This window comes from Spermophilus citellus, assembly GCF_964194105.1.
Source record: "Spermophilus citellus genome assembly, chromosome: 12".
NCBI classification, from domain to species: Eukaryota; Metazoa; Chordata; class Mammalia; order Rodentia; family Sciuridae; genus Spermophilus; species Spermophilus citellus.
Genome location: NC_138198.1, coordinates 14,227,476 through 14,336,988, shown reverse-complemented (window position 1 = coordinate 14,336,988; position 109,513 = coordinate 14,227,476). Strand labels below are relative to the sequence as shown.

The following is a 109,513-nucleotide window of genomic DNA, read 5'->3' as shown; positions in this document are numbered from 1 at the left end:
TGCCTTCTGCTTTTCAGGGGCCAGGGACAGTCTCTGAAGTGAAGCCACCAGAAGAAGCCATGCCAAGCATAGAAAAGGAGCTGTGATTGACACATGGTCTTTTAAACCTGGTGTTGGTGCTCTGGATGGCCCTGGTGCGACAGCTCGGCTTCCCACCACCAGTGTATACATAGGAAGGGAGAGTCCCAGGACAACTTGCTCTAAGACCGTGACTTGCTCCAAAGCTCTGTAGGTAACACTTGGAAAGTACCCTGTGGGATAGGCTGCTTCAAACACCGTCTTTGCTTTACCACATCTGAAAGAGCATTGTGCAGGTAACAGGGCACCTCAGCTGTAACCCGCTCGAGGCACTTTTCACAGATGAGGGAATTTGCAGTAACTCTAACAGAGTTCTCAGAAAGTTGGGAGTGGCAGACCTGGAGGAAAAACAGGCCTGGCGGGTCAGTCAGGTCATGGACGTTTAGATGTGGGGTGGAGGTCTCTTTCCTTCCCTCTGTCTCCTTTCTACCTATCTTTACTCTATCACACCTCAATAAAAGGGAGAGCAGAACAGCCAGGGCTGAGCAGAGGTGATGGGGCCGAGGATGAGAGAGGAACAGTGTGCTGTGAAGACAGGAGGGACCAAGCCCTGGCTGTCCGCGAGCGGCAAGCTGGGAAAAGTGGGGTCGATTCCCTCCTCGGAACTCCAGAAGGAGCCGAGCTCTCTGATCTGACCCAGATGGAACTGACCTCCAGGCTGCAAGAGATCAAGCTCGTGCTATTTTTGACCACCAGGTCAGTGGAGGTGATTTGTTATAGCAGCAACAGGAAGCCCATACACCAGTTGAAGCCCAGCATATTTCAGCAGCTGGCCCAATGCCAGACACACTTATTCATAAACTATTTCAAAAAATGCATTGCTAAAAAAATCAGAGACACTACAACAGTTTTTGGCTGAGCATATGAATATCAAAGGCCATTTGCCGTTCGGAGAGACATATCTGAAGCCTGCTCTTACTGGTGGTCTACCGCTTTGCTTTTTTTTTTCCTAAAGGAAAAGCCAGTGAGACAAGAAAAGTGCCCTTCAAGGAAAGTGCTTGTTCAGCGGTGCACCCAGGAAGCTCTGCTTTGTGTCTGTCCTGGCTCCAACTCGCCAAGGAAGAACAGAAGATGGTGTCCCCAAGCGACATCTGCTGCTGTCCTTGGTGGCCGCTGGAACTGCACTCCAGATTCCTCTCTGGTTTCTTTCCCTAATTCTTGGAAAAATGTAACCGATTCGTCATAGGGAATTTGGTTTTGTTTTCATTACACCAACACAGTTTTCAGGGGAAAGGTGGAATAAAGCAAAAATTTGCAGTCTGTGAGTAATTAAGTGTGCTTTTAACAAATGGGAATGTTTACTATTTAATATTTTCATTTTGGAACATTCCAGACATATCCAAAAGTAGAACAGGAACCCCCAGGTCCTCATTGCGCAGCTGTGGTAACAGTCACTACCTGGCCGACCCCAGCCTGGAGCACTTGAAAACAAGTCCCAGACACTGTATCATTTCATAAGAAAATATGTGATTATTTTATTTTAATTTTAATTTTATTTATTATTATTATTATTTTGTGGTGCTGGGGATTGAACCCAATATACATGATTATTTTAAAGAACAGGCAATACAAACAGGAAGCATGAAATTCAAAAGTTGGGAAACAAAGTCAGCAAGAAGTGAGTCACAGGGCTTCACTCCGGGTGCCTTTCCTAATTAGTTTTTCCAATGAAGTACAACTTTGTTTCTTAAAAAGGAAATTTATCCTAAGAAATCAGCATCCAAATAGACAGAGCTTTCACTCAGTGTTTGTCATGGATGGTGCCTTTCGCGAGAGTGATCTGATTGGACTATAGACCACACCTGGGGTAGATCGATTGATATTTGTGGATTGAGTGATTCCAGAGCTACTTAAAGGGGGAAGTTATTCGAAGCTTCGAACCCACTCAGTGCCAGTCTTATCTGGATCATACATATCCAGGCCATACGTATCCATGGACTGCAAGCCCTGGAAGGGACCTTAGCACTGACTTAATCAAGCCAAGGGGTCAGAGAAGTGATGCAGGAGGCTCAGGCTGGCAGCAGAGGCCAGGTCAGACTGAAGTCCCCTGCACCCGGTGCCTCTGCCCACGGTCTGCTGCGTTCCCCCGGAAGCCTGTCCACCCTGAGCACTCGTGCCACATGGAGGCGTCGTCATACCCACAACTGAGGGCAGGGGCTGTGCATGCCTAAATTGCCTTGAGGGAAGGGATGCTGTGGCCTTTGATGGAGCAGCCGATAGTATGTTTTCCATGCCATAGTCGGCCAGGGAATTCTCCCCAGGACTCAAGACAGCCAAACAGAACCCACAAAATGTTGCCAAGAGCCAACCATGGTCTCTGCTCTGATGTGCCCCTGCCTGCAGGACAGCTTGTGCTCAGAGAAGCCTCTGTGCAGTGTAAGAAGCTCCTCCCCTCTGCAGAATGTCTGTGACCCCCACTTTACATAGAATGAAATGAGAAACAGATGTCCCAAGAGACTACCCAAGGCCTGTAGTCCATCAGGAGCAAGGCTGGACTCTGGATTCTCTGGCCAGGAGCTCAGGGTTCTTTCTCCACAGCACAGCCGGTCAAGCACAAAGTCAGTGCCGGTCCCTATGTCATGAGAAGACAAAAGACATGCACACTGTTTGGAAGGCTGTGAGCACAGTATGTGTTTGGTGCTGATTTTAATGTAGTCACTTGGAAAGGGCATTTCAGGTAGAGGGGACCCATGGAGCATGTGGGACACTGAAGGCAGCTGGGATTTCCAGAATCTGACTTGGGAGTTAAGCCCTGGAGGAGTGAGCTGCAGGCTGGAGCCAGCTTACCACAGGCCAGGGTTCTGGAGAGTTTGCATTTTTATCTTCTAGTGGGAAGTGAGAGGGCCAGGAGGACTCCTTTTCTTCTCCTTCTTCTTTTTTGAGATGGGATCTTGCTATGTTGCTGGGGCTGCCCCCAAACTTAGGCTCAAGAGATCTTTCTGCCCAAGCCTCCCAAGCAGCTGGGACTGCAGGCACACACCTCCAGCAGCTGGAGCTTGGCTGAGATCCACACTGGACGGGGGAGGCCACAGCAGCTGGCCCAAGGACACACTGGGCAGTAGAGCCCAGGACATGGCGCACCCTAGGGGATCCTGCCTGGGGCCCCCTATCCAACACTAGAGTGATGCTGCTGCAGGTCCTGGCCACAGTGGACACAGGCTTCAGGAGCTTAATGGGACAGGCCAGGGTGTCAGTGTCCTCTAAAAGGCCCACACTTCACTGTGGGCCACCTTCTCTCTGAGTCCCATCGGAGTGCTTTTGAGTCTGTTGGTTTTGATCTGGATCACAGATGTGCTGTTTTGAAACGCCTCGGAACACAGAGCTGGGCTTCCTGCTTCCTTCTCGAGGCCTGTTTCATGTTCTTGCGATGGCTCCAGAGTGCTTCTGCTGTTGAAAGGTTGCACTAGTTCACTGCTACAACTCAGCAGGGGGCTGCTGGAAGGCAGTGCATGTGGTGAAGCCGGGGAGCCAAGGCGGGAGGCCTCCCTTGCAGAGCACGTTTTCAGTAGGATGGCGGCAGGTTGGACTTCACTATGTTGACGACAGCTGTTCAGACAGTTGGGTACTTTGCAAGGAAACTACCAAGTTGTGAAGATATGAAAAGTCTTGACTATATCGGCACGTTCCAATGGTTCAGTGTGATAAGGAGGCACATGTGGCTACTTTTGTGTTGGGACAGAGACTAGGAGGACATTGTACTACTTTGAGTTTCAGTTGTGAAAAGCAGAGACTGATGTTGGTCACCAAAAGGGGGAGTCATCCCAGGCAACACCGGCATATGGTGGAGAAGAGGCAGCTTAGGGGCTCTGCGGCCCAGGAGAGGCGCCTGGTGCAGCCCTTGGCTGGAAGATCTCTCCAAGAAGAGCTGTCCCCAGGCCAGGCTTCAATAGTCACTGCTCACAGCAGAAACGACTGAATCCGAGACAACCGGATTATGAGTGGGTGTTTTCTTCAATCCACTTGTGGGTCCATCATCCCCAGGGGAATCAAGCCTCAGAATGAAACATGGTCTTCTCCTTTCCCCATATTCACTGGCTGTTTGTTTTGCTTTTTATTCAGAAATCAAACGTCAAAGGCAGAGTGCAGAGGCGCACGCCTGTAATCCCAGAGGCCTGGGAGGCTGAGGCAGGAGGATCACAAGTTCAAATCCAGCCTCAGCAACTTAGCAAGCCCCTAAGCATCTTAGTGAGCCACTAAGCAACTTAAGGAGACACTGTCTCAAAATAAAAAATAAAAAGGGCTGGGGATGTGACTCAGTGGTTAAGCCCTCCTGGGTTTAGTTCCTAGTACCAAAAAATAAAATAAAATAAAATAAAAAATATTGAAGGACAAGAGCAGGAGAGTCTTTGATAAAGGTGTCAGAGGCCGTGTCAGGGAGGCCTGGTTCAGTGACTCCCAGGCAGCAGGAAGGCTGCAGCTCTGCTGCCTGGGTTTATCTTCAGAGTTGCTGAACACCTGGACTCCTGCACGTCATTCGTAATCCCTGGTAACTAGGAGAATGTGTCCTTTCAAGAGATCTGATCATTTCTAGAGCCTTGGGGTGTGAACAGACCTGGCCTCTGGCCAGGAGTCACCAGGTAGGCTGTGCTCGGGCCAGTGGAGCTTGTGCTCAGGATCTGCTCTGAGAAAAGGCCCTGGGCAGAAATCTGGAAAGTCCATTCCAAACAACTCATGAAGGAGAGTCGTGATTACTCTCATCGACTAGGTTTGCTTTAACAGTTACCTTATGGTTTAGTCGGTTTTCTCACTGCTATGACGAAATGACGCGGCCAGCACAACTGCAGAGAAGGAAAGGTTTCTACAGGGGTTCGGGGTTTCAGAGGTCTCCGTGCATTCACGGCCAGCTCTGCCTGGGGAAGAGTGTAGGCGGGGAGAAGCAGCTCACATGGTGATCAGAAAGCAGAAAGTCTCCACTCCAGATACATAACATATGCCCCAAAGCCACGCCCCATCCCCACCTCCTCCACCACACCCCACCATTTCACTTCATCCCATCAGGGGATGATTCACTGGTTAAGACTCTCCAACCCAGTCAGTTCTCCTCTGAACCTTCTTGCCCTGTCTCAAGCGTGAGCTTTCGGGGGACACCTCACATCCACAGCATAACACCATCACCTGAGCACACTCCAGGGCTCCCCTCCCCTTCCTGGGAGCTCTGAGCCCAGCCCAACGCGCACCGAGCTCCTTATGCAACGCGGCGGCAAGGCCATTCCAAGTCACCAATGTAATGGAGGCCAGCTCATGGGAGCAGAGCTGTGAAGGACAGCAGCCTCCCATGGGGCAGGCAACAGGTGCAAGCTCTAGGATAGTGGTTTCAAGTTGAATTAAAATATATTCTTCTTGGGGGCTGGGGATGTGGCTCAAGCGGTAGCGTGCTCGCCTGGCATGCGTGCGGCCTGGGTTCGATCCTCAGCACCACATACAAACAAAGATGTTGTGTCCACCAAAAAATAAAAATAAATAAATAAATATTAAAAAAAATATATATATATATTCTTCTTAAAGATTGTTCTTCTGAGTCAAAAAACTGTGGTTTTGGAATTTCAGCTGGTGTTTCCATTGGCTCCGATTGGCACTCAGCTGTAGTACGTTCTCGTGGCTCTATAGTAGGACATCCTCTTCCTGATTCTGCCCCTCGGCCTCTCTCTTTCCCTGCCTAGAGGTAGGCAGTTTTTCATTTTCTTGTGAATCTTCCCAGATACGTCATTTAAAAAACAAGCAAATATGTACATAAATCTGTTTTGTTGTTGTTGTTTAGTTTTTGGTTTTTGATACTGAACTCAGGGGCACTCAACCACTGAGCCACATCCCCAGCCCTTTTTTGCATTTTATTTAGAGACAGGGTCTCACTGAGTTGCTTAGTGCCTTGCTTTTGCTGAGGCTGGCTCAGCACCTGTGATCCTCCTGCCTCAGCCTTTGGAGCCGCTGGGATTACAGGCCTGTGCCACCACGCCTGGCTCATAAATCTGTTTTTACAACAGATTGTAGTCTATTACAGATCTGCACCTTGATCTTTCCTGTTGATATATTTTAGAGATTATCCATAACAGTCCATAGTACAATTGTCCCTCAGTATCTGCAGGGAATTTGTTCCAGGACCTCCCTCAGGTATTAAATGCCAGGATGCTCAAGTCCTGGAAGGAAATGGGGTAGTAAAGGGAGCGCATATAACATGCACATGTTCTCCCATGTAGCTCCAATCATCTCTAGATTACTCACACCTCTAAGACAGTGTAAATGGCATATAAGTAGTCATTATACTACATTGTTTAGGGAATAATGACAAAAAGAAAGTCTTCACAATATTCAATACAGTACGATGCAATTTTAAAATATTTTTTTTAATTTGTTTTAGTTGTTGATAGACCTTTATTTATTTATATATAGTGCTGAGAAGCGAACCCAATGCTTCCCACATGCCAGGCAAGTATGCTACCACTGAGCCACAGCCCCAGCACTTAAAAAATATTTTGATTTGCAGTTGGTTGAATCTTCAGATGCAAAATCCATGATGCAGGAGCTGCGTGTGCCCTGTAGAAGAACACCCCAGGTCTGACCAGCTCCCAGCTGGGCATCTGGCCCCTGGTTGTGGTGAACAATGCTGCAGCAGATCCCTTGTACATCCGCCACTTCTCAAGTGTGGCCGCCAGCAAGGCAAAGTCACTCTGCCACAACCCCAGTTGTGAATGGAGTCCTTTAAAAAGGCTCTGTATGCAGATGCAGTGGCACACTCCTGTACCCAGGACTCAGGCTGAGGCAGGAGGATCACAAGTTTAAGGCCAACTTAGTGAGGCCCTGTCTCCAAATAAAATGAAAGGACTGTGGGTGCAGCTCAGTGGTAGAAGCAACCCTGGGTTCAGCCTCCACCATCAAAACTAACAAACAACAACAGGAACAAAAACCATTTGGCATATATGAATGCTGCGGAGGATTTGGCTTGTAGGAGTGCAGACTCGTGACTCAGTTTAAACCGAGCTGAGAAACGGAGTCAGAGTTGACTTCATCTGCGTTGGACTTGGTCTTCCCAAGTGCCCCTGTGGTCCCAGGGCTTCCAACAGATCCCCCTCTACCATGAGCTTGTCAGCTGCCTGAGAACACAGCCAGCGCAGAACGAGGGCCTGTGAAAGTGACTGTCAGACACTTAACGTTCTCAGATTGCCAAGCTGCTAGATAGAAATGATATTTTGCAAACTGTTCTTAAAAACTGTGCAAGAACTAGGTTTACGACTTTGCAAATTAAAAAAATGGAACATTATTATTTTAAACAAATATATGTTTGATAGTCTTTTCTGCAAACAAAAATGGCCTTCAAGGATGCCAAGTACCTTCACAGCAACCACCGCATGGTCTCGCCCGGGTGGTTAAGGCAGCCCCTTGGTCTCCCCAGGGCCCCGGGGACAAGCAGTCTGCAGGTGCCCAGGCCACAGCATGAGGTATGTGGGCAGCACCTGCAGGAGGCGCGTTGCACCTGGGCACCTGACAGAGGTGCCGTGACCACAGAGGCTGGCTATTCCTGGGCAGGACCTCTGTGGTTCGATGCTGCTGAGGGGCCCCGGGTCACGGAGAGCTGAGCCCTGCGAGCTGGTCAGTGAGGTGGGGGCCACTGTGGAGGGAGAGGCATCCATGCTGAGGACACAGCAGGCCAGCAGGAGTGCAGCTGGATGGTCAGCCAGAGCCCTCAGGTGGACATGCAGGACAGGAAGAACACAGACCACAGGAGCTCAGAGGCCTGGGAAGAGGGGGGTGTTGGGACTTCTCTGAGGGCAACAAGAAGCCACTGTTTTAAGTGGGTGAAAAGATCTGCCATCATCTGCCCATCCATGAGAGCTTGTGCTTCCAGTTGAGACTCTGAGGGTACCAGGGTGTGCTCAGGGTGGGTAGCAAAAGGGGCAGGTCCTGAGTTAGTCCATCTGGTTGCTGTAACTAAACAGCAGAGACTGGGCATTTTGAGAAGGCATTTAGTGGGCTTCTGATTCTGGTCGCTGGAGGGTCCAAGCTTCAGGGTGTGGTGTCCTGGAGACAGAACCCGGGCCCCATCACCACACAGGGAGAAACAGAAGGGGAGCTGGCTGTGTGCAGAGAGGACAGAGGCATGGGCTGTCCACCCTAACAACCTGCTCTCAAAGTATTAACCCAGCCAGAGAGCAGGAGTGCCTGAGCTTCCTATTAATCCACCACTGGGGTGTCTCCTAGGACAGGGTCTCCAGGATGCCTAAAGGGAGGTGCATCTTGACTCAGGTCCTGTGGGTCCTAGACAACATCACAGAAAGAAACTTAAGGATGGACAAAGCAAGGCACAGACTGATACTCATTATGTACTTATTTTTGTGGCAATGGGGACGGAGCCCAAGGTGCTCTACCTTGCAGCCACACCCCAGCTTTTTTATTTTGAGACAGTCTGGCCTCAAACTTGCCATCCTCCTGCCTCAGCCTCCAGAGTTGCTAGGATGTGTGCCACGGAGCCTGGCATAGATGGAGCACACTCTTGACAGGCCCAGTGTGGTGCTGGAGAGGATGCGGTGGCTTCACTGAACAAGGCATTTGTACGTGTGAGACCTGTAGAACACACTCGCTCTCACAGGGCACTTCTACTCCTCCTGTGCGCTGGCCGCTTGCGTGTGAGTCATCGCCTATAGGGGTCCTTTTCTTCTTTGCTTTTGGTGAAATATCTCTACTACTGTCTCAGATGCCCAGGTTTCATTGTTTTGCTTGGGAATTTAAGGAGTACTGCATTTGTGTCACCAACTTGCAGCATGTGACAGGGATAAAGTCAGCACATCCTCAAAATATCAATTACAAAACAATCTGCTCATTGAGCAAAAGCATTCTCAGATCTGATTTTCTTAAGGCCAGGTCAGGATACGGGTTATTTATGGACCCAAGGATAAGTTCTGATGATTGATTTCATAGTGTCACCTATGACCAGAGTGTGCGGAGAGTTTCAAATCATGTGCAAGTGGAAGGCTCCTGTTGTCTTCCTTGTGTTCCTTCTCCCTGTGCTGAAGCCTTTCATCCTGCGGCACCTCAACATGGCCACATGGGGATCATGCTACCAGCACAAGCAGCTTTGGGGACACAGGCAATCCAAGTGCCAATCACAGATGTTCTGCCCCTCAGTCTAGGGACACAGGTGATGGATGAGGAGCAGCGAGACCTCAGAGCTTTGTGCTGCAGAGAAAGATGACAGGGTTGTGGGAGCAGGTGGGAAGAGCCCTGAGATCAGAGAAGGCCTCTCTGCCAGGTGTTGCAAGAGCTGAGACTGGAATTGGGACAGGAGCCCCAATCTGCAGGACAAGCTGGCCCAGCAGAGCGGGATGGGTGTGGCAGCAGGTCCTGCTCATTATTTTCTTTAAATCAAACACATCTGATGCTGAGCCCTGTCCCCTCCAGTGTCAGCCAGGAAAAAGCCTCTATCACCCATCTTGGGATCATAAAGTCCTGGCGCCAGGTCTGAAGGGCCTTGGACAATGAGGGCAGGGCTGCTGCTGGTATTCCTAAGTAGAAACCTCCAGAAAGAGGCAGGTTCAGCCCAGACATGGCCTCCCTGTGAGCTCAGGCAGTGCCAGGCTCTGGCCTAGTACACCGATCGCCCGGGGCCTTGGGCATGCTGAGGTTTGGCATGGAGACCCGACATCTTCCGGCTTCTGGACAACACCCGCCATTGCTGACGTCCTGCCAGGTAACACCAGCTCTCTGAGGCAGAGGAGCTCAAAGGCCTGGTGACTTGCTGGGAGCTGGGGTGGTGGCGGTCATGACCTGCACATGGCCGGGTGGAAAGACCATGCTGGCCACAGCATGGCGCCGCCAGAGGGAGGGCACATGGCACCTTCACCAAATTACCATGCTTTGGTAGTGGCTGCGTCTGTCAGTGGCTCCCTGGAGTCAGCAGCAGAATTCTTTACCCTGACCGTGGGACCGCGCTTTCCAGTCCTCTCCGAGTTGCACAGGCTCCTGGGGCCTCCCAGCACTGCTGGGAGAAACAGGAATCTTTTTTTTTCTATCTGAACTTTGGGGTGGTTGCTAACTCCACGGGTCAAACCCTGACTTTAAAATAAAAGGAGTGGTGGTGTAGACCACCATCCCCGATACCCAGGGCTGAGGGGGGAGGGGGGCTTGAGCTCAGGAGTTTGAGGACAGCCTGGACAACATAGCAAGACCCCATCTAAAAACACAACAAACTGCCGGGCTCAGTGGCACATGCCCATAAGATCAGCAACTCAAGAGGCTGAGGCATGAGGATCCCAAGTTCAAAGTCAGCCTCGGCAACTTAGCAAGACCTATTTCAAAATAAAATAAACAGGGCTGAGCTGTGTCTCAGTGGTTGAGTGCCCTGGGTTCCATCATCGTCTGTGCTGGGCTGAAATGTGAAGTGGCTCGTTTTGTCACCCCAGTGCAGCTGTGGCTCCCCTCTACCAGCAGTGCTGCTGTAGGGACTGCCATAATGACAGTCATCCTCCTCTGTGCCTGTAACCTCGATCATGGGATCATGAGGCCCGCAGACTCAAAGAATGGTGAAGTGCTTATCTTAAGGGTCCCCAGGAAGGAACGAAGCATAGGAAGAGGCAGAGGGTGACTTCAAAGGTCCCTGGTCCCAGCCAGCTCTGTAGAGCCCTCCAGAGGGAAGAGGATCTGCTTCACTGACCCTCAGACATTAACCTCACCAGACAGAAGCACCTGACTTCTTTTGGCTGAAATAAACAGAGAACATGCCTCACATTCAAGTTTTTATTAAAATACTTTTTTGTTTATAGGGACAACCAAAGAAAAGATACCTATTTTACATGTTGTATATCATCTAGAACACAGTAAACCCACTCTTAGGAGTGCAGCATAGACCTGGAAAACTTCAAAGTGGCTTTCTCAAAACTAACTTTGAAAACGTGGCTGAGTTCCCTCGCTCTCCACCGAATTCTCGGTTTCTCTCCTACATTCGATGCTGCCTGACACCTGTTTTGTGTTCTGGCGCTGCTACATGGTGGCCTCCCTTTAAGAGCAGCCTTGTGAACAGATGTGAGATTTTATTTGAACTGTCAACTGATTTGGGGCAACCACTGTGAACTAAGTCACGATAGTCACAACATCACAGGAGGGAGGGCAGAGCTGGTTAGCACACACCCCACCATAGGACAGGCGGCTGATGCATACCTCTCACAGGGCCCCCCGGCTTAGATATGGCTATAACACAGGTGACCACTCAATTTTTGATTAAAATAAAAAGAGTTTCTTCTGAGCATCACCATGGGCGTGAACGTTCTGAGTGGTAGAAAGGGCCTGTGTTTTGCAAGGCTGCTGGCCTCTCCAGTACTATGCTTTCACTCTGGAAAAACATTCACATGCAGAACCTAGAGGCCACCAGAGAACTGGAAGTGGGACCCTAAGGTTTTCTCCATCCCTTGGCAAACCAGGAGAGAGAAGCAGGTGAGCACAATGGACCACTCCATTGGGGATCCCTTGCAGTGAGAATGGGGTTCCGAGAAACGTAAAGGTGAAAAAAGTACAGCATTTTACAACTTCATAATGAAAGCTAAAAAATGGTGATCAATGCACTTCAACATGTTTGTCACTGTTAAGAAAATATCCACTGTGTTCCCAACCAATCCAGAAGCATTCCTCCACTCGTAGGCATAAAGCCACCTGGAAAGCAGGGAAGCTGAAATGAGGCAGCGGACTCCTTCCCTGGCCTCGGCCTCGAAGGTGCTGGTGAGGAGGGGTTAAGGAAGGGTGCCAGGAGCCTCCAGGCACAGGGAAGCCGGGGCTCCCATGCTCTCCCTGTGATGTCCCAAGAGCCATAAAGCTCAGCTTCCTAAGAGGCCGAAATACCTAAGTCCCTGTGACCTTCGTTAGTGACCTCAGAGAAGAAATGTGATCCAGCTGTGAACTTTATTGTAATCACAATGTTACAAATGAACCCATAACTACTGTTCAGATAATGAATAATACAAACTACCCAACAGCATTATCTATGTGCGTACACTAAAATATGAAGTCATACAAAGAGGTATTCCTAAAAAGTTACTTGTAATTCAAATATTCACTAGAGAAATTAGAAAGTTTGTAAAATCAAGAGTTTGTATAATAAAAATATTTATGTTTTAGATTCATACTTGAAGTTTGGGATTCTATGAAGGACAGAGTATTTAAGCTTATCTCTATTGAGACATTATATAAAAAGCTGACTAAATAATCCTGCAGTGTATTTGGAGTGTACAGAATCTTGAACAGATATTCTTAAAAATATTTCAGAATTTCAACCTCCCACGATCTGATGCCTATTTAATAAGAGCAAGAGATCCAGACACAACCGCCCCCATGGGCATGGCCTCGTGTCATGTGGCTGTCCTCAGCACCCTCCCAGCACTTCCAGCCCGCCCTGTTGGTATCTTGAATTCTCTTCTGATTCTGTGTGGGCTGGGGAACCGGCTCTGTCTCCACAGGGCTGAGGCTCATTGTCACCTCCACGTGGCCTGGCTACCAGCCACCCACCTGCCCAGAGGACAGAATGCTTTTCTGCAGGCTAGGTGGAGTTGGCTCGGCAGTCCTGCTGCGCCCAGTGCTCCTCGCTGGCACCTAAGACGCCAGTTACTTGCCCTGGCGGAGTGCGCCACACAGTCTCACGGTGCACCCTGAGCACTCCGGGTGGGCAGACAAGAGATCTGCCCTAGAGCATTGTCCCTGGGGGGGGGGCAGGGCTTCTAGCGCATCAGGGCTCTCAAATGTAAAATGTAGCGGGCACCTGCTTTCTAGAACCAATGCGGACGCTTACTAAGGTGATTTTCATGGTTTTCAGAGATGTCTTTAAACATCCCCTCTGTTCATAAAGCAGAGAGACATAAGGCACAGTGAAGAGTGGCACACAGCTATGGAAACAGGTAGGTCCCAGGAGTTGCAGGCACTGAGGGAGCCCTAACTCACTTGAGTGGGTTCTGCAAACACTGAAAAGTGCTTGGAACATGAGAAGGGAGCGGTACCAGGCTTTGTGTTGGGCACAAAGGCTTTGGAGGCTTCTCCTACACCAGTGCTGTGCATGTATAACAAGGGAGAGGTGTGCGGCCAGGGGCGCGGAGAGGAGGGAGTGGTAGTACGCATGTGTCTAACCCACCCCGGCAGCCAGCACCCTCACATGGCACCTCCTTCCCAGCCCTTGCACCTTTGGAACTTGCTGGTATTCTGATCCAACCAGTGGACTCACTGAGTCATGCTCACACCTTTCTTGTGATTGTGAGTGCTTGGGTTCCTGTTTCTTTTCCTTCTTTAGAACATGCAGTTCATACATTTGACAGTCTTACTGCCGTAGTCAATGCACTCGGGGCCGATGCACTCGCAGCAGGCATTGTGGAACCAGCGGTATTTGGATGCGCCCATGGACTCGCAGGATATCTTACACTGATGTATGGACATGCAGTCGTCAAAGTACACCACTGTGCACATGTGCTCTGGAAAACAGAATTAAGATTTCAGAGCTGGAGGGTGTTAAAACACGAAGTGCTTTCTATGGAGTTGAATACAATTGACAGTTAATTGTCTCTGTTCCCTTACTGCTGATATGCACAGGACATAAATGAGGTACAGGAGAAAAGGTCTTTGTCTGTCAATCATGCTGAGAATCCTTCCACCACAGATGCAGAAAGCAAAGGGCATCCTTAGTCTCTCCCATCACACTTCAGACTTTGATCTGAAGTTAGATTACTAGGCTTAAAAACTATTTGCTGCAAGATGCAGTGGTGCATGCCTGTAATCCCAGCGTTATCAGGAGGCTGAGGCAGGAGTATCACAAGTTTGAGGCTAGATGGGGCAAATTATGAGACCCCGTCTCAAAATAAAAAAGCAAGAGGGCTGGGATCTGGCTCAGTGGTACAGTGCTTGTCTGGCAAGCATGAAGTCCTGGGTTCAGTACCACACCAAAGCTCTTTTAAGTTCGTCACTTCTGATAAGATTTCCTACAGAGAGAATTCTTCAGTCAAAAGTTTGAAAACCCCACTATTCTATTCTAAGATGATGTTGAGGATGTAAGTAAAGAACACTTTAGGTGCTTTAGACACGGTGAGTGGCCAGCAGGCCGGCATCCTGCCTGGCGTCTGACTCTCCACAGGACACTGACTCTGGTTCAAGTTTCCCTGGTGATTAAGCCCATATAACTCCTCATCTGGGAGAAAAGGGCCCAGGAGATCCATAGTGGATAATGGGCACCAGGATGAAGAGCATATGATCTAAGGCTGGGCCATTTTTATAGAGCCATTTACACAACTGATACTTTGCCAGGGCTCGAGCGGTGAGGGAGGTTTCACAGAGGAACTGGACGTCTTTAGTGTAAGGGTGAAAAGCGAAGCTCACAGGCAGCCAAGAGGACAGCCAAGAGGGGGTGGGTGTGCTGTGTGGGGACGGCACTGCCAAGGACATGAGAGGGGCCTGGGGGGCAGCACGGCACAGAGGGGCGGTGCAGGCACGCAGGCCTCCAGTGACTGGTCCCACTAAGTTCCCCTGGTCGGTAAGCTCTCACGAACACACCAACGGACGGCCACTGGGGACCCCGAGTAATCAGAGGACCTGAGGGACAAAGCAGCCAAGGCGGCCCTATACGCTAAGGAGAGAACGCAGCCACAGGGGCGGGAGCTCCAAGGACACCGCAGGACTAGCTCCCCTCCATCCCCAGAACCTGAGCAGTCTCTGAGAGAAATCTGTGCGTTCCTATTTTATAGCTCTGATCGTCCACATTTAGAGAGTGGGAAAAATGGCAGCAAAACGTCTTATCATATTCCACATATTCCTGATGTTTTCCAAAACTCAGAATTTGTTGCATAAAGTATTTTAACCTAAGAGAAAATAAGAATCTTTATTAAATATTTAAGAAATATTAAAATTAACATTTTTTTTGAAATCTATCCTCTAACAAAAGCTTTTGCTATCCATGTCCTAAGTCCTTTCTACTTTATACAGGTCGGGGTTGTGATGGAGGACACGCAGGGAGGGGGGAACCCAAGTCATGCCCTTGCGTCCTGGACACAGCAGCGCCATCACGGTGGCAGAGCCATGCGGTGCCTGGAACTAGAACACGTCAGGGCTTGATAAAACCTAGAGCCCCTCCCACCCATCTTTAGTGTGCTCCTCGGGTTGGCACAGGGCATTCTCATCTTGCTCCCGTGGGACCAGGAGGGCCCACTGGCTGGGTCAGCGTGGACCAGGGGACAAGGCGCCACAATACTGCTTGTGACAGAGAGGTCTAGTTGTGGTGCCACCACTACCACAGCTGAAACCTCAGCTTTGGGGACATGGGGACAAGCAACGCCCTGCTCAGTGAGGTGTGATGCAAAGGGATACCAGTGTGACTGTCTGCCACGCGGAGCTCTGCAGCTATGCGGATGGCTTCTGTCTAGGTTACCAGAGTCTAGAATTTACTCAGGACCACCCACACAGATTCAAAACCACAGGGTGCTCCAGAGGATGACCTGAATGCAGGTGTCACTGGACCAGGGACAGACCAGAGGGTGGAAGGGAAGTCCAAGGGCAGTTACCTTTGTCACTGGAGTAAGGCGCGTGCACATTGTTGCTGGGAACAGACACGTTCTGCTGGTGTGGCTGATTCACCGTCTCAAGAAAGGAGACAAGGTTCTCGTGGTGCGAGAGCTCCTCCGCCACAGGGAAGGAGACGATGTTCCAGTTCAACTGGGTGTCCCCCTCAGTGAGCGCCCGGAAGAGTGAGGGGATGGGCTCGTGAAGGTCCTCCACTGTGCTCTTAGAGGTGGGTGGTGTGTCGCTGTAATTCCGAGGGTTGCACATGCCTGGGGAGAGAGGGGCCTTTACTTTCCTCACTGAGCAGCTCCAGGGAGGGTGCTGGTGGCTGCTCTTCAGGGGGCGCTCAGGGGTTCAAGCAGCAGCTTCTGACCTGACTCTGGACACTCTCCCAGCTGTGTCTGCCAGAAGGGCCGAGCAGTGAGGCCACCACGCCACCGAGGCCCCGCTCTTGTGGAGCTACCTCCTCCAGCCCATGAACCAGGGCTCCTGGAGAGGGCGACTCCAGGGCCCAGCGGCAAAGCACAGCAGGAGACAGGAACATGTTTTGGGGACAAAGGAAGGAAGTGCTCAGTGAGTAAGAGGGCCCGCAAAAGAGCCAGGGAGGCAATCGGAGGGGGTCCCATGGACTAAAGTGGGGTCTGAACCCAGGGTGCTCTGAGCTACACCCCAGCCCTTTTTATTTTTTGAGACAGGGCTTTGCTAAGTTGCCAAGGCTGGCCTCAAACTTTGAATCCTCCTTCTTCCTGTCTCAACCTCCTCAGTGCTGGGATGACTGGTTAAGTCGACAATTTGAGCAATGAAAGAATGGTAACAATGGGTCAACCCCAGGAGTGCACATGTGTAACTAAATAACTGAACCAGTGCAGCCTAAGCAGACACTTCTGTGCCAACTAACAGACTAACAGATGCTGGTAGAATGAAGGGAACAACACCACCGTGGACCACCTCAGAGTACCACAGACCACTGCGGGCATGTGCACTCTGAAGGGAGAAGCCAGGCGGTGCCCAGGCTGGGGCGGGAGTAATGGCACATACCAATGGAGACTGTAAAACTCTCCCATGTGCCAACCTGCTGCGGAGGGGTCAATGGTGGTCAGGAGATGGAGGTGACATCACAGTAGTGGGGCAAGTGGATGCTGTGGCACCTGATGCAGGCAGTGACACAGTGACAGGCTGCCTGGGAGGTAAAGCTGAAGCATGGCCACAGGCCAGCATCGGGAGGGCAGAGGTGAAGGACCAGCCTACAGCGGTAAGGTCTGCACTGCCAGGCAAGGACAAGGGGTGTTCCAGATGGAGTGACTGTGGGGTCTGACAACAAAGCACACCACGTATTCCTGAAAGGACCTTGCACCAGACAGGAACAGAGACACTGCAGGACGGGGCCGAGACTGGATGGGCTCTGTGGACTGGGTGGCAATGCTGCCTGATTTGGAGGGTGTGGGGAGTCTTAGAGAGTGTCCGTGTTGCTGCAGGGTTTAGTGGTGACGGGACCTCAAGTGTGAACTGCTTTTTCAAGATCCAAAAACAGATGACAGTGTGTGTGAGTGTGAAAGTGTGTGTGTGAGTGTGAGAGTGTGTGTGTGTGTGTGAGAGAGAGAGAGAGAGAGAGAGAGGGAAGGCAGATACTGAGCAAAGAGCCAATATGAACATAAAATGTCAACACCCGAGAATCCAGAGAGGAGAACATGGGAGTCTTTGGACCCTTCTGGAAAATTTCTCTATGCCTGAAATTATTTCAGAATGAATAGTTTTAAAAAATAATTTAAAAACAAGAACATGGACGGAGGGAACTGCAGACAGGGATGACAAACCTCCTCCCAGGGCCGTGCTGGGAAGGCGAGGCTGGGGGAGCTCAGCCAGCCCCAGCCTGTGGGGCAGGCACTGCTCCTCGTGGTGGGCTGCCTGGTGTAGGGGGGGTGCTGCCCACGAGCCCGTCCTGCAGGGACTTCATGAACAAGGACAGTGCGTGCCCCACCATTGCAATTCAGGGTAGGTGATTTAGTAGCAAAAATAACTGGAACAGAGTGCTCTGGGTTTCCTTCAGCTTTGAAAAGCTAAATTTTTCTTTCTTTTTCTTTTTAAGCATCCATTAGATGTAATATTTCACTGCCATTGCCATTTCTAATAACTCCTTTTGCAAATGATCTTCAGCACTGGAAAGCAAACCTTCTGGGCATTATGAATGTGTGTCTGTCTTCTCTTCAATGAGGGTCATTTCCAGAGATAGCACAGGAGACTCAGCATGTGACCCTGACCTCACTTCCTGCCATGAGCCTTCCAATTCTGCACTCTTTCAAGACTGTAACTGAGGGCTGGGGATGTGGCTCAGGCGGTAGCACGCTCACCTGGCAAGCGTGCGGCCCGGGTTTGATCCTCAGCACCACATACAAACAAAGATGTTGTGTCCGCCGAAATATAAAAGAATAAATATTAAAAAAAAAAAAAGACTGTAACTGATCCTCCAGATGTGTTGTCCTGCCCAGGAAAAGGAAACCTTTGAAACTTCTGGAGCTCCTTAATTGCCCCTCTTCATTGCAAACAAGGGGTCAACTTCGGGTTGGGGTTACCAGCTTCTGTGTATAAGTTCACTCGGAAGGGCTCTGCAAAAGCACCTGCTTGAGCATCCTGGGGTCTGGTCTGTCCTTAGAAGCTCTTCTCCAAGCAGAGGCTGCCTTGGAGCTCAATTTTCTCTTCCTGATCATTTCTCTGAGATTTTGTTACTGGTTTGTATTCTTTCACTACATAGAAATTTAAATACTAACTATAAATGCAACTGTTAAACTGGTTTTGCAAATAACAGTCATAACTGGTCATAATTGAGAGGCAAAGATTTCAAATCCATAAGTTAACAGAATTTAGACACTACTCCCAAATTCACCCCATCACACTCTTCATCTGCAACTAGGAAATACAAAGAATTTCCCATGATAACAGAGCAACACTTAAGTCTGGCCTGTCATCACCAGATACCTGAAAACCAAGGATGTGATAAGAGGTGGTTTACCTGACAAACTGTATTTCATGGAGATGCTAAGACAAAAGGGGAAATGTTACTGCTCTCCTGGGTGCCTGGGCACACCAGAAGAGCCGGCAGCAAAAGGCCTCAGCCCACGCCATTCCATAGCCCTTTCATAGTTACCACCAGGATGACCCAAATAAAAATGGTCAAAGCAGCTGCAGAAGCACCTCGAGACATTATTAGTGAACGCTCTGGAGTAAAAGATGAAAGATGGAACTCATTGACCCTAGCCCCATCCCCTCCCATATCCCTCATAATGATGTCACCAGCATGGCAATTAGCTTCCTTGGTATCTTAAATACATGCAAATACCTAGCTCTACTCTATATCCCCTCCTGGCTCCAAGGCCAGGATGCCAGGCCCTTCCCACTCTCCCTCCCCGTTTCCAACTTGTGCTCTGACAGGCTTGATGGTTGCCTCCATGGAGGGTCTGCCCCTGCCTCCAAGTGGAACCTGCAAGCACTGGTCACCAGGCTCAGGCAGCATGCCAGGGCCCCTTATCCAAGGTCACGGCAAAGAACAGTGCCTTGGATGTCAAGACAAAGGGCTTTCCTTGAACTCTGTAAAATACTGAGAACCACACAGCACACCCATGCAGTCTTCTTGCCAAGGGGCATCAAACCTGAAGCTGATCAAGGGCTCACAGGTGGCTCTGAAGTACTAAGCACAGAAGGGGAGAGGACCCGTTAAAGGTGGTCGCTCCATAGGTCAACTGTACAGCATGGGGACAGGCATGGTGGCTCTGGATTAGAGATGCAATACAAGCCCCCATAGGGATCTGGACAAATCAGCTACAGAACGCATTCTGAGACATCTGGAGAACCTTAATCATGAAATGAACTTCAGGTCAAGCAATTATAATTTGCAATCCTCCTGCCTCAGTCTCCTGAGGAGCTAGAATTACTGGTGTGTGCCACTAGATCCTGCTATAATTTGCTTTAAAATATTTCAGCAAAGAAAAAAAATAGGTAGGGCAAGTGTGCATCTTCTCAATCACTCTGAGTCTGATATGGGTATGCGGAGTTCACTAGGCTGTTCTTTCTGCTCCTGTGTATACTTGAAGGTCTTTATCAGGAAAGATGGATGGCATATTTGATTCCTTTATGGAAAATATTTTCTTCTTGAGTGCCCTCCCCCCACAACCCTGGCATTTTAAGCTTAGAATTTTCTTTCTGTGGATCTCAGAATAAGGCTTCAGCCGATCTAGAAAGAGCCTCATGCTCTTCAACTACATGCTTAAAGCTGGGGAGCCCAGTTCCTTTTAGGAGGAGGCCTCCAGACCCTGCTGGTGCCTGGATGAGGCCCATGGTGTCTTCTAGGGGGAGGGAGAGGGACCTCCACAGCCCCTAGTGCTGGCGGGCTCTGGTCTCCAGGTCCTGCCCTGTCCCTAACTCCCTCAATTCGTGGTTCAAGCTGGTTCCTTCAGCCGCACCTGCCCCTTGCTCTTCTGCTGGATCCTCTATTACCCATTTAAGGACCAGGTGGGTGAGCAGGGAAGCTCCACCTGAGCTCCACCTGCATTTGTACTGAGACTCACACTTGGAGTCCACACCTGGCGGTGAGGAGAGGCTCCCCACTGACCATGACAGACATGGTGCAGGACAGCAAGAGCCCAGCGGCAGTGATGTCCACCTCTCCTCCTTGGTCTTCATTGGGTGCAATTATTAATTTCTTCTTTTAACATTTGCCACAGATTTGGATTTTTAACACACATTAAATATGGGCTGAACTTATAATTATTAATGTAGTTAGAGTCTGCGATTACATAATGCATTATTTCATGTTTTTCTAAAATGTATTTTAAGCCTATATGTGGTATTATGTGTAGAACAGACAAAATTAGCCTAAGGGGTTAAAAAGAACAATAGCACTAAAATGAGAATTAAGGATCAGAAGATCTAGAATAGGCAAATAAAGAAGACCAGAAGTTGAAACTGTGAGCCATCAGACTTGGCGAAGGTTGACAACCTGCTGCCCTGGTTAGTGGCTTCATGCCCCCAGCTCCTGGTCCAGCACTTCTCACATCTCCGCCTCCCCTGGGACTGGGACCGCAGGCCTGAGACACCTGGCTCTGCTGAGTGGCTCCTTTTTAAAAGGTCAGACCCAGATATTTTTGTTGCAAATTATCCTAAAAGGGCAGTCTAACGTCAGACCCAAAATTCAAAAAGGAGAATCTCAACTACGTGAAGACTTAACCATCCATGGTCTTGTTTCTGACTTTCTAGAGAAAATGATCTTGAAAAAGTAAACAGCCTAAGTACCAAAGAAAAATGAAGTCAGTGTTCTTTTTGCCTTATATACTAATAATGGACGGGGACTGCCTGTGCCATGTACAGCATGCTGCACAGAGGAGCAAAAGAGCTGGGACCAGGCTTCTGTTGGGGGAGGGGGAGAGACCTGACGCCTGGACAGACATAGAGACAGACAGGAAACCCAGCAATAAAGCAAAGTGCACCAGAGGAAGGCAGCACCTCCATCAGTAGGAGAAAGGTACTACTCAATAAATTCTACCAGGATTTCATCAATAATGTTTAAATATATGGTAATAGTTGTTTGAAAAAAACCGGATCCAAGCTCACGCATCAATCAGGATAAGCTGCAGTGGCACGCACATGTAATCACAGCCACTCTGCAGGCTGAGGCAGAAGGATTGCAAGTTGGAGGCCAGCCTCAGCAACTTAGGGAGATCCAGTCTCAAAATTTTAAAAAAGGGCTGGGGATGTGGCTGAGTGGTAGCACTCAGCCACATCCCCAGGGTTCAACCCTCAGGACAAAACAAATAAACAAACCAACCCCAGGATAAATGCACCAGAGAGCTGTGCACAACAAACATAAGCACACCGAGTACTACTGCGACGGGGACCACCACAGTGCCAAGTCTGAGGGAAAGAAACCTTAATGAGATCAGCTCCATGAAAACAAGACTTTCAGGATGAAAAATACTGAAGCACAACCAATACAAATGATTGAGGAAAAACACAGGCATTGGAGTTATATCCTATATATTTGTCAAAACTCCTAAATAATTAAGGAAAAAAAAACAGTAGAAAAGTGGATAATATATAAGAATAAACAATTCAAAAAATATACAGTCCTTGGGCTGGGGATGTGGCTCAAGCGGTAGCGCGCTCGCCTGGCATGCGTGCGGCCCGGGTTCGATCCTCAGCACCACATACCAACAAAGATGTTGTGTCCGCCGAGAACTAAAAAATAAATATTAAAAATTCTCTCTCTCTCTCTCTCTCTCTCTCTCTCTCTCTCTCTCTCTCTCTCTCTCTCTCTCTCCCCTCTCTCACTCTCTCTTTAAAAAAAAAATATACAGTCCTTAAACATATGAACAGACACTCTACCTCACTGGAAATAAGATAAATAAAAATTAAAGTCATACCATTTCTTCCTATCAGATTAACAAAAATCCAGAAGTTCATTAGCAATAGCAATGGGCATTCAGCAGTGTAATTTCTTTTTTTAAGGAAGGAAGTCTTTTTTTAATAACTGTATTTTTTAATTAATTTACTTTTTATGTGATCAAATCCAGTACCTCACATATGCTAGGCAAGCGCCCTACCCCCAAGCCCGAGCCCCAGCCCAGCAGTGTAATTTTGTGGCAATGCAGCAGGGATTGGGTAAGCTGCAGAGTTATAGGGCCCTGGTGAAAGTGCAGAGGATAGAGCCCTCAGGGAAGAGCATGTGGACACCAGCACAGCTGCACAGAAAACCTCTGCACATGGCCACTCGCTGCAGGGCTGTCCGAATGGGGAAAGACAGGAAGCAACCAAAGGCCCATGCATGGTGAGCGAGCACACGCCCCATGGCCAGCAGCATGGTTACAACTGCACACAACTAAGTCTGAAAAGAGAAGGCAAAGGGCACAACGGTGTGTGCAGGATGAGTGCTCTGATGACAAACGCAAATGCTTATGGAGTTTTAAGGGATCACAGGTCCAGTTTCTTCAGTGAGTTCAGGCTTGGCTACCATTGTTTCACTCTCCCAGTGACCTTACTTGAACAATAAATTATAGGGGAGGCAGGAAGCAGAGCAGAGGTGACAACGATGGACATGAGCCCCTATCTAACCAGTGCTGTGTGCGTTTGGCTTGGTTCTCTTGTACAGGTTTCATATCCTCAAAACATAAAGCTAGCTGGGCATGGTGGTACACACCTGTAATCCCAGTGACCAGAGAGGCTGAGGCAAGAGGATGACAAGCTCAAGGTCAGCCTCAGCAACTCAGACCCTGTTTCAAAATAAAAAATAAAAGAAAGGGCTTGCAAGGCTGGGGTTGTAGCTCAGTGGTAGAGCGCTTGCTTTGCATGTGTGAGGCCCTGGGTTCGATCCTCAGCACCACATAAAAATAAATAAAATAAAGGTATAAAAAAAATTTAAAAAATATTTTAAAAGGGGTGTGGCTGGGGGTGTGGCCCAGTGGTTAAGCTGCCCTAAATTCAATCCCTGGCATGAGCTATGAGCATGTACATGCACACACACACACCAAAAAAAAAAAAAAAAAAAAAACCCAAAACATAAAACTAAACCAAAATGGGGCTGAGACTGTGGCTCAGTGGTACTGGGTTCGATCCTCAGTACCACATACAAAATAAATAAATAAAATAAAGTTATTTTTAAAAACCCAAAACCCAAACCAAAAGGAAACAACCCCTAAAAACTGAAAACAAATGAATACAAATAAACCTTACTTTATGTCAAGATGGTCCCATAACCGCTCAGGAAATGATTCTAGATGACCTTGGAACACTGTATTTGAGCTTGCATCTTCAGGAAATATTTAAGAATCGGCAACCTTAAATTTTATTTAATCATCTCATTGATTTATTATACATAAAAGCATATATTATTATTTTAAAAGGTCAAAATAACTTTTCTAATAAATTCCTTCACACAGAAAAGATCTAAACAAAAAAAAATCAAGCATATACGCAGGAATAAAAAAGTTCAATTTAAAAGAAGTTACAAATATAAATCAAAGAAATAAAGACTCTGTTATCTTTTTTTATATTTATTTTTTAGTGGTAATTGGACACGATATCTTTATTTTATTTATTTTTATGTGGTGCTGAGGATCAAACCCGGGGCCTCGCACGTGCTAGGTGAGCACTCTACCACTGAGCCACAATCTCAGCCCAAGACTCTGTTATCTTAAAACCGAATTAGTAAGAACTCAAAGCAGGTCCTCCCCATGCCTATACCTGCCTATCATGCCTGCCCACTGGAAAGGGCCAGGAGAGGCCCCAGGAGCAGCCACAACACTCCCAATGTCTGGATGGCTAACTCCAACCACCATTCTTCCTGGGGGGGAGGGGGGGCAAGGCTCCAGGGGCAATCCCAGGAGTCTGGGAGGTTCTGAAGCCATAGGAACAAGCCACATCCAAAGGACTCTGGGCCTTTGTGAGGATCTGGAAAGACTCCTACTAACTAGAGATGAGGCAATTTGAAGAAAAAGAAAGAGGAGGAAGAGGAGGAGGGATGGCAGCAATCAAATAAAACACTAAATATATATATATCCCAAACCCTTCATCAAAAAAGCAAGCAAGCAAGCAAAAAGCAAATAAAATGTACTGAACCTCAGTGGAATCTTAGGGCAGAGTCAGTGCTTGGCAAATGCATGAAGAGAAAGGATTTACTGTTTATCTTGCATTTGTCTATACACCTTTATTTCAAGGTAAGCAATGGGCCTCACTGGATCAAGGGAAGCTCCACGCAGAATAGTCCCAGCTGGTGACAACTGCAGAAGCAGTTATGGAGATGGACAGTCACTGCCTCACAACTCCAGTGGGACGCCTGGCCCAGCCAGTGGTCATCAGGGCAGGGGGAGACTGCTAGGTGGGAGGCCGACAGGGACCTTCACCTATCACCAAGGATGGCACTGTCACCCACTGACCAAACTAAGCATCGCCAGAAGCAGAACCTCTGGTGCTGCCTGCCTGCTAAGGTGCACTCTGTGCCTCCCCACAGCAAGCCTGAACCTCACTTCCAGCCTCTAGGACAGAGTGGACAGAATAACAGGTTCAACAGCCACAGGAAGCCACCACCCAATCCAGAAGACGTCTCCTTCCCATCAAAACAAATGGGCTCCTTCAAAAAGAACAGCAAAAGATGGGGACAAGCAGGAACTGTTCTAGAAAAAAAGAAACTTAAGAAACCTCAACCACCCACCACAGCAAGTGGACTTCACTTCTTGATTTGGGTAAAACAACTGCAGAAGACCTTCAGTCCATCAGTGGGCTGATGTGGTGTTAGATGGCATTAAAGAAGAACTGTTCACTGGACATTGTAAGAAAAATTACTCTTTTTTTGAGATACATAACTAAAGTATTTTGGTAGTGTTGTGAAATGATGGACTTCACAATACCCCAGAAAACAAACAGGATGAGGACGGACAGGGAGAGAGGAGCGAGCAGGTGAGGACGGACAGGGAGTTAACTATGCAAAAGGTTGACTGCTTCCTCCTTACAGGCTAGCAGCGCTCACAGGGGCCTGCAGTTCGCAGTCCTGCAGGGTGAGCGGGTGCTCCCGGCTCCCTGTGAGGGCTGCTGAGAAGGGGGTGTTTGCACCAGGACCTGAAGGAGCCGCAGGGGTGTCCTGCCCCAGCCACGGTTCAGGTGCTCGGTTTTCCTTCTCAGCACCACCAGCAGCACTCTATCAACCCACATGCACACGTTTGACTTAATATATCTTGAAAAATTTTTCTAGATGCTTCTTATAAAATACGGTTCCTAGCAACAAATTTCTTCTTACAAAAAATTCAACAGTATAGAAGATTGCAAATGAAAAGCAAAAGTATCACCTCTGGGTCCCTCCCTTCCACGCCCCAAGGACATGCACTTTAAATCTCCTCCCCGAACTTTTTCTATAAAAATAAAGCACATAAATGTAAATATGATCCAATACAAGCACATGTAATAGCAATGTTCCAAATGCTTATTATACCTGAGGCAACTCATTTATACACATAAAACACACTTCTGTTCTGTGAAGTCTCTCTTTCTACTGTGGTGCTGGGGATTAAGCCCAAGGTCACGCACACACCAGGTGAGAGCCTTGCCACTGGGCCACCCCCGGCCTCCCTGAGTCTCCTAAACACCGAGCCACCGCCTGGGTGGCAACTTACCCACACAGTCACAGCACTCGTCCCAGAGGGCCCCGAGACACAGCATGCACTCCTTACAGCAGGAGCAGTTCCCCTCGCCGGGCCGGCACTGGCAGAGCTCCTAGAAGGGACAGATATTTAAAGGCAAAGTTTCAAACAATGCTATCTAATGTTATTGCTCTTTAAGAACTAACCCCCAAATTTGTACATTATAATAATTTACTCCTGATGCAACTGTTCTTCCTGGCACTGGGGACTGAACCCAGGGCTTCATGCTCGCTAGGCAGGTGTTCCACCACTTAGCCAGATTCCAGCCCTCTTGGTGTAACTTTTTATCCAACCTAATTCATATTTGCAGGAACATAAGGGCCTACAAAGTCAAGTCAATTTTTTTCTTTTGGAGAGATTCAGTGAAGAGATATTAGATACTTTTATCTTCTTTGAAACAAAGGAAACAATTTACTTTATAACTTGTAACTTTAACCTGCAAACCACCTCAAAGTAGCATTCATGAACAGAAAATACTTCTCAGTATTCAATTTGTTGTTCAGATTAAGATAAATGAACAGTCAACTTGTGGTGAGAGCTGTAGTTTCTCAATATATAAAATGTGAATAAAGCATCTACTACAAAATGCTACTCTGAGCCCAGCATGGTGGCCTACACCTGTCATCCCAGCAACTTAGGAGGCTGAGGAAGAGGATTGCAAGTTCAAGATTAACTTTAGCAATTTAACAAGACTCTATCTCAAAAAAATAAAAAGGGCTGGGATGTGGCTCAGTGGTTAAGCACACCTGGTCAATCCCCAGTAAAATACCCACGCGCGCATGCACACACACACAGGATATATATATATATATATATATATATATATATATATATATATATATATTTTTTTTTTTTTTTTTTTTAAAGAGAGAGTGAGAGAGGGGGACAGAGAGAGAGAGAATTTTAACATTTATTTATTCTTAGTTCTCGGCGGACACAACATCTTCGTTTGTATGTGGTGCTGAGGATCGAACCCGGGCCGCACGCACGCTAGGCGAGCGCGCTACCGCTTGAGCCACATCGCCAGCCCCACACAGGATATTTTTAATGACCAATAATACTTTAAAACGGTGTGCTTGCTATGGTACTTATTTACAAAGAAAGTGGAAATGACCTTCCATCTCTATATCCCTTCTTCACAAGTAGCTTCTCCTCTGATCAAGGGACATGTCCAGCCCCTCTGGCTTTAGGTGATCCTGAGATTTACTTTGATGGACAAATTCAGTGGAAGTGACCTCACACTAGCTCTGGGCCTCGGCCTGCAGCAGCCTGTAGTGCTAGCTGTTCCTGTGAGAGCTCCCCAGCTGTCCTGTGAAGCTGGGATGAGGACACGTGACAGGTCAGGCCACCGGAAGTCATCCTAGAGCAGCAGCCTCCACCCACTTGGACGAAGCCCACACTGCCAACTCACAGACACAGGAGCCAAGAAACGCTTTGTTTTGAACCAGGCCCCTCTGGGTGGCTGGTCACTCCACGAGGGCTAACCATACAGCCTGCTTTGTGAAGGAGGCCCCTGACCTGCCTCCCCCTGTCCCTAGACCATCACTCCTAAACTAACTGAGATGGGATTCTGTAGCCACCCAGCCCTCTTGGTTTCCCTGGCTTAAGAGATACTGGATGTATCTGTAAGAAAAACATTAAATTTTACTACTTGGATAGAAGTAACTTATGATAAAACTGATCTTACCCTCAGGCTCAGAAGGAACTTCAGAGGTAAACTAGACCATCTTTCCATCTAAGACAAGGATCTCTTCTGTAATGTTCCTTTGACAAGTGGTCATTTGAGCCAACAGTTGATGAGGGATTTAATAACCCAAATAGCCTGTCACAACTTGTAATGCTCCAATAATGTTTTCCATTCTTTTTTTATTTTCTTGGTGGTATTGAGGATTGAGCCTAGGGCTGCCTACCACTGAGCTACATTGCATTCCTTTTTACTTTTTCTTTTGAGACAGGGTCTTGCTTACTGGCTGAAAGGCTGGCCTGAGTTGTTGTCCCCCTTCCTCAGGCTTCTGAGTGGCTGGGAGTACAGATGTGTGCCACCACTGGTTCAGTAAGTGTTTCCCTAAGTTGAACTGAAGTCTGATTCCTGGGAGATTGCTCTTTAAGCCCCTGCCACCGGCTGCCCCCAGACATACCTTCTCTCCACAAAGCCCCTCCCGCCTCTCGCCACCTGCACACTGTCTGGATCCCACCCTCCTGGGTTCTCAGAAATAATTTAGACTGTGTGACCTTTCTTCTTCCAGACTACAAATAATTGGCACTGATAGAAAGCAGGTGGTCACTGGCAGTCCATTCTCTTCCCAGATTGTGGAAGTGGGACGCAGATGTCTGTCAGTCCCTGAGGAGCTTCGCTGGGGGCTGATGGGAAGCTGAGTGGGGAGGCCACTCGGTCACAAGAAGTGGGGGTGGGGAGGAAAAGGCTGCCCTGCTCCTGGAGATGCACCAGTTCGCGGGTCCAATCCTTGGAGGGGCCACTGCACTCTAGTCCACCGAAACTGCCCTTGGTCATCAGCTCCAGCTGTCTACGGGGAGAGAGCAGCAGGGAAGTGACACTCACCCCATGAGAGGCTCTCAGCACCCGAGTCACGTCCAGCCAGAGAGCCCCACTGACCCCAGCAAGGCCGTGTTCCCTCCCTGCCCGCTCGTCCTGGCTCAGGTCTCCCACAGTGTGGCCCTCCCATGATATGACCTTGATTGTGCCACCAGCAAGCACTTTCTTCCTAAGGCCACCATGAAAAAACCACCACCACCACCCGTCAGAGCCTAGCACAGCCAGGAGGAGCGGAGTAACCACTGGCCTGCTAGATTCTGGGCACCGCCTCTCATGACTGAAGTAGCCTAAGTTAGACGGCTTGTTTGGGGTACAAAGATGCTGTTAGTAACTGTGCTGTTTTCAAACCATTTCAATAATATTCTAAAAAACTGAGACCTAGTAAAATACTACTAATAGCACATATTTTAAAAAATTAACTAGTGCCATATAACCCTTATTTCTCTAAGTCAATATGGTGCCTTTAAAATTTAAACATAGGACATAATACTTATCCCTATTAATTCATCTCATTATGTTCCAGATCACTGGACTTGAGCCTGTAATTCTAACATGACATTGTTTTGCAACACTGATTTTAACTCCTTTTTTCATCTCTAGAAATCCCCTAGCTACACACAGCATTTTCAGGAATCAACACCTGCACTATTTTCTAACTAATTTGTTAGTACCACGTCAGCATTTGTGACTTATTACATACAAAGGACAATAAGCTCCCACTGCAGGTCGGGCTGCATTCCCGCACTGCAGAGGCAATGGAACTCTGCTGGGCTGTCAGAAAGTCTCAGGGCTGGGGGGCAGCTAGTGGCAGAATGCGTGCTGCGAATGTGTGAGGACCCAGGTTCTAGACTCAGCACCCCAAAACCCCAAGCTCCCAACAAACATCTCCCCCAATATATAGATAAATATGAAAGTAAATAAGAAAAAGAGGGCAAAAGGGTAGGAACTCACTGAGAAGCACAGCTGTATGTCTGCACCCGCCCAGCATGGGAGAAGCCCTGGCTTTGATTTCTGGCACAACAAAGCAAAGCAACACAAAACTACAAGCTTGAAGTTACTTGAAAATATGTGACTGGTTTCTCCATGAAACCTGCCTGTTTTATCACTGGAAGGACAACATTTTGGGGGAACATTTTTTTTAAAACACCATTAGTTAAGGATGCTGATGCTTTTTGTTTATAAAGGCTGCCACTTAATCGCAAGAAATAAAAGCTTCCTTTAAAATTTAATGTAAAAAAATAAAATAAAATTTAATGTACATTACACATAGAGATGTGGCTTTACTTTTTTAACATGAGGGCAGTCTATGCCCTGCTCTGAGTGACTCCATGGTGTATAGAACAGGAGTCCTCAGGCTGTGCCTGCCCCGAGTGACCCCACAGTGTATAGAATAGCGGTATTCAGGCTGTGCCTACCCTGAGTGACCCCTTGGTGTGTAGAACAGCAGTTCTCAAGCTCTGCTTGCCCTGAGTGACCCCATAGTGTGTAAAACAGCAGACCTCAGGCTATGCCTGCCCTGAGTGACCCTGTGGTGTACAGAACAGCAGTTCTCAGGCTGTGCCTGCCCTGAGTGACCCCTTGGTGTACGGAACAGCAGTCCTCAGGCTGTGCCTGCCCTGAGTGACCCCTTGGTGTGTAGAACACCAATTGTCAGGCTGTGCCTGATCTTGAGTGATTCCATCTAGTAAAGCACTAGTTTGCCATGAGCTACTCAGTTTTGAGTAAAAGTGTCAAGGCAGAACGACTCCACACCTTGTTTGTACAAGTAAATAGTCACCATCTGCCACCATAAGGCACAAATTAATAAATGTGCCAACTTACCAAACTCAGGAGCACCTGGACACGTAAACCTCCCAAATCACATAAACCTCACCAGATGTGAACCCCTCATTTAAGGCCCATAAAGAAGAAGCCCAAGATTAGACTGCAACACTTTCACCCCGTCCCCGTCCCCAAGATTAGACACAGCAACACTTTCACCCCATCCCCTGATCACTAGTCACAAGCCTTGCTCAGGAAAATTGATACAGTAAACAACCTCTGATTTCCTACCCTCCTTGGACTTCAGCAAAGTGCGGTTTCTCCTGCCTGTGATCACCACGTATGGCCCACTCCAAGCTGACACCTCCACCAGACACCGAACCTGCAGTCAGGACCCTTGCCTAGAGCACATCCTGGGCTTTCTGTGCCCTGAAGATGTCCATTGGCTGGTTCCTGGTCTTATCTGACACCTACATAGCTGTTCTCGGGCCTTCTAACCCCATGTGGTTACCCTAACCCTTTCTTAGCCTTTCTGTAACCTAGTACACGATTGTGTGAAGTGTGACGTGTGACTTGAGTGTTATAGATATTAGAAACTGAGATTGGAATAAAAGAACCTGATTGGTGGCTTGTGATCACCAGGTGACTCATGCCTACTGAGTGAACTGCCACTGGTGAGAGAGGCCGTAACCATGAATCTGCTGTTAGGTGATGTCTACATGTGGACATTGGTCTGTTAACAACACAGCACTCTCATAACACTTCACTAATATTTCTCCTTCTTTCTGCCTTACTGTAGGTAAGCTTAAAAAAATCTTTGTCTTAATAAAACAAATTAATCAGATAAAATTTAGCAATGTGAATGAATAAGCCCCAAACATGAGCAGCACCTCACAGCTCCTGGCAATGTGCACTTCAGATCTGGACATGGGAACAAGCCCCCAGCCCAACCTCCTGGTGAGCATCTGAGCCTTTTCCACTCTCAAAAGCACTTCTCACTTTGCAGGGGAAAACATCATATAAGCAAGTTCACAGACGGCTTCTTGATCTCAAAAATCTCTCTGCAAATCAAGAAAGCAAAAATAGACTGTGATCATTTGCTTTCCAAAATGCTGTTTTTAAAGCAGGAAACACTCTGAAACCCTGAATTTGCACAGGTAAGTAATTACGGGGCAGCAGGAGTAGCGCACCACATGATTCCCTCCTCCACCCCTGCATGCCTCGGAACATAGCTTGACTGACTAACAACTAGTCATAAACACACTTGGAAACACACTGCAAGTGTTTTCACGGCAAGCAAACTGTGGCTAGGAGGAATGTTCCTAAATAGAGAAAATATTTGTAAAGTGTTTTGAACTCAAATATTGGAAATACAAACAACAACAACAAAAATACTAAACAAAAAAAAAAAAGACCCCAATAATAAACTTGAAATATAACTGCTGAATCAAGGACTATGGAAAAGTATAAAAAGTACTCCATTTAAGACATGTGCCAAGGACACGCCACCTCTAGGTGCTCCAGTTAGGAGGACAAGCGATCTTCTATGAGCAGCAAGGTGGATAGAACAGGAAGCAAGCCTGGGGGCTGGCGGCGCCTTCCAGCTCCCTGCCAAGCTGAGGCAGGGTCATTTGAGCCCAGGAGTTGGGGGTAGCCTGGGCAACATGATGAGACTCCCTCTCAAAACAAGACACCCCCAAAACAAAAACAAAAAAAACAAACAAAAACTAAAGCTTTTTTTTTTTTTCTTTTGGTGGTGCTGGGGATTGAACCCAAAGCCTTGTGCTATATCCCCAGCCAAAAACTAAGGCTTTGCAAAATTAAAAAAAAAAAAAAAAAACTTTTTGAAATTATAAGATATTGGGAAATATGTACAAGGGTAGAAGATGGGAACAAAACAATCAGATGCATCCCATGCTGATGAAGTCTCAGGACTTTCCAACAAAATAATGATTACATATATCCTGATCTAAGAAAAATAAGCATCTCACTATCATGAAAGTTTGTCAACATAACTTAAGAGATGTGCAACCCACTGTGCCAAAAATTCAGGAACAGTCCTTAAATTGTGAATCCCTCCCACGTCTGGCCATCTTCTTCTTTAGGACACTCTCTAACACTCTTCCAGCTTCCATTTCATCCTTACTGCCTTTCAAAGTCTCTATTTAACAGAAAATACAGTAGAGCTGAGACTAGGAAATGTATTTATACATTTAACTAGCCCCACTATGGCTCAGCTTGGGTCCTGCTCAGTTGAATGGAACATCTGATCAAACCAAACACCAAGTTCACAGAAGTCCAAAATAAAGACTGATTCAGAGCTTCCAATACTGACACCCACCACGGCCCCCAGGCTCTGGAGGGATTCCACTTACCACTTACAGACACGTGCTCAGAGTTGACATGCACTATTTTGAACCTCATAAAGCTCAAATTAAGGTAGTTATTATTTTCATTTTTCAAATGTAAATGACAACATTTATAAATCACCATTCAATTACTAAGTGGCTAACCAGTGATGGTTAGATCTCCCCGTTTCTTTAAGAAGAATAAAGCTCACTCCTCATTAACATTTCAATAACTCCTGCTGTCACTCTTTCCCGGAGAGCAGGAGCCCAGTGACTGCCTCAGTTTGTCCTGCAGGCTGTGTAATCAGGCCCTTTTTCAGGTCCAGCCCTGCAAACACCTGGAGGGCTGCTGCCCAAATCCAGGAGAGGGTGAGGCTGGCTGACCTGCAAGGCCAGGCACTTGGAACACAGTGCTCAACCCCCCTGACGCCCCTTCACTCCTCTCAGCTAATGAAGCAGCATCTGCTTCCCCAGTGGCTTGGGGCTCCAAGGCTGCACTACCTCAGGTGGTCGGCCGTGACACTGGCTCTTCCTCCCACGCTGCTCTTGCATGTCAGAGCTGGGGTGCCGTGGGAAGCGTTATGCTAGATGCTCTTAAGGTTGGCGACCATGTAAAGAATTTCATTCTGAATGCCACAAGATAGAAATTTTATGTAACAATCCAATTGACTTTGGAGAGGAATCTTATTCCGTATACAAATTACATTCTAGGGAGATCTTTATGCAAAACACATTTTCTGGGGAGATTGATTTAAGACTAGATTATGAGAATGTTTACTGTATGAACTTCCAAATTTCTAGGTGAGACAGGGAAGCTAATAACCTGAGGAAGGATCTTGTTTATTCTGAGGCTCGGTTTTGGTAAACACTGCACTCTCTAACTGTTGCCAAGACCTGATGTGTTTGTCACAACAGAGAAACACTGGAAGCAAAGTGTAGAGTCAAAAGAGCAAATGACCTGGATGTCCAGGGTGGGGTTTCAAGTCCTAGCCCAGAGTGGCAGTGTGTGACACTGACTCTCAGCTGCTTAGGCAGGAAAGGACTGGTATTGCTGTACTCTCCCTCAAAGATGTTGGCATCCAAATGAGACAAAGAATACCAAATGCTCTGGTGACCCAGCAGTCTCACGCCCGGGTATCTACCTGGCGAGAACAACCTGCAGGTCCACACAAAGACTGAACAGGAAAGCAAGAACCAGCTTCACTCTCTCATGACCACCAGTGGCCTGGCTGCTGCAGCAATCCCAGTTCATCTGATGGTAAATGAATGAACGATGAGACACACCCCACCAACGGGGCACATGCACCAACAAAAAAGAAAGCACTCCCTGATACAGTGGCCGCACGGAAGAACCCAAAAGCATTCTACCAAATGAAAGAAGCCTTACAGAATCCACAGGATTCCAAAAAACACATAAAATTCTGGGAAAAAAAAACAGTTGGGACAAATGTCAGATCTGTGGTTGCCAGGGCAGAGGCTGGGAGAGGGAGGAGGGTTCCACTACAAAGGGGTGCAGGGCTGAGCACAGTGGTGTATACCTGTACTCCCAGCCACTGGGAGGCTGAGGCAAGAGGATGACAAGTTGGAGGCTAGCCTTAGAAAGACTTTCTCCAAATAAAAAATAAAGGCTGAGGATGTGGTTCAGTGGTGGAACACCCCTGGGTTAGGGTTCCAGTACTACAAAAAGGAGGGAGCCATGAGAACCTTTTACAGGGCTGAAAATCTTGTCTATCTTGACCTTGGTAGCATTTAAAAATCACAGAACTATACCCCTAAAGAGGGAAATGTACAGCATGTGGATTATACCACAATAAACATGACCGAAAAAGGGGAAAAAACGGTGAGATCAGGGAATACCTTGTTTCATTCTGGAAATCCAGTAATGGTACACTGTGGTTTAGCCATTAGCTTTTTTTTTTAAATAAACCTGAATTGTAAAGCACAGAACTTACCTAAATGCAAAACTTATCTAAACTCTTCTGTTGGTACAACAGAAAACAATGTAGAAAGCAGGTCTCTGAACTCAGAGCTTTTAAAAATCTACACAAATACTATTTTTAAAACAAAGAAACACAAAACAATCCAGATGAAAAACACTAGTGGCAAAGGTTGTGTATACACTACAACTGTTAGTCACCTCAACAGAATCCAAGTCTGGGTTTGGAGAACAGGATTACGAATGGCTACTTTTTCTGTGTTTTCTGAATTTTTGAGTAGCAATTATTTTACAAGGGCAAACATTTAATTGCTTGTATCATATATGACTTCTTAAGATAGCAAGGTACACAAGAACACAGACTGTGATCCTCATTTGTGAGACGAGGCAAACTCCCAGTGTTCGCAGTATTTCGACCTCAGTCAAGAGGAAGGTGGTCAGTGGGTGAGCATGCTGGTCACATCTGCACTGCGGCTGCTGCACACCTTCACAGGCCCATGTAACAAAGCATCCTTTTAGAATTAGCCCTTACTCAAGAACCAACAGCTGCCACCAGGCTCTAACACATCTGCTTGCCATTCTAAGACTCTGAGGAAGACATCACGCAAACCTTCAACCTGGGGCAGAAAACCAACCAACCTCCATCGCATTGTTCTTCAAAATCCTCTCTGTAAACTCTGCCCTGAGAATAACCAGCACTTAAGTGAACCAGCTGGGAAAATAATCCATCCTCTTGGCTAAATGCAGGCGCACAGGAGCTCACACAAGCAGGTCGAAGACCTGACTATATTGACTGGCACCATTTCTTGCACAAACCTAGCAAAAGAAACTGAAGCTGAAAGTGAGGTGCCCCATGCATTTCTCTAAAATTACCCAGTGCATGAGGTGGGGCAGGTCCAGATGGGATGGATAGATCACATGTAGATCACTGCCCAAGCTCGGGGTGGAAACCAGCTACTTACGGTCTTCCCTCTTGTGTAATCGTGAACATTTCCACATGCACCAGTGAATCCTCGTCTTTGTTTTAACACACCAATCCAACAGATGAAGTGGTCGGTGAAAATGTACCTTGACCACTACTTGTACACCTTAGCAGGTATTCCAGCTGGTGAAATAAGAGGGGGAAGCAGTGATGCATTCCTCCTTGAATTTCATGAGGCTGGACACTGACTGCCTTTGTGTGTTCCAAGACTTCCACGAAGATCACCTGAAGCAGAGCAGGGCAACGGGGCTCAAGACATGGCTTTCACAGGCAGAAACATGCGATTGGGAACAGCACAGGAAACTAACGCCATGCACATAGTAGGAAGGCACTTCCTACTATGAGCCAAAAGTATTAGTGGTCAGTGACAAGTGAAGCAACTGCCATGGAGTAATGTGGAGTATAATCTGCAATAAGGAGAAAGGAAGAAAAGGGAATATGGAAGAGAGAGTCAACTTTTTAGTTCATTGTAATTAAGAAAGCTTTAAAGATTCCTGAACTATTTAAAATTTTAACCTAAAGAAAAATACACTTTTTAAAAAATATTTGCATTCTTTTATTTATGTATTCATTCATTCATTCATTCATTCCAATCAGTTATACATGACAGCAGAATGCTCTTCAATTCATTGTATACAAATAAAGCACAATTTTTGATGGAAAATACATTTTTAAAACTAGAATCATTAAAAAGAAATAAAGCACTCTGAAATTCTAACATGCTTTAGAAAACTTAAGATTCAATAACTAATTTTAGAATGAGAAGGCCAGTGTCAATGTGGCACAGGGGAGTGCTGCATGCATCTTCAGAGGACCAGCACGTGCTGAGGTGGTGCCCTGGGGCCTGGAAAGCAGGCTGAAAGTTCCCATGAGATGAGCATAAATATTAGCCAAAAGCACTTAAAACTCAACATGGGCTTTTCCACACTTAAAATAAAATGGGCCTGGAGATTACCAGGCTTATGGCTTCGGTATGGAATGTCCCCCAAAGCCATCGTGGTCCCTACCTTGGCCGTATGGGAAGGTGGGAGACCTCTGGCAGGGCAGTGGGAGGAAGCTGGGTCACTGGAGGTATGCCTGCAAAGAGGTCACTGAGACTCTGGCCTTCCCTCTCTCTTTGCTTCTAGGCCATCAGGAGGCCAGCAGGCCTCCTCTGCCTGTGAAGTGCTGTGTTGTCCTAAGGCCAAGCGATCACCAATCGAAACCTGGTACCATGAGCCAAACGAACCATTCTTCCTTTTAAGTTGATCATCACAGGCATTTTGCCACAAGAATGGAAAGCTGGCACACTAGAGTATAATACCAATCCAAACTTTAAAAGTTCTTTTTATAAAAGCACCAAAATAGTAAAGATCTTGTTAGAAGAAAAATCCTACATCACCAATTATTTTTCTGAAACAAGATTAGCTAAACCACTCATTATGTGAGCAAGGGGTACACCAAGACAACAGTTTTATTTTCTTGATATTTAAATTTTCCCATCAGAAGCACAAAATAAATATTTACATAGGGACCACCCTTATGCATAGCAACCTGTAGGAGTGGCAGGAATGACTACTGCCCTGCAACTGTGCTGGTCACAAATATTTACACAACTATGAGCTTCCAGGGAAACTTTCTGCTTATTTCATGAGTGTAGAAAGGTCAACACACACACATGTTCTACTGTATCCTCACAGAACATCCTTTCATCACTACAGAGGCTGTAAACCAAACCAGTAAAAAGAGACTAAATTCTCTAAGAGGCAAGTTTCCTTTATGCTACTCATGTGTTGCTTCTTTGTCTTTAGTGCTTCATCTCCCCCCTTATGTCTGTCCTTTCTGTCCATAATTAAAGCAAGCTTAAGGGAAAGCTATTATCATCTGAAACGTCTTGTGAAAGGTGGATTTTAACAAGGACCCCAGTGTGGCAGTGAGAGCAAGGCTGCACCAATTCCTAACCTCTTCAGGGCCTCTGACCACTCTGGAAACCCCCTGAAGGCTACAGACCTTCTCCCAGGACACTGCACACACGCAATCTGAATGTAATTCCCAGGAATCCCCTGAAGCCACCAAGAGGTCCAAAGACAGACCCCAGTTAATAACTGTTGGCATATGAAATAAAAATACCTAATCTGCTCTTTAACTGAAGAGACCAGGGCTAGAAGAGGGTGTTAAAGTTGGTTTCCATTAGACCAGTCAGGCTGCCCCCATGCTAAAGCAAAAAGACGGGAACCAGGCACCTGTGGGCAATCTACCTGCCACCAAGCACAACAAGGAAAGCAGCCAATCAACACAAGCAAGCAAATCAAACCACCAGCGCATTCTCCAGGGAAACAACCAGCCTCAGAGAGGGGGGACACACTCCTGGATTAGGGGCTTCACGACCCAGGTGAGCCCTCCTGCCTGTAAAGCCCTGCAAACATACAGACCTCCCATTTACAAACAAAGATCTGAACAGGGTTCAGGGATAATACACTTAGGAAAGATGGTTCTGGGACACTGGATATTCATATACAAAAGACGGGAGTTGGAACCACCTCACAGCACATATCTGACTGAGCCCACACTAACTAGACCACAGCCCTGAATGTATAAGCTGTGGCTATAAAGCTCTTGGAAGAAAAAATGTATATGAACAAACCTGTATGACCCTGGATGAGGCACAACTTCTTATATATAACATCAAAAGCACAAGCAACAACAACAACAAAATGTTAGATATGTTAGACTTCATCAAAATTAAAAACTTAGCTGGACAAAGTGGCTCATGCCTGTTAATCCCAGGTACGTGGCAGGCTGAGGCAAGAGAATGTCAAGTTCGAGGCCAGCCTGGGCAACTAATGAAACCCTGTCTCAAAATAAAAATTTAAAAGGCACCTGAGAGAGTGCTTGCCTAGCATGTGTGTGACCCTGGGTTCAATTCCCAGCACCACAAAAGGAAAAACAAAACAAAACAAAAACAACTAAACTAAAACTTCTGTGCTACAAATGATACCAAAAGAAGGTAAAAACACAACCCGTAAAATGAGAGAAAATATTTGAAAATTCTGTCTGATAAGGTACTTGTAATCAGAACTCTTACAACTCAACAAGAAAAAGACAATCTAATTAAAAATTGGCAGAGATACTGAATAGCTATTTCTCTGAAGAAGATAAACAAATGACCAATCAGCATGTGAAACAATGCTCAGCTCCCTGGCAGGAAGGACTCGCAGATCACAACATCACAGACTGAGCCTGCGACCCTCAAAGACAAGCATAGGTAAGGCTGAGGGTCGGATCTTCACCCAGAGTAGCCACTTTGAAAACCCTCATCAGGGGGACTGGGGTTATAGCTCAGTGGTAGAGCGCTCGCCTAGCACATGCGAGGCCCTGGGTTCGATCCTCAGCACCACATAAAAATAAATAAATAAATAAAGATATTGTGTTCAACTAAAAAATAAATATTAAAAAAAAAACCCTCATTTCCTCAAAATGTCACCACGGGACACAGCAACTCCACTCCTAGGTACACACTCAAGAGAAAGAAGACGGTACACCGAGGACTGGGGATGTAGCTCAGTGGTGGAGGGCGTGGCTAGCAATCCCCAATACTGGAAAAAAGAGATATCCATTCAAAAATTCATACATGAATGCTCAAAGCAACATTATCCCAAACCAAAAAGGAGAAACGACCCAACTCTCCACAGCACCTGACGGTGATAAACGAAGCACTGCAATATGCTACATTGTGGGTGGACCCCCAACAGGATGCTCAGAGACAGGAACCAGGCACAGCAACACTCTTGGACTCGAGTGTATTCAACATCCCAAAGAGTCTTGTATGGGGGGGTGGGGGGACAGGAAATGACGGGTGCTGTGTGTGGGATGTCTTTCTAAGGTAATGACAATGTTCTAAAATTAGATCGTGGTGATGGCTGCACAACTCCATGCACACCAAACACCACTGGATCGGATGTGTGCACAGGAGGATTTTATAGTGTGAATTACATCTCAACAAAATTGTCTTAAAAAGATCTGACCTAGATGGATCCTTCCATCTTCAACACATACCAGTCAGCCTTCCAGAAGACAAAGCATGCACACACACGCACTTGACAGTCTTCAGCTCAACTGAGCCCCGCGAGGCTGGCCAGGATTCTGTAGGGTGCGTCTCACCGTGTCAAGGGCAGAGAGGTGGCGGGGAGGCTCCCAGGAGAAATAACCAACCAAGTCCCACACAGAGAGCAGGAAACAAGCTGGACTGACCTTTCACCAGCAATGTGGGATGCCAGCAGGATAGACACTCAGGCAGACCCTCCCTGTGTGTGACCCGAGAGGAAACTCCACTCCCAGCTGGCAGGACCACCCAATGGACTTCCCACACAGCCCACTGAGCAAGCCACCTGAAGGCACCTCACGACAAGATGAGGGCAAACATTTTTTTTTAAGAATTTTTTAAAAATATTTATTTATTTAGTTAGTTAGTTATCAGCGGACACAACATCTTTGTTTGTATGTGGTGCTGAAGATCGAACCCAGGCCGCACGCATGCCATGCGAGTGCGCTACCGCTTGAGCCACATCCCCAGCCCTGGAAAACATTTTAAAAAGGACAAGATATGGAATCTAAAACAGAGAGACCAACTGGGGAGAACGATGGGAAAGTCAGACCCCCCCAGAGTCCAGAAACATCAAGACTGAGGCTCCACGTGGGAGGAAGATGGATCATGAGTTTAAAACACCCAAGGAATCATCCGCTGACGATGCAAGACAAAGAAGGACAGTTAGCAACTCGAGACAGAGCTCCTCAAGTGAAAGTGAGCAGCAGCCAGCAGTCCAGGCTCTCGCCATCTTCAGACCGCAGAGCGCTAACTGCGGAACACACCTGAACAAAACTGGGAAGACCCAAACACAGCCACAGAACCCAAGCACAAGGGTAGTTACTGCCACAGGAGCACCCAAGTGCAGGGCACAGCACAGTGACCACACGGGCAGGCCTGGCTGCTCCCTCTGCTTGGCAGGTGAGGAAACAGAGACCCTGAGACTGACTGACTTGCCCCGGGCACAGGGCCAGCAAGTGCAGTGCTGCCCTCACCATCACAGCAGGCTGTCTCCAGAGCAGAGATCTAGCAACCCCACAACAGGAGTGAAGTCGGGAAATAACCTAGTACCCTCAGCTTACGTTGCTCTCCAGAGGTCAGGCCAGGAGTAAAAACGCTGAGGGCAGCATTCGCATATATGAGGAAATCGCAATTCTTGGCCTTCTATGACGTGAAGTGTGGCAAGGATTGCCTGAGACTGTAGCCCTGATTAACCCTCCTTTCTCTATGCTCCCTGGAGGGGAAAGTACTGGGGATTGACCCCAGGGGTACTCTACTTCTGAGCCAAATCCCCAGCCCTTATTTTTAATTTTGGGACAGGGTTTTATTGAATTGCCCAGGCTGGCCTCAACCTGGCCATCTTCCTGCCTCTGCCTCCTGGGTAGGTGGGATCACAGGTGTGTGCCACTGAGCCTGGTGCACTGTTCTTAAAATTTGTACTATATCTTGTTGCTAAAAATTAGAATCTTTAAAGGGAAGAATGGGGCTATTAATCTCCTCTTACATCAGAAATCAGAACAAAGCAGAAAGGCTTAAATACATTGTAGAAATTAAAAAAGGAAACCAGAGATAAACTTGAAACAGTGAGGAAACCACAGAGGGCAGGGTGGGGGTGGGTGAGTGGGATACACCCTCATCTATTATAGCAGAAAAGCAGTTTAGACACACAATCCCTAGAATTGAAAAATCAAGAAATGGTAGTAAAAGTTTAGTATTTCATCATCTCGGTAAAAATCACAAACAGAAATGAAAATAGAAGTAGCTAAAACATTAAAAGTGGATCTCCCTTTGTAACAGGAGGAGGAGTAGGGAGAACTGGATCCAGATATTTTTTGCTGTGTATTCTTCTGAAAATTTAACAATTTACTACTACAATTAAAAAAACAAATATCTGACATACAGTAGTTGGTTTTTTCTTTAGAGCTGCATTGAACCAGGAGAACACCGAGCCATCCAGCCCGCCCCTTTCCCAGGTGAGAGACTAATGGGCTGTCTTTTCCACAGGTGGCCACAGGATTGTGTCCTGTCCTCATGCTTCCTCACAAAGTGACACTGTTGCTCCTCCATGGAAAGGCGGAGGCCCAGGGCTGGGGATATAGCTCAGTTGGTGGAGTGGTAGCCTTGTGTGCACAAGGCCTCGGGTTCAATCCCCAACACCAAAGGTGCAGGCCCACATCCTCTCCATCTACGGCACTGGAGATCCAGGATGTGAGGCATTGCTCTGCCTGAAGCAGCGCAGTGGAGAGCCCATGCAGAAGGCCCAGGCAGGGAGGGAGCGAGGGAGTCTGGGGTGGGGAGGAATGCCCAAAGGATATTTCCAGCTCAGGTGTCAGATTTTGTGATCACTCAGATTTTGGATGTCCAGTACAGTGAACAGCCATCAGTCACACATAGGTATTTTAATTAAATTGAGTAAAATTTAAAACCTGGTGTTCCAATCACACCAGTGACACTTCACTTGACACATGCACCTAGCTCCCACCAACTCGACAGGGCAGGCCTGGTGGGTAGTGCTGCCTCAACTCCAGTGAAGGACCTCACAAGAGGCCAGCTCTCCCCCGGCCCTGCTCAGAAAGAAATGCCTCCGCGAAATAAATAAATGCTGAGCTCAGCCACTGGTTCTTGGGGTGATCTATCACACAGCCATAGTGAAAGGAACACAAGGGAACTGGGGGTCCAATCGTGAGGACATCTGCCAGAGCTCTGGAGTCCACGACAGCAGCCAGAGGTGCAGTGAAAGCATGTCCCAGGTCAGTGCTTGGAATGTGACTGAACAGAGGAAGAGCAGAGGAAGTCCCCGCCCCACACAATCTGCAACCCCAAGCACCCACCACACACCAGAAGGCCTGGGTCTGCTACTCCAGAAAGAGTCACCACTTCCTGCCTGAAGAGCAGCCGCAGCTTCAGAATGTCAGCCCTGTGCATCAGACAAAACTCCAATCCTAGCTTCTTTCACAAGGTGGAGTCTTATTTACTAGTCCAGTTTTTATGCTTGCATAAAATTCTTTACTTTTTGAAGTATTTTGTAAATCTTAAAACTTTCAAGCTAAAAAAGTTTTTTTAAACAAACAAACAAACAAAAACCTTAGAGAGTATTTACCAACATTAACCCAAAGCTTTCTCTTTTAAACTTTCCTTACAAAGAAAAGTATTTTAAAGTATCATTTTTAATTACTGGAACTAATGGAAACTTGGAGTGTCAAAAACGAAAACAACCTGAGGTTCAAGTGAATCTCCCCTAACCCCCAGACACAGCAATGGTTCCAAGACCTTATTTTCAACGATGAATGACAAAGGTATGCTGAATGACCTGGAAAGGGCAGAGCCCATCTGACCGCAGCACAAAGCCAGTTGCTGTGCAGATGACAGAACCTGCCACCTCAGAAGCTCCAGCTGCATTCTGGTCTCACAGCTGGGTGTCAGAGAGTCTGACCTGCCAGAGACACGCAGCAGAATCACACACCAACAAAAGAAGGTCAGCCCACAGCCAGGATGCACTGACTGACTGCTGACGGCTGCCTCCTCACGTCTCCTCTGTCCACACTTGAACATGTCCACAGGAAAAAGTTAAAGCCAGACAACAAGCAAATTCTTCCAGGTAAACATTCTAATTTGAAACATGAAGAAGGGTTATCATGGTATGAGATGGGGGGGTGATGAGAATTTCAATTATGAATGAGAAGACTCAAAACACCAGAAAGAAGCACACAGTGCCTCTGATCTATAACTGCCACCCCAGTAAGGACCACCACGCTGCAGAGCTGGCTGAACCACACTTCACAAGGAATGCTAATAAAGGTACAGCATCCCGAACATGATCTGCTCCAAATTGTGAAACTGGCTGAGTACCAGAATGATGCCACAAGTGACACTTCACCTGCCTCAGGTGCTGGGTCACAGTCAAAATGCAGGTGCTCTAAAAAAAGCACATAAAGTTACCTTCAGACTCTGTGTATAAGTAAGGTTTATATGAAACAAATGCACTTCATGCTTAGATTTGGGTCCCATTTCAAGATACCATTAGGTATATGAAAGTATTCTAAACTCTGTCACAAAGTCTGAAATCTGAACCAGTTCTGGCATTTTAGATAAGTCTATTCAACCTACAAGCACGGTTACTAAATTTCTTAGCCCACAATCAATAACAAAAAGGGAGACTAATAAAGACATACTCAAAATGAAAAGGCTATTGCTAGTCTAATGGGAGAGGGAACAAGAGACGAGCCAGAACGTTCAGCGGAAGGCTGCAGACTTGGAGTCGAGCCAGATCAGGTCCCTCAGGTACTTACTCCCTATATGAACCCTGCCAAGTTATGGAGCCTCTTTTCTCCTCAGAGAGCGAGCGAGAGCAGTACCTAGGGTAGTGGGCTTGGCTTGATGACCGTAAGAGTCCACGTTAAAGTATCCTGGACGCGGAGTCTCTAATCCAAACCAACACTTGCCTGCAACCCATGAGATACACTGAGGCAGAACCACCAAGCTGAACTGCTCCCAGGGTTCCAGTCTCAGAAATTTCAAGAGAGAATGAGTATTTACTCCACTAAGCTACTATGTTTTGAAGTACTTTGTTACACTGCAATATAAAATGATATATTACACTTAGGGAACAATGTTTCTATTAGTTGAGCTGCTAATTTTTTTTTCTAAACATAGTCTTTGAGTCTCTTTGCAATTAAATATTAGATTACATAAGGGAATCCTGAAATTCACCTGAAAAAGATGCTCATCACCTTATAACAGTGTGTTTACAAAGCAGGATATCAGGGGCTGGGGTTGTGGCTCAGAGGTAGAGTGCTCTCCTAGCATGCACGAGGCACTGGGTTTGATCCTCAGTACCACATAAATGTAAAATAAAGATATTGTGTCCACCTAAAACTTAAGAATAAATATTTTTTTAAAAAGCAGGATATGAGACTCAGTATTGAATTTAATTATATTTTATAGTACTGGGGATTGAACCCAGTTCTACCATTGATCTACATCCCAAACCCCTTTGCCTATTTGTTTTATTTTGAGACAGGGTCTCACTAAGTTGCCTAGGCTGGCCTAGAACATGCAAACCTCCTCAGCCTCCCAAGTAACTGGATTATAGGTGTGCACCACTGCACCTGGTAGTACTGAACTTCTTAAATTCTATAGTGCTTGTGTGCAACACATGACAGAGGTAAAAATCCAGAGTGCACCATAGTTCAGCACCTCAGGCCCAATGCCACATCATATACACACTATCTGTATACTGTTTTTCGGCTTTACTATGTGTTTTGTTGTTGTTGTTGTTTTAGTTTTCGGTGGACACAACATCTTTATTTTATTTTTATGTGGTGCTGAGGATTGAACCCAGCGCCCTGTGCATGCCAGGCGAGTGAACTACCACTTGAGCCACATCCCCAGCCCCTTTACTATGTGTTTTAACATTAACAGAGGACTCTTGGTCCTACCTGAATAAGGCATTTGCTGACGTCACTAGCACACAGTGCTTTGTTGCAGCTCAGTGACCCAGGGAGCCACATCAGGAGTGTCAGGAAGGCTAGCATAAGCCCAGCAGAATGGTGTGACTTCATGATGCTTCAGTGAGATGAAGGCGGATCAGTACTCCCAGGAAGCTACACAGACAGACAAGCAGTTGATTCAAAGGTGAATGGCAGGGTAAAAGACAAGTACTGAAACGGAAATCAAAATGAACCAAAACTGGTTGTTTGTGTCAAAATACTTTGAATGATCATTTCAAAATCATCCCAATGAAAGATTAAACATTCAAAAATTAAACTATATATTTTTAAATATATCTTTATTTTTAAATTTTTTATGTGGTATTAAGGATCAAACCCAGTGTATCACGCATGAAAGGCAAGTGCTCAACCATTGTGCTACAACCCCAGCCCTAAACTATATCTTAATAATGTCTTGATAGCCATCTTCAAAGACCTATCATACAGAACCTACCCAGAAATGGTGACCTCAAAAGTTAAGTGACCATGTCTAAATTCTTAGTAACCAGAAAGTTCAACACACAATCAATGAGTTTCAGTACTATGCTGCTACTATTCAACTTTGATTTCAGGTCCATTATTCAACTTCAAACCCACATAAAAATTACTAATGTTGTAAGATAATTTTAAAAACACTGAACAAGTTTTTTTTTTTTTTGGTGGGGGGGGTGAACCCAAAGCCTCTTGCATACAGGGCAAGCACTCTACATCTGAGCTACATCCCCAGCCCCAATTTTAAAATGTTTAGAATCAAAACAAACTTGTAGATGGAAATTATTCTAATGATTATTTATGACCATCTTGCTTTATCTCTCTTATTTTTGTGTGTGTGTTTGCTTGACTTTTTTTATTAGAGCTTTATAGTTATACATAATTAAAGGGTTTCACTTTATCTCTTAAGAGAATAAAGAAGCTCAATGAAAGGAGTCCAGTCCCCAGTCATTCCTTAAATAATTGAACCAATAACAAAGGGGGCAGTAAATTATTAATTGCATTAAGAATGCTGAGTAATCCCAGCAGCTCGGGAGGCTGAGACAGGATGACTGCATGTCCAAAACCAGCCTCAGCAATTCAGCAAGACCCTGTCTCAAAATGAAACATAAAAAGGGCTGGGGAGGGGCTAGAGTTGTGGCTCAGTGGTAGAACGCTTGCCTTGCACATGTGAGACACTGGGTCCAATCCTCGGCACCACATATAAATAAATAAAGGTATTGTGTCCATCTACAACTAAAAAAAAGGAGGGGGGAGCTGGAGATGTGGCTCAGTGGTTAAGCACCCCAGGGTTCAATCCCATACCAAAATAATAATAATAAATAAAATAAAAAATTTATTTTGTGGGCTGGGGTTGTGGCTCAGAGGTAGAGAGCGCTGGCCTAGCGTGTGCAAGGCCCTGGGTTCGATCCTCAGAACCACATAAAAATAAATAAAAATACTGGGGAAACATGTCTTAATGTCATTCCTATTCTATTTTATCTATAAAATGGAGATTTAATAAATAAATAAATAAATAGATATTATGTTCAAAAACTTTATTTTGTTAGAACCATGGATTCTTAACTTATTAAGAAGACACTACAGGGGCCTGGGGCTGTAGCTCAGTGGCAGAGAGCTTGCCTTGGATGTGGGAGGCACTGGGTTCGATCCTCAGCACCACATAAAAAATACACAAATAAAATATAGGCATGCTGTCCATCTACAACTACAAAAAAAAAAAAAAAAACTAAAAGAAGACACTACAGTACAAAAAGAAAGGATAAAAAAGACACGCACAAACAGCTTAAGGAAGAGAAAATGTACTTTCTTGAGGTTAAAAACATCTTCAAGGGACTGGGACTCAGTGGAAGAGCCCTGGGTTCGATCCTCAGCATCGCATAAGAATAAATAAAATAAAAGATCCGTGGACAACTAAAAAAAAAAAAAAAATCTCCAAACTATAACGAATCAAGTAACTACTGAGGCAGGAGAGGTAGCCGGTGGGTGGGGAGCACACTCCTGGGCTTCAGGGACACCCGCGGGGACGCTCCCTGACCGGGGGTCAGGGCCGCGCAGGGCGGGTCGCGCTCTGCAGGCCTGGCCCGGCCCCTCCGCGCCCCGCGGGTCCCCGCGCAGCGCAGCGCTGGTCCCACTTCCGGGCCCTCGGGGCGGCCCCGCGAGGCCCGAGCAGGCCCCCGACAGGCTGTGCCCAGAGCAGCTCTCACCCGCGACCACCAGCCCTCCCGCGCCGGTCACTCGCTCCTCTCACCGCGGGCCTCGCTGCCGACCGCCCGAACCCGTGCCGAGGGCTGCGGCCTGTCCACGGAGCCGCAGAGCAACGCAGCGGGCCCGTCCCCACGCCGCGACGTTCTCCAATGTCGGCCCGGTGGCCCAGGTCCCCGAGGCGCCGCTGACAGCAGCGGGGCGCAGCGGCAGCTTTTGTCTGCGCGGGCGGGCGCGCGGGGCCCGGGGACGCGCAGGGGGTGGACGGGGGGCGTGCGGGGCCCGGGGGCGCGCAGGGGGCGGTCCGCGGCCCCGCCCCGCCCCGCCCGCACCTGCACGGCCCAGCTCCGGGTCGACCCGCCCGCTCACCGTGCGCCGTCGGCCCTCGTTCCCCGCGGGCGCGCCGCGGTGGCCGTGCGAGTGAGGCTGGGCCGCGCCTCCAGCCGCCCCTCCGCGCAGCACTCGGAAGCTTCCGCGCGCCTCAGCCCCGAAGACTGAGGCCCGGGGCCGCCTCCTCTCGGCCCTCGCTCCCGGCTCCGCCCACCTCGGCCGGCCCCACCCACCATGTGGCCCCGCCCCTCCAGAAGCCACGCCCCAGGCTTGCCCACTCGCGCGCGCCCCCGCAGGGAACCCAGCCTGGGCGAGCGCCGCCCTGGTGCGCCTTCTCTCGCCTTCTCTCCGCGGTCTTCCCCGCTGCTCCTGCAGCGCCTGGGTGGGCCCTCCTCAGGCCCCTGCAGACCTGCGGCCAGACCCGAGGTCCTGGGGTTGAGGTGTTGCAGTCGACAGCCGCTGGGCTCAAAGGCCGACCTGCGCCGGGCGCCGGCGGGCCGCAGCCCCGGGGGCAGCTGTTCTGCCGGAGATGCACCGCGGCCTCCGCGGAGCCGCCCATCCCGTACCGACGGGCGGACGCTGGCCCTGGTTGACGTCAGCAGCGGCGCGTATTTCCAATGCAGGCTTCTGGACTGGCCTGGGGCCCACTGAGTCAGAACCTTCCAGACTTCTTCAGGGCTGGTGGAGATCCTTCGTGTCAGCCGAGCTGTTATCCCAGCGGCTACGGAGGCTGGACCTGAAGATCAGGAGGATGGCGAGTTCAAGGCCAGCACTCAGCAACTTAGTGAGGCTCTAAGCAACTTAGGGAGACCCTGTTACAGAAAAGGAAAAGGGCTGGCTCAGCGGTTAAACGCCCCCGGGTTCAGTCCCCCGTAGCACAAAACAAAAAAACTCCTTTGTGTCCCATCATCCCAGGTGTGGCACACTCATAAATACTTAAATATAGTATATTGTAATTACATACCAATAATATGGTAATTATAATGTTAATACACCTGGAAGCTCTAGATTATCATTTCCAACTGATTTTAAAGTACCTGTGTCAATTGTTTTTGAAATATTCTCAGAATTGAAAATTTAGGATTTAATGGATTTGTAATCTGCTGAGTCCTTGGAGTGTCCATCCGGATTTAGCTCAGCGATGGAAATGAAGAGAAGGCTGCGTGGATCCTGGCTGGGAAAGCCCCAGGCCCTGGGAAAGGAACTGACCTGAAGCCCAGCACAGAGGGCAGCGGAGCCCATCTCACTTGGGCATCATTTCAGCCTGTATTTTACGAAAAGGGAGCTCATCCCAGCAATAGTTAGCGTGTAGGTAGCTGCACTCATCCCCCCTCCCCACCAGGAATTTGCTTTTAAACAAGATTCGAGGGTGTTTAGGTTAGAGCCCATGGAAGTAGATAGTCCACAAGGTCCTTTCCCCTTGGGAACAGTGTGAAACCCTTAAGCTAGGAGGAGACTCCATGCCTTTCACTCTCCTTGGTGTATTGTAGGGAAACCGAAGAATGGAAATAATCAAGTGGCTGAGGGGCAGATTGCATTGTCCATACTAGTTCATTTGAAACTCACCCCTGAAAAAAAAGTAATACATCAAAAAATAAAAACAAGAAAACTCACCTCTGAAAATTATTCTAAGAGGATAATTAAGGGTATGCACAAATTTACCTTGATCTTATTCTCAGGGTTACTTACTGGTTAAAGGAGTTATGATACTTCAGATCAATGGAATCAGTCAGCCATTTTAGAAAATGGTGTAGTTAATCAGAGATTCTTAAGCTATTTGGTCTCAGGATTCCTTTACATTTTTTTTTCAAAATTATGGAGTTTCCAAAGAGGATGTATTGCTGCATCTGTCAAAGCTTTTGAAATTAAAAGAGAAATTTAAAATACTCACTATTTCATTTAAAAATAACAATAAATTCATTATATGGTAGCATAAATAATATTTTATGAAAACTAAGTATATATTCCCAAACTAATAAAACGGTAGAAAGAGTGGTATGCTTTGAGATTTTTGTTATTCTGTTTAGCATCAAACAATAGAAGCAGCTTTACTTTTATATCTGTTTCTATATTCATACTGCTGTAAATCATTTAGCCTCTAGGAAGGTTAAGTGTATGCTTGGGATAGAACAAGAGCAGACAGTCCACAGCAGCTACGCTGTGGAACCAGCCCCGGTGCCCTTCAACAGATAAATGGATAAAGAAAATGTAGTACATATACATAATGGATTATTACTCAGCCATAAAGAAATATGAAATAATGGCATTTGCTGATAAATGGATGGAACTGGAGACTACCATGCTAAGTGAACTAAGCCAATCCCAAAAAACCAAAGGTCAAATGTTCTCTCTGATGTAAGGATGCTAATACACAATAAGGGGGAGAGAGAAGAATAGAGGTTCACTGGATTAGACAAAGGGGAATGAAGGGAAGGGAGGGGGATAGGAGTAGGAAAGACAGAATGAATCAGAAATAACTTTCCTATGTTCATAGATGAATACAGGACCAGTGTAACTCCACATCATGTACAACTGCAAGAATGAGAAGATATACTCCATATATGTATGATGTCACTCTACTGTCATGTATACCTAAAAACAACAACAACAAAAAGGATGAAAGTGCAAAAGGCAAATGATGTCTTACCATTAAATTCATTGCGCTCATGAATCCCTCGGAGGTTCACAGATCACACTGCTTTTTGAGCTAATGGGGCAGATGAGTATTGTTGACATGGAAAGATATTAATGATCTATAAAACTTTTAGAGTAGTCTATATATTTTTGGAATGCATGTACATGTCTAGATATTTTTAAATTGCATGTACGGGTGTTGAAAAGTTCTGGAAAGATGACCATGGTTTGGGCATGCTTGTCTTAGTGAGACTGAGTGTTGTTACTTGTTGATGTTTTTTTCTTCTTGTACATCTGCTGATGTCCTTCCATGTATTACTTGAGTAATAAGGAGAAAATGGTTATTTTAAAGTTAATCTTTTCTGACTGGTCATTATAGTGCATGCCTGTCATCCCAGAGACTCAGGAGGCTGAGGCAGGAGGATTGCAAGTTCAAGGCCAGCCTGGGCCACTTAGTTAGACCTTTTCTCAAAATAAAAAATGAAAAGGGTTGGGGATGTAGCCCAATGGTGGAGCACCCTGGGCTCAGTCCCCAGTACAGCAACAAACAAACAAGTCTTTCTGATAGGCCCCAGAGGGTCAAATGGTTGTTAAGCCCTCTCAGGTAGTTTTCCAATGGTTCCAGGTCTGCGGTTGAGATTCAGGAACCCAAAACCCACAGAGGTCAATGTGGTGGCTCTTTTATTTGACCAGCAGCCTTTATGTCATTGTGAAGGAGAGGATCTGATGGTGCTGGGATGCTTCTTAGTACGGTTTGATGAAAAGGTCAGGGTGGGCACTGGCTAGAGGGCTTACTGGCCACTGTCCTACAGCCACCGGCAGCCTTAGGCATGGGGCCAGGTGTCCTTGGCCAAGCTCTACTGAGCTGGTCTTAATTCCCACTTCTGTTTCTGTTGTGATGGGCAAAAGTACGACTTATGCAGTCGAGGGGAGAAATAAAGAATGTCCACATGCTAATGCCCTTTTCAATGTTTTATTCACTCAAAATCACTCAAAACGTTTCACTCTATAGGTTCTTAATCAAGAAATGACAATCCTTAATGCTGGGCTCTCCAATAGACATAAACCAATTCACAGCAAACAATTCTAAGTTAACTCTAAGCACTGCAAACACACTAATTCATGACAGACTCATTACAGACATTCCCTCTGCTTGCCAAGTTCAAGTGCTAAAGTCTGAGGTCTCAGGTTTTAAGTCCAGCTGATGTTCTGAGGCTTCTCCTGGTGTGGAGTTGATGGCTGGCTGAGGAGAAGGGTCAAGAGGCTGCTGTAGAGTTTGAGAGTAGTGAGGACGAAGCAGAGGGTCAGGCAGATGAGGAGAGATGGGATGTCAGTCTAGGTCCTCATCGGGCTCTCAGGCTTGTGTGCATCAGCATCAGCTGGCTGAATGTCTGTTCATTTGTTCCATTATTTATACTAAGTTTTGGGAGCTTCTGCATGCACTTTTGGTCCCTATCAGCTGTTACCAGGTTTCTTAGTGAGGACATATGGTCGGGTGGTTTCCACCCTAATATCACCCTCCTGGCTCTTATCAGGGTTGTGGAAAGTGACTTGTTTTATCAGGCAATGCTTGATGACATATTGGAGAGCTCTGTGGCTTGCCTGGTGAGAATGCAGGTTTATTTTAAGATAGAGTTTTAAAATGGAGTTGCTTAGGCTAAGGCCATCCTTATAGTTTCTCTACCTATAATCTAGTAAACAAAAGCCCTTGAAATACATGAATGGTGACCTGGCCAGTTGGAGCTTCTTGTGCCTTTGCTTTGAAAGGATTCCACAGAATCAGATGTGCTAGGACACCTCAAGTCCCAGAGTGTTTCTGGGGCACAGGTTAGTTGCTTTGGAACTGGGGTCACCCTTAATGCATCTTAGGGGAAAATAACAAGCTGTTCACCTCTGGGAGGAGTTGACTCATTTAGTCTCTTGTTTGGAAATCCAGTTAACAAAATTGACTCCAGAAGAGAGAAACTAACAAAACAGTAACAATGGAAGAAACTGGGAAAGTTTCATCCTTCCCACCGCCAGGCTTAGCTGGGATCACAGTTCTGGTCATTATAGTGCATGCCTGTCATCCTCTTGCCTTAGCATCCCAAATTGCTGGTATTATAGGGGCAATCCTCTTGCCTTAGCATCCCAAATTGCTGGTATTATAGGGGTGTGCCAACTTACCTGACATAAGATGCAGTTTTGAAATAAGTTTATAAAAAAAATCCTTCACATGGGGCTGGGGTTGTGGTTCAGCGGTAGAGTGCTCACCTCGCACGTGCAAGACCCTGGGTTCGATCCTCAGCACTACATTAAAAATAAATAAATAAATAAACAAGTGAAATAAAGATGTTGTGTCCAGCTACAACTAAAAAAAAAAAATAAACTTCACAAAGGGGAGGCAACTTAGGCAACATGATGAATTCATTAGCTCATGAGAAGAGGCCACTGATTCTAACATCTTCAAAACCAGAGATCTCACCTCACATCACCAATGTTGGAGAAGTGAAGCCCTGCTGTGTGGCCGCTGTGGAGCTTCCAACAATGTGGCCTTCACATTCCCTTGCAGGAGATCCTTTCTCAGCAGCAACTCTATGGAAGCCAAACCCGAGATGCAGAACTTCTGTTGAGGGATGGATTTTGGAACTTGTATGGCAGGATCCTTCCCCATTGATGCAGAAGACAAGCACCCTGCCACTTGTGTCTGGTCTGTTTAAGGATTTGCCCTGCCTTCTTTGAAAGTGCCTTTGTGCCCCAGAGTTTGCACCCTGTGTCGTGGTGGCACACTGGCAGGGACAACAGAATCCACTTTTGGGGGCTGGGGATGTGGCTCAAGTGGTAGCGCACTCGCCTGGCATGCGTGCGGCCCGGGTTCGATCCTCAGCACCACATACAAACAAAGATGTTGTGACCACCAAAAACTGAAAAATAAATATCAAAAGTTTCTCTCTCTCTCTCTCTCTTTAGAAAAAAAAAAAACAGAATCCATTTTTTCACTCCATCAGAAGGAGTTCAGACGTGGCTTCAAGACCACAAGTATCATGACAAGGTCACAAACACTTTAGGCTTCAGGGCACTGAAATGCCATGGAGTGGAGAGTATCGGTGGGGGTTGCTGCCCATTCTATTCCTTAATGGATTCAGCAATGTCCTCTCCTTTGGCCTGTGAGGTCCAGTAAAGAGCCTACTACAGGGACTCGTGGTGCTCATTTGGTCAATGACTTTATCTTTGGAGGTCTATTGGGTGCCATGTTGGGATTCTTGCTTTTTCCAATTAGTGTCATAAAAACTTGCACACAGACACAGATTGGTGGGAAATTTCAGTCTTTCTCAAGGTGTTCAAAACAACCTGGCCACAACAAGACCAGAAACTGACAAATCTTTTCAGAGGTGCCCATCTGAATTACCACCAGTCCCTCATCTCTTGGGACATAATCAGTGCAACTTATGAGTTCTTCTTAAAGGTTATGTGAGAAAAGCCATTTGGTGAAGTGACATTTATCACCTAAGTAGATCTGAGAATGTAGATTGTCTTGTTCCTAAGTGGCTCATATACAGTTGGTGTCATTAAGTCCAGGCTGCACGCATTATGGTCAAGATACTTTCCTTAGGCAACAATAGTACACAATAAAAAGTTTCAGTAGGAAAATTTAGGGTTTTTTGTTTTGTTTTATCCTCACCAAGAGTTTTTGGCTGATTTTTTTGGTAAATAGCTGTCTATCTGATGACCTTTCCTAGGGTAACTTAATAGCAAAGATATGATTCTTTTCCCAGAACAGCCTGTAAGAGAGAATGCTGGGGGGCCCTGGGACTTCTCTGGCTTGCTTTGTTACTGTATTCCTTCCTTCTTGCCTCTCAGGAGCAGTTACAAGGGTATTCTTCACAGAACTCAAGCATATACATGACATGACAAAGAAGCCAAACAGAGCTGGGTGTGGCGCACACCTGTGATCCCAGCGGCTAGGGCAGGAGGATTATAAATTCAAAGCCATCAATTTAACAAGGCCCTAAGCAACTTAGTGAGGCCCTATCTCTAAGCAAAAAAAAAAAAAAAAAAAAAACAGGGCCGGGCTCTCTGCTTCTTGATCACCGTGTTGTGAGCTTCTTCCCTCTGCCATACTCTCCTGCCATGATGTTCAGCCTCACCTTGGGCCCTGAGGAGTGGAGCTGGCCTTCTATGGACTAAGACCTCTGAAGCTGTGCCATGAGGTGATCAGCATCCTCTGTTACACAGTCCGGCCATGATGTTCTGTGCTGCAATAAGATCAAGCAATTATGGGCTGAAACCTTTGAAACTGTCTGGCCTGAGAGATTTCAGCCTGGAATTCCATCTCCCTTCCAGGAAGAAGACCTTGGTGTGGATGGGCACAGAAACCAGAAGGCAGGACTTCCTGAAAAGCAGAGCAAGGAGGAGGCAGACAGACTCTATTCTCAGGAAATTTTCACCATTTAACTGGTGAAAATTTTTAAAAGGAAAAATGCAAAACTGGGTGCAGAGCCCATGACTTTGTGGATCAGGAATTCAGCCTGGGCTCAGCTGGGCAATCCTTTCATTCCACGTGGAATTGACTGAGGTCACTTGGTGACATTCAGCTGCAGAGGTGAACTTCTTACTGCAAATTCCAGTGTACTTAGCTGTGCTCAGAGAACCCAAGGAAAGAGATGTTCAGGAATCAATTGAGCATGCTTAGGAATCATAATGGAGGAGTGATACATACCTGGAGACCAGCAAAAGTTCAACACAGATCCCCCAAAAGGAAGGAGGACACACACAGTCTTGTGCCACCTCACCAGGTCCCCTGCCCACCTGAAGATATGTTCTCTTGCCAAAGTCCTTCTCTGCTCAGACCTTGGCAGTTTAGTTCTTCACCATGTTACCATGGGTGAAGTTCCTCTTTGTGGGGATCTGGTTTCCTTACAGTCAAGGGGCAGCTTTCTCCAATTTGTAACTCATTTTCTTTTTTGTCAAACCACAGCCAATTTCAGAAATAAGCTGCGACTGGATCTTACCAATTAAAGCTAAATTGGTAAGATCCAGTCTTACCAATTATTCTATGTTCTGAAAATGGACCACCAGACTTTCTCTCTCAGAAAGGAAGAACGCAAACAAGTAACATGATCATAATCAATCCTCCTGTTTAATGATGGAAGCTAGACCAAAATTCTAAGTGATATCTCAGTTGCAGTCTTCAAAATCCAAACAGGGGGTCAGCAGGGCTTGTCCTCCATGCCTCTCTTCTTCCACTTAATGCCCTCCAGTTTTGCTCTGCAAAAGAAACACTCTTAGGAGAAGGAAAAAAACAAGCCACAGACAAGGGAGAAAACTTAGCAAAAGACATGGAATAAAAAGACTGCTACACAAAACACGCAAAGGACGCTCAAAACTCAGCAATAAGAAGCAAACTGATTACAACCTGGGCCGAAGACCTTATCAGGCTCCGAATCAAACAAGATATACAGATGGCAAATAGGCATCTGAGGACAAGCTCCACATCACATGTCCTAAGAGAAGGGTCCATCGACCACAGTGCAGTGCCTCCACGTACCTAATGGAATGGCCAAAATCCACGAGACTGACACCAGGGCATCCTGGCAAGGACCTGGGGCCCCTTCATCTCTGGTGGGAATGAAGAAGGCACCACTGCTCTGGGGACAGGCAGTTTCTTAAAGGCTGCGTACCTTTGCCATCCCGCCCAGTAATCCACTCATTGGTGTGTACGCAAAGAAGCTGAAAACTTACATTCACACCTAAACTTGCTCACGAATATTTATAGAGGCTTTATTGGTGATTTCCCAGGCTTGCAAGCAACCATGGCGTCCTTCAATAGCTCATGGTGGTATTCAGTACTACAGAGAAAGGAGCTGTTAAGCCAAGAACACACTGGGAGGGAGTTTAAGCGTGCTGGTGAATGAAGCCAGTCTGAAAAGGCCACGTGTTTTATGATTCCATCTCTAGGGCATTCTGGAAAAGCCTGAACTCCAGAGACAGTGAAAGATTAGTGTTGCAAAGGGTCAGGTGAGAGGTAGGAACAGGCAGCATGCAAGACAAAATACTGGATGATGTGTGGTGACAGACACGTGAAATTAGACCTTCGTCCAATCCTACAAAACATCCCACACCATGAGTGACCCCTCTGTGCAATGGGGACTCTGGGAACTGTGGGTGTATGATGTGCCAGTGTGGGGTTTTTCCATGGTACACCCCATGTTTGTCCTGGAACACCCCACTCTGGGGGTCTGGGTTGTGAAGGAGCTTTCTATGGGGACTCTCAGTCCCTTCTGCTCAATTTTGCTGTGAATGTAAAACTGCTCTAAATTCAAAGTAGAAATGAAGGAATAGGCCTCCTTTGCTCTCAGCCCCGCCTCCCCTCTAGCCTCCTGTCTTTGCCCTCTTAGCTACTTTTAAATGACAGAGCATTGAATGTCCTTGAGCAGCTGCCACACTCCAGGGCAATTCAGAATTAACTCCTTCAGCACAGGCTCTCAGAATTAGAGTAGTCAGCTGTTCCTGGTGGCTCATGTCTGCAATCCCAGCAGTTTAGGAGGCTAAGGCAGGAGGATCATAGGTTCAAAGCCAACCTCAGCAACTTTGAGAAATTAAACAAACAAATTGAATTAAACAAACAAAAAAGGTGAGGAGGTGCTGGGATGTGGCTCAGTGGTTAAGCGCCCCTGGGTTCAACCCCTGGTATCAATCAATCAATCAATCAATCAATTAGAATGAGTGTTCTCAAAGACCCAGTTGCCAAATGCACTTCTTGCCCAAATCCTTCTGCCTCCTTTTCCTGGTGACCCACTCCTCCCCTGCCCTCCCCAGGGTCCTCCAGCCTCTGTCCACCCACCGTGCTTCATTAAGACTTTCACACAGAGATGCCTGAGCATGGATCTGCAGGTCCCTGCTGGCCCTGGTGACAGTGCAGGGTGGCACAGATGGGGCTGTAGTAGGAGCTGGAGGCACGGGCTCCAGGTGGCTGAGGGGCTGAGGGGCTGGAAAGGATGCACCCGGCCAGGTCTGTCTCCACCCCAGAAGAGGCTGTGCAGTGGGTGGATCACCCTGAGTTTCAGGGAGAGATGACCTCAGATGTGGGCAAACTCCTTGAAAACACCCTCCTGAGACAGCACATGGCAGTCTGTCAGTTGGATAACCTCCTCTGGTTTCAGAGTGACACTCATTCCCCAAAAAAAGCAGTGGCGTTGCTGACCTCCACCTCTGCTCAGTTCCCATCCCTGCCCCCAAGTCTCTTCCTCCTGGCGTCTCTCCCTGGGCATACCCCAGGGTCTTTGCTTGAGCCATTTCTGTGGCCAGTCTTCCCTCAGGGACATCTTCTAGGATGGGTTAGAGCCCCCTCCCCCAGGCCTGCATCCACCCAGAGCCTCTTGTCCTCCCCTGCTGGGGCTCCTTGTCTCCTCCTACTCTGGTCCCCACACCCAGCCCAGCCTGCCTGCCCAGGGGCCCTAATAAAAGCTCCTTAACTAATTAAGGTCAGCCATGCTGGTGTCCAGCAGCAGCCAGCCAGGCCCCGGCCCTGGACCACCCCTACCTGTGCCATCTGCCTCTGCCCCCAGGTAGGCAGTGACCTTCACATGTGCACTAGGGGCCTGGGAACAGTCTGTCTGGGAAAGATGGACCCTACCTGCACCATGCAGCCTTGGCTGCAGCTCTGTTAATACCAAGGTGCCAGGGGGGGGGGGGGGGCACACAGAGACAGACACCATGGGGTGCCTGGAGCTGGTGTTTTGGGCCTCACTTGCTCATAGCAAGTGCTGCAAAGGTTAGCATGAGCCCTGCAGAGGGGCCAGGGCAGGACAGAGGCCCCTCTCTCTCCTCTGCTGAACCAGATCTGGAAACCGTGGTGACAGGGCCCGTAGGATGGAAGACGGAGGACTCAGGCCATCCAGACCAAGAGAACTCAGCCACAATCCCATCAGCATCCCTGGGGGGGAAGGGGGGCCTGACCCCACCCGGCTCTGCCCAGCTCGTCCTATTCATATAAAGTGGACTACAGGACGGCCAGGTGAACTTCATTTCAGAAAAACAGAGCAGCTGTTGGTGGAAGTGCATCCCAAGATATTGGGAATATGGAGAAGGCCATGCTGATCTGAAGCTCAGGTGAGGCTGGGCCTCGTGTTTAATGCCAAGTGTGCCCATCATCCCACCCGCTACACCCTGCGGATGACCACTTGTCCCCACTTACAGAAGAGGAAGCAGGAGCCCAGGGCGGATGATCAACTTGTCCAGCATCACACAGTAACCAGAAAGAAATCTGGAACCCGGCCTAGTCTGAACAAGGAGTCTGGTTCCTGGTGCAGTCTCCAGGTCTCGCTCCTCCTGGGAATGCATGAGCCCCGCCTGGCCTGCAGGGCTCTCTCCTCAGAGCAGGTAGGGAGCTTCCCCAGTTCCCTGGGCATCTGCCCTTTAGCTGCCCTTGTCGAGGTGTGAGGGCAAGCTGCAGAAACCCAACAGGCACACAAAGTCAGAGAGGGAAATGACCCCATCCCTGTGCAGCAGGACACACAGGGAGGCCCCCAGCGCCTCACCACATGTTCTCTCCACCCCTCATCCTGCCCTGTCAGGCCTTGGGCACCCCTTCTCCCCAGCTGGCCCTTCTCTCCACCCACTCCTGCCCCTGGGACCTGCCCTTGAACCTGGCAGTTGGGGCACTGGTCCAGGGCTACTTTGGCCATGCAGGGTGGCCAGGGATGCTGCTCTTTCTTGGGAGAGTCCTTTTGAGGTGCCAAAAGGACCCACTACCTTCCTGCTGCTCCAACAGCCAGTCATCACCCCCATGCTTCCACTCCTTTCAAGACCCCCACACTCCAGAGCCCCCACCCTGAGGCCACCACACCAGTCACAGAGACACTTCTGATAAGGACTTCCCAGTCCCTCGGGTACTGACCCGGCTCTTGCCCCCTTCCAGAAGCCTGGGGGACTGAGACCAGGAAGCTCAGGGGCCTGGCCCAGGTTGCCCAGGTGCCCAGTGGGTGTGACAGGCTCCTTCTCTCGTCAGGTCCAACCACCCCCACTCCCACCCAGTGTGACAGGGCCCCTTAATCTGACTTCAGAGGGCTGCTGGGACCCTGCTTTCCCCACCTCGAACCTGGCCCAGGTGAGATCCAGAAAGCAGAGGCCATTGTGGAGCAGCAGAATGGTCCTGCGCTGGGCACCAACAGAGAGGAGATGGCACCAGGAAGGGAAGCACACTGGATAAGGTTCTTGCACATAGAGATGCCTGAGCATGGATCTGCAGGTCCCTGCTGGCCCTGGTGACAGTGCAAGGTGGCACAGATGGGGCTGTGAGGTTGGACAGCCACTTCCCAGCAGGATGCTTTAGTTCCCCTGGGCAGATGAGCAGCTGTCTCCAGGACCCTCATGAGGACAGACGTGTTGGCCAGTTTGAGGTAGCTCACCAGCAGGCATGGACACCCACTGGCATTTCTGGTGGTCTGGGTGGGCAGGGGACCCCCATAGGTCTTTCCCAGCAGGGAGCACAGGGGCAGTGAGGACGTGGACACAGGATCACTAATCCTGTCCGGTCATGAAGGCACTACGGGGGTTGGCTAGGGAGATCTCACCAGGGAGATCTGCTGAGGGAAACTGAGGCTCCGGGTCTCCGAGAGCCAGCGGCAGCCAACCCAGACCTGCACCCCGGCTCTGTGGGAACACAGGCTGAACCAGCCCCCTCCAGGTCCAGGGCGCAGAAAATGGGGAAATGGAAGAGGTCACTTACCCTGACTGCCCCGTGTGACACCAAGAAAAAAAGGTACTTTACTGAGACTTAATCCTGGACATTCAAAGCAGACCAGAGCCTAAGGAGGTTGGATATAATAAAATAAGGAAGACGTCCCCAGTGCCACTCCCAGCCAGAGCAGCCCCTCCTTCCCCCTTGGACAAAGTGCAGGGATGAGGGAATTAAAGGGACCTGCCCTTCAGGAGGTCTGCCTGGGGAACAGCAATGCTGGGCCCTTGGGGAGCGCTGATGCAAGATCTCCAGACCAATCACCATTCAGTGGCGAACCTGGAGCCCACCTAGGCCTAGGCCCCGCCCCCAGGAGCTCCGCCCACCTCAGGGTGGAGACTCGGACCCCACCCATCTAGGCTGCTGAGAAGGGAAGCTGAGGCGGGTTTGAACTCAGGACACAATTCTATAGCTTTTCATTGGGATCCCCCCCCTCCGCCCCCGTCTTAATTGTGACTTGAATGGTTCATGGACACTTATACATATTTGTTTCTTTTTTCTTAATTCTAGCATTTTTGGAAGCCGGTTAATATTCATGGAGCAGTATTTTGAGGACTAGGGTGTTTGACTAGTCTATTTTGGTTTGGTTTTGTATTCTTTTATTTTTACTTTAAAAATTTTTATCTTGCTTCTCTTTCTCTCTTCTGCTAATAGCCAATGTCTGTTGCTCTCTCTTTTATTCTTCCTTTGATTTTTAAGAAATATTTATTTTTAGTTATAGATGGACACAATATTTTATTTTTATGTGATGCTGAGGATTGAACCAGTGCCCCACGCATGGTAGCCAAGTGCTCTACCTCTGAGCCCCGGTCCCAGCCCTGATGTTTTATCTCTATCTTCTCTCCTCCTTTGTAATTACCACTTTCTACATCTCTTGGGTTCTCTCCCTGTCCACCATTTGAAATTGTAAACCCTTTTGCAAACTCGCTGTTTTTATTGTAGGCAATAACTGATCATATATTTTCTGTTTCTTGTGACAGCATCGTAGATGTCATAGCAGGAACTATTTGGTTTAATGCTGTATAATTGTTGGCATTATTTGTTGTTATTTTTTGTCTCCCCCTAAACTGTGAGGTGCTGTCTACAGAGTAGAAACTCCACTGCCTCAGACCCATTCTGCTAGAGGGGTAGACACCCAACATGAAAAAGCAAGGGAACAAATCGTCCCAAACAAACCAAGATACTCTTAAACACCCTAATGGAAGAAATGTCAGAGCAGGAGTTTAGACTGTCCATAGTAAAACTGATTTGTGAGGTCTAGGACCATGTAAGGAGTGAAATCAGAGAAAATACAGGAAGTGAAAATAAAGAGAGAAATTCTGGGGGAAAAATCAAGTAGGGTTGGGGTTGTGGCTCAGTGTGCTTGCCTAGCATGTGTGAGGCACTGGGTTTGATTCTCAGCACCACATAAAAATAAATAAAGGGCCACCAACAACTAATAAAATATTTTTTAAAAATCAAGTAGATCCAGGGTGCAGAAGCTGCCTGGCATGGAGTGCAGGGACAGGAAGCCAGGTCTCCAGCACAGGGTGAGTGACAGGAGCCCGCCTTGTCTCTTTCCCCCTTGCAGCTGTCCCTGGGGGCTCTGAGCAACTGGAGCCTACTTGGGTTGGCCACTGGGAACTCAGGCTGGCCAGGCCTGAGCCAGCTGTGTCTCATCCTCCCCTGGGTGGCCTGTACCAGGAAAGAAGCCTGGAAAGTGTCAATCAGAAGCTCCGCCCCTTGCAGGGGAACTCCGTCTATGTCAAGGACATCCCCTGCCAGGACCCTGGAGGACCCCAGGTGGGTGTGGCAGGTGCCCTCCTCATGTTGACCCCTCCTATCTCCCTCAGGAACCTGAAGCTGAGGACCTCAAGAGGCCACCCTTAGCCTGGACAGCACCCATGGAGACGAAGACCGCCTCTGATGCCATATCTGGGTCCCCAGGCAGGAACGAGGTCTGGCTCTCTCACCCCTTGAAGCAAACCCCCAGGCCAGAGCCCCTGTCCTGCCCTGGGTCCTGTCTAGAGCGGAATGCCCTAGAAATCAGTGCAGAGGCGGTGGGGGTCTCCCACTGCTGATCCCCCACCACATGTAACCTCCCCCACCACATGGACCCACCATTTGCCATCCTGGGGTCCATGGGTTTCCATGCAGCTGAGGGCCCTTTCCCTCCCCCACAGTGATTCCACCTGCTGTGTGAGACCTGGGCCACGTATCTCAGCACCCTGCAGCTCCAGCCTCGGGTACTGGGTGTGGACACCACCCCTTGCCCTGTCCCCAGGGAACCTTGGCTTTCGGATCAGCACATGAACATCCCCTGGGTGAAGAGGGGCGTGGTAGGCTTTGGAGGGACCCAAGGACCGCATCTCTGGGGCAACCCGTGGATGAGCCTGTGTTTCCCTGCGGCTCCCAGGACCCTGGGGGGAGGGCCTGCCCCAGGGGTTGGGAGGGCCGCTGAGGCCCTGGAGGATGGAGGGGAAGGTCGGGTGGCCTGCATGGGCTGTGGTGCCCAAGCTTGGGTGCAGCCTGAGAGACAGGGGGCTTCTGGGTATGGCAGACCCTCTCCCCATCCCCTGCTGCAGTGTTTGGCCTTCGTCCTGGGACGGGACCCCATCACACCCACCCGTGAATGCCAGCTCAGGCGCCTGGGAGCAGGAAGCCCTGTCACTCACTTAGGCAAGTCTAGGGAGGCCGTGCGTGGGCATCTCTACCTCATGTGCAGGAGCCGCACTGTGGCCCACAGGGCCAGCACAGGGCCTGGCCCAGCCGCAAGCCGGCCGCTCTCTCCTGGTTTTCACTTTTGGTGTGGGGCTCGCTCTCAGGCCCCGGAAGGGCGGGTGGGCTGAGCAATGCTCCAGCTGAGCTCTGTTTTTTTTTGGAGGCACTGAGAACACAGGTCGTGCTGGGGTGGTGGTGGTGGGTCTAATGAAAGCCAGGGCCTGGCCCTGCCCCCAGCCAGCCACCTGGTCTTCTGAGGGCCAGTCGGGGTTCTGTGGGGTGCAGTCCTTGCACAACTGTGCTCTGGCTGAGAATCAGAACACATTCCCTGACCCCCACTACCCCCTCCCCGCTGCTTCCTCCTCCCCTTAGTTGGTGAGCAGAAAGCCTGGGAGGAACTAAAGTGGAGCAAGAAGAAGCAGACAGGCGCTAAGGCAGACTCAGCCCCTAGGGCAAACCTGGCCCCTAAGGCAGATCCCTCTCCTAGGGCAGACGCAGCCCCTACAACAGGGGGCTCTCAACCAGGGATCTGTGGCAAAGTCTGTTGACTGACACCTTCATTGGTCACAACTGGAGAGGGGTGGTTTCACTGCATCTGGAGGGTTGAGCTCAGCCTCCCGCCTTGCCCAGGCCACACTCCCTGATGTAGAATTACCAGTCCCGAAGGTCCCTGGTGTGGGGGTTGAGAAACCCTGGTTCAGACCAGAGAAGGAAGGGGATCAACTTTAGCTGCAAGGGGCCAAGGAAGGTCCACGGTTCGGGTCTCTCCCACCCACACTGCAGCCGCTGTCTGGGCTTCGTCCCTGTCACCCATGGAGAATTCATCCCTGATGACCACCCACCAACATGGACGGCCACCTCCTTGCCAGCGCTGATATGCCAGCTGCCACCAAGGCCAGCGAGGATGCTGCAGAGTGAGCAGGGACCACATCGCCTGGGCAGGCCCTCGGGGGCACGGCCAGGAGGGAGTTGGCCTTGCGGAGGCTGGCCCAGAGGCAGAGGCACAGGCAGACGGCTGGCAGGAAGGGTTGGTACTACCTTGGGGGGTGTGCAGACACTGCAGGGAGGATCCTGTGCCGCATGGTCCCTGCAGGGAGGACTTCTACACTGAGCCCTGAGCCCAGGACTCATCCAAGGAGGTGAAGAGGGAGATGATGGAAGAGGTAGAGACCAACAGCCTTTTCCTGATGTCTGTGCAGAGGCCCTGGCCTAGCACAGAACCAAGGCCAAGAGGGAGTCTGGGAAGAGGGCAGGCCCTTGATGCTGTGGCCTCCTGAAGAGACCTGTTGACCAACTAAGCAATAAATTGAGCTCTGAGCTTCCCATCAGTCAAGGGAAAAAGGGAATCAGAGAACAATACATGCCTCATCCAGTCAAATGAAAAATGCAAATTCATGTGAGGAGCCGTCTGCAGGGGCACAGGCCTGTCATCCCAGCAGCTTGGGAGGCTGAGGCAGGAGGATTGCGAGTTCAAAGCCAGCCTCAGCAAAAGCAAAGCGCTAAGCAACTCAGTGAGACCCTGAAAAAAATAATAAACTCAGTGAGACCCTAAAAAAATAACAAAATACAAAATAGGGCTGGGGATGTGGCTCAGTGGTTGAGTTTCCTGAGTTCAATCCCTGGTACCCCCCCACAAAAAAATTTAAAAATGCAGAATACATAAAAGGAATCAGAAGGCTGGAGACATAGCTCAGCACAGACCCTGGGTTCAATGGGGGTGCAGTGGCAAAGCAGAACAAGATAAAAACCTGTAAGTCTTTTTCCTAACAATTTTCCCCACATTCTTATAGTTTCCCCCCAATATCTAAGTTGGTAACATTCCCCTCACTCCTTGAACTAGGACTAAACACAGGGGTGCTCTAAACTGAGCTACATCCTTAACCCTTGAAAACTTTTATCTTGAGACAGAGTCTCACTAAGTCACTGAGGCTGTTGTCTTCCTGCCTCACCTTCCCAAACTGCTGGGTGTGTTCCACCATGGCCAGCTGGTAGCAATTTTTTAAATGACTCACTTTTTAGTCTTTCCAAAGTATTCACCTTGATTTTCTTGGAAACAATTTCTTTTAGAGTTCATATTTCACCAGTTACATAAAAATAAGTTTAAGAACAAAAATGACTTGATGAGAGCAATTAATTGTTGGGACAAAAAGAGGTATGGTAGAAACAGGCTCCTTGTCTTGAACGTAAAGCATATTGTGGTCACCTGACAGCAAAGGAAAGGAGGTTTCAGCTTAATCAGTGAAGACAGTTATGAGATCAGTGAAGAGGCTGTTCCCTATGAAAGTACTATAAATATTAGATTATTAAGAATATAACAAACCAAAACATTTTCAGTTTTTCACACAATAGCATAAGATAAATACCAGTCCAAAGAAAGGGAAATGAAAGAAAGAAATTAAACGGTCTGCATTAAGAAATAATTTCTAATAGTTCAGGACCTTGTACTTGCTCCAGTGGTGAATTCAGTCCCCAGTACCCAAAAAAAGAAAAAAAAAATTCACATGGAGAGAAAATAATCTTCTCGATACTGAATTATAGGAGGGGGATGCTTCCAAAAATCTTGTGGAGGTCAGGTATAAATAATAGAGAAATTTTCAATTATTTGCATCTTAAAAAGTGAATTCTGCATCAAGGTTTAGTTTTGTTTCTGTATCTGTTTATTATAGATGTGTGTTTAAAAGGAATACTCTAGGGCTGGGGTTGTGGTTCAGTGGTAGAGCTCTTGCTTAGCATGTGTGAGGCACTACAAATAAACAAATGAATAAAATAAAGGTCCATCAACATCTTAGAAAAAAAAAAGAATCTTCTAGCTAGGCATGGAGCCACACACCTATAATCCCAGTGGCTCAGGAGGCTGAGGCAGGAGGATTGCAAGTTCAAAGCCAGCCTCAATAACTTAGTGAGGCCCTAAGCAACTCAGTGAGACATTGTCCCAGAGTAAAAAAATAAAAAAGTGTTGGGGATGTGGCTTAGTGGGTAAGTACCCCTGGGTTCAGTCCCTGGTCCAAAAAAAAAAAAAAAAAAAAGAATCCTCTGCAGGGCTGCGGTTCCCTGCTGGACATGTTCCAAAATAAAGAATAAAAACGCTGGAGCCCCTATGTGCCCCTGGTTCAGCCCTCAGGGATGAAACAAAAGAAAACACCTCTTGGGCTGGGGCTGGGGCTCAGTGGTAGGGCGCTTGCCTGGCTCCTGGAAGGCACTGGGGTCCATTCTCAGCACCACATTAAAAATAAATGGACGGGGGGGGGGGGATGGATAGTGGAGAATGGGATAGACAGCAGAATACATCAGTCACTAGAAAGGCAATTTGTAAATCAATGGAAATGTAACTGATGTGACACAGCAATCTGTATACGGGGTAAAGGTGGGAGTTCATAACCCACTTGAATCATTCTGTGAAATATGGTATATTAAGAACTATGTAATGTTTTCAACAACCAACAATAAAATAATAATAAAAATAAATAAATAAATGGACGAATTGTGTCCATAGAAAACTAAAAATATTTAAAAGAAGAAAACAACTCTTTCCCTTTCTCCCCTTTATACTAGTTTTTGTATACTTTGTTTTTAACTAGTTTATTTTACTTTACTTTTTTTTTTTACTATTTTTTTCTTTTCAGCTGTGTGTGGAGTGCAGGGCACGACAGCTGCCAGCAGAGGGCGCCATCGCCGCGCTCAGTCCCTAACCTGGGGCCTGGTGTGTGTTGGGGGGTGAGGTGGGGGGAGGCTCAGTGTCCCCAAGGTTCCTGTAGGGACGCCTGCCAGCGCACACGGGTCACCCCTCAGAGTGAGAACCCAAGTTCAGGGCTGTTCCTGCGTATGGTCAGTATTCATGTGTGTTTCCAAGAAATCCTTTGCAGTGACCACGAGGTTGCAGGGCCTCCATCCCTAGGAAAGCCTCGGCCACCTAGCAAGGACCTGTCCCCAAACAGAAAATGTAAACAATGCCACTGAACCACCAATTTGTGTGCCCAGAGTTCATCCCTCAGAACACACCAAAAATAAGATATAACAGAACTGTCTTGCTGAAGGGAAAGCGAGGAAGGAGAGACGGGGCCAGCGAGAAATGCAGGAAGAGCCCAGGCAGAGATCATCTGTCAGAGCTGAGGAATAAAGGCCATCTCACTACAGACGGAGTGGGCAACACAGGCTTGGGGTTTAGGACGTTTATGGGGCAGGATCAGGAATCAGAGCCCAGTGGTCTAAGGTGGGTGGTTGGGGGTTGGGCTGGTATGAGGGGTGGGAAAGTGAGACTTTTTCCTTAAATGACAGCCATCACTTAAGATGGCCATCCAGATGCTAAGCAAGGACCTTACATTCCCCTCTTTTTTGTTTTTATTGGGCCCCTTAAGGGACAGGGACTTAGGTCAATCTTCTATAACTGCTTCCTGCTGGGAAGGGGCAGCATTTGAATAGGGGTGTGGGATGTCATTGGACGATGACAGAGGTTAAATGTTTATGACAGATAATAAAATTTTTCTTAGCGCCCTCCTAGCCCACTTGGCAGAACATCCTGTTTGCAGGCAAGTCTTCCCAAGGACAGCAGACACCTTGTTTTCAAGCGTGCAGCCTGGGTTCGATCCTCAGCACCACATACCAACAAAGATGTTGTGTCCGCCGATAACTAAAAAAATAAATAAATATTAAAATTCTCTCCCTCCCTCTCTCTCTCTCTTTTAAAAAAAAAAAAAAGTACACTTTTTGGGGAGGGCGGGGGCTTTGAATACATCAGAACAAATCAGCATGAGGCACAGGAAAATTGAACAACAACTCTCATACATGATTAGCACATTCATTGGCGGGAACAGGTCGGGCGGGGGTGATTGGTCACTCCTAAGTGGGGTACACATTCAAACCGATTGGTTCGGGCCCTGTATGCTTACGTGACAAACTGCACAGGGCCCTAGGCTAAATGGCCAGTAGGGCGTTGTCTTAACTATCTCAGGAATTTCAGGTTCTGGGTGTAGCAGAGGAACTTTATGATGCCCAGTCTTTTACATTTTAATTCAGGCTTTGCAGCTTAGAAACTTTACCCTTTCAGCACATCAGTCATTAACATGTTAAAGACATCTTATTTTTTATCTGTTTACCCAATTTAAATTGAACCATTTAAATCAGTGAATTAAAAATATTTGGATCCATTTTTTTTTCATTTTTATATATATATCAATCTTTATATCATGTACATGATATATGGACAGACGCACAAACAGACATACAACATACAATACAAATGTGCACACATAACACAATAAAGGTCTTGTAGCTATTTTAGGTGAAATTTTCATTGCAATGTTTAAATATTTCACAGTTGATCAAAAATAGAACTGATCAGAAAAACATTAACTTAGGTCTGTAGGATCAAAATTATTAGCTCAAAAAATACAGAATCTAAGAAAAAGCAAGAGTCCTAGAAAAAATGACCGGCCGATAATTAGAAAGTACCATAAATTTATTACTTATTTATTTATTTTAACAATCCCTTTTAAAATGACCTGCTTTTCCACAATTGAAGCAAGTTCCTGATTTATTGGGTTTAAGGGTTCCAGCCATGGCTGCAGCAAAAACAGAAGCTTTGATGTTCAATTCCTCCCACTCCAGCACAAGCTCTCACATATTTACTCAATGAGGCATTTTGCCCTTTTAATGGCCCCCAAATATGCTTATGTTCAGGATTTGCATTTTCAAATGCTAATGTTTCCAATAATACCTTTGTTATTTGATCTTGACTTATTGCCCTCATTACAGCAGTACACAGTCTTGCAAGAAAATCAGTGTAAGTTTCAGTAGCCCCTTGTACAGTTTTAGTAAAGGAAGGTTGTGCTTGACCAGTGGGTATCACACATCTCCAAGCTCTTAAGAAAACCTGTCGAACTTGTTGAAGATCTGGATCTGTATATTGAGCCTGCTCTCTAAAGGCACGGTAATTACCCTCCTCCATTAACTTATCCTCCATAGGTCCTGGGGAATTTTGAAGGTTTTGTGGTCTAGTTATAGGAAACAAATGTGGTGGATCAACAAAACAACCAGGAGGAGCTGCAAGATCATCATCATCATGTATCATAGTAAGAGGAAATGAAAAACATTGTTGTTCTCTACCCACATCAACTCTATACTCTGTCATTGGAAAGAGAGAAGCATTAGAAGGAGTAGTAGGTTTAAGAGAGGACCTTTGCTTTTTTAATTTCATTTTAATCCACAAAGGCCTCCATAATTTCTTTCATATTGGAGTCACTATCTGAACTTTTTGAATCTTCCTTATCACCCAGATCTGATTTAGGAGAGTCATCTATAGTATCACAAATATCTTCCTTGGGCTCTGTTTTGTTAACCTTATTATCAGATTTTGAAGTATAAACTTGTCTTTCACAAAGAGAGCCCTTTTCATTATTGCTTTCTAATAATTGTAATGCCTGAGTAATAGTGTTACACAATGTCTGTAAGGGTAAAATTTCTAAGCTGATTCTAAACTGCAAAATTAACATGTAAAAGACCCGGGCATCGCAAAGTTCCTCTGCTACACCCAGAACCTGAAATTCCTGAGATAGTTAAGACAATGCCCTACTGGCCATTTAGCCTAGGGCCCTGTGCTGTTTGTCACAGGGCCTGAACCAATCAGTTTAAATGTGTACCCCACTTAGGAGTAACCAATCACCCCCGCCCGCTCTGTTCCCGCCAATGAATGGACTAATCATGTATGAGAGTTGTTGTTCAATTTTCCCGCGCCTCATGATGATTTGTTCTGATGTATGCAAAGCCCACCGCCCTCTCCAAAAAGTGTACTTAAGCTCTGCTTGACCTCTGCTCTGGGCTCTGGGCTGCTCTCCCTTCTTGAGTGAGCACGGAACCCCAGCGCGCTGGAATGGATCCCCAATAAATCCCCTTTTGCCAATTGCATGGAGCCAGTCTCTTGTGTGGTCTCTCTCTCCCCGACGCTCCGCTGGACCCTTACATGTCCACATCTTCAAAGAAATAACATTTCCAGCCTGATGCTGCTTATGGAGCTCTTTCTGAACCAATTTCCGTTTCCCTAAATTTAACTGGACCTTAGTTTGATACTGGAACCAGTGACAATGACATTCTATAATTTTAAATAACTCCTTGAGTCTCTTATGAGATGTTTTCACACCTATGGAATATAATAATCCTTGTAGTAACTCCATATATTGTTCCTTTAGGGACAATGTTAGTTCTGAAAGTCCCCCTAAAGTCTCTTTCAACCCAGGGTGATACTAAAAAACCAGCCTCTATCTCAGAGCAAACCTGTCCAAGGAAGGGACATGGCCTTTGTCCTTGGAAAGCCCCACAGAGCACTCCTAGGCACATTCCCACCCTGCTAAGTTGTTTATCTACAAATAACAGGAGAGATCTGCTGTGCCAGGTGTCCCTGACTCAGGCTAGGTGGGAATCCATAGCAGCCCCCTAGCAGCCACCAATTAGCATGAGACAGGGAAATACCTGGGATGCCAGATGACCCTCCCAGTATTTTATGGTGGTTGATAACAAGTTGGGAAACCATGTAGTTCAGCACGTACACCCCCTCTTGGCTTAAACCAATCAGTTCAAATGAATACCCCTTTTGTACTGACCAATCACCCCTACCCAACTTGTTCCCGCCAGTGAATGTGCTAATCATGTTTTAGAGTTGTTATTTGATTTTCCCGCAGTGTGTGATGATTTGCTAAAAGAGGCTATGATGTATGTGAAGTCCCTGCCCTCTCCAAAGAATGTATAAAAATGCTGCAAACCCTGGGTTCGGGGCCTCTCAGTGTCACCAGTTGCTGTGTGTGCGCGCGCGCGCACGGAGAACCGAGCTAGCTCGCAATAAACACCTCTTTGCTGCTTACATCGATCTTGGGTCTCTGGTGGTCTTTGGGGGTCCTGAATTTGAGCATAACAATACCTTTCGATATTTTGTTAGTTCTGAAAGTCCCTCTAAAGTTTCTTTCAACCTGGGGTGATACCTTTCGATATTTTGTTAATCCTGAAAGTCCCCCTTTTGTTTTCTTAACCTGGGGTGCTTACCCTTTCGGAGCTGGATCCTGCCGACTACGCCAAATGTTGCAGTAATTCACTTGCAGGTCAGCATGGGAAAAGAAGAAGCAGAGCAAGCAAAGCAGCAGCAGAAACAAAGTCCTTTATTGTGTACAAGCAATCTTTTTATAGTATTGTGAACAAAGAAGGCAGCCTTCCAACATCAATGAATCAGGTCTTTCAGCTAATTAAACATAGCACACAGAAGTTTTACTTTCTAATCAGAAGTGACCCGCTTCTCGTGGCTAATCTACTCTAGGCCTGGAGCATGCCAAGCTCTGTTCTTGTTTTTTTTTTTTTTTTTTTTTTTAAAGAGAGAGTGAGAGGGGGGGGGGGAGAGAGAGAGAGAGAGAGAGAGAGAGAGAGAGAGAGAGAGAGAGAATTTTTAATATTTATTTTTTAGTTCTCGGCGGACACAACATCTTTGTTGGTATGTGGTGCTGAGGATCGAACCCGGGCCGCACGCATGCCAGGTGAGCGCGCTACCACTTGAGCCACATCCCCAGCCCTCTGTTCTTGTTAAGAACAGATAATAAAATTTTTCTCAGCGCCCTCCTAGCCCACTTGGCAGAACATCCCATTTGCAGGCAAGTCCTCCCAAGGACAGCAGACACCTCGTTTTCTTTTTCTTTTTTTTTTTTTTTATTGTTGGTCGTTCAAAACATTACATAGTTCTTAATATACCATATTTCACAGTTTGATTCACGTGGGTTATGAACTCCCATTTTTACCCCGTATACACATTGCTGTATCCCATCAGTTACATTTCCATTGATTTACATATTGCCTTTCTGTATTCTGCTGTCTATCCCATTCTCCACTATCTCCCCTCCCCTCCCCTCCCCTCCCCTCCCCTTCTCTCTCTCCACCCCCTCTACTGTAAATCATTTCTTCCACTTGTATAATTTTTCTCCTACCCCTCCTTTCCTCTTATATGTAATTGTGTATAACCCTGAGGCTCACCTTCCAATTCCATGCAATTTCCCTTCTCTCTCCCTTTCCCTCCCGCCTATCATCCCTGTTTAATGTTAATCTTCTTCTCAAGCTCTTAGTCCCTACCCTGTCCTTGGTTACTCCCCTTATATCAGAGAAAACATTTGGCATTTGTTTTTTAAGGATTGGCTAGCTTCACTTAGCATAATCTGCTCTAATGCCATCCATTTCCCTCCAAATTCTATGATTTTGTCATTTCTTAATGCAGAGTAATACTCCATTGTGTATAAATGCCACATTTTTTTTTATCCATTCATCTATTGAAGGGCATCTAGGTTGCTTCCACAATCTTGCTATCGTGAATTGTGCTGCTATGAACATCGATGTAGCAGTGTCCCCGTAGCATGCTCTTGTTAGGTCTTTAGGGAATAGACCGAGAAGGGGAATAGCTGGGTCAAATGGTGGTTCCATTCCCAGCTTTCCAAGAAATCTCCATACTGCTTTCCAAATTGGCTGCACCAATTTGCAGCCCCACCAACAATGAACAAGACACCTCGTTTTCAAGCATGTCCGCTGTTACCTATCTATACCTTGACAGAATATCCCTATCCTGTTTGCAGGCAGACTCCATCAAGGACAGTAATAGTAACACAGTCACATCTGATTCTCTACAGAGTGGTGGTGAAATGCTGTCCCCAGTGCCCCAATTTTGGTGAGGGATTGGTATTCCTGTAACAAAAGCTGGTTTATAATTTGATTAGAGACTTTTTTGGATCTAGTCTTGAACCAATCTAATGACGCAGGGGGCAAGCATTAACAAAAGGCCTGTGACAAGGAGAGGGGTCAAGGAAGGAAGTGCCCACTCCAGAAAGGGGTTACTTGGCTGCCATCCTTCCATAGAGGAGAGCGGTTGTTTCTGATGTTCAAGGTCCTGTCGGAGTTGTTTTATCTTGTCCTTCACTATTCCAGATTGATTGACATAAAAATAGCATTTCTCCTGTAGGTACAGAAAAAGGTCCGCTGCTTTCGGCAGTAAAAAGATCAAGGCCCCTTCAATTATGCAGAACCACAAGTCTTGGGAAACTATCTGTATTTTGACAGGAAAGGGAGTAAAATCACATTGTCAGGGTTATGGGTACAGATAAAACGAAAGAACTGCAGATGTTTTGTCACTCATTGTCATTTTTTCTTTTCTTATAGATGAAGTTTCTATAACTGTTCTGCTATGGTTCATATAAAGCTGTGATTGTGAAAGTCTTAGTGGGGTACTTAGCCTCAAAAGATATTGAATACTTGTGTTTTTGCTTTCAGAACCCTGCCATTTCCAAGAGAACAAGCCCATCTCAGCTTGCTGGAGAAGGAGCTCTCACTGGGAGGAGGATCAAGGTGCTCCAGTTGACAGTTAGCTTACCCTCTGAAGTTTAGAAATTTTATCAACTATCAGCTAACCACATGCAGCTGAAAGACCCCCAGCTGAGCCCAGCCTAAAATGATCAGTGCAATCATGAGCTGATGTTTTAGAGAGGCTTATAATCCAGTGATAGATAACTAAGACACCCTTTATAAACAAAATTGTGTCACATGTGATGCAGAAGTTATCTGGAAAATAGCACATGTGTTATAGGCATTGATTCTTCTTTTCTCCTAATTTAAAGTTAGGTCTTTTGATACGGTATTGAATACGGCAATACGTGTAGACATATATGCATATAAACAGACATCCCAGTCCTGCCATTAAGATAAAAAAAAATTGCAAAATAAAATTTCCTTTAATCTGTTTAAACGCTAGAGTCTAAACTGCTGAAAGATCTGAAGACATGGGCCCCCATCTCCTGGGACACCCATTCTTCCTTTCTTTGCTGTATGACATCTGAAATGGGAGAGGACCGTGCCCAGCGCCAGGTGGGAAACAGCGGTGTGCTCTGGGACACTTCCCGTTGGGAGGTCCCGGCTCGCTCCCAGGGCAGTGTCTCTGCTATTCCTTGGCACCGAGGAAAAATATTGGCAAGGGAGTGTATTTCGTCACCTCTGGCACACAAAGGAGGCGTCCAGGAACTCCACCGCCCGGAGTCGCGGGAGGCGCTGCCACCAGCCGAGGCGGTGGCTGCAGTGGAGGATGCTCTTCCACACCCGCCAACCTCATCGGGAATTTCATGCTGTCCACATAACGACGACGCCCTGAAGAGGACGTCCTGTTAAAGTGGCCTTGGCCTGTTATTTTTAATTTTTTTTCATGTAATAGAAAACCTAGAATCACGCGTGTGCCCACATTTTATTTGTGCGGGTAATCGCTGCTTTAGGGATTTGCTTCCCAGTTCAAGGTTCACGCTGCCTCCTCCCAAGACCAGAGAGCAGAAAAGTCACATAAAATTGCAAAGTGATTGTCGTTATATGATTTCCATCCCTGGATAATATACATGCACTTATTCCATGAATTGATGCGACTATATACGTCATAAAATACGAGTCTTCCGGCTTGGAGCCCCCTGCTGCAGAGAGCCCCCTGCTGTAGGAAGGCCCTGCCTTGGAAAGGCTGTCCCCGAGCCTTTGTTCCATTCCCAGCAACTCAGAACAGCGCCGTGGGCGACGGGCCTGTGAGTCCAGCAGCCGCGCCGTTAGTGAGCGCTTGTCTCGGAGTGAGGAAAGGAAAGGCGTGGGTGGCGGCCTACGATTAGGCGCACCCGCGGCCGACCCCAGCTCTGCCCTAACAGCGCGGGCGCGCGGAGCGGGACCGCCAGGCCGCCTTCCGCCCGGTCTTTCAGGGGTTGGACGCCCGCGCTGTCACTCAGCCCGCAGGCTCCCTAGGATCCGGGTCGGGGTCGGAGGCGCTGTCCAATCAGAGGCGAGCGGGCGAGACCTGCCCAATCCGGAGCCCGCCCCGTGCGGAGAGGGCGGGCCTCGCCTCGGGGGGGGCGCCTTTGTCTCGGGACCCCGCCATTAGTCGGATTAGCGGCCGGGCTGCCACACGTCCTCCGAAGGCCGGAGTTCCTCTGCTGCCAGGCGCCGGAGCTCCGCGGGGGAAGGCCGGGCACCCTGCGGCCGGGAAATGGTATGTGTGAGGGGCGTCCGCGGACAATGCGGCGGTTCGCCTGGGCGGGCGGCGGTGGGCGCTGGAAATGGCCGAGCGGACTCCACTGTGTCTCCGGCCTCCGCCCGCGCGCGGCTGGGCCCTTGGGCCGGCCCACGAGGGAGGGTCGGCCGCGGCGTCCCCGGAACCCACAGCCGGAGCCCTGTGCGGAGGCTCAGCCTCCGCCCACACCGCGAGGCGGCTGCGGGTGGGGACCGCGGCTTCCCCGCGAGGGCCGCTGGCCACGGTGTTTCGGTGCGGGATTGAACCCAGGGCGCGGTGCCACCGAGCCACGTCCCAGTCCATTTTACGTTTTATTCAGAGACTGGGTCTTGCTAAATTTCTTAAGGCCTCGCTCAGTTGCTGAGATGGCCTTCAACTCGCGGTCCTCCTGCCCCAGGCTCCCGAGCCGCCGGGTTTATGGGCGTGCACCACCGCGCATGGCCTATTTTTAATTTTTTGAAGTACGTTCATACGGTTTCCAAAAACTGCTGTACTAACTTTATGTTCTCACCAGCGGTTGTATAAGGGTTTCCTTTTATCTATGTCTGTATACGCTGGTGTGCTTGTTATCTTTCCAAAAAAATTTTTTTTTGTGTGATAGCCATTCTAGCATCTGTACTCAGGCTGCAGGAGGTCTGCTATGTGACTTGTGCATTGAGTTCCTGAAACAAATTTGTTAAAATGAGAGCTGCCAGGAAGTCACTGAAAGAGCAATCTAGAGGGATCTATGATTTCTAACACGTTTTCTGCGTCACTGCTGGGGATGATAGCTCATGGAAGCTCTTGCAAAACAATAAATCCATGTTTCCAATCTGGAGATTTGGACGTACTCTCAGCTGCTTTGGTTGGAGGTTGGAGGTTTGGGAGGTAAATGCTGAACTCTCAGGCTGTCAGTGGTTTATGCTGTATTTTTCCTATTAAATCTCTGAAGTAAGATAGAAATTCAGCTGTCAGCCACAGCATTTGGCAGAACTTGCTGACAGGTATCTTCCAAGGGGAAGCTTATGTGAAGTAATTAATTTCTCCTGCTGTCACTTCCTTTGTACCATTTAATAGTATCATTTGATGATGGAAATTTTATTTTAATGTTATCCAATTTGTACATTTTTTAACATGTCTTTTTGTGTAACTTTGAAAACAAGGAAATTTTTGTATGGTTCTTGGGATTGAAGCCAAGAACGTACTTCCGCTAAGCTACATCCCCAGCCCTTTTTTAAAATTTTGAATTGAGACAGGACCTCACTAATTTGCCCAGGCTGGCCTTGCATTGCAGTCCTCCTGTCTTGGCCTCACAAGTACTTGGAATTGCAGGCATATACCATCTCTTCTGCCCTATAGCTCTCTTTTTTATTAAAACAAGACAAAAACTGTTAATGTTTTATGTTTTGCTTGTGTTCCCACAAAAGACAATTTAAAGTCGGACACCAAAAGTCAGACGAGCACTTTAGTATAAGTGTGAGGTGAAAGTAAGTAGAAGCAGAGTGAGGCCCAGGCAGAGAGCACTGCTGAGAGCCAGGACAGTCAGGTGCGCAGCTCCTCCTTCATGTCCAGGGCCCAGGTTTTGACCCTAATTGGTCCTCTTCAGAACTGCCATGGTGGCCGTCCTGTTCAGGGCATGTCCTGTTCAGGGCATTTTATCTACAAATCATCCTCCTTTGGTTTTGGGGCCAGGCTAGTCAGAATTTACCTTAGTGCATGTTACTAAGGAAACCTGCCTCCCTTCCAAGACTGTGGAGGCTTCTGTGGCCATGACTCCTGGCTTGGCCCTGGCCTAGGTGGACCCTGTCAAGAGTTGTTAATCCTTCTTTTTTGATGCATTTCCCCAACCAGCTCCCTAATTAGCTCCTTTTATCTCTGCTTGCTACTCTCAGGTCTTTGTGCCAGGGTTTTTTGTTTTGTTTTGTTTTGTTTTTGTTTTTTTTTAAAGCAGCTTATCTGTTATTTACTCATCCAGGGCAGCAGTAACAACACTTTAAAAGTAATTTAAAGTAAACCTGTGACCTTACTATGGTCCCACTGCATGTACTGACTGCTTCCTGTTAGCGATAACTACTACTTTTCTGTTTTAACTAGTACTCTTGGAGTGTTCTTTAAAACAAGAAAACAGAAGTGTGACAACTTATTATGTAAATTTTACCAAAAGGGAAGTTAAAGGGGGCAACTGTGGGCTGGTCCCACCCTGGCCCACCCTGGCCCATGGCTATCTAAGGGAGGGGTCTGAGATCTGGGGATCAGGCAGGAAAGGGATGGGCTAGGGTATGAGGTGGAGGTGCAGAGTACAGGCAGGAGGGGCTACTCAAGAAGAAGAAAGGCCTGTGGTTTAGGTGGGGTCGGGAGGATGAGCCCAGGAGGAGAGGAGAGGCGGGGCCAGTTGGGGATGGCAGGTTTGAGGGTGGGGACAGTGTCCAGGGAGGCCGAGTGAGGCTGGGGAGAAGGAGAAAGTGGCGCTCTAGAGCCAGAGGAGAGAGCCAGGAGAGGTTCCCACTGTCAAGTGTCCCCACTCCCAGTCCCTGGGGGCTTCCTGCCCCCAGCCCTTCGCCTGGGGCTCACTCTGCCACCCCATTTCCTGTCTTCTGCAGGGACCCCCTCCTCCCCTTCTGGAGCAGCTCTCTTGGCACAGCCCCTGTCACCCTGATCTTCCTGCCCCCCTGTGTCCCCTGCTCCTGCTCCCACCCACCCTGGGGGATGTCCCCCTGCTCCTCACTCTGTCCTCCTCCCCTGCATCCTCCTCCCCTGCGTCCTCCTCTCCCCACCTTGCACCTTCCCACCTGGGCCTCTCCAGGTTCTGCATCCAGCCCACCAGTGGCTCCACACTCTTCTCTAATGCCCCGCACATCCAGCTGGCCAGGGGCCAAGTCTTGGAGGCTAGGCAGGGTGGAGGCAGCCCACCTGAGGTGACAAAGGCAGCAGGGACACTGACCTTTAGAGCCTTCTCCTGGAATCCTTTGTGCTGCTCTGTTCTGCCTGGGAGTGGAGTTGGCGGTCCCCAAGGTGTGCCTGGTAGGTGGCACCAGGCCCTCTTCCCAGGAGCTCCACCACTGGGCGTCCACAGCAGTGTCTGACAGGGCCACTGCGTCACTCCTTTGCAGTTGTTCATCTGTTAATTGATGATTTGTTTTGGCCTTTGCCGTCCTTGTTACCCCTGGTGAGTGCAGTGGTCCTGCATCTTGAATGCCCACTTCTCTCAGCCATGTTGACTTCTGTTTAGTTGTCTTTTGAGCGTTCTCTTTGTAAAGATGTTGTGAATCTCCTGGGTTGCTTTTCTGTTCTGAGACGACAGTGGTTTTCTCACGAGCACATAGCACCTCACGTGATCGACCACTGTGAACCTCTGCTGGAAGGGCATCACAGAGGGTCCCACTGGGTGTCTAACCTCCGAGCATTCTCAGCAGCAGTATTTGACATGGGGTCTACTGATTCAGTGGAAGTTCTATACCCGTTTATTAAACTTTTTTTTTTTTATTTCATGCTCTTAAAATATTCAATGTAAGAATTTTTTTAATAGCACAATAACAAATTTTTTCTTTGAAATTAATTTTTGCTTTTTAAATCTATGGACCTTTAGATGAGATGAGGACCAAATGTTATTATTTTTTAATAATAGTCATCTATTTGGCCCAGTGACATTGGTTAGAATATTGGTAATGATGTAAGAAAGCAAAAATGACGTACTCATCTCCTACCTAGAATATCAGAACTTTTATATACAAATACCATTTTCACAAGTTAGTAAAGAATGAGCACTTATTTTTGTTTCTGACTTCACTTTAGTTATGCATAATATTAGGGTTCATTTTGACCTAATTATACTGTTGTAGGGACAAACAAGGCAAGGCACCAAAGATAGCAGGAAACAGTTTTATTTGGCTGCAGCCAGGTTCAGAGGGTACAGCCTTTGCTGTAATCAATCAATCCCCCTGAACCCCGAGTTCAGGGAGTTTCAGAGTTTTATACCCAGCATGTGAGGGGGAAGGGGCTCAGAAGTTCACAGTCTGCAGAAGATCACATAAAAGCAGCTTTTTCTTTCACTGTTCTGGGCAAGTTAACTCTTCAAGGACAACACCTAAGAAGGGGAGAGCTTCTCTTCTTTCTATCCTCCCTCTGCCAGCTGTTACCATGGAGCCCATTTGTAACTTATCTTAAAAATGTAGATATCTCTGTGAAGCCCAGCTCAAGGCCAGAGGCCTTGTTTGCACATTTCTTCAAAGTACTATACTGGATACATTTGTGAAAAATTAGTAAGGGGGTGTCCAGCACCTGGAGTGCTGGTATCTTCTCGGCCAGTGGCCAAGTAAACAGGGTGACATGAAAATAGGAAGTTTATCTACAATGGACTCTTTTGCTGACAGTCCTAAAATCAGCCATGGTGAAGAGGGCTTTTCTGTGGAGAAAGGGGGTGCCACTTCAATACAAGCATGAGAGATTTTCTCTAGTTCATCCCCAGTACTTCCTCTATCTTTGCTCTCCTCTCCCACTGTTCCTTTTGCCCTAGTGTACTGATGTCTCTCTTTTTTTTTTTTTAAGAGAGAGAATTTTTTTTTTAATATTTATTTTTTAGTTTGTTTTCGGCAGACACAACATCTTTGTATGTGGTGCTGAGGATCAAACCTGGGCCGCATGCATGCCAGGCGAGCGCGCTACCGCTTGAGCCACATCCCCAGTCCCTGATGTCTCTTTATATTTATTTGCAGATATTTTAAATTAGTGTGTTGCAGATGTAGATGAAGGTGGGACTCCCTGGGACACATGCTCACATGTGCACTAGACCCGTCCACTGTTCTTCCTTTCTTGCATCCTTCCTCCCTCCCTTCTTCCCCATTCCTCTACTCCCCTGATTCTCTTCTATTGTGGTGGAATTCCACCCCCACCCTTTAACTTTTATTTCCAATTTTGTTTTAGCTTCTGCAGATCAGAGAAAACATCTGACCTTCAACTTTCTGGGTCTGGCTCATTTCACTGAGCATGATGTTCTCCATTTCCATCTATTTCCTGGCAAACACCAAAGTTTCATTCTTTTCTGTGGCTGAGTAATACTCCCTTGTGTCTGTATCCCGCATTTTCTACATCCATCCATCTGTTGACAGGCCCCTGTGCTTGGCTAGTGTGAGTCATGTTGCTAGAAACACTGGTTTGGCTACATCCCTATAATGTGCTGACTTTAGAGCTTTTGTGCAAGTACCAGAGTGGGATCGCTGGGTCCGATGGTTCTTCTATTCCTAGTTTTTTTGAGGAGTGTACATACTGTTTTCCAGAGTGGCTTTACTCACTTGCAGTTCCACCAGCAATGTATGAGTATACTTTTCCCCACATACTTGTCCACATTTATTAGTGTCTTTATTCTTTGATAATTGCTATTCAATTGGAATGAGATGAAATCTTAATGCAGTTTTCTTTTTTTCTTTTTGGTAGTTGTAGATGGTAAGAATATCTTTATTTTATTTGTTTATTTTTATGTGGTGCTGAGGATTGAACCCAGTGCCTCCCACATCCTAGACAAGTGCTCTGCCACTGAGCCCCAGTCCCTTAGTGTAGTTTTGATTTGCATTTCTCTGATTGCTAGAGATGTTGGCCTTTTTTCATATATTTACTGGCCATTGTATTTCTTGTTGGGGAATTGTCTGTTCAATTTGCCCATTAATTGTTGACTTTGCTGTGCAGAAGCTTTTTAAGTTGACACCATCCCACTTAGTGATTCTTGGTTTTATTTCTTAAGCTTTAGAGGTCTCGTTAAGGAAGCTGATGCTTGTGCCTCTCTGTTGGAGTGTTGAGTGTGTTTTCTTCTAGCAGTGTAGTTTCTGGTCTAATTCCTGGGTCTTTGATTCACTTGAGTTGACTTTTTTATAGGATGAGGGATGGGGTCATCCCGTTTCTCAACATCATTTGTGAAAAAGGCTTTCTTTTCTCCAACCTGTGTGATTGCCAAGCATCGGGTGACTACCTCTGTGGGTATGTCTCTGTGTCTTTGGTCCCTCTAGACTTAATGCTGTTTGGTACCATAGGCACCGATACCATGCTTTGTGGTCCATCCAGTTCTGGTACAATTGGATCTCCAGCATTACTCTTCTTGCTCAGAATTGCTTTGGCTATTCTGGCTCTCTTCTTCCAAGTGAATTTTAGAACTGTTTTTTCTAGTTCTGTGAAGTTGTCATTGGGATTTTGGTAGGGACTGCATTAATCTGTGTAATGCATTTTAGTAGTGTAGCATTTTGACAGTATTAATTCTGCCTGTCCAAAGACGTCTTCTAAGGTCTTCTTCAGTGCTCAGCACTTTTCACGTAGAGTTCTCTCATCTCCTTCCTTAGATTAATTCAAAATATTTATTGTTTTTAAGGTTATTGGAGTGGGATAGTTTTCTTAATTTCTGTTTCAGTAGATTCATTATTGGAGTATAGGAAAATGATTGAGGTATGTTTCTTTTATAACCTTTAATAAAATTGTGTATCAGCTCTGGAAGTCTTCTGGTGGAGGGTTTCTTATTGTTGTTGTTTTAATATATCATCAGCAAACAGAGATAGTTTGACTTCTTTTCTTATTTTTATACCTTTAATTTTCTCCTCTTGCCTGAGTGCTGTGGCTGGAGTTTCAGGGACTGTGCTGAATAGGAGTGGTGAGAATGGACATGCTTGGTGTTTTGCTGTTTGTTTTAGGGGACATGCTTCTGGTTTTCCTCCATGCAGTGCGGTCTTGGCCCTGGCTTTGTCACCTGTGGCCTTTACACTGCTGGAAAGGCCAGGCCAGACGCAAACTTCATGGGTCATCTCAGATTTTTATACAGGAAGGGAGTCTCCTGCAGGAAGGTGTGAGGCCTCTGATGGACCCACTTTCCTTGTGGAAAACGAGCCACTGGCCACAGGAGGAGTTGAGCTCATGTAGATTCTACTGAGAGGTGATTTAGTGAGTGTGTCTGTTTGGGCCTCAGGAATTTGGACTTTTGGGTTGGGGTTTTGTGGCCAGCACTGGGAATAGGCTTGTCTTGGAAGAGATTAGTGCCCTCAGCATGTGGCTTTCTGCTTTATCCCCTTTTCCCAGGCCACACTGTGTTGGAGTTTTTCATTTTCTGTATCTAACACTTCTGTCCCTAATTTTTCTAGTGTTTTATACATGAATGGGTGCTGGATTTTGTCAGATGTTTTTTCTGCATCTATTGGATATCATATGATTCTTGTCCTTATCACAATTTATGTGGCAAATTACATTTATTGGTTTGTGTATGGTGAACCAACCATGCATTCCTATAATGAAATCTACTTGATCAGTGTGCACTATCATCTTAATGTGTTTTTTAATGAAGTTTCCTAGGCATGGTGGCACATACCTGTTATCCTAGCAACTTGGGAGCCTGAGGAGGGAGGATCATGAGTTCAAAGCCAGCCTTAGTGAGGCCCTAAGCAACTAAATAAAAAGGGCTGGGGATGTGGCTTGGTAATTGAGCAGCCCTGAGTTCCATCCTCGGTACCAGGAAAAAGAATTTTTGTATCTATGCTCACCAACGATATTGGCCTGAAGTTTTATTTCCTTGACATGTCTGTCCGGTTTTAGAATCAGGATGATAATGGTTTCAAAGAATGAATTTGGCAGTGTTCCCTTCTTTTCTATTTTATTAAGTAATTTGAGAAGGATTGGTGTTAATTCTTCTTTAAATAAGTTTGGTAGAATTCAGCTGAGACTCTTATGTGGTTCAGGGCTCTTCACTTGAGTATTATTTAATCCCCAGGGATTAGAGTAGTTTCTGTTTTTTATCTCTATTGATTTCTAATGTCATTCCATCATGATCTGATAGGATACAAGGAATTATCTTTTTTTTTTTTAATTTGGTAAGATTTGCTTTGTACCATAAAATATGATCTATTTTAGGGAGTGTTCCATGTGCTACTAACAAAGGAGGCTAAATCAGCAGTCAGTTAAACCACATGAATTTCCTACAGACCGACCTATACACTGTTTTTAATTTTTTACTTCCTTGACACTATCAAGCTTCTGGTTGCCACCTTCTCCACTCCCCCCCACCTCTCTCTCTCTCTGCCCCCCCCTCTCTTGGTACCAGGGATTGAAACCAGGGGTGCTTAACCACTGAGCCACATAACCAGCCCTTTTTGTTTTTATTTTGAGATAGGGTCTTGCTAAGTTGCTAAGGCCTCGCTTAGTTGCTAAAGCTGGTTTTTAACTCATGATCCTCCTGCCTCCCCGGCTGCTGAGGCAGGAATGCGCCACCATGCCTGGCCCAGCAGTTGTTTTTAATGTATACAAGAAAAAGGCAATCCAAACATAAAATTAAGGAACCAGTTCTAGTGACAATAATATCAAAATTCTTAGGAATAATGTTTACAAAGATTTGAAATCTTGAGCATTGGAAACTGGAATACATGGCTTTTTGGGGGAAGACCTAGTGTCCCCAAGCCTCATTTCTTTGTCTTTGAGGTCTTTAATATCATAGAAGAAGACAGGGATTGCTCTGTGTGTGGGTGGGGAGGGGACATGAGTACTGGGAATGGAATTCAGAGGTGATTTACCACTGAGCACATCCCCAGCCCTTTTTTATTTTATTTTGAGACAGGTTCTAAGTTGCTGTGGCTGGCTTCAAATTTATGATACTTTTGCCTCAGGTCCCCTAGTGGCTACCATTGAGGAATAGCAGTTCATATCCTGGAAGGTAGAACACCAGGTACCATTTAACTCGCCCAAGCCTGCAGTTACTCAGTATTGAAAGGTCCCCAGAGAGTATGAAAATAATTGTATACAAGAGTGGAAAACAACTCTGAGGACGGGAGATTTGGGTTTTCAAATGTGAGGGGTGAGAACTCTGAGAAAGTCAAAAAAGAGTTACTTGGTTTTGAAGAAGAGACTTGTAGGGGTAATTTTTAGGATCAAAAAATATATTCTAATAGGAACAATCCAGAGCATACATAGTAAAAGAGATCCCCAGGGATAGGTCTTGTGATAGGGATAGGCCTTGCTCAATAGCAAATAACTGTAATATAATCTACTAACGACTCAAATCAGCAGGTGATGGATCCAAAGAGAATTGCCATTCTATTTTCTTGTGTATTAATTAATGTAAAGAAAATAGAGATAGGAGCTTTGGAATACATCTTTAAAGTTGGGTAAAATTAGGCCAAGTAGCCTAGCTTTCTAATTTACTTCTTTCTTGTTTATTTCTTTCCTTCGCAGTGTAAATTAAAGTTGCATATTACACAGCTTTGCAATAATAAAAAGAGTAACTTTAGCGGTTTAGGTAAGCACTTTAATATTTGCATCAGAAAACATGGTTTATATACACATGGAGTATGATTTAGCCATAAATAAAAATAAATTCCTATTATTTGCAGCAAAATTGAAGGAAATGGAGGATATCATGCTAAGTAAAAAAAGCTGGACACAGAAAATAAAATCTTACATATTCTCTTACATGTAAAAGTAAAGTAAGTCGACCTGAAAGTAAAGTATTGATTAAAGGGATTGGGAAGAGTGTGTGTGTGCGTGTTGGGGGGAAGGGTGGAATAAGTGTGGTTGGATGTTATCAATGCAGTACATGCATATGTAGACATATCACACTGATATGGTCATTTGGCCTGTAAAATCCACTGTCTCCCATGTATATATATTATGTACATGTATACTGATTCCGTTTTTTCTGAAGAACTCCAAATTATATGTGCATTTGTCTAGAAGGATATCTGGATCTTAGGGTAGTTCTAATTTTAATTTTTTTTAAAATTTATTTTTTAGTTATAGGTGGACACAATATTGTTATTTTATTTTTATGTGGTGCTGAGGATCGAACCCAGGGCCTCATGCATGGTAGGTGAGCGCTCTATCTCTGAGCCACAACCCCAGCCCCCTAATTTTAATTTTTGATGACCTCAATGTTTTCCATGTCTCTATCAATTTATGTTCTTGCTAGTGGTGTAGAAAGGGTTTCCTTTCCTGCGTATTTTCTGCAACACTTATTATTACTATCATTTAAATGACATTTATGCTAACAAGCATGACATGGTATCTCAATATGATACATAACCTGACACCTCAGAATTTCTAAAAGTAAAAAGGGGGAATTCTTTGACATTGGTCTTAGCAACAGTGTTTGGATAAGACATACAAAGAACAATCAAGACAGACCATACCAAAATAAAAAAATGCTTATACCCAGCAAAAGAATTAATCAATGAATGAAAACGTAGTTATGTATTGGAAGAAGATATTTGCTAGCTACAAATCTGATGAAAGTTTAAAATCCATAATAAGTGAAATGAATACAACTCATCAAAAAGGAAAGATAAAAAAACTCATAACCTAATTCATATATGGGTAAAAGTCTAGGTAGATATTTCTCAATAAAGGATAAATGTCTGGGGCTGGGGATGTGGCTCAAGCGGTAGCTCGCTCGCCTGGCATGCGTGCGTCCCGGGTTCGATCCTCAGCACCACATACCAACAAAGATGTTGTGTCCGCCGAGAACTAAAAAATAAATATTAAAAATTCTCTCTCTCTCTCTCTCTCTCTCTCTCTCTCCCCCCTCCCTCCCTCTCTCTCTCCCTCTCCTCTCTCCTCTCTCCTCTCTCACTCTCTTTAAAAAAAAAAAAAAGATAAATGTCTGACAATATATGAAAAGTGCTCAGCTTCACTAAAGTACTCAAAATCAGAAAAAATGCTCCAAATCCCAATTTCCTTTAGCTTCTATACCTCATTTATGTCACAGATGAAAGTATAAACCTTGCATATTCTCCATCCCTCAATAGGCATCTTGAGACGTGGGGGGATTCACACATTGCCAAGTCCCCATTTCTCAACTTTATTATTCTTTATTATTTCATTTCAATTGTGAAATGTCTAGAAACATGGAATATTAAAACCTGCTGTCAAATTCTTAGCTATACTTGAGTTTTGAAAGTTAATTCGAGAATAGAATACACCAGTTGACTTATATGTGAAAAAATATAAAATAGATGTATAAAGTAAAAACTAACACAATTATAAATAATATCCTGAGAAACTCAGAAGCTGCACGTGGCTGTTCATACCTGTAATCCCAGCTGTTTGTGATGCTGAGGAAGGAGAAACCATGAGTCCAGGGGTCAGGGGCAGCCTGGGCAGCAGAGCAAGGGCATATCTCAAACAACAAACAAAACCAAAAAACACCACCAACAATAGCGTCCCCAAACACTGATGAGTTCTGCCAAATATTTAATAGGAATCAGTACCAGTCGTTCAAGATCACTTCCAATAGGAAGTGGAAACATTATCATCTGTTAGGCCAGATTTACCAGATAACAAAAGTAGACAGGAGGGAAGTTGCAGAGCACCTGTCACTCTGGTGGTGTGGACTCACCTTCTAAGTCACCTGCAGGCCAAGGTGAAGTGCATTAAGGGAGATCTGACAGCAGGGCTGAGGGATATGCTGGAAATACAGATTTTATTTAATATCCCAAACCAATCAAGTAATACACCATGTTTTTTTTTAATTTATAAAAATCACTTGAAAAAAGCTTTTGATAAATGTCTGTGATAAAATATGTGCTAAAGTAGGATTAAAAGGAAATTTTTTCACTTTGCTAAAGTGAGTCATGAATAACAGTTAACATTGTTTTTAATGGTGAAAATCTGAATGCTTTACACTTTACATTGGAAAAAAGAAAACATGTTTTTATGGCTTCTGTGACATCATTCTGGAAATTATGAACGGACAACAAAGAGCAAAATAGCCTACAGAGATGATATCATCCTGAATATAAAATGTTTCAAGAATTATCACACAAAACACTAAAACTAACAAATCATTTTATCAAGGTTATGGGTTACAGGGTAAATATAATTATTTTAAAAATTTTGTAGGTTTCTTATACTAGCAGTGATCAGTCTCAAAATTGACACAATTACATTCACTACTGTGTGAAAAACATAATTTGAAATAAAAGTATATGTGCAATGTCTGAAAAGTAAGAAAGAGATGTAAAACAAATGGAAAAGCAGCTGATATTTAGTGACCAAAATTTGTTTGAATTATTTTGTTGTTATTGTTGTAGTTGGATACAATACCTTTTTCCTTATTTATATGTGGTGCTGAGGATCAAACCCAGGATTTTGCACGTGCTAGAGTGCTCTACTGCTCAGCCCCAGCCCTAATGACCAAAATTTTAATGTTGTTAAAATCACAGTATCCCAAAATGCATTTGAAAATTCAGTGTAATTAGGTCAAAATACCAATCTCCTTTTTGTTGAAATTGGCCAACTGACACTAAAGTTCTTATGGGAATGAAAAGGAAATCAAATAACCAACATTGCAAATAAAGACAAAATTGTGTAAACACAATTGAAACTATTTGTTGAAGGCAGAGTGTTAAGTAGAATAATGGGTTCTGGAAGCATTTTAAAGCCTATTGATGAGCTGTGCTCCCTAGACTTGAGTGTGGGGCTTGTGTCAGTCCAGTGGAGGTGTAACTGGCATCAGCCTTTGTCAATGTGGTGATTACCCTCTGAGCATTAGATGATTATCTGTTTAATGATGGCTTTCAATGGTCTCAGGTTTATGGGTAGAGGACGAGGAGGTGTGCATGTCTGACCTGCTGATGGCCGGGTCCCTCACCCTGCTGTGGTGGTTTCTCACAGTGCCCCAAGGCCCAGGTTTGATATTATCTCACTGCACGTGAGGCGTTGTCCTCTAAAGTCATGTGTGAGAGGTGGCTCCTAAGTGCAGCAGTGGTTGGAGCTCTCCTCCTCAGCACCAGGGGGAAAGACCCCCAGGATCCTGCCCTGACTTCTCTGATGGGCATTTTAGATTCCTGAGGACAAACAAGCATGATGGACGGGACCCTTTGTCTGTACACCCGGAGGATTTCACTTTAACACCACTTGCACATGGACTCGGGAACTGGCTCAAAACACTCGGTTCATTTTACTAGTTTAACAGTTTTCTTGGAGAAGTCATTGTAGCCTTTGTTTTCTGCAGGCCTCCGTGTCCTCAAAATACCAGATTATTTGTGTTATGGTATTATTCCTCTTATGAGTTCAGAAAACATCATTTATTTTAACTTTTGAGCTCCTTTTTCTTCTGTGGGGTGAGGATGAAACCCAGGATGTTGAGTATGCAGGGAAGGCACTCTACCATTGAGCTGTGTCCCAACCCTTCTTTGTTGTTTTTCCATCATTTTTGTTGTTTCCTGTGTAGGAGAAATGCTTCATCAGTTCTACATATCTACAAACCTAATTCAGAAGCCAGTTATAATTTTAAGTCTCCTTTTTCTCTATTATATTTTGGGAGCTATTTTGGGGCATCGTTAGTATTGTTTTCCCTGTTCAGGTTTATATCAACTTGATCTCTGTTTTAAAACCAGGTTTAATTCCTTGTTAATCTAATTCACTATTTCTCACTTGAAACCACATATATCTTTCACATTTATTTTACTATTCACTTGTTATGAACCCAAGGTCATTATAATTAGGTTTCATGGAACTGGAAATTAAAATAAATTGAAACCATTTTTTCTGGCCTCAGGAAAATGTAATACCTTGATTATTTAAGCCATATTTAAGCTACGTGTGATTTTCAACGAGTTTTCACTTTGAAATTGGAACCATAATTGGGGCAAAAATAGTAGGTGTCAGTGAAATTTTAATGAAATTTTCACTGATATGTATTAATTTTATTGAATAGTAGTGTTTTAATGTGGGTTAAGTCCAGATTCACAGAAAATATGTTGATCACTGTCATTCCCAGTGTCTCCCTTTGCCCTTCCCCCCCTCTTCCAGAGTCCTTCCTCTACCCAATGGTCTCTCTCTTTTTTTTTTTTTCATGAGATCCCTTTTCTCTTTTTTCTCTCTAGCTTCCAAATATGACAGAAAATTTGCAATAATTGCTGAGTCTGGCTTATTTAAACACTGAAAATGATGTTCCCAGTTCCATCCATTTTCCTGCAAGTGACATAATTTTATTTTTTTATGGCTGAATGAAACTTCCTTGTATGTATATGCCACACTTTCTTTTTCCATTGATCTACTGATGGACACCTAGACTAGTCCCATAACAGCTGCTGTGAGTTGTGGTGCTGTAAGCATGGGAATCCATCTCCAAACTGTTAAGATAGATCCCGAGACTCATGTAGTAGTTCTTCGGGTTTTCTGAGGAAGCATCCACCCTGATTTCTGTAGTGGTTGTATTAATTTATATTCTCAGCAGTGTTGTATGTGTACTCCCTTTCTCCCATGTCCTTGTCAGCATTTATTATTTATTATTTGTAGTCCTGATGATTGGCATTCTAACTGGAGTGACGTGGAATCTTAGGAAACTTTTGACTTGCATTTCCGTGATTGTTAAAAATTTGGAACATTTTCTTTATAATTGTTTGCTATTTGTGCTTTTTTTTAAAGAGAGAGAGAGAATTTTTAATATTTATTTTTTAGTTTTCGGCGGACACAACATCTTTGTTTATATGTGGTGCTGAGGCTCGAACCTGGGCTGCACGCATGCCAGGCAAGCACTTGAGCCACATCCCCAGCCCTGTGCTATTTTTTTGAGAGATGAGAAATATTTTTTTTTTTATTGAATGTTTTTTTTGTTTGTTTGTTTTTGGTTTTTTTTGGTACTAGGGATTGAACTCAGGGTCACTTGGCCACTGAGCTACATCCCCAGCCCTATTTTGTATTTTATTTAGAGACAGAGTCTCTCTGAGTTGCTTAGCACCTTGCTGTTGCTGAGGCTGGCTTTGAACTCAGAAACCTCCTGCCTCAGCCTCCTCAGCCGTTGGGATTACAGGCATGCGTCACCATGCCCAGCTGAATGGGTTGTTTTGTTTTCTGGTTTTAAGTTCATTTTGTATTCTGGATATTAATCAGTAGTAAATGACAAAGATCTTCTCTCATTTAGTAGGCTATCTATTCTGGCTGATGTTTTTTTCCTTTGCTATGCAGAAGGTCTTTAGTTTTTTTTTTTTTTTTTAAGAGAGAGTGAGGGGGGGGGGAGAGAGAGAGAGAGAGAGAGAGAGAGAGAGAGAGAGAGAGAGAGAGAATTTTTAATATTTATTTTTTAGTTCTCGGCGGACACAACATCTTAGTTTGTATGTGGTGCTGAGGATCAAACCCGGGCCGCACGCATGCTAGGCGAGTGCGCTACCGCTTGAGCCACATCCCCAGCCCAGGTTTTTAGTTTAATGCCATCTCATTTATTGATTCTTTTTTTCTGTGGTGCTGGGGATTGAACTCAGGGTTTTGTACATGCTAGGCAAGCACTCTACCAACGGAGATATTTCCCCAACCATCATTTATTGATTCTTGATTATTTACTGAACTGTAAGATCCTAGTGGGGAGGCAAATCCTGTGCACTATGTTGGACTGTTCCTAGTTTTCTTTTAGCAGCTGTAAAGTTTCTGGTCTTAGGCCTTGACCCATTTGGGGTTGACCTTTGTGCAGGTTTAGAGATAGGAATGTAAGCTCAGTCTTTGACATGCAGACATCCCCATGTTCCCAGCACCAGTTGTTAGAGAGGACTTCTTTTCTCTAATGTTTGTTATTTTGTGGGTCATCAAATGATCACAGCTGTGAGGCTCTGTCTGTTCTCTCCTCTGTTCCATCACTTGTTCTTGTGTGTCTGCTTTTATTCCAGCACCACCATGTTTTGTTGCTCTTGTCTGTAATCAGAAGTCGAGTATTGTGATTTCTTCAGCTTTACTGTTTTTACTCAGGACTGCTTTATTTGCTGGACTTTTTAGGATTCTATGTGAATTTTAGGATTATTTGTCTACTGTGAAGAATCCCATTAGTATTTGGAGGGGGTTGCCTCGAGTCTCTAGAGTTTTTCCATGAACACTGGGAGTCTTCCCTTCTCCTTACATCCTGTTCTGCCTCACTCACTGGTCTGTAATTTTGCTTGTAAAAGTTTTTCACTTCTGTTGTCAGATTTATTCCTGAGCATTTTACTTTTTAAAGTTATTTTGAATGGAATAGGCTTCTTAATTTCTTTTTCAGCAGATTATTGTATAGAAAAGCTCTGGTTAGGATGGGTGCAGTGGCTGGGGAGGCAGAGGCAGAAGGATCGTGAATTCAAAGCCAACCTCAGCAACTCAGTGAGACCCTGTCTCTAAATGAAATATAAAAAAGGGCTGGGAATGTGGCTCAGTGGTTGAGTGACCTGGAGTTCAGTCCCCAGTACAAAAAAAAAAAAATGCTACTGATTTTGGCATTGATTTTCTTATTCTGTTACTTTGTTGGATTTGTTGATCAGATCTGGTGTTCTTTGTTGAAGGTTTCAGAATTTCCTAAGTGTAGGAAGGATCATATCCTTTGCAGATATGGGTATTTTGAGTTTTTCCTTTTTAATTTGTGTCCATTTATTTCTGTCCCTTGCCAAATGCTCCAGCTAAAAATACAAGTATGACATTGAGCAGAATTTATGAGTGTGGACATCCTCATGTTGTTCTTGGTTTTAGCGGAAGTGCTTTCATTTCTTTACACTCATCATGCTGTTGGCTTTGTGGTTGTCATATGTAGCCACTATGATTTGAAGTAAGTTGCTTCTATCCCTAGTTTATTAAGGATTTTTATCAAGAAGTGGGGTTGAATTTCACTGAAGCCTTTTTCTGCATCAGTTCAGGTGATCTTGTCTTTTTTAGTTTGGTTTTGTACGTGTGGTGTACTACATTTATTTATTTGCATATGCTGAGCTGTCCTGTGTCCTTGGTATTTTAGTGGGAGTTGCCTCGAGTCTCTGCAGTGCTTTTTCATAGATATTGTACAATAAGCCATGCTTTGTTGACATTCCATCTGGATGCTGCATCGCCTTTAAGAGAGTTGACAGAAGGCATATTGATGGGGATAATATGCATTGCCAAAGTACCCAAGTTCTGACAGAAGAGAAAATTACAAGAGATTCACTCTCCAGAGTGCTAGGAAAGTGCCACCCTGTGGGTACTTACAGAGCACGGGAGATGTGATCGTCTCATGTTTTACATAAAACTGGTGGGCACTTTTTATTTCACTTTGTTTGGGGCGCTGATAACCCTGCAGTGATGGTGTGTCCATTTTTGCATGCTCCTTTTAAACGAGTTTCTCCTATTACAGTAAATTCCACCTTATTTGCTTGGTCTAAACTTTCTGTGACAGATTCTTCCCCATGGTTAATTTCTTTCTTTTTATCATTAAGTGTTTTATCAGGATTTTTAAATAATTTGTATAAACCATCATATTTGATGCAGAAATTCATTTTTTTGTGACTTCAGGCTTGGGGCTTGTTTTGGAGAGGGAAAATTCCCACTGTTGTTTGCAGGAGACATTGGCCTTGCTACTGGAGATTCTGAATCAGACCCTAGTCACCTGTGCTTCCACTGGATTCCACCTTACTGTGCCTCCTGGTGTCACCTCCCCGAGGGATGGGGCTGGCTGTGCAGTAAAGCTATGAAAGGGATACATCAGAAAAGAAAGGCCAACAGGCCAGAGTATTAGCAGAGGGTTAGGGTTAACTGGAGGGCTCTGCCTCAGGAGAGGGCACATGTCAGGAGGAAGGGGTGGGAAGGAGGTCTCAGCAGGTGTCCTGCTCTCCCTGCGGCAGGGCCTTGCCTAGGGGTTGGTGGCCTCCGGCCTGCTTGTCCATCTGGAGGCTGCCAGGCCTCAAGGCTCTGAGCTGAGACGGGCCAGCAGTATCCGGTGGTCTCCACCTGGTGGGTCCCAGAGAAATCATGGCTCAAGGGACCGTGATTAGCATGCGGGTCCTGTAGTGCCCTTGCCTGCCCGCATTCTGGGTTACAGAGGCGGGAGTTACACACGCTGGAGTTACACACGCTCACCTTCCTAAGAGTCAAAGACACAGCAGAGGATGCAGGAAAGGAAAAGAAAATACACAACCTGAGCTCTTCATCCTTTATTCTTCCAGTGTGTGTATGTCAGTAATATAAAAAGCCAACCCCCAGTTGATTTATAATTTTCCCCAGTTGAATATATTTCTGTTCACGTGAACAATTCTGTCTTAATGTATAAAAAGTTGCCGTTTTGTATGTGTGCTAAAATGTAAATATCATTGATGAGTCTGATTTTGCTGCCTTCTTTAAATGTTTACACTACTCTTTGGTTATAATGACTGTCCTGTTTTTTATAATGACTGTCCTGTTTTTTAATATTTATTTTTTAGTTGTAGTTGAACACAATATCTTTATTTTATTTATTTATTTTATATGGTGCTGAGGATCTGACCCAGGGCTTCGCACATGCTAGGCAAGTGCTGTACCACTGAGCACTCCCCCAGCCCCTGAAAATTTTTTTAATATTCACACTTTATTTTGACCTTTTTATGAATTATGTCAGAAAAACTTGGATAAAACCTGGACTCTACCATTTACTGGGTGTTTGATAAAATGGCATAAAAGATGAAAACTATTAGGTCTCTCATAGGTTATTATGGGTTTTATACATAAGGTATGAAAACCACTTAGAGTGATATTTATATATTTGCAGTGAACCAAAATAATCCAAAAGGATTGTTGTTGCTCCTTGCTGTTATAACGAAATGCATACATCTCTTAAAATATTTGAATTCAAATTCATCAATTTTTCCTTTATTATTCTACTTCATTGCTATTCAAGGGCTTTTCTTTGGACCATTGGCATTGGAATCACTAGAGGGCTTGCTCTGTGTTCAGAAATCCATATTACATTCCAAAACGGCTGAATCATTGCCTGCTTTTTTCATAAAATTTCTTTTTTTTTTTTTAAAGAGAGAGTGAGAGAGGAGAGAGAGAGAGAGAATTTTTAATATTTATTTTTTAGTTCTCGGCAGACACAACATCTTAGTTTGTATGTGGTGCTGAGGATCGAACCCGGGCCGCATGCATGCTAGGCGAGCGCGCTACCGCTTGAGCCACATCCCCAGCCCTCTTAAAATTTCTAATTCATGTTTGTACATGTTAAAATTTGAGAAGCATCCTCTTACTCAATGTAACTCTCATTTGAGAAATATATACAATTGATCTTCTGCAAACATGGTTAAAATGTATATTCTTGTGTTGATGCCTTAATTTTACATTTTATTTTAGAAACGTTTAGTATATACTTAAAATTTTTTATTTGTTCTTTTTAGTAGTATATATGATTTTTACTTATATCATCTTCTCTCTTCAGAGTTAGATAATACATTAGAGCACATCACTGTGTTTAAAAGTATATTACTGAATAATGGAGGTCAGCTGCCTGGGTGAGAACTGGTTCTCGTAACATTTCAACTGGGGTCCAATTAAAGACTGTTGGTGATCACACGGTCATTATGCTGCTCATATACGTATTCTCTTTTTTTCAGGAACCGTTGACATTCAGGGATGTTACCATTGATTTCACTCAAGAGGAATGGGATTGCCTGGACCTTGCTCAGCAGAATCTATATAAAGATGTGATGTTAGAGAACTACCGAAACCTGTTCTTCCTGGGTGAGCAGGGCTTCCCTTCAGAACTCAGCATTAACTATCAGTGTAAAATCTCCTTCCTTTCAGATTATCTCTTGGAAACTGCTCCAAATGAATGTTTCTGATACGTGCTTTCAGAGAAGACTGGACATCTGTTAGTATAGATAGGAAAATATTAATGATATTTCCCTTTGTGATTGACCTCTCTATCTCAAGGTGATAAACATCCTTCACTTTAGATCAGTGGTAGTTATATTATGCTTAGCGAATAATTTCAATATTTATTAATGTTCATTTTGTGCTTTTAAGTTGGCTTATCCAGAACAATATTTTATGAACTATTAAGAAGATTTACTCTGTAAGTCTAATTGCTATATAACATTTTTTGAAGTCTTGTAGTTCCTGATTACCATTGTGTCTGGTTTTATTTTTCATTATAGTAAATGGGGATTGATTTCTCCTAGTATTACCATGTTCTTTCTGTTTCTTTAATTCTCTCAAATTTGCTTTCTATATTTGGGAAGTGTGAGGTGCATTGCCTACATATTCACTGTTTCTGTAGTGTCCTAGAGAGAGGTCCCTTTTATTGTTATATTCTACTTTGTCTCATATGAAAGTTCTTTTTTTTTTTTTTTACTTAAAATGTATTTTGTTTCATATAACTTGGTTTAAAATTGTGTTTTACTTAATATAATTCTTGCCATCTCTGTTTCCTTTAATTCATTTTTCGTTATTCCTTTCCATCCTTTCTCTTTTACTCTCCGTGACCTTAGATTAAATAGTCTAGAAGTCATGTAGGGTAAAATACGTGTAAGTGAAAAAACTTTGATAAAGAGACAAAGTAAAATAAGAGAGAAAAGGGTGTCGTGTCCCACGACTAAACACTCAGGGTCACTCCAGGTGAACTGGGCTGCAGGAAATCTCTCACAGAGACAGAGAAATACCTTTTTCTTTGGATGCTGTGACAGCCCCCCCCCCCCCCCTTAACTTTGGTGTTCATGGGAAGAGAAAGGAGCACATGCTGAACCCTTTTATTGGGAAGAAGCCATTCAAATGAGGCAAGGGGTAGGGTGACACCTACTCCTGGAGCCCTGTGTTGCTATCCGAGCTGGGACAATGCCTAAGTCACCATGCCCAAGTCACCATGAAATGTAGTGACTGGTCAGAGCCTTGTGCTTCAGGACTGGAAGGCATGGTCATCAGAGCGGCTCCTCACATATTCCCCCTTTCTTAATATAAAAAAAAGCAACTAAGGAATTATATCTTTCAGTCACTGGATTCTTGGTTCAAGGTCATCATGATCTACTATTGAAACACAAAAAGAATTAGTAGAAAACATATCATTTCGACAACATAATCAACTTGGAAGATCTAGATTATTATTATTATTATTCTGCCAAACACTCATCAGAAGATTCTTAATCTTTTCCCAATTTTATTGGGAAGCATTATGTTTGGTTATAGTAACACAGACATTTTTATTTGGCATGTGTTTAAGCCTTTCCACAAACCATAGTGCAGAGGGCTCATTTGCATTATTCATTACAGGGGCTTCTAGAGCATTTTAACTTAGAATTTAAGTCAAACTATTAAGAAAATCCATATGTTGTAAGTTCTAAAACTTAGCCATCATGGCTGTATTGTAGAAGCAAGGAATAATACTGAAGGTAGTCATTCAAGGATCATGAGACCAGGAGCTTGCCTAGGTCTGGCTAATTGGCATGCACCTGTTTCAAAGCCTGAGCATTAACTTCAGCATGTTATTGCTCTGAAATATTAGCTGGCAATAACTAGTGATACAATAAGATAAGTTGTATACTCACAGGATATTCATCATTCTTTCTCTTAATTCTCACATTTAAGGGGTCTATTGGGTCTGCCAGTAATGTAAGTATACCTAGCAGAAGTCAACATCAAAACATCCTTTTGGATGCCATCTCAGTGAGAGTTAAAGTTTTTAGGAGTTATGGCATCCTCGTGTAATCGTTCTTGTCCATTCTAGGAGACCAGCCTAAAATATCCACTACTTCTAGACATCTTGTGTTGTACTGACAAGACATGCACAATCCATCCACTTAGAAAAGGGGCCAACTTATATTGTAGAATGATTAGGACAGTAATACATTGGTGGATATTTTATGTAAATAACTGCTCTGTATAGGAAAAATCTATTTTAATAATCTATCTGACACTTGTCCAGATAAGTAAATATAGTCTTAACCTCTAAGGGCCAGCATGATTGGCTGGTTTAGGTTTCTTATATGCTGTCTTTTTCTCAAAAGATACTCCCGGACAGCTTGTTTACCATAGGATCAACATAAAGGTATAACTGACAATTACAGTCAGTACAGTTAATCTAGTTTCATTGGTAGACTTTCCAGTCCCCACTACGATGTACATTAAAAATGGACCTGAGAAATTAGTCCATAGAAGTCTCTTCATAATTTTTACTTAGATAAACTTGTGAAGCTGCATGGTTGTAAACTCTGCGGCTGGAAATTTACCTTCCTGTGCCAGGTTTCTCAGTCATTATCACAATGACAGGTTTAAACTCTATCTTTTTTTTTTTTTTTTTTTTAAAGAGAGAGTGAGAGAGGAGAGAGAGAGAGAATTTTTTTTTTTTAAAATATTTATTTTTTAGTTCTCGGCGGACACAACATCTTTGTTGGTATGTGGTGCTGAGGATCGAACCCGGGCCGCACGCATGCCAGGCGAGCGCGCTACCGCTTGAGCCACATCCCCAGCCCTAAACTCTATCTTTTGAAATCTGATTTAATTTACTGAATCATGTTCAGAAGCAGTAAGACTCTCAGTAACACAGTTAAGAGAATTTTTGAAATATTTTTAATATCCAGTATGTGTCTGTGGCTTCTGTTTTCCCCCTTTTCTTTATTTAATAAAATTGAGTTAAGGCCTCGCATCAACAGTAGTATCATCAATTTAAGTTATAGATAATAGTACAAGTATTTAAATAATAAGAAAGGATTTATTATCCTTAGCTAGTCATAAATTTTGACAAAGGTCATCTGCTAGCTATGTTAAGTCCAGCATTAATGTGTTGGAAAGGGACTATGGCAAATAGAAACAGCCTTTATTAAATGTATGACTTGATTTTTGACTTTAACAGAATTACCAGAAATGAAGAATATAATAAATTGTATATAAAGATTTATATTTTGAAATTAGCTTTAAATTAACTTAAATAATTTTCTTAATTTGGAATGAAGTGAGAAACAGAGTTTGAAACTTAAGAATGGTGACCTTTACTAAGGGCATGAGAAAAATATAGACAACTGTCCAAAATAGGAAGTACATATGCTAATTAAGCATAGAAAAGATGTTTTGTTTTATTATTAATAAAAATGAAATGGAAAAATGAATAGTCTTTTATCTATGAGTCCATGAAAAACTATCATTATTTTTATCAAACTTAGTGTTGACCTAAGAAGGGAGAGTTGGTATCCCAAATATTAATGGGTAAGAATAAGTCAACAGTGTGGTTTAAGACAATGATCTAATTTAGAATTTGTATGACACTGAACTAGCAATGACATCTTGAGGGATGTTGTGTCAAACTAATCTTTGTGTAAAATCTTTGTGTATAAAGAAATAGTTGTGTGAGCATCCTTAATAACTTTATTTAATGTAGTAAAATTAGCTCTAATAATTATGTATAATTTATGATTTTATTAATTTTAAAAACATCAATGTATGTAGGGCATTATCTCATATTAATAAAGTTGAGAAAACATCTATCATGTTAAAAATTTCTTATTGAAATTAGCTATCAGCTGTTGAGCTGATTTGTTTATGGATGTCTAATACTTTAGGGGTAATTATTTTTATGGTTATTTTTCTCAGAGACAGGGGTTGACAGGAGTTTGAAGTTAGGCCCTGTTTCAATGTTTTTCAAAATCTGTTTTTCAAAATCTGTTTTTAACTTAGGAGTAAAATTTTTAATTAGAAAGCTTATTTTTGGGGGGAAGGAAATATTAACATTTTAATTTCTTTCTGTCTGTATGCTTGCCCTTCTTTTTTGGGGGCTCCATTTAATTATGGTGTAACATCTAAACTTGGCTAGGACTATGTTAACCTTTGTGAATCCTTTGGAATGTCTAGAGCTAATTGGATGATAAACTCATCTTTTGAAAATGGGTGGCTCCCTATAAGTTTAGGTGCTGTATTGTCTCTTTAAATCTCTCTATAAAAATAGAAGGATTTTTGTAAAGTCTTATTAAAATTATTTTTAATGCATTTTGTTTATCTGTTGGATACCAATTTTCCTGGGGAACTGTCTGTTCTCCAGACAAAACTGTCAGGTTTGTCCCTATTCTGTGTTACTGGGACATGGTTAAGATAAATCTTTCTTAAAACTATTTTTAAAATGGCCTTCTATTTTAAAGTTTAGCTAAGTAATAGTATAATACTTTTCTAGATGAGGTTAGACATCTGGCATAAATTTTGAAATATATAATATATGAATTTGGATCTCTTGAAAAATCTCCCCGAATTTGTTTTGGTCTATATTAAGTTTGAGAGGTTTTCTTTGATCTTTGTTTTTAGTAGGCAATTTTTAAAGGCCTTCTTTGTTAATAGTAATTGAGGCTAGATATAAAATTGAGATATCTTTTATTAATCACTGTAATTTTTCAGTGTATAGATTAGTTCATCCATCCTAACAATTTGAAAAGAACCCTCAATCTCTTTTTGAGAGAAGGTCTCAAATATCTCTATATTTTAGAATATTATCCTTTAATTAGGTGTCTCTTAGTTGTCCTTTTAAAAAATATGATTAAGGTTACTTCCCAGTGTAGGGAGTAATATATTAGTCTTACCATATGTTTTTATGGATAATAGGTCCAGTCAGAGAACTTATATAGTACCAATGAATTTCCAACAAGGTTTGCAATTTTTATTCCTTAAAACTAACATGCGACTTTGGAAAACATCAGTCCTAATAAAATACTCTCCCAAATATCACAACTTTCCAACAAACAGAAGTAATATGCAAGAATCAAATTTAGTCTCCAAGGAGAAGTGTCAGAAATGGAATTTAAGTCAGCAGTTTAATATATTTAGTGTTTAGATATGAATTTATTCATCAAAATTAATCCTTGTCTTAAACATTAAGAATCACTAGGTAAATAAAGACCTTAAAGGAAATAAACTAAACATTTTAATTGGTCTTTATCATGTCAAAATATGGACAAAGTCTTAGATGATATCAGTATATTATTATTATTATTATTTTTTTTTAAAGAGAGTGAGAGAGGAGAGAGAGAATTTTTTAAAATATTTTTTTTAAAGATAGAGTGAGAGAGAGAGAGAGAGAGAGAGAGAGAATGAATTTTTTAATATTTATTTTTTAGTTCTCGGCGGACACAACATCTTTGTTGGTATGTGGTGCTGAGGATCAAACCCGGGCCGCACGCATGCCAGGCGAGCGAGCTACCGCTTGAGCCATATCCCCAGCCCGAGAGAGAATTTTTTAAAAATATTTATTTCTTAGTTCTCGGCGGACACAACATCTTTGGTATGTGGTGCTGAGGATCGAACCCGGGCCGCAGGCATGCCAGAGGAGTGCGCTACCGCCTGAGCCACATTCCCAGCCCCTATATCAGTATATTAAAATCAAGGAAACAGCCTGAAATATCCTTGAATTAATCAGTTTAAATTTTTATAGTCAGTCCAGTATACATAAATCTCTTTTTAGTTATTTTAATTTTCTGTATCATCTGTCTAGATAATGATTTAAAGATTTCCCTATTTAGGAAAATACTTTTATCAATAAAATATAGAATATAAAGATCTTGTTTTACCCAAAGATGATTTCTTTCTTCTTAGGACCTACAGTGTTTGTTTCCTTTGTTGAAGCATCTTCTTCTCTTTCTAGAATTTTTCCTGGACTATATTTGGAATAATTCCTGGAAATCTTAGAATCTAAACAAATTATTGTGCCTTTTATAAGGAGAAATATCTGAATTTAGATATTCCTGTAGATAGAATTATATTTGTTTATCATCTTATAAAGTTTGTACAATAATTTGAGAGTTAGAGATTACTTAATGGTTGTACTTGAAAGCAAATTTACAGTAAAATACATTTATCTTAAGGTATTTCTAATTACAAAAGGCAGAGCATCAGATAAATGTATATATAGATTATGTATATGTTTTCTGATAAAGGAAAACAATAAGATAAATATATATTAACTAAACAATTACACATATGCTAATTATTTTATACATTAACAATTATAGGCTATCCAAATACCTAGAAAAATATGTATTAAGAATAAGGACAAAACTTATGATTGTATAAGCTTTATGTTACCACATGGTTCTTAAGATATTTGGATCCATTTTAATTTTCTTTGGATGAGTAGTGCACATTTTTATATTTGTGACATCATGTAATAAGATCCTTGTGTAGATATTTGCTCATTTCTTGTAATTTTATATTCAGGAATGAGAATAAGGATTTCTTGATTATCACAGGAACATTGCCAGCTTTTGTTCCTGGGACAAGCAAATGCATCCTCATAGCCTTCAAAATTGAAAACAAAATACAAAGAAGCATATGTTTGATACCTCTCATCAATAGAACATTATTTAGTAATATTACCATAGAGAGGAAAAGGAAGGGTCTTAAAGGTGTTGAGGGATAAAAAATCAAGTTATTTTTAGCTTTGAGAGCAAGTCAGGCTTAGGGCTGCAACATAGAAACCTGAGGAATTAGATTTTGTCTGAAAAAGATACTTTTCATTAGCATTTACAGGTGGGCATTCTTAAAAATGCAGGCTCTGTGTAGTTTCAGTAGCAGGTCTGTGGGAAACAGGAAGTACAGGTTGCTGGGAGGCGGGACCAGAAGTCCTGTCTGAGTGACATTAGAAGGACCAATGGGAAGCCTGTGAAAACATGGGAGGTGGGACCAGGAAGCCTGCAGGGCTGGCTAGGCTTTGGGCAGTAGCCAGGTGTTGAAAACCGCATGGAGCCAGCTGCCCATTGTTGGAGCAAAGGCTTCTGGAGCCAGTTGCATTCCATCTGGTTTGTTTGCATTTCCCTTCTGAGTGAGTGGTTTGCCTTTTCTCTTCGACCTGTGCTTGCAGTGTGTGTCCTTCTGTCTTTTGTACTTTCCCTTGTAGCACGTGGGCACTTTAAAGGTGAGTTTCACGGCAGACACCAGCGTTACTATCAGATCCGTAGGGCAGTCTAACACCTTGCCTGTTTGGCACCCAGGCCAGGTGGTTTCAGGGTTAAAAGCACTGATGGGGGTGGGTCTAGTTACAGACTCCATAGGGAACAGCGGCTAAAGTCTTTTGTCCACAGTGGCTGAGTTGTAGCCATTCTAATCCAGTAAGACAAGAATTCGGCACAAAAGTGCAATATAAATTGTTTGAGTACCTTTAAAAAACAACAGAAAAACAAGTATACCTCTCTAGAAGTAGAATATCTCCTGTGTTAAGTCTCACCACAAAAAGTTCTTTGTTTTTCTCTCTCATACTCTCCAAGCACAGGTTTTTAGCATGTAACTCCTAATACCTAATATTTTAAAATATAAAGATTTACAAAAACAATCCAAAAAGGTACACAAAAGCACTTTTCCCATGGGAGAGAACTACAGTCTCTAGAATTGCAAAAATAAAATTTTTTATCTTTCTAAAGATGAAATATTCCCAGATGTTAAAAAAGTTTAACGTCACAGATGTTTCTTCTAATTCACTTACTTTCTACAATTCAGCCCACAATACTCTGAAATCCTAAGTATGCTTAACTTCTGGAGAGAAATTCCAAATCCACCAAATTTCTAAAATTCACCCTGGAGTCTCTGTATGGGCCACCAATTGTTGAGTTCCACGACTAAACACTCAGGTCACTCTAGGTGAACTGGGTTGCAGGAAATAATTTACAGAGACAGAGAAATACCTTTTTCTTTGGGTGCTGTGATGACTCCTCTCACCTTAGGGGTCCATGGGAAGAGAGAGGAGCACATGCTGAACCCTTTTATTGGGAAGAAGCCATCAAATGAGGCAAGGGATAGGGTTACAAAGGAATAGGTGAGTGGGACTCAACCCCACTGGGTGACACCTACTTCTGGAGCCATGCCTTGCTGTCCAAACTGGGACAACGCCCAAGTCACCACAAAATGTAGTGACTGATCAGAGCCTGGTGTTTCAGGACTGGAAGGTGTGGTCATTTAGAGCAGATCCCCACAAAAGGGACCACTCTTTATGATACTACAAAAATAGTAAAAATCTTGTATAACTAACATCAATCTTTGAAAATATAGACAGGAAAATTGAAAGTTGAAAGATGACATACTATGCAACATAGTCCTACATAGCATTCAGTTGGATATTTGGGGGCTTAACCCTGTTAATCTTGTCATGCATTATAAAAAGTGGCTAATAATAATTCATTTATACTTAATATATTACGGAAAAGGAAGCACTTACTATTGCCATTTTAAGTTATTTTTTTTCTTATAATTGCTTTTCCTACTTTTCTTAACTGCTTTAATTTGTGGTTCATTAATTTTTATAGTGACATGCTTTGGTTTCTCCCCTTGTTCTCCTTATATGTTCTGTGCTTATTTATTTATTTTTATTATATTTTGATTATACAAAACAGCACTTTAAGCTTACATGGTATTTTGAAGTGATAATAAATTAATGTTAATTCTGTATAAAAATCATTTTTTTAAATATTCTCTTAGTGTTAGGTTATTGATGTCACAGCTGTTTGGAAATGGCATATGCATTAATAGAGGTATGATAATTTTGTGCTTTTGTCTTTTAAATTCTGTAGCAAAATTGTTTTAAGTTACCATTATTACAGTTCTATAGAATTTTATATTTATTTATTTTTCATAAAAAGCTTTAGAATTTCAAATTATTTGTGTTGTTGTGTAGGTTTATTTTATTTCTAATGGGAAGGATTTCCTTTAGTATTTCTTGTAGGATCAGGTCTAGAGGTAAGGAACTTTTTGAGTATTTGCATATCTTAAGTCTTTATTTTCACCTTTGAAGCATGATATTTCTGGATATAGTATTCTTGGTTCCTAGCTCTGTTTCTTCACCCTTTTGACTGTAACCCCTATTCTTTTCTGGAAGACTTCTGACAAACCTCTTTTATCTTGGTTCTTTCAAAATTTTCTTTTGTGACTTTGACACTTTGAATATAATGTGCTTTATATTCAATCTTTTGCTTTTTTCTAGAGATGATTAAAATTCTTAAAGTTGGATATCTGTTATTTTTTTTTTGTATTTCTAATTTCTCAAACTCTTTAAAAATATTTTTAGTTGTAGATGGACATAATGCCTTTATTTTATTTTTATGTGGTGTTGAGGATCAAACTCAGTCCCTTGCACATGCTAGGCAAGTGCTCTACCACTGAGCTACAACTCCAGCCCTCAAACATTATTTCTTAAGGAATTCTATTACACAGTTTCTACTTGCTTATGTTGGAATTTTTTCGTCTGAATTTCGTTTATTTTTCCTATTGTTCTGGTTTAGTTGTTGAACATTTTCAAATGGCTACTTAGTGTTCTGTAGGTTATCTATAATAGTTTCCTAATGGTCAATTCCCACTCTTTTATTTTGTTACTTTGATGGAGTCATTTTTCACTTTTTCTTTGTGTTCTCTGTTATTTTTCACTGGACATTTTTCACTTGGAAACCAGCCAACAGTAGATTATTAACATCATTTGGGAAAGGAGTATTAAAGTTATTAAATACACAGGCTAGATGAAATGACACATTCCTGAAATCCTCACTAGTTGAGGCTGAAACTAGAGGAATGCACATAAGAGATGAGTCTCAGCAGCTAATGAGACCTGGTCTCAAAACACACACACACACACACACACACACACACACACATTTAAAAGGTGGGGGACTGCAAATATAGCTCAGTGGTAAAGAAACTTTGGGTTCGATCACAAGTACCCCCCTTCCTCATCTCTCCCCCAAGAAAAGGAGAAAAGAAATAAGGCAGAAGGTCAGTTTCTGCACTAGTAGACTCACATAGAAACTGACAAAGTAGAACTCAAATGTCACATAAAATGGTGGTTACCAGGGCATGGGACTTAGGGGATTGTAATGTTAGTCATAGATGCAAGATTTCATCTTAATGGGTGTAAATAAGTCAAGAGTTCTACTCTACAAAGGGTGAATGCTATTTTATTTTATTTTTGCTACTGAGAATTGTATCAGTGATAGCCTCTGAGCTACATCCCCAACCCATTCATTTATTTATTTAGAGACAGGGTCTCACTAGTTGCAGAGGCTGATCTTGAACTTGCTATCCTCCTGCCTCAGCCACTTGAGCCACTGGGATTACAGCTGTCACTGGGATTATAGCTGTGCACCACCATGGCCGGGTAGTGTAATGTATGCTTAGGAAGTGCTACTAGAATGGATGTAAAGTTTTCTAATAACAAAAATGCTAATTATACAAAATAATGCATGTGTTAGATTTAGTCATTTTACCATGTATTTGTATATATACTTTAAAATATGATGTACATGGTAAATATATAAATGTTGACTTGTCAGTGAAATTAATAAATAGAAAAAAATTGAAACAAATATAAAGCAAGTCATTTTGGTTGATCCCTATGGGTTAGCTTTGGCTAGGTGATATTTATATCTGCTCTATGAGACTGTTGTTGCCTCTCAATTTTCTTTTCAGAATATTTCTCCAGAAGTATATATGTATGTTTCCTATCATAAAAGTTTGCTCATATTTCTTCTTAAAAGTCCATGGGTTCTTCTGCTCTATTGAGTTTCTGGGGTACTGTCATCCAAAATCTACATTTTAGCTCCAAGTCTCTGTATAGACAGAAACTAGTGTTTAGAAAGTCCCTAATAAAGTCAGAAATATTTGCAGGCTTTTCTGTTCCTTTTTCTTACTGAGAGAGAAAGTATTGCTATTTTGTTCCTAGTTGCACAGTTGAGTCGGAATGTTGTAGGTGATATATTTTTTCCCTAATTGCACAGTTGAGTTGAAATGCTGTGGGTGATAAAAGTAACCCTTTCCTCCCTCTACTGCATGTCTCTGTAGCGATGTGCTCATCTGTGGCGCTGTGAAGTCTCAGGCAGTTTTGAAGATTCTTACAGATCAGTTCTTTCAGTATATGGTTTTGAAGTTCACATATCTCTGGAATAATGAAAGTCATGGGTTTACTATATAAAGGTGGGACATCCCTTATTGATGTCCCACCTTCATATAATTTCATATATTTGCAAATTATATTCACCAGTCTAGAAAGTGAAATAATTGATTATTTTTGTTTCTTTCAGCTGTATATTCTCATCAAGTCCAAGACTTTTTGCCAGAGCAGGGATTAAAACATTTATCTCAAAAAGTGATCAAGGGAAGACATGGAAGTCAAGGTATTGAAAATTTACATCTAAGGAAAGACTGGGAAAGTGTCAGAGAGAGTGAAGTTCCGAAATCTTGTCATAATGAGCATAACAAATGTTTGATGACTATCCATGATGAAAATGTCAATGTCAGCAGACATCAAGAACATATAGCATCTCAGAAAACAGCTCAATTTATTCCAGTCACTTTTGAGGAGCTCTCTGTGTTTCTAAATACATATCCACAGCAGTTTTTGAACCATATCTTCCCTCTGAAAGGAAATTTGGAAAGTCTGAAATGGAGTCTGTCCCAAGCTTCAGTTAACAACATGAATAATTTCAATTGCAGCATTGATTTAAACTTTGACTCAAACATTTGTATAGATAAGAGAGTTAAAAATAAAGAACACATTTCTGAATGTGATCATGTTGAGTGTTACTTCACAAAAAGTCTGCTATTTTGCAATCAGCAACAAATTGTTCCTCCTTGTGCCAAAATATACAGTTTTAATCAAAGTGGGGAGGTTCATGCTTCCCCATTATTGCATAATCAAAATTCAGATAAAGATATTTGGAAAGTTTTATATGGTTATAATAAAACCTCCAAGAACTTTAGCCAAGTCTCTACCCTATGTAATTACCAGTGTATGTATATTGGTGAAAAAAATTATGAATGCAGTGAAACTCATGAAAATATTAGCCTTGGTTCAAATCATGGAAAACATCAGTGTGTTCATTTTACAAAGAACCTTTGCAAAGTTAATAAACATATTGAAGACAAACCTTTCACATGTAAAGAATGTGAAAGGACTTCAAAGAAAATTTCAAGCCTTACTCAGCACAGAAGAATTCATACTGGAGAGGAGCCCTACACATTTAAGGAATGTGTCAAAGCTTTCAATCAAAGCTCTAATCATATTAATCACCAGAGAATTCAAACTGGAGTGATGCCATACAAATGTAAAGACTGTGGCAAAGCATTTAATATAAGCTCACACCTTATTAAACACCAGAGAATTCATACTGGAGAGAAGCCCTACAAATGTAAAGACTGTGGCAGAGCTTTTAATCAAACCTCAACCCTTACTCAACACCGGATGATTCATACTGGAGAGAAACCTTTCAAGTGCAAAGAATGTGGCAAAGCTTTTAATCGAAACTCAAACCTTACTCAGCACCGGAGGATCCATACTGGAGAGAGACCGTACAAATGTAGAAAATGTGGCAAAGCTTTTAAGGAGTGTTCACACCTTATTAAACACCATAGAATTCATACTGGAGAGAAGCCCTACAAATGTAAAGAATGCGGCAAACCCTTTAAAGACTGTTCAGCCCTTACTCAACACCAGAGGATTCATACTGGAGAGAAACCCTACATATGCAAAGAATGTGGTAAAGCTTTTAATCGAAACTCAAACCTTACTCAACATCAGAGGATCCATACTGGAGAGAGACCTTATAAATGTACGAAATGTGGCAAAGCTTTTAAGGATTGTTCACACCTTATTCAACACCACAGGATTCATACTGGGGAGAAGCCCTACAAGTGTAAAGAATGTGGTAAAGCTTTTAAACAAATTGCAACGCTTACTCAACACCATAAAATTCATAGTGGAGAGAGACCGTACAAATGTAATGAATGTGGCAAAGCCTTTAGGGATTCTCTAACACTTACTCAACACCACTGGATTCATACTGGACAGAAACCCTACAAATGCAAAGAATGTGGCAAGACTTTCATTAGAACTTCACACCTTAATAAGCACCAGAAAATTCATACTGGAGAGAAGCCCTATGAATGTCAGGAGTGTGGCAAAGCTTTTAAACGAAGCTCACACCTTACTCAACACCAGAGAGTTCATACTGGAGAGAAGCCCTATAAATGTAAAGACTGTGGCAAAGCTTTCACTCAAAACTCAAACCTTATTGGTCACCGTAGAATTCATACAGGAGAGAAGCCCTACAAATGTAAAGACTGTGGCAAAGCATTTAATATAAACTCACACCTTATTAGTCACCGTAGAATTCATACAGGAGAGAAGCCCTACAAATGTAAAGAATGTGGCAAAGCTTTTAACCAAACCTCAACCCTTACTCAGCATCAGAGGATCCATACAGGAGAGAAGCCCTACAAATGTAAAGAATGTGGCAAAGCCTTTAAGTCTTGTCCAACCCTAACTCGCCACCACAGGACTCATAGCGGAGAGAGGCACTCCAAATGAAAATGTTGTTTGAAAACGTTTAATCAAAACTAAATCCTTACTCAACATCAGGGATTCATCCTGGAGGGGACCATGCAAACGTAGGGAATGTGGCTAGTAGTTGTTCACATCTTACTCAACATCAGAGAATTCATAGTACGGAAACTATACAAAGATAATGTGTCAGGGGGCTGGGGTTGTAGCTCAGTGGTGGAGCGCTTGCCTATCGTGTTAGGCACTGCGTTAGATTGTCAGCATCATATATAAATGAATAAAGGTTCATTTACAATGAACAAAAAGAAATGTGTCAATGACTATCAAACTTCATACTTTGTTCTACATCAGAAAATTTATATTGTATCAAAACCTCATGAACGAAGTGTCTGTGGAAAGACCTTTGTCCAAAATATATGCCTTATGTAACAGCAAAATGTTTATAATGGAGATCAAATCTTGACAAATGAGAAAATTATAGCAAAGTCTTTATATCTAGATGTAAATGAGAATTATTAATGGAGAGAAATTCTGTAAAAGGAGAAGGTAGCATTGCCTTTAACTGTTGATTAAAATTTACTGGACTTCATTAGTTGATGCAAATCCTCAGATATCAGAATAGTGTGGTAGCACATTTCTAAAAGACATCAACTTATAAATTAAAGGTTACATAAATATACTCAGTCCTGAAAGTTGAAGAAATTATAATGAAATATTCAATCTGTATTTTTCTAAAGACTTCACGATGGAATTTGAAATAGTTAACATTCATGCATAATATGAGCAAAGTATTTCAAATAAAATAAAGTGAATGCTTTTCAATGTGTTAACACTGTCATATAGTGAGTCACATGTTATTCTGCCAGGCACAAAAGAATTTTGCTTTCCTAAAGGTTATAGGTAACAGATAATAGAAGATGTTATTGGATATATATGGTTATTACACTATTTAGAAAGTGTAATTAAGCTTCAAATTATGTGGCAAATATTATCAGAAATTGTATTTTAAATATTTCTCTTTTTGTATTTAGTTGTAAATTAAGATTGTTATGGGATAGAAATAGAAATGCCAATAAATCCAGACTTCTGTATCTTAAATTTTATCCTATAGTATTTTTTCCATGTGTCACTTCTGTGCATCAACAAAACGTCTACAAAACAAAGGTTTGATTCATATTGACTTAATTATACAAATATTATAATCTTATGGTAAATCTCATGGCACTGTTTGTGTGCATGTGTTTTCTTATGCCAGTTTTTAGAAGAAAAGGGAATCATTCAACTGAAAGAATTTCAAGATTGGTGATGATTTAGTAGTAAACTAGAAACCTCAGATACCTAAAGAAAATAAAAAAAGACAAAACCTATTTTAGGTATAGTGATCTAATTTCTCCAAATTTTCATTGTTCTCCTTTCTTTTTTCTCATGTAATACCTAATATAACTGACTTGAATGTTATAAAAACACTAGTTAATCACCTGTTCAGGGATTTTATGAATGATGGTTAGAACATTTGGTGTTATTCAGAAACTAGTTTTAAGATACAGTTCCACAACGGTCATGTTAATACATATTTTGTTTTTTTAGTATATTCCATTATTTCCTTCTCATCGGGAGAACACCAAGTCATTGTAATTTATGTTTTTTCAATTTGTTATGTTACATCATAAAATTTAGTGAATTCACAGAGTCGGTTTTTTTTTTTTTTTAGGTTAAAATTAAGCAGGATGTGTAACTTCAGTTTTCCACAGTGGCTGCACAAATGTACAACTACCAACAGTGTGCAACTTCTTTTCCTCCACATCTTCATGAGCATTAATTAGTTTTTTCCCCTCTTGGCAAATGGCCTCTAACTGCAGTGAGATTATATCTCACTGTGGATTTGATTCACATGTCCCTGAAGGCTTGTTATATTCAACATTTTATCAGCTATTTGTATTTTCTATGAAAAATTGGTCAGATAATTTGCCCACTTTTAGATTGGATTACATTTTTAAAAATATTTATTAATTTTTAAGTTGTAGATGGACTAAATACATATTTTATTTATTTATTCATATTTATGTG

The 109,513-nt window shown here is 44.4% G+C and overlaps 1 protein-coding gene and 1 long non-coding RNA gene across 4 annotated transcripts; one reads left to right on the top strand and one right to left on the bottom strand.

Moving 5' to 3' along the window:
- Positions 1-10,794: 10,794 nt before the first annotated feature.
- Positions 10,795-47,954, bottom strand: TWSG1 (twisted gastrulation BMP signaling modulator 1). Of its 3 annotated transcripts, none has more exons than XM_081262574.1 (5): positions 47,092-47,954; positions 44,843-45,007; positions 25,734-25,833; positions 15,588-15,854; positions 10,795-13,511 (listed from the first exon to the last, which is right to left on the bottom strand). In XM_081262574.1, exons 2-5 carry the CDS (start codon positions 44,963-44,965, stop codon positions 13,330-13,332), a joined length of 672 nt encoding a protein of 223 aa, XP_081118700.1. In that variant the 5' UTR covers positions 44,966-45,007; positions 47,092-47,954; the 3' UTR covers positions 10,795-13,329. The 3 variants fall into 3 exon arrangements, with proteins under 3 accessions (XP_081118700.1, XP_081118701.1, XP_081118699.1); XM_081262575.1 differs by having other exon boundaries at positions 47,459-47,953; XM_081262573.1 differs by having other exon boundaries at positions 47,136-47,952.
- Positions 47,955-74,009: 26,055 nt separating this feature from the next.
- LOC308631571 lies at positions 74,010-105,675 on the top strand. Its single transcript, XR_014018253.1, has 3 exons — positions 74,010-74,490; positions 93,783-93,909; positions 105,189-105,675. It is a non-coding gene; the product is annotated as an uncharacterized lncRNA (long non-coding RNA).
- The last annotated feature ends 3,838 nt before the right edge of the window (positions 105,676-109,513 follow it).

Bases quoted from the DNA above. Each gene is read 5' to 3' on its own strand.
- TWSG1 (XM_081262574.1), bottom strand. From the start codon at position 44,965: ATGAAGTCACACCATTCTGCTGGGCTTATGCTAGCCTTCCTGACACTC. The intron at 15,855-25,733 runs GTAAGTTGCCAC...CTCTCTCCCCAG, and splicing joins CGAGTGCTGTGACTGTGTGG to GCATGTGCAACCCTCGGAAT. The intron at 13,512-15,587 runs GTAACTGCCCTT...TCTGTTTTCCAG, and splicing joins GCCTTACTCCAGTGACAAAG to AGCACATGTGCACAGTGGTG.